Raw genomic sequence first — 142,123 nt, forward strand, 5'->3', positions numbered from 1 at the left:
GCTGCTAAATTCTCCATTGATTCCATTTGCACTGAGCATGCTCCAGTCCAAGCTTCAAGGTACTTTCCTTGCTATCATTCCTCTTAGCCCCCGTCGGTCTCAATGCTGCCAAGCACAAGACCTTAACAGGGAGCAACTCGCCTGTCTCTCAGTAGCTCCCTAGCTGGCACCCAGGCAGCATGGAGAATGCACAAGAAGGCTGACAATGCAGAGGCGGGGGGAGAAGGGACATGCTAGGTGACAAGCAGAAGAGGGCAGGCTCCAGGAAGACTAGCAGGGTCTGTAATCATTATATCCCACTCCCTGCCCGAACCCGGACTAGACTCAAGGGTTGCTGCCTGTTAACATTCCTCCGCTGTCCAGCAACTACCCGTGAAACTCCCTAGTCAGTTACGTGCCCCCCTCCTCCAGCGGGCCCCAAGGCGGGGCACAGGCTCCTTGCCCGCACTCGGGCTGCAGGTACGCGGTGACCGCGGGGCAGCGCTATGGCGCGGGAGCGCCCAGGAGTCAGAACAGGAGCGCAGCGTGCACCGGATTTCAGCCGGCAGCAGGGGCAGGCGGCCTCGCACGGAACAAACGTCAGAAATAGTTGCCGAGTCCCGGCCGGCCTGACACCCCCCCCCGGCCGGCTTCCGGCCAGCTTCCCCCCCGCCCGGCCGGCTCCCTACTGCCCCCCCCACCAGCCTCAGCCCCCTACCGCCCCCGCCCCCCGGCCGGCTCCCTACTGCCCCCCCCCCACCAGCCCCAGCCCCCTACCGCCCCCGCCCCCCGGCCGGCTCCCTACCGCCCCCGGCCGGCTCCCTACCGCCCTCGGCTCCCGGCTAGCTCCCCCCCCCCCCCCGGCTCCCTACCGCCCCCCCGGCCAGCTTCCCCCCACCAGCCCCAGCCCCCTACCGCCCCCGGCTCCCGGCCAGCCCCCTACCGCCCCCGGCCGGCTCCCTACCGCCCCCGGCTCCCGGCCGGCTCCCTACTGCCGCCCCAGCCCCCTACCAGCTCCCGCCGGCCAGTGACGAGGGAGCCCGGTCCATGAGGGTCGCCCCCGGCCCCGCCCCTGACTGCGCGGCGCGGCTGACGCAACCCGACGGCCCGCGGGCTTAACGGCTACTGAGCCGGGAACGAGGCTGCGGGGAGGGCTCTAGCCCGGACGGCGAGAAACTGCCCGCGCGCCTTCCGCTGTGCGCGTGCGCCTGGTGCCAGACGCCCTCTGCTCTCGTCACTTCCGGCTGCCGAGTTATGTTTCCGGGTTGGGGGCTTGACAGCTGGTTCCCGGTGTCGGGAGCGTCACCTTCGGCTCCGGAAGCAGCTGCCGCCGGTGGGAGGCGATGGGGGATGGGCAGAGGGGCCGGGGGCCGCGCGGTGAGTGAGACGCTGAGACACCCCGTGGGGGAGGGGCTGGGCGCGGATATGCCCCGGGTCCGAGGCGCCGCCCTGCGGCTCCGGCCTGCTCTGAGCGGGGCGGCCCGGCCCGGCCCGGGGAGGAGGCGCCCGGGCTGGTCCCGCTGCGGCGCCGCTGGCAGGAGCTGGGAGGGGAACGCGGCCAAGTCGCGGCCGCCGTGTCCACGGGCTGCGTTGCTGGGGAGCGATAGTCGGGGGGCGCCCGGCGCGGGGGACCGGGCGAGCCTGGAGCACCCGGAAAAGGTCTCCGAGTTTCAGGTTTTCAGCGGGAGGGTTCTGCGGTGCGTGGCCTGTGAGGGAGCCGGTGGCTCTGCTGTGCTGTGCTCGCCTTCCGCCCTCTCCCAGGAGAGCGTGCGGGGCGCAGCCGGGATGGGCCCCGTGCAGGCGGTGCAACTTCAGACACGAGCCCAAAGCTCGGTCCAGTTCCCTTTGGCGTTGTCTGCAGGGGGGACGTTCTGGAGTAACTGCCCCTGTGCGGCCTCTGTGTGCGGGACTAAGGGATGTTAACGCTGGTTCTTTGGAAGTGGGGTAATTAATACCAAATACTCAGGAGCGTTCTGAGTAACTAACTGTATTCGTGTCACTCCTCGGGATGCTCCTTTCACAGTGGGCTCACACTGCTGTTTTCAACGCTCAAAGGGGTTGTAAGAGCATAGAGGAGGGACATCCAGGTGAGTTGAGAACAAAGATTTGTTTGAGGTTGCACATCAACCTGGTAAATCAGTGGATTGTTGACAAGGATTTGGTGGGTGGTGGAGTGTGATAAATGTTCAGTATTTCTAGGAGCAGCATGTTAACCCTTGAATGATGACAGTAGATGCAGCTCCGTCTATGACTTTCCGTAGAACACAAGACAAACAGATGAGTTAGCAGAAGAATATGTGAGGAAGTTGATATTGCAGGAGACAATAAAGATGAATTGTTGACTATATTGTCAAATTTCTGTAGAATTGCTTAAAAATTAGGTGATGAAATGAGGGAAGATTTATTTCCCAACTGAGCCACCAAAATTGAGAGTTTAGAAGAACTCGGTAATAATTCCCTGCAAAAGTCAAAGGGAATGTTAAGAACTCAAAACAGCAAAAGGGGGAAGCAAGAGAGAAATTTACTCTGAGATGTGTCTATCATTGTCATGTCAGTGTGCTCCTACTAGGCTCCTTGATTAGTGTAGTTAATAACTGCAAATAAATTTTTATTTCTGTTTGCTCTAGAGAGCCAAAGTAGTTCTGAGAAAACATTGAGAAATTACCAGTGTGAATGACCCAGAAAGAACCCAGCTTTATACTCATGTCACATGTTTTGTTCATGAGGACAATCGAAGCAAAATGAGGAAATGCAATCTGGAGAATTGACAGAAAATTCCACTAACCAAACGTCTTGCCTCTTATCCACAGCTTTGCTAAGGAAAACTGTGTACAAAGTAAATGAAATATGCAGATATCTTTCTGGGAAGAAATCTGCATAACTTGTCACCAGTGACAATTCCAAATCCACTTTTGACAATTAACAATAATGAATTTGAGTGTTTCCACTCAATTCAGTAGGTAATTTGTTTTTTTAAAAATGTTAATTGTGCAGTCTAACAGATATGAACTTGATAATAAAAATGTCTTTTAATGCTGTATTGGTTTCAGTCTATTGTCTGGTTTGGTGTTGAAACTTGATCTCTCTTTAATTCACAGGCACTGTTAGGCTATGAGCCCTTTGAAGAAAGTGGAACAGGAGTAAAACTGGCTGAGTTAAAATTAAATCTTGACTTTTGGAACCTTTAAATAGAGCATCAAACTTATTAACTGTGTAATTTGGGGACAGTCGTGTCTCAAAATACCTGGCTCTTTTGGTGCTATAGAACGGCAGCTGCAGTAAAATGTTTGCAAAACTGAAGAAGAAGATAGCAGAGGAAGCAGCAATTGCTCCTCGGCCAGGAGGGGCTGCCAGAATTCCCAGATCAGTCAGCAAAGAGTCAATCACGTCTGTGGGAGCAGATTCTGGAGATGATTTTGTAAGTATCATATTTTGCATTTTACTACAGCATTTCTAATGCACAAGGTTACAAAAAGCCATGCAAGAATCTTGACTGACTGAAAAACCAAATGCATGGCAGCGTGAGATGTGTGATGTGCAAATGTATCTCTAATCAGAATAGTTTTTGGAAATTGAAGTAAACATAGGTGTTAGTGGATGAGAATAAATATTAAACATAATTATTTTGTCATGTTAAGAATATAAATTACATAATCTTCAGTGAAGAACATGGTAAATGAAGGTATAAAATATCAAACAATGTTACAGCAAAACTCAAGATACTGTAAGTAAATGTAATGCTGAGGATTGCTTTCTTGCAATCTTCAGCATTACAAGTCTTAGATTGTAGTGTTTTGATTCTATGTTAACCTCTTAGGTTCCTGGTGCAGTTACTGGTCAGGCATATTGTTTACATAGGATGCTTATGTTGTTTCTGTAGCACTGGAAAAACTTGTAGGTTGTTATTGGAATGTCTAGATAAACTATTTTTCATATTAAACATATTAAACTATAGTATATGTAGATTTATATATTAATAATTTTAGGTGTGCATAAATTAAATAAAACCTGCTAGTGCTTTGACTGAAAGTCATGCCTTCTGATGGCTCTTATATCACCCAAATCCTAGATTAGATTATACAGCAGCATCACTTTCGGAGCCTGCAGTTACTGTATGCTGTGTTGCTGTAGAACAGCAGATTCCCGTGTCTTCATTCCATCATCTGTAAAATAGATTTTTCCAAGAAGGGGTTGCTGTAAAATATTATTTCTGAATCTCAAACATAGATATTGGTTGCTGAGCTAGACAGGAAATCTTGATCTCAAATAGTAAATGGGAAAATACTGTGGTTACTACACTCAGTTTTTCACTCCCCCACTCAGCTAATTTTCACATAGCAATTGATATAATATTGAGAAACATTGTGGCTATTGCATTGTTGGTGTAGAGAACAGAAAAGTACAGTGGAGGGAGACATTAAAATATATGTGAGAGAAGGTGGGTGAAGTAATGTCTCTTATTGGACCAACTTCTGGTGGCGAGGGAGACGAGCTTTCTAGCCACACACAGCTCCTCTTCTGGTCTTGGGCAGGTCTACACTTAAAACACTGCATCGGCACAGCTGCCCCAGCGCTTCAGTGACAACGCTCCTGTGCCGATGGGAGAGATTCTCCTGTCGGTGTAGTTAATCTACCTCCCTGATAGGCTGTAGATATATCAACGGGAGAAGCTCGCCCATCGACATTGTGCTGTCTACACAGGGGGTTAGGTCAGTATAACTATGTCACTCAAGGGTGTAGCTTTTTCACACCTTTGATGTAGTTATACCGATATAGGTCTGCATTGTAGATCTGGCTCCTGGGAAAGATACTTGGAGCATCACAGCTAAATGCAAGGTGGAACAGATTGTTTAGCATAAGTAGTTAGCATATATTCTAAGGGACCGTTCGAGGCAGAGTGAACCATTAACATCTCTGCAGTCATAGGACAAAAAGAGGGGGTTAGTGGGTTACAAATTGTTGTAATACGCCATAAATAAAAGATATTACCTCAACCATCTTGTGTCTCTAATATTGTGGGAATGACACGGCTACAACTACATTGCATACAATAAAATATGGGTAACAGTTCAGGATTTGTTGTTCATCTTTCAAGAATTCTGTGCTTTAGCAGTATGTACTTAATTGCTTTTAATTTTGTTTCCATAATGAGCGAAAAATAAGAGTACTGTAGAGAATAAAAACTAATTAAATTATTATTGTCAGAAATTAACATTGTATCAGTGTTGGCAAACTGTTTTTCCCAGACGAAAGGCTTACAGTTTCCCTTTTCCTGCTACTTACCTATTCATCCTCTCCCCTGCTTGGAATCCTTCCAACCTGTGTGGCTTAATTTCTCTTTCCAGTCATCTATTACATGGTCAGTCCAGTAATTTGAGCTACTTGTTTTCAGCAACTATTGGTCTTAGAAAATATTGTATTTTGTGTCACAGGCCCATGTTGCAGAGCTGACATTTATACCCTCTTTTTCTCCCAAGGACCATATGCACTGACTTAGCCAGCAGAATATGCAAATCTGTTCTCCTTGCCATGAGAAATAGGAAACCATTCATTATTTCTAGCCCTTATAATGTTCGCCGTCATTAAAATTTGAGTGTGGCAGGATTGTTCTTTCTGAAGTTCAGAAACCACATAGTTACCCCTCTCTCTCTCTAACCTGCCAAGGCCTCTGATGGAAGCAGCTCCAGAGAAGATCTCTCATCCCAGCTACTTAGAAGAAATGAACAAATACGAAAACTGGAGGCCAAACTGTCTGGTATGTTTTCTGGGGATGTAAATGTTAACTTACAACCTTTCAATGCTGGGAAATATTTTCCTTCACACTTCTTGTTTTATTTACAAAAGGAATTTTTTTTGCTGCCTAGCTAACTTTCTATTTAACCCATTTATAATAAGCCGGTTGGTCAGCATCTGCGAGATGTACAATACAGTCAATACAAAATCCATACAGAGTGTTCAAATAAAGATTTATGACTTCCTGTCTTCCTGCTGTTCTCTTGGCACATCTGTGTGATCTTCCCAAATGTTCAGTATAATTTTCTCTGTCCCCATGTTCCAACCAGAACACTTCTTTTTGGATGTGAACAGGGCTTGGGCTTGGAGCTGGAGCGCGGAGCAGCTCTGGAGCAGTGGAGCTGCAGATTTTTGCCTGGAGCTGGAGCACAACTCCAAAGCCCTGGATGTGAACCCTCCAGGCCCCCGTTTGGATGCTACTGCAATAGTAAATAAGAAATCAAAGACCCTAGTTAGGGTCAGGGCTCCATGGTGTTCAGAACTGCACAGTACTTAAGATGACATGGTCTCTGACCTGAAAGAGCTAATGGTCTAAAAAGACCTGCCTCCCAAAAAAGGGGTAAGGGTGGGGGCCTGGTTCTTGGTGCATCTTAAACTGGACAGAAATGGCCCTTGGAGACTGTCCCTGTAATGGGGACCTCTCTGGCTGGCATACAGCCGGCAAAGGGGCCCTGTGCTGACTCTGCTCCTGGTCCTGGGTGTAGGGAGTAGATTGGGGCATGGCTAGAGTGCACCATGTCCTCTGCTGTCTTCTGCTTCCCGGGGCTCCTAGGACAGTCACGGGAAACAAATCCTAACTTAGAACAACCTTGAGGCTGCTCCAACTTGAGCTGGGAACTTGAACAAGTCCATATTGAACTTGAATATGGGAAGTGCAAAGGAGGCTTATGGCGCAACTAGAATTGTGAAGTGCTCACCTATTCCTAAGAGAGAATCCCTAAATATTGTTAGGGGCATTTGAGGTCTCAATGCTTAGCTGCCATAGAGACAGGAGTCTTACAAATACCTGAAACTTTGACCAGACTCCAAGCTCTGTAAACAAATCCTCCTGTGGGCTTCTAAATACACTTGTTCAAGGTACCTTCTTCCTTTAATCTGGCCTGTCAGTCTTATAGGCTCAAAAAATGGCAGAGTTACACATTCACTGCCTCTTCTGCATATTAAGACCTGGATTTTAAAGGTAAGAGTGTGGTTTTGTTGGCTAAGCAGGGGAGCTAGCCAAAATGCACTATCTCTGAAATAGTGCACAGCTATTGTAAGGTGTAATATGGAACAAGAAAATCAACTGCTTTTGGATTTCTCCAACCCTCCTTCACTTTCTCATTGGGGCGATTCTTCACAAGCAGAAGTCAAACCAAATCATCGTGCTTGTCACCATGTTCTGCTGTAGCCAATGTTCCCTTTTTTGTGCAAATTTAGTGCCTTTTCCTTGTTGTTAGTGTAATTAGGCCCTTCTGTTTGTACCGACCATTTACTCCATGGATGGTGTGTGGCAGAATTATTTGCTTGTGGTGTTCATTGTTAAGGGCAGCCTAGTTTTCCTTAACAGGAATGATTTTCTAGTTAAGAAAATCATTGTCACTTTCCACTCATATTTTTTTAAATTTCTTTCCCTAATGTCTGTCCATTCCTCGTCTGTACTTCTCCCTCCTCACCCAAGATTATGCTGAACAGGTCCGAAACTTGCAGAAGATAAAAGAGAAGCTTGAAATTGCATTAGAAAAGCATCAGGATTGTACGTACTTTTATTTTTTCCTTTTCTTTTTTTGTTTTTAATTTAAAACTGTTCTGCCTTGAATGCAGACAGAGTGTAAAAAGCTGCATAGTTAGAAATGTTTCTCCACATTGAGTACATATTGATTGTAAAAATAGCACACAACTTTCTGCTTGATTTACAGTGAACAAAGCAGCTGTGGTTTGTTTGCTGTTAGTCTGACAGTTGCCAGCAATCACTTTTGCTTAACTTATGACTGGCATTTTAAAAAAATCTACAGCAGTATTGCAGTCCAGATGGGGGCTTTGCTCATATCTTTGTTTGTGGTAGCACTCATATAGTGCTAGGCATTGTGTGAACATAAAGGGAGGCCTGGCCATCTTGACAGTGGTAGTTCTAAATTTTAGTGTGACCTACAATACAGTATTTACAGAAGTAAATACACAGTGTTGGTATTTGCATACCCTGACTTTTTAACTAATGATTCTCTGACAGCTTCCATGAAGAAATTTCAGGAGCAGAACGAGGCTTACCAGGCCAACAGAGCAAAGATGGCTGAAGGAATGGCTTTGGCATTGGAAAAAAAGGACCAGGTAATACACACAAGGTTGACACAATGAAACAGTTGACTGATAGTGGGAGGCTTCTGAGTACAATGATCTTGGCATAGTCAACATATTGTAGTACTAGAGAATCACTGCTGAGATGCAGCATTTGTTTGCCTTGATTTATTCTTATCTGGGTGGAGGGAAAGGAAGAGGGATAAGGTGCAAGGGTCAGTGTTGCTGACAGCTCATTGTGAGACAACGTGCATAGCAGGCTCTTTTTACTTTAAAAGAGCTCATGAAAGTCTCTAATGTGAACTCAAATTCACATTTGCTGTCTAGGTACAACTCTGTTGTCACCTAATTAAAATGTCTGTAGATCAGTCGTTCTCAACCCGTGGGCTGCTTGCAGCCCAATCAGCACACAGCTGCAGCCTATGTGACATTCTCAGGGCCATACAGGTAGCATACATACTGTGTGAACGTGGCCCACATGACAGAGAGAGAGCTGCATATGAAGCCCAAAATGGTAAATACATTGAGAACCACTGCTGTAGATGATGCACTTTTGTTTGCACAGGGCAGATATGCTGTGGTGTCATAAATGAACCTGTCAGAGGCTTTACTGGTATATTAAAATCCTTTCTGGTTACGTTTACTCTTCCCATTTGATAACAATTATCCTAATTTAATACCTTCAGTCACATTTATTGGTGCTTAGATTTTTATTTGCCCTCTTTTTTTTTCTGTCCTCCTCTCCTCCCCTTTGCAGGAATGGAGGGAAAAGTTGGTTCATCTTGAAAAGGCAAGTCTCCTTTGATATCTCTCTGCTAAATGTAGGCCTGTGCACATACTGGGACTTGGCAAAGAAAAGTTTATACAGAAAATGTAATTATCCAGAGTATCTGATTCCTTGTTCTCTGGCTGAGACCTGATATTCATGTTTCATTTTCCACTTCATCACCCCAGAAGTTAAACTGGAACTAGTTTTGGAAAAGGAAATAACAAATCACAGACTTCAGACGCAAGCAAGAGATGAGAGATTGACACGCCAGCCAGCATAGATGTAAAAGCTCAGCCTTTACCCAGATTGCTCGTGTCTCGTTAGTGGAGTGTTGAGATAGCACTTACATTTCTTGCTTTATGCTTTCAAGTATTAGTAAATGAATCCCTTGCAATACTGCTGAGGTATTATCATCCCTATTTTACAGAGGGGGCAGCTGAGGATAGAGAGATGTGAGTGCTTAAGGTCTTGCAGCTATTCCTTTCAGAGCCGGTGTGAGAGCTCTGGGGTCTGATCCTGAGGTTGGGAGTCAGGTACTACAAAATCACACTGCATGCCAGGAAATGATTTAATCTCTTAACCCTCTGTGGTTTGAGGGAGAACAGAGTGGTCCTGGGGTGAGGACGATCTTTATGTGCAAGCTGATGATACACTTAAAAAAGGAAGATCCTTATATTTTCAGACTATAAACTGGTTGGGACAGTGACCATGTCTTCATGCCTGTCTGCGAAACATTTAGCGCCCTGTTGGCACTGTATAAACAAAACCCTCACTAGTATAGACTATGTAGTGGCTCTTGCAAGCACTTCCTCTTCCTTTGTTGTCTGCCGTTGATGCTCATTTCCTGCCATGAATATTATATGCATTTGCTATGGCAACTGCTGAACAGAGTGCTGCATGATGCGCTTTAGTACCACTCCCCTTATTTTTCTCTGTAGCATTGACTTGGTGAGATTTGTTAAGAGCCTTTCTAGCCTTGTCACCAAAGTAGCTGGTGAGCACTGTAATAACTATAGATCAGAGCTTTATTAGCATAAGGGAATTTACATCTGGCTGGAGAAAAATCCTATTGGCTAACAGCCACAGATGCCTGCAAATGAAATAAGTGTAATGGCAATACCTGTTTGCCTGTTTAGGTCACCTGCCCCACTGGGGATTTGACATGAAGCACTTCGCTACCAGAGAGTATCTTGGTTATAAAAAGAGCAGTTTTTGCCAAAAGAGCTGTAGCTATGAGTGCAGCCATGGCTGTATTGTAAAGTTATTGTCCAAAAACAGGCATATGTTGATTTCAATCTTGTGGTGTTAGCATCATAGCAGAAATTAGTTCCACTTCAGTAATTTTTTTATAAAGGATTTCATTCTTGCTGTAGTTGTTCCAGCTGTCCAGCTAAGTCTCTGCTCCAGGCATCTTTTACCATAGAAGCGTTAAACAGATGTTTAGATTTGCTGTCAAGTGTTTCAAGTATCAATTTTCTATCATGGCATGCTTGAATGGTGGGTGTAAAGAACTTCCTATGTAATTTCTTCTTAAATGAAAGTTATTTTTGTCTTGTTCACAGCACAGTCCTGAAAGTTTCCAAAGTTCAATAATGCAAGCTGTGTTGCTTACACATATATTTTCAGAATGCATGCGTCTCAGTAAGAAGTCTGTTATTTATATAGCACCATAAGAGTGCATGGTGATTTGCAGTTATAAACATAAAACAAGATTCTGTTCCCAAGAAACTTAATTTTAATACATTGCTGACCTGAAATTGACTGACAGACATTTTGGAATCCTTGTTTAATTTTGGTGGTTGTTTAACAGGAAAAAGAGATGCTTTCGGCTCAGTTACAAGAAATGAGGGAGCAGAGTGTGAATCTTTTCCAAAAGAGAGATGAAATTGATGAACTGGAGGGCTTTCAACAGCAGGAACTGGCCAAAGTCAAACACATGGTGAGATTATTTTGTAGTCTGTCTTCTGTTTAGTGCTCGAATATATATACTACTTGGTGGCTCGACATTAAGGCTTTGTCTGCACTACCCACCTTTTAGCGACACCGCTGTGCTGCTACAGCCATGCCACTGAAAGGTGCGCAGTGTAGCTGCTGTTTGTCAGCGGGAGAGAGCTCTCCCGCTGACCAAAAAAACACTTCCACCCCCAACGAGCAGCAGCAGCTTTGTCAGCAGGAGAGCACTCAACAAGGTTAGTCATGTGCTCAACAAGGTTAATCACGCAATCAGTTGCACTGTTAAACAATAACAGTATACCATTTATAGAAATATTTTTGGATCTTTTCTGCATTTTCAAATATATTGATTTCAATTACAACACAGAATCCAAAGTGCACAGTGCTCACTTTATTTTTGATTACAGATATTTGCACTGTTAAAAAAAAAAAGTAGTATTTTTCAATTCACCTCATACAAGTACTGTAGTGCAGTCTCTTTATCATGAAAGTGCAACTTACAAATGCAGATATTTTGTTTTGTTACATAACTGCACTCAAAAACAAAACAATGTAAGTCTTTAGAGCCTACAAGTCCACTCAGTCCTTCTTGTTCAGCCAGCTGCTCAGACAAACACTTTACAGGAAATACATTTACAGGCAATAATGCTGCCCGCTTCTTGTTTACAATGTCACCTGAAAGCGAGAACAGGCATTTGCATGGCACTGTTGTAGCCCACATTGCAAAATATTTACGTGCCAGATGCTCTAAAGATTCATATGCCTCTTCATGCATCGGCCACCATTCCAGAGGACATGCCTCCATGCTGATGACGCTTGTTTAAAAAAATAATGCATTAATTAAATTTGTGACTGAACTCCTTGGGGGAGACCTGTATGTCTCCTACTCTGTTTTACCTGCATTCTGCTATATATTTCATGTTATAGCTGTCTCGGATGATGACCCAGCACATGTTTGTTTTAAGAACACTTTCACTGCAAATTTGACAAAATGCAAAGAAAGTACCAATGTGAAATTTCTAAAGATAGCTACTGCACTCAACCTAAGGTTTAAGAATCTGAAGTGCCTTCCAAAATTTGAGAGGGACAAGGTGTGAAGCATGCTTTCAGAAGTCTTAAAAGAGCAACACTCTGATGCTGAAACTACAGAACCCAAACCGCCAAAAAAAGAAAATCAACCTTCTGCTGGTGGCATCTGACTCAGATAATGCAAATCAACATGTGTTGGTCCACACTGCTTTGCATCGTTATCAAGCAGAACTCATCATCAGTATGGACGCATGTCCTCTGGAATGGTGGATGAAGCATGAAGGGACATATGAATCTTTAGCGCATCTGGCATGTAAATATCTTGCAACACCAGCTACAACAGTGCCATGCGAATGCCTGTTCTCATTTTCAGGTGACATTATAAACAAGCAGCAGACAGCGTTATCTTCTGCAAATGTAAACAAACTTGTTTGTTTGAGCGATTGGCTGAACAAGAAGTAGGACTGATCGGACTTGTAGGCTCTAAAGACTTACATTGTTTTGTTTTTGAGTGCAGTTATGTAACAAAACAAAATATCTGCATTTGTAAGTTGCACTTTCATGATAGAGATAGCACTACCGTACTTGTATGAGGTGAATTGAAAAATACTATTTCTTATCATTTTTACAGTGCAAATATTTGTAATGAAAAATAATGTAAGTACTGTACATTTTGTATTCTGTTGTAAAAAAAAATCCAAAATATCTATTTCAATTACATTTTCAAATATATTTAATGAATTTCAATTGGTATTCTGTTTAACAGTGCAATTAAAAATGTGATTAATCAACAGCCCTATTAAATTTACAGCTAAACATTAATTTACTACAGCTTTGAAACTTTACTATGCAGAAGAAAAATGCTGCTTTTAACCACCTTAATTTAAATGAAACAAGCACAGAAAGGTGGGGTTTTTTTTACCTTGTCAAATCTTAAACTTTCCCTTTATTTTTTTAGTGTTTTACCTTTAACACAGTACAGTACTGTATCTGCTTTTTGGTTTTGGTCTCTGCTGCTGCCTGATTGCATGTTACCTCCTCCAAATGAGGATTGTGGTTGACTGGTCAGTTCGTAACTCTGAGGTTCTACTGTATATGTTAATTCACTGAAGATTGGAGTTTTTACAGTACGTGTCTGCATGCAGTATCATGTAAACTCCCAGTTGACACTGAATTTTCAGCCTTCGCTGTGTAAAATTTAATCTAATTTAGCTTATAACTTTGATAAAGGCAGCATGACCCCTCCTTCAGAAGCCTTTATTTATTGTATCAGTTCATCTTTGTCAAAGATAATGTTCTAATGTTCAGCTTTTGCAAAAGGAAGAGTCTCTAAGCAGAGCAGAACAGGAGCTAGAGGCATGCAGTCAGGAGCTAACCCGTGCTAAGAAAGAGCTGCAGGTCACAAGCAACTTGTCATCAGTTCTGAGCAGTGAAGTGGAAGGGTTGCGGCAGCAGCACTCGGAGCTGGAAGCACAGAGGTGTGTATGTGGTGGGGTAAAGGAGTCTGTCAGCAATATCTAGATATTCTGATTCATTTCCCACTTGGCTCTAGCTCCCCTTGAAGAGCCCACATGGGCAGTAGGCTCGATGCTTAGTTAGTACTTGCATACTAGCATGTGACAGGGAGTACACGATTTACTAAAATTACCCTTTTACAGTTAAATTGGAACGTTGGTTTGTTTGTATGCAACTCAGATCACTTAGCAGAGTTCTCTGTGCTCAGTCACTACCACTCTTCCACCTGGTTACGAGTGATGGAGTATGCAGTGACTAACTTGTAAGCTCCTGTGAATGATTAGTGCCAGGCCAAAATGGCTGTTTTTAAGATTAGAAGAAAATCATAGGTTTCTTAATCTATCCTCCTTCCCTTGGCAGATACGTTCTGCTGGCACATTGAGTTACTGTTTTTCTTTCTGCGAAGGGATGAACTAGTGGCAGCTGAGGCGAATGCAGAAAATAAGATCACTGCCCTGGAGCAGAGAGGACAAGAGCTACAAACCTTCATTCAGCATCTTTCAGCAGACTTGCAAAACGTAAGTTGAGATAATTGGTGTCTGATACCTTCCTTTCTGTCAGTTCATGCAACAGTTCAAACTGGACCTTCATTGAAATGTTTGTTTGCATTCGCCTCATAAAAACTGAGTCTGGAATCAAAAAACATTTTCTTATATGCGGTAGGCTCAAGTTGCTGCCTCCGGTTGTGAGAAGAGATTGGAAGCTTTACAGATGGAGCATGAATCTCTCAAACTGGAATATGAACAACACAAGCTAAAGGTGAAAGTGTGGGGACTTTTTGGTCTGACCCAGTATGGCTGTTCTTGTGTGTGTGATCTGAGGGTACTCAGAAGTTGGTTAGGTTTTAGTGTTCTCAAGCTCCTATACCTGAGATGATTGTTTGTATTTAATCAGTCTGAAAGGCATGAATGCAGTGCAACATGGCTTCTGAATTGTTTAAGTAGAGATTTTTATATTAACTTCCTCACATGAATTATGAAGCAGGTATGTGACCTGCTACTGGCAGGTAAAAACACCCAAAACTAGTAAATGTAATCTTGGAGCAAGACTTAATTTTTTGTAAGTACCTTTATAGCAAGTTTCAGCCCTATTTAGGACCATCACCAGGAGAGTTGTAAATGCCTGGAATGTGGGGTAAATGTGTGAGAATTGCCAGCCATGATACCCCAACTGGCAATCTTGTGAGTAAATTCAAGAAGCTTGGATAATGGAGCTTTGCTATCTGTGGACAATGTTAGCAAATTGGGGAAGCACTGAGGGAAGGGAATCGTATAATGAAATTAAGTATCAGAGGGGTAGCCATGTTAGTCTGGATCTGTAAAAGCAGCAAAGAATCCTGTGGCACCTTATAGACTAACAGACGTTAGTCTCAGAGAAGTCTCTGGCAATAGTCATACTAAATCCAAAGTATTAGTACTAAAGACATCCAGAAGTCATCACAAGAAAATCTAGCTTCTGTTGGGCAGACAACTCAGTAAGTTAATTATGGGTCCATACTGCATAATTTTTCCAGATGGGAAGTAATAAAATTGCAGACCTCTACTGGAAAGGCTGAATGGACTGAGCAAATAATATGGATTGGTAGAATTGCAATAGTTAAAATGACCTTTCTCTTCCAGATTACATTTTTATTTCAAACACTTCCTGTAGAAATCCCAACTCAAGATATTAAAATACAGTCTCTATTTTATGCTTTATTGGAGACAGTAAGTTTTATATAGGCCTAATAAATTAATTAAAATACAAATTATGTAGGCCAGTATTGAATGAATGGGTGGATTCAGTGAAGCTTCAGAAATGCAGCCACAACCCTGAAAAAGGGAAGAATCTAACTATCTACCTAGCTTCAGTTAAATTTGTATCTATTTAATGTTGTATGGATCTGTCTGCACTGCAAAAAAAAAAAAAGGGGGGGGGCGGGGGGACCCATGGCAGCAAGTCTTGGAGTCTGGGTTAACTCACTTGGGCTCATGTTATGGGGCTAAAATTCCAGTGTAGATGTTTACGCTCAGGCTTGAGCGTAGGTTCTGAGACCTACCCCCTTGCTGGGTTTTAGAGCCAAAGTCTCAATGTCTACACTGTTATTTGTAGCCCTGTAGCACGAGCCCCATGTGCTTAAGCTGGTTGACCCAGACTCTGAAACTCACGGCGGTGGGTCTTCCCTTCTTTCCCCGCCCCGCTCCCATCATAGACATACCCTAAGATAACGTAGAATGGCTTTCATTAAAGAGAGTTTCTTTTTGATGTGTTTTTGAGGGCGTGGGTGGGTTCCCCCCCAAGTGAAACCACTATGTACTAAGAGCTTGGCTATAAAGATGACACTGGCTTTTTGTTCCAACAGATGACTGTTGAAGTTGATGAGAAAAATAAACTCATTGAACATCTGCAGGAAAAAGTGTCTTCCCTAGAAAAGAGACTAGAAGGGAATTTTTCAGGGGATGAACATGTGTGGGAGCTACTCAAGGAGGTAACATTTTTAGATGGCTTTAAATCCCTTGAGAACTGTCTGGCTATTACTGTACCTGTCATGCAATGGAACAAATATCTAATATCCTGCATATGCCTCTGTTCCTGCAGTGTGTATTTGCACTCTGCTCCTGCTGGATGGAATCTTAGACCTGCTCAAGTGTGTTCACGATCATGTCTTTAGTGAGGGTAGCACACAGAGGTTGCAAGCCTTAATACTAGTAACCAAAGAGTTAACACTAATGTATACTCCTCCTCTTCTGTGCTCTGGTTGCTAAAAGGGCTTGCAAAGCACATGGGCACTCTTAAGCAAAGTCCAAACCATTCATTGTATCCACTGAGCTAAGGCCCAAGCACTGATGAGAAATAGCTGTAAGTTGAGAGCTCAGAGGGGAACTGCGCACGGCCAATATCTCCCGTTACTTCCTGACCCTGTTCCGCAGCACTGATATACCATATTGTTTCTGAACAAAGGCAGGTTTCCCCAGCCTAGGACAGGGACACCTGCTTTTCCCTGGGAGCCCTTACCTGCAGTGCCCAGCACCCTAGCCTGGTGCAGCTAGTAAATGAACCTGGCTTAAATAAATCCAAGTCCAATTTGAAAGCCACTTGTAGAGGCAGCACAATGTCCTCTTAGAGAGTAAATGCTACAGCTAGTAAATATTTTACCCTTTGCATGTGTGTTCTGTAACGTCCCAGCAGAGTGGCTCTAAAGGGCAGTAGAGGAGCTATTTCTGTTGCAGCATTGTAGTTTCTCTGACTCCCTGAAGTTGGTCACAGATGCTGATTACATCCTCAGCTTGGACTTCAGTCAAGCATCTCCACATCTCCCACTTTCAGTACAAATGCTGTGCAGTAGTGGTCAATAGCTTCACTCAGTGTCAGCCCCTAGGTGCAAAGTTGTGTTACAAGTCCTAGTAACTACTGTTTGGATTCTGGCCATCATGCCTTCACCATAAAAGCAGTTTTTAGAGATTAAACTTCTGAGTCCCCCTGTATTATCTGTGATGTGTTAATCTTCAGAAAACTGCTCTGGAGCAGAAACTGGATGACACCAGACAGCAGCTATTGACAGCTAGAACCAATCATGCTGAGACTGTGAACCTACTGGAAACCCAGGTATTTCCTCCTCCTTCACCAATGCACTCAGTGGGGTTGGCACTTTTGACCATCTGGATGGATTAGGTGTGTTTTAGCATCCAAAGAATTTTATTTAAAACCCAATACAAATTGCCAGCCTTTCAGTCTTTTTTTCAGAAGATTTGACACTGACTATAACATTGAGCTTTGAAAGGAAACCTTAGCTCACCAAACCCACTTTAGCGGTGTGTATGTTTTACCTAGAGATTTTGTGTGGCATATATAGGCCTGATTTCATATTAACCCTTCTGTCACAGGGTGACACTGGCTTTTTAGAGGGAAGAGGCCAGTACACCTGTGACTGGCCAGTTGAACACAACCTCTTCCTCCTCCTCCTCCTTCTTCCCCGCTCCCCCCAGTTTTGCTTAAAAGATGGCACCTGGCCCTAGACCCTTCTGGGTCCCTGAAGGAAGATGGGAAGGGGCCTGTGAGAGCCTCCTTCCCACAGAGGAGAGAGCAGCCTGAAGGAAAGAGCTGCAGGAAACCAGAAGGAGTGCAGTAACAGTGAGCTGCAGGTGATGAGTTCTGAGGAAAACAGTTGAAGGACTGGCTGGAGCTGGGGAACCGTGCCAAAGTTCAGAAAGGCTGGTACAGTGGCCCCTAGGAAGAGGGCAAGAACCAGAGTGGTCAGCGTGAGCCTGGCCCAGAAGCAAGGGGCTAACTCTGGAGGGAGACCCCACGGAGCAGGGGTAGGACTCACAGACAAGGAATCCTGGGGAGTGTAACGCTGCAGTGAGCACTGTGGTGGGCTGTGGAAAGTGCCCAGGAAAAAGGGATTGGTCCTGGAGGGAGGTTCCCCTGAGCTGGGGTAGGACTCGCAAGTGAGGGGCTGACTCTGGGCTCCAGGAAGAGACTCGTGGAAGAAAAGCCCGTCTTGAAACTCTTGGTGACTGGAGCCCTGGAATGGGGATAACAGAGTTCTGACAGAGTGGTTAATGGGTGGGTGACCTGGCAACCAGTGACCTTTCACTGGGATTGAAGAGCTCTTTTATTGTAACCAAGTTTCACTTTTGGGGTTGGGAGGAACTGTTTTTACTACAAGGTACCTGTGGACTTGCATTTTATATGAATAAAAGAGTTTGGATTTGTCATTGAGACAACATTCCTTTGCAGGGCTGAATAAAGGACAGACGGAGGCGGGTGGACTTGTCATGCCACAGCCAGCCGCTGGAGGGCGCTTGAGGCAGGGGCCATGGTATGACCTATTCCCTTATCTAATTTATTTACATTTCGATTCCTATTTCTAGGTCACTAAACTGAACAGCAAAGTAACTGAAGCACAGGGATTGCTCTGTGAGAGAGAAGAATTTCTGAAGAATTTTAAAGAAAGCAGCATGTGCCAGGTAGGCCCTTCCCTGAAAGGTGTAGCCTAAGGGTTTCTGTGTTTAGCCTCCTCTGCTAGTTCCTTCCATACCCCATCTTACTATTCTGTGTGCTGCTCTCCAGTAATATCAATCTTTATGGACAAGGGAGTAACTTACTCTCCTGTTTTAGCTGAAAGAACTCGAACAAGCACTACAGCTCGCTAATGGGGCACTAGAGAGGAGCAAAGAAGAAATTGGTGAGAGGGATCTACAGATCCAAAAGCTGGTGAGAATCCTCTAATCACTCGGGCTACTCATGCTAAAGCAATCTCCACCATTTTCAGTGACAACCAGTTTTGTTTCATTATTGATAAGGCTGCAGTTGTCAGAATTCTTCCTGCTAATACTGCAACAATGGCTCTGAGATGAGTAAATGTATTTGTATGTGAGGGTAGGCGCCAGATGGCCGCAGAAATAAAGCATAGCATTGCCATTCTTAGGCAATAAGGATGGGGATAAGCAGTATGAAGTTATGCCTGACTCTGGCTGCAAGCTCCATGTACTCTGCCCTCCAGTAACCATAGGGTTAATATAGTGTTAACTTACATTAATGTTTTTTCCTGAAGCAAACAGATCTAGAGGTTGAGAGCAGCAAATTACAACAGCATATCTCACCTGTAAAGCATCAGTGTGCAGAACGGATTAGCAGGCTGGAGGCTCAAATAGCTGCTCTTGAAACAGCTCGAGAGTTTGATAAAACAGCTTCCCAACATAAGATAGTAAGTATAGAAACTGTACTGTAGAGGGATATTGAATCCCCAGATGCTGCCTCTGGCATCACCTGTAACCCTTCTGTGTATTGTCTGAAAATACTAAATTTGTATGTAACTGCATGTTCAAAGCTGTTCATACTGTGGTGGTTTGAAGTTGAGGGTGAAGATCTTTCTCCAAGCAACAATGTTCAGAGGCACTGAATATGCATAAATCAACATCTCTTTGGGGGTGGGGGTGTGTGGATGTTTACTTATATTGTAAATGTTAAAACACTGGTTCTTGGCACACAAGATATTTCCATTTTACAGAGCCAGTTGGAACAGGAAAATGAAGATTTTAATGAAATCAGACAAGAATATGAAAGTTCTTTAAAGAAACAAGAGTCTGAACTGGAAAGACTAAAGGTATGGGCGTAACTGTGTGTTGATGACTATGCTTAAGTAAAGAACTAAGTTTGATAAACAGCAAATGGCAAACTGTACCCTTTTGTCCATACTTAAAGCCCATTAGGTTCAGATCATGGTTAATTACTGCCATATACCTTCCTCTTTGGAATTAAAATACCTACACAGAATACAAACCATTCAAGATTCATTACAAATGGCTGGTACTTTCTTGACACAAAATACTTAGATCTTACTAAATACTGCCAAAAACAGTACATTCCAGTACTTAAAGGGATACTGTCAAGTAAGAATAGCTTTGAAATCCTCTGGGAAGAAAAGTATCAATAAAAGCATAGACTATCATTAGCAATACATCATTTCATTCCTTTAACAGCTACTGCTGTCTAAATTAGAGGACTACTAAATAAAACACTGTTCAGTTGTTTAAAGCCTAAACCTTCTCTCCTTTAAGATTATAATCTCAATATTCTAAATATCAGCTCTCGTGTGTGTGATGTAGAATTTAAGAATTGGCCACTGGAGGGAGTCATTTCCTTGTTAGGCTATGGCTACACTTAGCACTTCAAAGCGCTGCCGCGGTAGCGCTTTGAAGCGCTAAGTGTAGTCTAAGCGCCAGCGCTGGGAGAGAGCTCTCCCAGCGCTGTCCGTACTCCACCTCCCTGTGGGGAATAACGTACAGCGCTGGGAGCTAATAACCTATAAATTCCATTTGTTAATGGATGTGGATCTTAGAGTTGAGAAACCACTGGCTTTTAGTCTTGTTCCTGTGAAAGCTTCATACTGAATTTTCTCCTCTTAAGTAATTATTGAATTATCACTGGTTTGCAGAAGGAATTAAGCAGCAGAGAAACAGTCAGTGTTGAAATTGCCAAAGCACTGGAAGAAACTCGGAAACAAAGGGAGGAATTACAGCAGCAGGTACGTTTATAGCTTGAACCCTTGGATTGCCCTAATCCATACAGAGCAGGCTGGAAACCGATTTTGTAATTATCCCAGTAACCAGGGGCCCAAATCAGGATTAGGCCCCAAACATCCAGGAAGAGTCTCTGCCCCAAAAAGTTTCCAGTCTAAGGCCTTCCTGTTAATGCTTGCACAGGTATGTAACTTTACCCATGTGAGATGTTCCACTGAAGTCAATAGAACTGTGCATGTGCCCAAAGTTAGGTATTTGCCTAAGTGTTCGTTTGCAGGATCAGAGATTAAGTCAGGATGCAGCAGGTGGATGTAATAAACAATTGAAGAGGAGAGGGAGAGTGAGGTGCCACTGATAGGAACACATGGCTTACAGGCTAGCTGAGAGGCCAGTGCTAAGGTTCTCCATCATTTTGACAATTTTCCATAAGCATCACACTACACTTCTTGCATTCTTTTTTCTACTGGATCGCAGCCTTGTTTGTGCTGTTAGAAGGTGGTCCCAAATTAACCCCAGAAATGTTTGCTGTGTGCTGACAACTTGGCATTCAAGGACTCACTGCCAAATCCAAGTTATTTTGTCTAGAAGAGTGTTACTGGACAATGTCAGCCAATGCTTGTTTGTTGCTGGGAATGGTGTGTGTTGTCAGCCAAGCAATAGTGCAGGTCTCACTGAATCCAGCCTTCAGTACCGCCTCTTTAGGGTTTTTTGCTCTTGGGGGGTGAGTTGCAGATCTGACTCTTGGGGAATCAGTTTAGATGGTCTCCAGGGTCACATAGGATGCCTAGGTTCTGGGTAGAAGTGATGCTTTCTGTGGCTTTTTACATGCCTATGTCCTGGAATGCAAACAGACAGGATTTGGAATGGGTTTGTGTTGACGTATGGGATTATTAACCAAGTGTGCATACACAGAATATTACATTACATTTTCCTTTCCTGGATGGTGAGTATCTGCAGCTGAAATAGAGATTGAATAACAGCAGCGTATATTGCACATCCATAGCTGTTCTCTCCAAACCAAGTCTTTTTTGTTGGCTGTAATCCAAAGTGAGCCCTGTTCTGTCATCTGAAAAAGTGATGGTCAGAAGGCTTCAGCAGTCTTAATGTGACTTCGATCAATTTTGGCCATTAGTTGTATTATTTTGCTAGGCATTGTAGTAATTAGCTGTGTAAACTAATCTGTACTCCCAGACCTCTAACCCGCATTCTGTGTGGCCTGGAACTAGTGTATGTGTCTTAAAATCTTATCTGGGGGCAAAGAGGCACTAGCAGCTATAGCCAACAGCAAGCTCCTCCACTTATCCCAAGATACATCTCAAGCAGCCACTGAACTTACCTCTCTTAGTGCTGAGAAGCCAGCCCAGTAACCTGACCCTTGTTCTAGGAAATCACTGTAAACTCACAGTGGTGCTGATCAGTATTCATCATCCTGCTTCCTAGGTCCACCCACTGCAGAGCATTTTAAGCTGCAGTCCTGTATGGTTTTAAATAGCTAATTATTTCATAGCTGCCATCTGCTGGCCATGACAGAAGTTGCAATTCCAGTGTAGAGTTCACCCAAAGCAGTGTCTCTTTTTTTTTTTTTCATTGAAGTTCTTGTCCTGCTTTCAAACCCTACCTCTCGTAGGGTATGGCTACACTTGCGAGTTGCAGCGCTGGTGGAGGCTTTCCAGCGCTGCAATTAGTAAGTGGCCACACCTGCAGGGCACTTCCAGCGCTGCAACTCCCTGGCTGCAGCGCTAGCCGTACACCTCACTCAGCATGGGGAATAAGGATTGCAGCGCTGGTGCTGCAGCGCTGGTCATCAAGTGTGGCCACACACCAGCGCTGTTATTGGCCTCCAGGGTATAAGGGTGTATCCCAGAATGCTTTTAACTAAATTACTCCCTTTGTTTTGTTATGCAGCCTCTCTTTGTTTTGTTGTGAACCTCCGGAGTTGCTACCGGAGCTGCTCTATCGGAGCTGCTTATCAGCTCCTGTTTGCTGTGATCAATCTGTGAACAATCAAATGAGATCCTCCTCCCTGCGTGATTCACAGGGGTTGAGTGTTTGCGTTTTGCTTGACCAGCAGCCAGAAAAGGAGTCATTCACAGGGGTTGAGTGTTTGCTTTGCTTGAGAGAAATGGGGGAGGAGACAGAGGGGGGAAAGAGAGTATGTTGGATGCAGGCTGTTTGCAGTTAACAGTAAGGGGGTGGGAAAATTTTCTGATTTTGCACAGTGTCGGTTCCAAAAATCCACTCTCCCCCCCCCCCTCCCCCGGTCCCTGTCACACTGCCCCACACCCCCCTCTTTTGAAAAGCACGTTGCTGCCACTTGAATGCTGGGATAGCTGCCCATAATTCATCACTCCCAACAGCGCTGCAAATGCTGCAAATGTGGCCACACTGCAGCGCTGGTAGCTGTGAGTGTGGCCACACACCAGCGCTGGCCCTGCACAGCTGGACGACCAGCGCTGCAACTACCAGCGCTGCAGATTTGTAAGTGTAGCCATACCCTAATGAGGGACCAGCATTGACTGAGGTGGTGATACTCTGTAACCCTTTGGCTAAGCCACAAAGATTTTAGCATATGTGGGTTCTACATATTAACTGTTCCTGTTTACCTTCTTTTGTCCATCTTCAAGGTTACAGATCTGATCTTACTGATAAAGGAAAAGGACCAGTTGATCAATGAAAAAACTGATGTGATTCTAAAAAAAGAGAAGGAGCTAAACCAACTCAGTCAAGGTTAGACCAAAGGAGTCTCCTCATCCCAAACTCTTTCACTTTGGTAAAGTCTCTGTAGCTCAGGGATTGCTTGACTCTATACTTTCTAACAGTGCTAGCATTTTTAATTGGAAAAGGTGCAGAGAAGAGCATCCAGAAATGACTCGGGGTACCAAATAGCTTCCATACAAGGAGAGATTAAAAAAGACTGGGACTGTCTTAGTAAAGAGATGATTGGGGTGGGGGATATGAGAGGTCTATAAAATCATGACTGGTGTGGAGAAAGTGAGTAAGGATGTGTTATTTACCCCTTCTCAACACAAGAACTAGGAGTCACCTGGTTAAAGCTCTGAGGCAGCTTGCATTGATGTTCAGTCCACATTGTATTTGCCTCCTGCATCACTGGAGAGGGGAAATAGGCCTGACGCTCTTCCGCTTGCCTTCTGTGCAACTCACTCTGTTTACAGAAAATTAATAGAAGCTGTTTTCTTCTGTGGAATGGCACTAACCATGTCTGTCCTGATCCAGGTCATGAAGCTCTCGTGCTGCAAATGCACCTGTTGCAGTCTGAAATAGAAGCATGCAAGAGCCAAGCAGCAGAGAGGGAAGAAACAGCAGGAAAGCAGATCAGTGCTTTGAGGTTGAAGATGCAGGAGCAGCAAGAGCAGCTGTTGGCCAGTGGGAAAAATGTGAGTGAAGTTGCAGGGCAGCTTCCTCCAGTATTGTCAGGAAAACCACAATGTGCAGAGACTTTAGTTCACCCTGCTGTGCCTGAAAGCAAACAAAACCTCTCCATGGGATGTGACAGGCTTTGAATTGGTCACCTCATCAACCCACCTGCTGCCTTGAAACATCACCAGAGCTGTCTGTGTCTGTCACTGTGCACTTGGCCTAGAGCAGGGGTCGGCAACCGGTGGCTCGCGGCTCGCCAGGGTAAGCACCCTGGCGGGCCGGCCCGGTTTGTTTATCTGCCGCGTCGGCAAGTTCGGCCGATCGCGGCTCCCACTGGCCGCGGTCCCAGGCCAATGCGGGAGGCAGGAAGCCGCGGCCAGAACATCCCTCGGCTCGCGCCGCTTCCTGCATTGGCCTGGGACCGCGAACCGCGGCCAGTGGGAGCCGCGATTGGCCGAACTTGCCGACGCGGCAGATAAACAAACCGGGCCGGCCCGCCAGGGTGCTTGGCCGGCCCGCCAGGGTGCTTACCCTGGCGAGCCGCGAGCCACCGGTTGCCGACCCCTGGACTAGAGGAACCCAATCCCCTTCAGTTTTTTTAAGTGTCCTATGAAAAGCAGCACCTCCATTAGACAGCTAGAGTGTCCCTTTGGGTGTCTGTCTCGGGTAGTTTCACAAATGAGATTGTCCTGCCCAAACTTACCATTTAAAAACACAGTGGAGCTTTATCTTTGGGCAGTAGCACCTGGCTGCCAAAGTTGTGGTCTCTGAGATTTGCTTTGCTCTTTACCTTTGAAGGTTTTCGCATTAGAAGCAGCAAGAGCCTTTAATAAGCACTTGTATCCTCCAGAAGACAGTGAGGTGGAACAAAACGGAGAGGTGGCAGCTGCAGACATCCTTCAACTTCAGAAAGACAATAGAGACTTGGAGCAGCAAATTTCTGAGAAAAACAAGGTAACTGAAATATGGTGGAAATGGCTTTTCCACATTTGGCTCATGTGGCTTGCTTGTATTCCTGATTTGTCAGGCCTGCAAAAAAGCATGAAACTACAGGTAATATGTGACCTTAGGTACTAATGTCCTGCCCTCCTCCTGCAAATCCTGCTGCTGCCAAAGGATTTCCTGTCCCCTCCTACCTCGGGAACAGCTTCCCACACCATGGTTCACTGCTCTGCCTTCTTTCTTTAGACCCACTTCTTCTAAGAAGCCTCATTATTAAGTGATGACATCATATCTTGTACAACACAAAGCATAGAATACAGTGCTGGAAGGACAAGATATATGGGGGAAGAAGTTACCTTATATTAGAATAAGGGGTTAAAAAAATTTCATATAGTGTGCCTCTTATGGAAGAAGTGGCTCTTCAAAGTGGGGATTGACCCACTGGCTTTAAGGGGATCGTTCCAGGCCTAGGACCTGTCTCCATATCTCCTTGTGCATGCACAGTTATCCACTGTAGCTTAGCTCTCTGCAGTCTTATGGAGCCATATAAATAACAGAAAATCCTGCTTCAGTGTCTGAAAAGGTTCAGAATCTGATGCAGTATCTTTCCCCTTGTTGCAGCCATGTTCCCTTTGTTTTCTGTTAACCTCATATTCTATCTCTATAATGTTGTCACATTAATCTGCACCAGGAATTTAAGTATAGTCTCCTCATCCCATTCCTGCTGCACTGTGTGGCTGAAAGAGCAGAGTATTCAGGCTTGTCAGATAACCCTTCTCCAGAGCCATTAACTTTGTTCAATGTCTGCCCCATTAGCTAAACTTTGTGGGGTTTTTTCCATTTGAAACTTGTAGGTCTGAGCGTATTCAAATATGAAGCTTCCATGTTAAGTTAATATTAGTTTATCTGTCTTGTGTGTGTGTAGATGATAAAACAGTTACAGCAGAGAATGGCAGAGCTCAAAAAGACCCTGCAGAAAGAGCTGGTAAGTTTTTTGCCTTTCCAACCACCTGATGTTGACAAGGTAAGGTACTCATGCTGCCAGTTTTTAAAAACTTGCTGCCATCTGGATAGTAAACCCTTTGGGGTAGGGACTGTCTTCGTATATGTTTACAGAGTGCCCAGCAAAACGAATCCCCAGTCTGGGGATATAAATATTCATTAATCCCACAGATGCTCTAAGTGGTGTTAGTCAGGATGTGAATACTGTGTCAGTCAATAACTTCAGCACAAGTAAGTAAATATGCCAGCCCTGATCTCCTTTTGCACCTAGGGGAAATCCAAGATAGCAGCCAGAGCTAGTGTGGCCAGGTCACTGCAGCTCCTCTGATGTAAGCGCGAGGGTTGGTTCATTGCACTTTGCAGTAATCTTTGTTCATCTCTGGAAACCTGCACTAGAAAACAAGAGATGATGTATTTCTTCATAGACTCTTCCTTGCTCTCACTTCACAGTGAATAAAAGGAGGCAGAACAGGGTTTGGGCACATCTTGGTTTTTTCTTTTGCTTGATAGTTACTGTGGGTTATAGAAGTCCTGGCTCCAGGGTGACTGAGGATTCCCTGATGCTTCCTCCTTGGAGAGGGAAGCATTGAGATTTAATTGCTATTTAGCTGCCTCTGCAGGTCAATCTCACAGTCTTAGTGGTGTCCATCTTTAGGAAAGACTCTCCCCTGCAATCCTAGGTAGAGGGAGGGGAGGGATAGAGGGGATGAAATGGTGAGCCCTGTCTCAATCAGCATTAGACCAACTTGGTGCAGTCATCTAAGAAGTCATTATTAAATTTTATAACATACCCACCTTTAAAGGTTTTAAACGCCCTTTTGTTAGGATTGGATGGCTCTGGAGTTGATAATGGGATACAGAGCCATCCCTGCTACAATACCAGTGCAAATCCTGCTCAGGTTAGAGGCAACACTCTTTGGTTTAGGTCCAGTTCCAGAAGTGGTTTGTGTGATGTAGACACCATTAGCAGCTTCTGTGCTGGCAGTCTGGGTAGGGGGACCAAGGATTTAATGGATATGGAGACAATCACCATCTTCTCCCTACAAGTGGCTGTTTCAGGGTAAGGTGAGGAGAAGCTTTTGCTCGAGTGTTCCTGCCTGGCTATACCTGTCCTGTGGATAGAGGACTTCAGTCTCCAGTGCTATCAGGATAGCACTTTCCTCCAGTACTAAATTCATACCACTTCTAAGTATAAAATGGTTTTTCCTTTTCAGAAAATAAGGCCTGACAACGAGATCCCTGAAGTACGTGAGAAACCAAATTCTGAAGTGCCTAATGCTGCAATGACTGTCACAAACAACTCTGATTTGAATGACTCCCGGGAGATCAACTTTGAATACCTTAAACATGTTGTACTAAAGTTCATGTCCTGCCGAGAATCTGAGGTAAAGACTTGTTCTCACATCTAAGTTTGACTCACTCATGCTTACTAATAAACACAAATTCCAACTGTAATTAAGATCTAGAAAGAGATCTGCAACTGCACGGTGTTATGTTTAACTGCTTTAGTGTTTGAAGCACCAGCTGCATGCTGGTGTCCTGCTGATCTGGTAAGATTCATCCATTTAAAATATTAGTAGAGAGTCTGAACAGACGCTCAACACTAAAGATACATTAAGATATGTGTATGTCTCCATCCTGCCTATACACCAGCCTAGTTAATCCTAGGAACTACTCAGGGTTGTTGTCAGATGCTACCGGTGTGGTGCTCTGTCCTCTCCTTGTTGGTATCACTTGGCTGCGTGCGTGTGTTCCCTCTATGTGCTGCCCCAGCTCTGCAGATAGCTGACCCAGCAGATCCAAAGAGAACCCCCAATAACCACAGAGTCTAGTAAGGTATGAAGGCACGTCGGCCAGGTTTATTGTCGAAGAAAAGCACAGTCTCCAGCTCCCTGGCAAACGTAGTCCAAGGTGCTGCTAAAATACAGCTAGCCAGTACATATGTACTCCTTGACAATGGACTCAGCTCAGTCAGTGGCGGGACTTTCCACTGCCCCCTCGGCTGGACAAAGACACTGCCCCAGGGATGCATTCTTATACACAGGTGCAAACAAGTTACACATCACACCTGACGTATTGAGGTGCAACCCCTTTACGTAGTAAGGTGCCGCCTCTCACCTTGTACATGTTGGTTCGATCAAAACAACTCTATCCATCATATTACCCTTTTGCCCGTCATTGGGATGGGCCAGCCTGTTCTTTGTTATCTGTGTGGAATGTGCAAGTATGTGAATGTTCTGATATCTAGTGTTCAGTACCTTTTAGGTACATATCTTCTTGCAGCATCAGCCCTTTCCTTGCCAGCTTCTGTGAGCAGGGCCTGCCTCTGGCTCACAGCTTAACTCTGCTTTATGTTAGCAAAGTCTTGATCATTACTTTAGTTTAGGCCTCATACCGGTCCTCTGATACCAAGGTTTATATCTTAGGGCCTCCTCTTACTACAAGGGTTACCATGGGAACCAAGTCCATTCTTCATTCAAATAAACCAGGTAAATTAAGTGCTTCCCCCCAAACTATGCAAACCACAACAGAGACTGGAGAATCAAGAAAAGCTACCTGCCAAACACACAGGAAGTGAGCTGACACAATCCACACCTGTGAATGGGATAGGATACAGAGGCTTCATACCAAACCTGCACAGATCCTCAGTGCTACCCCATAATCCCAGAGTGCACCTAGAGAGCTGGGAGTTTTGCAAAATGCCAACAAATCTGTTTTTCTTTCAGGCATTCCACCTAATTAAAGCTGTGTCTGTGTTACTTAACTTTTCACAAGAGGAAGAAAATATGCTCAAAGAAACATTGGAATACAAGGTAAGATTTGTTTTTTTGTGTCCTCTCCTAGATGTCCCGCAACATATTTCCCAGATTTTAGGTTCTGTATCTAATGACAATCGCTGTTTTCATGCAATTAGCAGACCCGTGTGTTTACAAACATTTAAACATGCTTAGAGCAGATAAATTACATATTGATTAAACAAGAACATGCCTTTTGATAGTTTGCCATTTTATCCTCTTGCTGGCAATTGTCATTTTTATTTTCTATCAGCTGAGCCCCAGTCAGCTTCCTGTTTTTTGTACCTGAATCTCATTTAATAATGACCCACTACCACCCCACAGATGATTTGTGCTCTTTAATCTCTGTTTATTGTAGTCTCTGCTCTTTTTCTCATGTGGTAGTGATCACTGGCTGCTGTACCCAAGGGCATAGCGAGCTGCAATTTGCATTACATGGTTATTTGTGATTCATACTCACTCTATTTCTGCTCACAATGATAAATTCTTCTCTGTAGTGTTGCTGGAAGTGATGTATAAGACAGCAAAGGCAAGTACAGGACAACTTTCCCATGCACCAGAAAAGTACTAAGGGCAGCAGTGGGGGCTAGTGGACTCAGTATTGGGTAGGATGCTAGTAGCTCCTTAGTTCTAATCCTGGCTCCCAGAGGAAGTGCTCAGAGCAGGGAGCAGAGTCAGAATTCTTGCGTTCTACTCTTGCCTTTGCCATGGATTTGCTGTGTGACCATGGAAGTTGCATAACCTGTTTCTGCTTGTTTTCCATTATGTAAAATGAGAATTCTCACAGAGGGGCATAAGGGGGATTCTACTAATGGATGTTTGGAAAGGGCTAGGTGGTGTTACCCCAAGGCCCACTGGTCTCATTGTCTCTTCCTACTTGGATCAACACAGTTAAGTTACCCATGTTCAGACTAGATATCTGAGTATACAGGAGGGATAATACGGGGTGCTGTTTCACAGTGGGTATTTTACATTTGACTTTAATCAGGGTTTTGTGATTACAAATTAAACTGTATGAAGCTAAAGGAACGTTCAGTTGAAATAATTTAAACAAATAATCCTGTTATACATAAATTTAGCTGATTATGAAAGCAGAAGGAATATGTGCTGTTTAGACTATGAAAATCAGTGAAACCAGTTTCAATTTCATTCTTAGTTCTGAGGTGTGTGGGACACACAAATACTTTTCTGTTGCTTATGTTGTATAAATGCTTGTGTTTTTTACCAAATCATGGGGGCGCGCATGGGCTTGATGTCCCTTGTTAAATCCTCAGGATTTAAAAGAAGAGTCTAGGTTAATGTGTATTGTGCTTTCCCATGCCAGATGTCGTGGTTTGGGTCAAAGCCATCTCCCAAAGGCAGTATCCGGCCATCTATCTCGAATCCCAGGACAGCATGGTCTTAAGGGAACTGGAAAACGGGCAATCAGCATCTAGCCTCTTTTTTTCTGTGAAAAGGACACTTCACACACTAGTTCAGGTGTGTCTTAATCACTGTCATTGCAGTATTTTGTACAAGAATTTTGACTAATTGTTTACAAAGATATATTGTACAAGCAGCATCCTTCACTGCAAATTGAAATTTTCTCTGTGGGGTGGATTCAGGGACTCTGTCTCAATGGCCTGTTAGCTGTGTAACAGCTATCTCCTTATGCTCATAAATCCTGTGTCTTGGCATCAAAGGGTTATATTAATTTCACTAAACATTGGTAGCGGTTCAGGATTTTGACATTTACATTTGTCATGATGGGGGATCCCAGCTTCTGTTGTAATGAAATACTCTAGTTCCATAACTCTCTAGGTACATCCTGTAAAGCTTCCCTTTCCTATTGGGCACAGGTGGCAATGAAGGGGTGTTTGCTGGTGGTACTGTGTTCAATTCCTGACCGTTCTAAAAGCTTTTTGGAGAACACGAACAAGAGGTATAACCAAAAACAAAGTCTTGCCTTGTTATACTGACCTAACTTGTTAGCATTTGTTCATATCACTGTGTAAATTTTACAGTGCATATATCCTGGCCTGCGGTCATGAAAACTGCACAGATGACATTTATTTAATTTTCAGAGAGCACAACTTTAAGGTTGTCTGATTTTTACTTTTCTTAAAGAAAAAATTAATATTTAAAATGGTCTTAATTATAGTACCTAATACTCAGTCGCCTTTTAAACTAATGTACTAGTCTGTATCATAGGTTGTTAGTGTTGGGAAGAGAGGTAGTAAACCATTTTAAATACTTTTTAAAGCTGAATTACAGTTTATTGTAAGCATAATTAAAAGAAGAGTTCCAGAGTCCTTATTGAAAGGAAAAAAATCTTAGCAATACAAAGGGCAAAGAACGTCAGTATAATACCTTTTGATTTTCTTCTTTACAAGTTTGCTAGCAGCAGACTTCTTTAACATCTGCTTCCCTCTAAAGCAGTATTGACTGGATCTGTTTCAGACTTTACATTTACCTGCAACTAAATTTGCTTTGATTTTAAGGTTTTCGCGGGGGGGAGGCTTATTAGCTTTTTCCTGTCCTACTATTCTTTAGTTGGAACATGTTAGTCTTTTTAATGTAAAGGCAGAATTCAGCTTGTATGCAGCAGATTGTGGCTTGAATACTATGAACTTCCCTGGAGAGGAAGGACAGACTAAGCCGTCATCTGCCATACAGAGCTGGAGTAGAATTTTGCCCTTAGTCACTAACTACAAACTACATTAAAAATTGGAAGCAGCAATTTGTCTGGGTTTGTTTAAAAAAACTACATAGAAAATATGGAACTTAAACAGGCAGCAAGTTGCACACAGGCTCTTGGCTATTGCTGAATAACAGTATTTTTATCAAATACATCTTAATGAAAATTCAACATCTACATAAGAGAATTTTAGACCAAATGTTTCTTTATGGTAAGACATTCATAGTCACTGTAGTATTTTGACCTTACTGAGGGTGTACGAGTTGGCCTGTACTAGTAGGAGTAATGTTTAAAAGGAGTTTTATAAATCTTGTGGAATGAATCACGTTACCCTTCTATTAGGGAAGAATAGCACCAAGATTTTCAGTAGACAGGCTCTGGCCTTATACTTAAGTAAACACCTTTTAATGGCTTTAGCTTCATCTACAGCATTACTCTCAGTGGAGGGGCTCAAGGGCTGCCTTTACCCCAGTTAACTTACAATAACATACAAATGTGTTAAGATTCGTTAAATTTTCTAATATGAAAGCACAAGGGGCAGAGATTTTCATCCATTATTCTTCCCTCTCCAAATGGAGAAATGAGGAATATGCCTGTGTGCTTAGTGCTAAAACATTCATTTTACTGTGATTATAAAAATTACTTTAGGATGAATGGCACCTTTCCATAAGATATCAAAGGAATTCAGACATTCAATTGCAATAGAGACCCTTGCGAATGTCTCTTGATGACAGTGGATCTAGGGCAGCTAAGTTCAAGTATGGTGATGCCCATCCTACTGTTCTTGTCCACCAGTGACTACCAGCATGCTGCCAGGGACTTAGGTAGAAGCTGGTTTGAGTTGTTCCTTAATCTGCTATGGGTTGCTGTTTAACATGAAGGAAAGCAGTCTCCTCAACTGGTTAGGGGGGATCAGTGTAAGTTTCTCTAGCATACAGCTCACCCTATCTGTTGAATAGCATAACTTCACTTTGATCCTAAAGGTCCTTAATTTGCCCTGAGTTAGTTTTCCTGTGTTGAATTTTCTTTAACTATCACAGCACGAATAATCTATGGTGTATATATTAACAATTAATGTACTTTTCCTTCTGTAGATGCTCCTAGGGTGTATATATAATCCTTTCTATGAAATCTGCCAGTGGATTTTAATCTATTCCTTTTGCGTTGTAAATATGGATTGTATTATAGAACTCTGAAACAATTGGAGAACTAATTTGTGGTGCAATATTTTTGATTAAAACTCTGGACTTCCTTCTAATCATCTTATTTGGTTAGTTCCATGGTATTCTAGGGTCAATGCATCAGGTAGTTAACATGTAAAGAAGCTAACTGACCTCACGGATGGGGAGAGAGGACTATTATACTTACCCTTGATAAAAAAGTAGGGTTCATGAGTTAAGTGCATGCTTTTTCTTTTCCTACCTTCTGTGGCTAGTATCTCTGACAACACTGTGCATCAAGTGAAGGGAGGGTAACACCTACTGCAGGAGACCAAATTTCACTGAAGGTTGTGAGGTCCATTTATAAAGCTCAAGTTCAACTGCTACTCTTTCATCCCTGCATGGTTTCTTTATCCTGAAAAGTACTTCATTAAGAAGCCATCTTCCAGTAGTTAAGGGTTCTTCTTGAAGCAGTGCTGTAATGCCTCTTCAGTACGTGTTGAAGGCTCAGCTCACGGGTTCTATCTCTCATTTCTTAAATTCAGTTACCCTTTAATGGGGGTTTTTACCCAAAAGACAGCATGTTGTGCACTGATAACTTACCCTAATGCCTTTGTTCCAGGTGTTTTCATGTGACAAGTTCCTCCAACCTTAACCCCCTGCATCTCAAGTCAGTCCTCAGAGAAAGCAGGATCTACATAATTTGCTTGTAGTTAGAGAACCCAGCCACTTTATAGGCTAAGTTTAATTTTTAATCATGCAGCAGGACCCATTACTAGAGTAACAGCTTTGAAGGGGAGAGGAAAAGATACCTCCAGTGCATCATTGCGTTTCAAGTTTTGTTTTTTTACCTGAAACTAAACTACAGTCCCCTGGTTTTGACTGGTGCTATATGATCCATAGCATTAACACAACATGCCAGGATCTTCTCACACACAGATGACTACACAGCTTTGTACATTAAAGATGTGCTGATTGTTTATTAGCAGGACACTACTCAGAAAAGGTCCACTTCAAAGGGAGTAAATGTACTTCTGTTTAAAGATTAACTATCAGCGAGCTCCTATTCAGAAGATGAGCAAGCACTCACTGTACTTAAATGCGTAAAAGGTGAGGACACTTTTCATAACAGCATTAGCTATACATGAAGCTCTGAAGTACAGTAACTCCTCACTTTAAGTCATCCTGGTTAAGGTTGTTTCATTGCTGATCAATTAGGGAACTTGTTCAATACTCCACTCTTGCATTGTTTGGCTGCTTGCTTTCTCTACAGCTGGCAGCCTTTATGCCTGCACCAATCAGCTGGCTTGCAGCATTTCAGGGGCAGGGGGGAGGAGTGAGGACTCAGCTGGCTTGTGGCATGGGAGAGGGGATGCCTGCAGGCCCACTCCTTGTTCCCTGCCCCCTAAACACTGCAAGCCAGCTGATTGCCCCAGGGAGGGGGAGCCTGCATGCTGAGTCCTTGCTCTTCCTGCCTGGGGCAATCAGCTGGCTTGCAGTGTTTAGAAGGGAGGATGCAGCTTGGGAAGTAAAGGGGGAGGAGGCAGAGTAGGGGAAGCTGCCATGCAACATGCTTGTCCTAGCCTGCCTCATCTCCAGTGCCAGTAGGCTGTGCCTGCATGGGGTAAGGCAGGGGCACCTCCCAACTAATACCATATGTACAGTACATTTGTAAACACACAGCACATGTACACTGCTCCCCCCTGCATAGTATTAAATTGCTTGTTTAAAATGTGTATGTCTTGTCAGGCAAAAGTTTTCCCTGGAACTGAACCTAACCCCCCTCCAAATTACATTAATTCTTATGGGGAAATTGGATTTGCTTAACATTTCACTTGAAGTCACATTTGTCAGAAACATAGTGTTGTAGTTTAGTGAGGAGTTACTGTAGTTCCTTGCTCAGCTGGCATGAAGAGAAAAACTGAGCCCTCAGTTAGAGACCCTTAACCCCATATATTATATTTGGCACTTAACTTAATCCTGTGTTTATACATACAAATTAAATCAGGGCTAGAAAGAAAACACAGAGTGAGGCAAAGGTGCAGTTCTAGGTGCTCCAGTTTAAAGCATGTCCTTTAGAGACAGTCAAGGTGGTGTAGATGTAAACAAGAGCACAATGCTATGTCGAGGTGGGATCCTACACCAGGACTATTTCAATACTCATTTGCCTTTGAATCAAGGGCTGTTTATCTAAATTGTAAAATTAAGTTATTTGACTCTTACAATCCAAGAGCTTTATTGATGCAGCAGGCACTTTACAATGAAACCAAACCAGTAGTCCAGCTAGTCCTTTGATTGTATGTACAAAGTCGCCTTTCAAATAAACATTTCCCCCCCACCCAGAAACCAGTCAATTTTGTGTCTGCTGAAGCCACAGCACCTCTTCTTTTAAATAAGCAATACACACAGGATTTAATTACCTCTCCCCGTACAGTAATAAGAGCAGAATTTCTGCCTTCTGCTTTACCTTTAAACAAGGGATCAGAAGGTCTCAGCTCCTATATTTGATAGTCAGAAAACAAAGTAGTATTTACTCTTTCCCCCAACCTTTAAAATTAGAAGCATTCCAGAGGTTTCCAAAGTTTCAGTAGATCACAATGTCTAGAAAGATGGACCAGTGTCACTTCAGCTAATTCTTTCTTCTGAGTCCAAACCTGTTCATCTGGGTTCAAGTTAAGTCTTTTAAACAGTCTTTCTTGCTGTAAGAACTCTTACTATGGAACCTAATCCACCTACTGCTAGTGCCTGTGAGGGTGGGAGAAGGAGATAGATATTACACATCAAATCACACCATTACACACACAAGGCATCTCAAACATAACAGCAGATATTAGCTAACCTCATTTCTATACTTAATTGTAACACTAAGCAGTATATAGTTCACTTTTCCATTTGTTGCTAGAGTTCCTGAAATTCAGACACTATTCACTATTTAAGCATTTACTTCTTACTTTACATAAGAAAGGCCGTACCGGGTCAGACCAAAGGTCCATCTAGCCCAGTATCTGTCTACCAACAGTGGCCAATGCCAGGTGTCCCAGAGGGAGTGAACCTAACAGGCAATGATCAAGTGATCTCTCTCCTGCCATCCATCTCCATCCTCTGACGAACAGAGGCTAGGGACACCATTCTTTACCCATCCTGGCTAATAGCCATTTATGGACTTAGCCACCATGAATTTATCCAGTTCCCTTTTAAACATTGTTATAATCCTAGCCTTCACAACCTCCTCAGGTAAGGAGTTCCACAAGTTGACTGTGCGCTGCGTGAAGAACTTCCTTTTATTTGTTTTAAACCTGCTGCCTATTAATTTCATTTGGTGACCCCTAGTTTACTTTACATTTTCTTGCTCTTAAACCTTTGAAGTAGTTGTTTAAAAAAGGTTCTTTAATGAAAAATAGATTTCCTTAATAGGTGCTGGAATTAACATTACTGTTTAAGTTAATTCTTCTGAAAATGATAGGGTAACAAATCTGCAAATGAACATGAAGCAGAAACAGCAGTTTTCATTTTGTGGAATCTCACTTTCAACCACTAGAAAGGAAATATGCCCACAGGATCAAGTATTAGTGTTACCAAGGAAGCATAAGTTTGGCATTATGCTACTGGTTCAAGAGTTGAACATTCTAATAGGTCAGCAGCAACTACAGCCATTTTTGGAAAAGACTAAAACCAAACATTAGGAACATATTACTGGACAGTTTATCCCAACTTCTTAAGAACATTAATAGAAACAGGAAATTTAACCCTAATAGAACTGTTTAAGTTACAGTAAGCTTTCACCTAAAGACTCTGCAGGTACCTCCTGCAGTTGTGATCTTACAGAACAATTTAACTTCTAGTGGTAACAAGCCCTGGTACAACTTATTCCCCAAATCACCAAGGAGAGAGAAGCTAGGGGTTAGGGTGCTAAACTAGGATTTTTTGACCTGGATTCCATTCCCAAATCTGCTCAGACTTCCTTCAGGACTTTGGGCAAATCTTTAGTCTCTATGCCTCAGTTCCCCTGTCTGTACTGTGGGGATAATCATCTCACTCTTCACAAGTGTGTTGTGATAGGCAGAATGAAGACTGTGAGGTTCAAGTATCTGATGCAGCCTGGATCTGTAAGACAAGCTATTGTATTATATCAGAGAGCCCAAGGACTCTTAAGGGAGACCTGTCAGACGGTAACCTAGTGACATCCTGTAAACCATTCAAATTTAAGGGGATGGTGCAGAAAGACTCTAGGACACAGAGAACAAAGCTATCATCAGTTCCACTGAAGGTTTTAATAAAACTTTGTATGACATTACCACAACTACAGACTCTGTCACCTGCCATAGTTCTGACTGGAAACAAGGTTCTTTTGTTTTTAGTCTAAGTTCCATATCCTGTGTACAAACAGTAAACCAACATGTACCTACATTAGGGTCTAAAAGCTAGATATACTAGTGATTGGGAGAAAACAGCTATATACTTATGTAATTAAGACAGTCAGTTTAGTTTGTTTGTCAGTTTATCTGTTCAATGCAATAAAAATGCAGCCTATGAAGTATTACAACCTAAGAACCTGGTGCAGGGAGTACTAGTGTCAAACATCCTGCTGCTCTTAGAAAGTGCAATGTGATAACTGAGCCATCTGTCTAAGAGGTGTGGGAGAGCCTGTGTGTAATGCACAAGCTGGATGTATAAGAATTCATAAGTTTTTACTCACTTGCACCCAAGTCACAACTGAGAATGGTTTCTATTGCTAAAGCTGGGCAGCTGGCTCTGACACTAATTTAAAAGGTACTGAAAGGGAGTGCTAGATCTCAAAGGACTAGACAGATGACTCCTCTCACCATGAATGAAGTAGAATTCAAGCAAAGCTTCAGTTTGGAAACAGGGCCAAGTCTACTTCAGAACCACCTCATTCCTTTCTAAGTCTGGTGATGAGTGTGTAGGCTGTTTTTACATTTGGCTGCATACTTGGCATGGTAACAGTTCCCTAGCCAAGGCAGTATGCTGGGTAATTTCATACACCATGGGCCACCAATCCATAATAGCCAGAAACCATCATTTTCATTGGAAACAAAAAACAAGGAGAAATAATGCTCTTTGACCATGTTCTCATGACAGCATCTCCTCCCATCCCCACATTTGAAATGACATTCTGCAAAGCAAGTGGCAGCTGCAGAAGTCTTCAGTGCAGTTATGCAGTATCACTGCTGTGTTGGAGTCAGCAACTGTGTGTCTCCATGCCCAAAGGGCAAAGCCTTTAAGGTCTGAACACATCCCTTGTGCAGTTGTAGACGTACCCTGAACTTAAAGAGATTCCTTCCTTTAAATAGACTTTTCAAGACAGTTGTTCTACACTCAGACCTACACTCTACCCTTGGGAGAGGGGCTGAACAATCATTCCATACAGACCTATGCCTGCTCAAACATGCACCCTACCCAGGGGTGGCAGGAAGGAAAGTGTCAAAACAGTCTGTTGGCAGCAAGGCCCTCACCACACCCTCGTAGAATCACAGAACAGCCATCCCATAGGGGACCTTTGCCTCAGGACAGTACACATCAGAACAGTCATTCCACACTTAAACTCAAAGGTGGAGTGTGGATCCAAGTAGGAGCTTTTCAATTGCAAGACTGCACAAGAGTTTCTCTTGTAAGTTAGAATTGTGCAACAATCACTGCTCAGTTTTGTACACCCAGATGCCAATTTATGGGCATATGACAGGTGAAAGCTCTGACAGTTGTGTATTTCTCTAGCACATATCTAGAGGCCTATGCACCTTGCACTACATATACACCCCATTAGAAAAATCACTTTCCCAGTGTAATACTTTGAATAATCAAGTCTCCATTTACAAGTTGGTAGATTCTACCACAAAGAAAAACACACCACTCTACCCAACAACATCATAATATTTCCACCTTATTCCTCCTTCCATGGACTCCCAACCTTCCTAAATGGCTGCAAGAAAAGATGGAATTTGAAGCCTACTGTAAGTTAATGAATCCAAGCTCTGGCAGACCAGTAGGAGGAAATGAATTCCCAAATAGTGTAGCCCTCAGGGAAAATGCCCTGTCATCAGACTCCTCCTTCAGCACCTCCACTGACTACGATATTATATGATTCTGCATAGGTACTGTTACATAAAGCATTTAGAAACTCAGAAGATTTTCAACAATGATCCTACTGAACTGTGACTTCATGTTTAGGCAGCAAAGGAAGAGACACATACCTTTTCATGCCATTGAAGTAATATTGCACTGCTATTTTCTGTTGGCTTTTCAAATCCTTTATAAACGTACTTCATTAACAAGTCAATACCATTTCTGTCTAATGAGTTTACTGCCTGTTCTATCTCACTGCTTTTAAAGGATGTGAGGACCTTAAGCACCACTCCCTGGGCCCGTTCCTGCAATGACAAGAGAAGTAAAATGACATCAGAACCTATTGCCCCCCAAGACCAAAAACAGCAAAATCTTAACTGTATCCAAAATGCACATTTACTCAGCAAATGACTTCTGCCTAACAGATAACATGCAATGGAACTCTCAGCTGGATATAAAAAGCTATGTCAGTTTGTGAACCATCAGGCTTTAGTTTTACCATTTTAAATTTCAGTAGTTAGGAACATTTGAGAACCAACTTTTTTAAACATTAAGGATTGAAAAGGGTCAGTGTTTCCTTCTGAGAAAACATGATAGGATTTGGTGGGTCAGTGGACCAGACTTGTAAGTATCTTAGCAGCAAGTTTCCCCCACCACTATGCCCTAGCATAAACTTGCTATCCCACTCCATCCAGCCAGGTGTGTGTACTAAGGTGGAGAAGGCACATATATTGGATAGCTTCTAATATTCTTCTCCTAGAGTTTTCATAGTAAAGGTCCAGCCATCGAACAGAAGCAGTTACTAATCAAAGATGTCTAAGTACAAATATACAGCATATACATTTTACAAATTGTTCACATAATAGGCTATTAATGATCAGCTACTTATATTTTCAGAGAAATGTTATTTTAAAGTGTACTAACACTCCATATCTGGGTCCATAATGATCCGTGTGTCGGCACCTATGGTGAACTAACAGTCACACCATTAGAAACCCAAAGGCTCCATTTACCTTTATTGCTTGGTTCTTGGTGTTCAAGGGAGAATTCCTTAAGGCTGTGTGGAAAGCTTGGAGCATATCACCTGTGCAGCACAGCAAGTCAAGGACCCAAATTGTTTAGATATTCTTAAAGATGATTAATAAGTATTCTATAAAGGACGGTTCAGAGCATTGGATTTTCCAACACACCTAACTCAAGATAGTGGAAACAGGAAGCAAGGATCAACTGTAGCAACATACCACACCTTCTGATAAGGCTGTCATAACCCTCATTTTTAATATAGCTAAGACTATTGTGAATAGCCTTTTGAGTATCCTAAAGATCACCACAATTTGCTTTGTAATACAATATACCTGATTTCCAAAAGATGTTGTAGGAGCAAAGCAGAGTGTCAAAGTGTGCACATCAAAAGGAAACTCAGTTCACAGTCAACAGATCTTTACTCTTACCATTGTTTCTAAATACTATACATACTGTACACAATAATGGCTGAGCATCACCATGAACTCAGAGATATCCCAGCTTGTCACAGAAATTACATTACTTAGAAAGAGCACAGTGGATACTGTGTAGACACTGAAATTCCAAAATAGCATTATGGAGTTCAGGGTCCATGTAACCTGAACACACACGCATACACAATCTAAAAAGGGTCTTATCCTGTCTTCAGTCAGAAAGCATTCCCAATTCTTTCAATAGGGTTTGGCTGAGAAAGGGCATGCAGGATTTCCACAGCTCCTAAAGCTAGAATTCACAGAGTAGGTGAGTAAGAGCTCAGCATCCAGAAGGAAGACATGTTAGATTAGCTGTAAAAATAGAAACACATCCACTGGGGATATCCAGAAGAAAATGTCAAATTGGCAAGATGGCAGCTGCATTTACCAGCTTTAACAAGATTTAGTCTGTTCAAAACCAAACTAAAACTTCAACTCAAATGTCATTTTCACCATGTATATGATTCTGGAGGCTGGAAATCCACCAAAGCTACAGACAAATATCTAAATGCCTTTGAAAACAATGCCCCAGGAAAACATTAAATTGAATGAATTTATTACAAATGCCAAGATTAATCAGAGTTGAACGACTCCTTATCTACAAAGTTACCCATAGATGATGATGAAAATATCGAACATGTGTTAAGAATGAAGCCTGAGCATCTGCTATGGGCAACTCAAGAAACATTAAGAGGCGTCAACCAAAAGAATCCTTCCATTGAACAGTATGTACAGAGAAAATTACGGGATTTAACAACAAAGACGACATGCAAGAAGCAGCCCAGGCTAGACAGATGATAGAGCCTTGGTTATTTGACAGCATGGGAAAGATTCAGATTACACACATCTATTTATGAAAGGGAATGCATGCATACCTCATCTAGGAGGCATCCAATCCTGTCTCCTGCAAATCCTAAGCATAGCTATAGATGCACAGGATAAGATACTGAAATGCAGTAGAGAAGCTCAGGAAACAGCATTAAAAAGTTTCTCCTCCCTTAGGAGGAGAGTATGGAACCTGAGCTTTGCCAATTAAGACATAAGTCAAATTATGGTAATGGAGCTAGGTAGTTTGGGAATTCCATACTGTACAGTAAGAACAGTCGCAAGTATCAGGCAATTAAATATAAATTTAAAAACTTGAATAAAAGATGCCAAAGAAATCAGCACCAGATTTGTGTTTCACAATGATTTTAATTAACTTTGTGATCCCAAGCCCTGAAACTACACCGCAAGAGTAAGATTGTTAAAGCTCGACAGCACAGCATGAAGAATTGCAAACAAGTGCTCATTTTACTTCAAGGTCAATTTCCTCTTCACTTATAATTTTTAAAGCAATAGTTCACACCTGAGGTGACAGGAAATCCTTTGTCAGTTAAACTAAAGCTGACAAGACTTCACTGTTATAAAAACAGAAACCTCCTCATTCACCACACAAAACTTAAAACTTTGCAAATCAGCAAAGCCTTGTCCTCAGTTATTCAAACTGAGCTATGGAACCATCTGACCAACATTCTCATTTGCTCAGTTCCAAGGATGCCAAGTAACAAGAATGACATCCAGGGTGACAAGTCACCTAAAAAGTAACTTGGCATACTGGCAACTATAACTGGAACACTCAAATAATTTGCTATTCATTTCTATTATGCTTATAAATACAAGTAACAGCAGGATGTTAATGAACTAATCTACTTCCTTAATTAATAGCAGATCCCCTCTCTGAAATACATGCCAGTCCTGTGTTACCCCCAACTTCATATTTGGGTTTAAGAAATCATGCTGCCATAAAATAGTTAATTCAGTCATTCTCAACACTTGTTCAGATAGAAAAGTGCATCTTGGAGGACTTCATGAACAATTTTATTTGGTGAGGAAGAGCAGCCCAAGTGACAGCTGCCACTCTGGAAGAATTCTGATCAATATAAAGAGATCAGCACATACTGCAACTAGTTACTAATCAAATTAGACAAACGTAGAATAGTTTACTGGCCTGCTGCCTAATTTAATTTTTACAGTGACTGAATCTTAACTACATAATATGGATACAAGATAGCTCAGAGGATTGGTAATGAGATACAGATCCTGGCATCTTTAGATGACAGACTAGAATCCAGCCCAGGTAGACACCAAGTCTGATGGCTGTTCGGACCAATCTGAAATGATTTGGTAGGGCTTAGTCCAGTCCCCTAATGGAGAGAAGTCCCACATCATAGAAACCACCACAGTTATCTTTTAACAGTTTGAGCAGAGAATCCAAGCAGTGAATGGGGAGAATGAACTTTGTCATCTCCACATGTGGTAAAGCAGTCACTATTGATATATATTAGTGATGGGTGCAAGCCTCTACCTTTTTTGTGGGTGGAAGACATTCTTTCCTGGGTGCTGGCAGGTGAGTCTTGCCCACATGCTCAGGGTTTAACTGATCGCCATATTTGGGGTCAGGAAGGAATTTTCCTCCAGGGCAGATTGGCAGAGGCCCTGGAGCTTTTTCGCCTTCCTCTGCAGCATGGGGCATAGGTCACTTGCTGGAGGATTCTCTGCAGCTTGAGGTCTTCAAACCACAATTTGAAGACTTCAATAACTTAGACATAGGTTAGGGGTTTGTTATAGAAGTGGATGGGTAAGATTCTGTGGCCTGCTTTGTGCAGGAGGTCAGACTAGATGATAATAATGGTCCCTTCTGACCTTAAAGTCTATGAGTCTATAAGACATAAGCCTCCCAGGCTATCAAGCACTTTACTCTAGGTTACACCGTGAAAAAAGATCTGCACAACTCCAACTGGTATTTTCTAAGATGCACAGACAAACTAAAACTACTATTTCTCCTCCCACTCAGAGGCCATCCTGCTCTCTCCCCCCTACACTTGTTTTAGGCTTCATTTTAAAAACATATTGTGTCAAGGCACCTCCTTCCTTTCATCTTCTGAACAGGAACCTTAATAAAAGGAATAATCTGGGTTAGGTCCCAGTGTGGCTGGTAGCTGAGTTATTTTAAGCACATTTACATCAGTCTGGCTCAATTAACTCACTTCAAAACACACTGTCCTACTTGAAAAATTATTTCAGAAATGGGATGAGGCAATGGAACATTCTCCTTCTATATAAGGCTCTCTGTCCACAACCCCTAATTAGGTAACTTAATTTGCTTCCAATGTTTCTATCAACAATCCATTATAAACTATGAATTACAACCAACTGCTACAAAAATTGAGATCAGATCCCACATAATCCCCTTTCATAAATTGCTAAAAATGACAGAATTGTTGGTGTTGCAATATGCAAAGCTAGTACCTGCAACTATAAATCAGGTTATTTCAGATTTCAGGACCTGGTTAGAATTCCACAGGAAAAGAGATACCAATCTTAATCAAAGTTAAAGCATCATCTGGGGCTTGCTTTCATTTCTCATGTTTGCTGCTTTCTTTTCTTTATTAGCCAAGTGGAGTTTTCAATTTTGCAAACTGTATCATATAAAGATGAGCAAAATAACCTGTTTATTTCTTATAAACAGAAAGTGCAATGGAAATTAGAACTCATGAAACTGGACAGCAAAAAGGCAAAGATAAAAAAAGGAGAGATGGGTTAAGATAACATTTTGGGGAGCCAAGCATTTTTAGCATTTTAAACAGATGTCATAAGGGAACTATGTAAATGAGTCATACCTAGGAGCATTAAGGAATACCTCAGAACAGATAAAAAAATTATACTTTTAACATCTCTCCAATTATAGGTACCGTATTTTCAGTCATGCACAGCTACTTAATCTCACCAAATTTATATTCATGACAATTTACAAAAGCACTTTGGGAAATGCATGTTTCACCCTAAATTTTGAAAGATGAGACCCCCCACCCCCTTTAAGGCTATAAAGGCAATAATGCCCACACTGCAACCATGGACTATGTGGTGTTAAAAAGACATATGCAATATAAACTGTTGCTAAAGGAGAGATTTTCAACAGTACAAATGGTAGTTAGGCATCCTATACTTCTTGAAAGTCAACTGGGAGTTAGATGGCTTTCTGCCAGGTGTTCCTTTGAAAATCCCCCTCAGAGTACTGTAAATCTTCATGCCATGATACATGTTCTAATACATGCTTTTCTGAGCAAAGTAACAGCTAATGATATTGACTTTTAAAGTATCATCAGCATCATCTGAGTAGTAGCCAGTGAAAGGAATGCTTCAGTTCACGTATCAGAGCTACTGTTTCAGGCTTTCTGCAACGTCAGGCAGCCATCACTGCTTGGATTACACTTTGGATGGGTTTACAGTTTTCTTTGCAACTATAACAGAGACCACTCCCGGGGTTCACCTGGGGCCCTGCTGCAACGAACAGACCCAGTTTCACACTACAGACCAAACGGCTGAACAGCTCTCGAGCCCCAGCGAGCAGCAGCAGCAAGTCAGCACAGACCGCAGCGGCCTCGCGCGGGCGGGATCCCGTGAGACCCCGTTTCCTGCGCTAGCTCTGCAGAGACGGGTGGTGTCAAACCGCCCGCCCGGAGCGGCCCGGCACGTGACCCGCTCCCCTCCCCCGCGGCACGGAGCGCGCCCCTAGAAGAGCAGCGGGGCCGGAGCCCCGCAGACTGGGCGCGGCCCCCCCCCCAGAAGCGGGGCCCTGGAGCGACGCCACCGCCGGCGGCCCGCCTGCCTGGAGCCGCCCGGCGCGGCTCTCCCAGCCGGGCGGGGCGCCGGGCCCAGGACCCCCCCCCAAAGGATATTGCCTCAGCAGCGCCTCCACCTCGGGAGCCGGGTCCGGCTCGGCCGCCGCCGCCTCGTCCGGCTCCTCCACGAACTTGTTCTCGTCGTACTCGTCGATGTCCAGGCGGCGGAAGCGCGAGGAGAGCGTGTTCCGGGCCATGCCGGCGGAGAGGCCGCGCTGCGCCTCGCCTCGCCTCAGCCGCGAGCCCCGCGCGCCGCTTCCGGCAAGGGGCGGAACCGGAAACCCCGCCCGCCGGTGGAGGAGCGGGAAGGGCGGAGGCGGAGCTTGGCTGTGAGGCGAGACTGGCAGGGCCTGGGGAGGCGGGGCTGAGCGGACGTGGGGGCGGGGCAGGGCGTGGGGGAGGGGCAGGGACGGTGGGAGGTGGGGCTGAGCAGGCGTGGGGGAGGGGCAGGGACTGGGGAAGGGGGCTAAGCAGGCGTGGGGGAGGGGCTGAGCAGGCATGGGGGAGGGGCAGGGACGGTGGGGAGGGCTCGACCCACCCTCCAGCTCCATGCTGGGCCAGTCAGGGAGGGGGCCCCAGGTGGGTCCTCAATTTTGCATTCCTGGAGGTTTCATCACATGACAGGCTTTAATTGAAGATTAATTTTTAATTGCTGGAGGCTCCAGGACAATCCTGGAGGGTTGGCAAGCCTACTAGAAGCAGGTGCTGTTTGCCCTGTTCTGGGAGCACCAGAGCCCTGCCTATAAACACATGCAACTGGGGCAAGCAGCTACCTAGCCCTGGGGCAGGCCGGAGCTAGGCCTCCCCACCGCTCCTGCAGTTGCAACTGGTAGAGAAGTGCCCAGAGTGAGGTCAGGCTTGGCTGGGTGCAGTCCATTGCACAGCCACAGTGAACTCCAGACCTTACCTGCCTTGTCATCAGTCAAAGGAGAAGTAGGCGAAAAGCTGCTGTAAGGAGGTGAGTGTTGTCACTTTGTTCTAAATCCGCAGTTCTCAGCCAGGGGCCCAGGGCCCCCTGGGGGACCATGAGCAGGTTTCAGGGGGTCCACCAAGAAGGGCTGGCATTGGACTCACTGGGGCTGTAGGACAGAAAGCTGAAGCCACACTGCCCTAAGCCCCACCACCAGGGCTGAAGCCATAGGTGCCGACTTCCCCTGTCCCGTAGGTGCTCGACCCTGCCCCCACTCCACCCCTTCCATGAGGACCTGCCCCCAAAGTCCCCATCCCAACTCCCCCCCCCCCCCCCCGCCACTATTCCAACTCCTTCCCCAAATCCCTGCCCCAGCCCTGGCTCTTCCCCAGGTGCTGCGATCCCTCTCCCCCCCCTCCCTAACCCCCCTGGAGTGTGCTAACACTGCCAAATGGCTGTTGCTGGTGGCTGGGCAGGAAGCGTTGGCAGGTAGACAGAGGAGTGTGGATGCAGCATGCTCAGCGGAGGAGGGGAGCTTGGCTGCCAGTGGGTGCTCTGCATCCACCAGTTTTTCCCCGTCGGTGCTCCAGCCCTGGAGCACCCAGAGTCGGTGCCTATGCTGAAGCCAAAGCTAAGCAGCTTGGCTTCATGTGGCCCTCTGTGGCATGGAGCCCCATGCAATTGCCCTGTTTGCTACCGGTAACGTAGGCTCTGGCTTTTATATGCAGACAAACAGTTGTGGCACAGGTGGGCTGTGGTGTTTTTAGATCATGTTGGTGGGAGGCTCAGAAAGAAAAAGGTTGAAAACCCCTATTCTAAACCATAATAAATCTAGGACTAGGGTAGCCCAGCCCCTTACATACCAGGTCCACATAGCCAATATTTTACTTGCATGACAAATTATTTCTACTCCCCCCCCCTCCCTTAAAGTTTATGATACTGGGTTCAACCATCTAATGAACCAGCATTTAATATTAAGATGTGGAAGGAGGATGTCTGATTTCCTACAGCTAGAATTATGCATTAAGAAATTACATGCTGTTCCCCATTGCTTAGATTTTCCACACACCCTAAGCTATGTTTCAGTTCCAGTAAAGCTCCTCCACACCCCTCCTTTCAAGCATTTCAGTTTGCTTATGCATCCTGAGGGAATTCTGTGCCAAAAAAATAAAATATTCTGCACACATTTTAAAAATCTCCACATTTTATTTGTCAATAAATGTGAACACTCCAGCATGGCAAGGGGGGAGTACAGGCCACTGACTACAGAGGTGTGAGATCACCTTGTGTCCCCTGCCAATCTGGATATGGACTCAGTGCTAAAGTTGCACCCAACACAGACGCAGCACAAGGACCAGGCCTGTCCCAGAAACACCCTGGGGCCCTGCCCCTCCATGCTAAGATGTAGGCAGGCAGGTTCAGCCTAGCAGGATCCAAGTGTGGAGGGGCTTAGTGTGGGGAGATCCAGGTGTGGGGTGATAGGGTTCTGTGTGGGGCAATCTGGGTGCAGGCAACTTGGTGGGGGGAGGTGTGACATGTTGGATCACAGAAACCCCCTTGGGAGTGGCCAACTGATGTGCCTGCTGCAAACCCAGACCCAGAGTCTGAACCATGTCCCCTAACAGCTGTAGGCCTAACTGAAAGCAACTTACAGAAGTGTTCCTGTCTTTAACACTCTGATGTCCAACTCCCAGTGGGATCCAAACCCCACATAGATCCATTTTACTCTGTATAAAGCTTATACAGGACAAACTCATAAACTGCCCACCCTCTATAATACTGATAGAGAGATATGCACAGCTGTTCCCCCCCCCCCAGCCCCCCAGGATTAATACATAAAGTTAATTAACAAGTAAAAAGTGATTTTATTAAATAGAGAAAGAAGAATTTAAGTGGTTCCAAGTAGTGGCAGACAGAACAAAGTGAATTACCAACTGAAATAAAATAAAACATGCTAATCTAAGACTAATTCAGTAATACCATTACTGAGTACAGATAAAATGTCACCCTGAGAGATGTTTCAATAAGTCTCTTTCACAGACTGGACACCTCCCTAGTCTGGGCACAGTCCTTTCCCCTGGTACAGCCCTTGTTCCAGCTCAGGTGGTAGCTAAGGGATTCCTCATGATGGCTGCTCCCTTTGTTCTGTTCTGTTCCACCCATTTATATATCTTTTGCATAAGGCGGGAATCCTTTGTCCCTCTCTGGGTTCCCACTCCCTCCTCAATGGAAAAGCACCACGTTAAAGATGGATTCCAGTTCAGGTGAGATGATCACATGTCACTGTAAGACTTCATTACCCACTTGCCAGCACATGTGTATACAGGGAGACTTACAGGTAAAACAGAGCCATCTGCAGACAATTGTCCTGGTTAATGGTAATCATCAAGATTCCAAACCACCATTAATTACAATAGGCCCTCAGAATTATATTTCATATTTCTAGTTTCATATACAAGAGTGATACATTATACAAATAGGATGATCACACTCAGTAGATTATAAACTTTGTAATGATACCTTACAAGAGACCTTTTGCATGAAGCATATTCCAGTTACATCATATTTAAACTCATTAGCATATTTTCATAAAATCATATAGAGTGCAACATCACAGGAGATCTAGATGAACGGGTGCAGACTTAGTGGGACTCTGCAGGGGAGTCCAGGTGAATGTGGTTGGGGCTCAGCTGGGGGTCTGGTTGTGGAGTGCTCAGCAGGACAGGTCCAGGGGCTGGTTTGGTGGGGATCTGGGTGTGGTGGGCTAGTCAGGGTGGTCCAGGTACAGGTGGGGTGAAGTTTGTTGGGGAGGGGGGTGGTCTCAGTACAGGGGTGGGGTCCAGATGCAGGGAGGTAGGGCTTATTGTGGGGGTCTGGGTGCAGTGGGACTCCAGATGTAGAGAGTGAGGCTTGTTAAGGTCTGGGTTCAGGTTCTGGGTACAGCGGGTGAGGCTTGGTAGGGTGATCTGGCTATGAGGTGGGTCCAAATGAATGGGGGTTGGGGGGATGGGGGAGCAGCTTCCTGTACACTGCCCCCTTCCTCCCCACAGCTGAGGAGCAATAGGGGCAGGAAGGATGGGGGGAATGATGCAGAGCTTCCTGCAGCCAGAGAGGTTTCTGGGGGTGGGTCTGACCCAGTCCTGGCTGCTCCTTGCAGGTGAAGAGGAAGTCCTGTCCTCCCCAGCCCAGCCAGGACTAGCAGCCTAGCCTAGCTCAGGCTAGGAGCCACTGGCTGAAGCAGCCCCAGCTCCACTCCCACTGATTTCTCTCTCCACTAGCTGCTCCAGGCACACAAAACAATGCACTTGCACTGCTGGGGAGCCACGCACAACCACTCTTGCAGCTTCCCCATCAGAAAGTCATTTTTCTGCAGAGAAGCAAAGAAAGCTGCAGGGGATACAAATTCTGTGCACATACAGTTGCACAGAATTCTCCCAGGAGTATCAGTTCTTGAGGAGAATAAGGTGTCTTTTGGAGCTACAAGGGAACAGTTAAGTTCATGTCAGGCTAAGGGATAACATTTATCAATGCAATCAAGATGAATTGTTTTTCCAACATTTTTTTTTCATGCAAATTTGTTTAATAGAAAAGGCATAGTTGGACACTGCAGGAAAATAAGAGCAGCTACCAGTCAGTACAATTTTAATGAAGATTTGAAAACTGAATTTAAAGCAACTACTGCGCTAAAAAAGAACCTGCTGTAAATGAAGTGTATCTACTAGATTAATGGATTGGTTAGTATGATACTACACCTAAGTGCTAGGACAGTGTGGTGGCACCTTGAATAATCACACCACCACTTCCTTCCACCAAGCTGAGTTTGCAGAAATACTGTTAGAAGTTGGGTACTACAAAATTTTGAGGGGTTGATCTAGGAGCAAAGATCCATGGTTGAATGGCTGCTCCATACCAGTGGAGTGGATCATTAAAAGGGAAAGATTGTCTAGTGATACAAATATGTTCACTTGGGTATTTCCAGCTCTATCAGATTTAGCACAACTTCAGTTGCCACTTAGTTTCTTTATACCTCAGTTACAACCCCTTCCTCCATCTAAAAATGGGGATATTTCCCTACCTTAGAAAGGAACTATGAGACTTGATTCATTAGTCATAGAAAAAACACTTAAGTTCCTTGATAGAAAAACGCAACCAAATATTTTGGTAGGGTTAATCCTATCATGTGACAATAAGGGTTTGATACAGAGAATGCCTTACTATCCCCAAATTATCAGAGGGGTAGCCGTGTTAGTCTGGTTCTGTAGAAGCAGCAAAGAATCCTGTGGCACCTTATAGACTAACAGACGTTTTGCAGCATGAGCTTTCGTGGGTGAATACCCACTTCTTCGGATGCAAGCAGTGGCCAAATTAGTTTATAACAGATCAGAGCACTTGATTTATTCTCTACCACAGCCATTAAACTAATGTATAGAACTACATATTTCAGGATTGCTTTTCCTCCATAATATAGTCAATTATAATTGACAGGGATGAGAGAGCCTCTTTGCTTATAGTACTACAATTCACAAAGGTAGAAAGTCAGTAGTTTTAATATTGATGCTAAACAGCTTGCCTGAGTTATTTAAAATAAATAAGCACAGTGTCACATGTAACATTTTCTATTACTATATTGGATTTTCATCAACAGGTGTCCTTCAACCAGACAAAAACAAGGTTAGTATCATGGGGGGGGGGAGGGGAAGAAGGTGGAACATCCACCACCGAAGGAACTTTAAAACATCAAAATATGCTATATAGCATGAGGGGAGTTAGAGTTTTTGATATTATGTAGGTAATCTGTACAACTCAAAAGCATTAAAGACAGTAATTAAATGCAACAATTCTTCCATTTTATCTTACGTTGTGTAAGAGGAGTTTTGAAGTAAACAAAGTGAATTATTTTAATTGCATAAGAATTAAATGTTTCCAGTGTTCTACAGTTAGATTAGTAATTAGATTCACATTCTTGTAAAACAAAAATCCTCCTCCCCACTGCCAAATTATTCCAGGGTCCAAGACATGGCTATTTCAGCTGTTGACCGAATAGAGCTCAAATGTCTGCAGAGGAGTATGCTTCTCCTATTTCAGTTTACCATTTAAAACAAAATTAAAAAAAAAATCAAGGTCCAGATCCAAATAAAAACTGCACTTGTGGGTTGCTGTACCAGCAGTGAAGTCAATAGGAGGCCAATGAGTCTATCTGCTCAGTGTTCTTTGCCAGATCTAGTCATAAATTAGTATCTTGCTCTTCATTTTACATGAAGTAAAAAACCAGAAAATTTAATAGAAAGCAGTTTAACTTTTATTACATTTCCAGAAACCAGAAAGTTTTATCCTATGAAAATAATTAGATGTTCAAAACTAATTAAAAAAACTAAAGTGCTTTATTGTTGACTAGCTTTGCCAGAATATTTCTGGAATGTTAAAGTAGTTGAAATGAAAGGGAAATCAGATTGATAAATCCCAGCTAAATTGTTAACTAGAATCATTAAAGATGCTACTTGTCTTCAGTATAGAAACTAAGCAGAATAAGAATGCAACAGAACCCTTTGCTGCTGCCTGGACATGTTATGCAGAAAAAACAGCCACAGTTGTGGGTTTTTTTTAAATCACCTATCCAAAAAAATGAGCAGATTGTTTCAAGACAAGTCTTGGATTCAGAAATGTTTCTACTTGCACTCCAGAACTATACATCTACTACATTAAAATAAAATCTCAAGTTTTCTTTGGTAGGTAGCAGGTTATCCATTGCCAACTGTGTATCACTTTCCACTTGTTGAATCTGTGCTGACAATTACAGATATTTAACACTGCAATCTTAGAGGCTTTTACCAAAATTTCAATATGTAATTAGGTATTTTAAGCACAAACAGTGAAGTTTGGTTCTCTGATAAGTAACTGTAAAAGTGGATTTGTGGACTTCCCTGTTTCTCATTGACTTCTACATTTCCACTTGGTTTACAAGTATCCCTCCTATCTCTCCACCTTTCAGCCATCTACAAGTCAAGATTGGTGTTGAATCCAGAAATAGCGTAAGATATTACAGTCAGAACATGGTTTAACAATTTTGTTGATTTGCAAAGCAAGAACTGGACCAAGCTCAAGTCTCCTGCAGCTGTACTGACTCTGCAACTAACAGGAATGACAAGCAGTAACTTATTTTAGTGAGTAAATGACTCATCTATACAAGGAGCAGATGTACTGAATCATGCCATTTCTACACAGTCACTTTTCAGAAGAGAACCTCTCTCAAGGATTGCTTCCAAAAACCACTATTGTTAAAACAAAGGTCAGTTCTATACTTGATAGCCAAAAGGTTAAGTAGTTATTGAGTAGGGAAAAAAGACATGCTCACATCAACAAAGTAGGATTTTTATTTGCAATATTTAACCTAGAGGTGGGTTTTATTTAAGATATGACTTTATTAAAAATACAAGGTATCTGAAAAATCAGAACAATTATTATAATGTACAAATTCAATAGCTGTAGCAGTTTTTTGTATTTTTTATTGGAATCCTAAAAAAAGGTGGGGGGGAGGAAGAAGAGACAGCCCTTTAGACCGCTTTTGTATTCACTTAAAACAAGATCTAACAAGGACGATTCAATTTTACATCTCAGACATGTGTACACAACACAACGCATTTACAGTCCCATCGTGCACACTAGGTAATAACTTTGCTGCTGAAATTTCTTAAAACTTACCAAACAAAAAGTTGAATGATATAATGGGACCAAAATAGTTCCAATGTATTATGATTTTTTTGTAAAGGGAAAATGTTTAACCTAAAACCAGACATATGCAAGAACTACATGCAGCGGGATAAATAAATGTCAGACATTTCACAAGCATTCTCAAATGAGGGAGGGCATGTGGGGGGGAGGGAGGGAGGAAATTGAGACACTGCTACAGACACCATAATACATTTAGATAATTTAAAAATAAAAAAAGGCAAGAGGCAGCATTTCAGCAGCAAAGTGCTCAATAAAAAGTATAGAGGGATGGTACAAGGAAATGGGGAAACAGCAGGATGGGAAAAGATCTCAAAGGAAATACGGTGTAGTTGTTCTAGGAGGAATTACACGTTCTGAGTCTGGAACTGCACGGAATAACTTTGGTTCTCTTGTATTTACATCTTTAAAGACCATGATTGATGCAATATTTCCACAACGGTAACAGTAATTTGGAGCAGACCATACTGTTACCAACTTTTCATCAAACATGAATTTATAGCCTTCATGCACTAGCTGATGTGCTCTGCAGATGAGTTTTAAGTTGTTGATATGAACAAACTGCAATTTAAAAAATATATATATAAATATACAGTAAATAGTTACATATGCTTACTACATAACAGATCTTTACTACTTAGAACATTGCTGTGTCTCAAGATTTCAGTATTTTATTCAAGGAGAAGAGGTCTGCTGGGTAAACCTGCAGACAAAAGCTTTCTACAGGAATCACCACTGAGTTTAACTGCAGATGATACCATTCATTTCAGACCCCTGGCTTTTGCCTCTAACTCCTGTGACCTACCAAATTGAGATAGTTGTTCTCTTTCACAGCAGAAAATGCGAGTCCATCAGAAGCTTAGAAACTCGTCAACCAGTCAAGAATGTGTAACACAACCAGTGGTGCCATAAATGGACAGGGAGATAACTTGTTTTGGAAAAAAAAAAAAAGAGTGCCATCAACCCAAATAAGTAAAATGGCTACACAAGCACCACCTCTATTTGTATATTTTAAGGCTTTTTAGATTATGACACTACAACAGCTCCAAAGGCCAGGTTATACTACAAGTCAGACACTACTAGTTCTGGTATTTCAATAACCTGAAAGGTTGACATGTTTTAGTGAATGGGTTTTCCCAGAGTTACTGAAGCTTTTGTTCAATGGAAGACTAAAGCAGGAGCTTTGGTGAGAAAGAGAAATGAAGAACGTTTCCATCCAAGTATTCTCCCAAAGCCAATCACCTCCTGTACTAGGATAACCACCCGCTAGAGATTGATCACCATCTAACCACAAGAACAAAATAGGGAGTTCACAAACAAAAACAGTGGCAGATGCGCAGGTTGTTTTAGAAGTTGAAATGGCTTGTTACTAATTATCTTGAGACCTTTTATTATGGATTCGTATTAAAAGCAACAATCCCAGCTTACTTTACTGGTCTCCCTTGTAAAACGATTGCACTGTGCATAGTCATCAGACCACACAGTGTTATTTCTGTTGTGCCATTAGAACATCAAACTTAAAGCTAAGCAATGTTTTAGTTCATCTGGTCCCTCAATAATTTTACATTATCTATGATGATGACTTTACCTCATTTGTGACCTTTGCACCAAACAGCCAGCCTGCTCCTCGGGGACTAATTGCCCAGGTATCAACATCCTCTGGATCAGACCAGACAAGGTCACAAAATGCTCCTTTGTGAGGAATTTCTTGATTGCGTTCAATGGTTCGAATTTGATCCAGTGTCTTGATGTCAGGAGATAGGCCACCATGTACACAGAGAATCTGCTCATCTATTAACTGAGAGACAGAATAGAATCATAGAAATGTAGGGCTGGAAGGAACCTTGAGAGGTCATCTAGTCCATCCACCCAGGACTAAGCATACCTAGACCATCCCTGATAGGTATTGACTAACATTCTTAAAATCCTCCAGTGACACGGATTCCACAGCTTCCATTGGAAGCCTATTCCAGTGCTTAAATATCCTCAAAATTAGGACCGTTTTCCCTAATATCTAACCTAAATCTTCCTTGTTGCAAATTAAGCCCAATTCTTCTTGTCCTACCTTCAATGGACATGGAGAACAGTTGATCACCATCCTCCTTATAACAGCCCTTAACAGAATTGAAGACTTATGTCCCCTTTCAATCTTCTTTTCTCAAGAAGAAACATTCCCGGTTGTTGTTTTTTGTAGCCCTTCCTGATGGGTCAGGTTTTCTAAGCCTTTTATTGTTTTTGCTGCTCTCCTCTGGACTCTCCAGTTTCTCCACATCTTTCTTAAAATGTGGTGCCCAGAACTAGTCAGAACTCCAGGTGAGGCCTCACCAGTGCCAAGCAGAACAGGACAAAACTTCCTGTATCTTACATATGACACTCCTGTTAATATAATTCTGGGGTGCATTAGCCTTTTTCACAACTGTGTCACATTGATAGAGGTCTATAAAATCATGACTGGTGTGGAAAAAGTAAATAAGGAAGTGTTATTTATTCCTTCTCATAACACAAGAACTAGGGGGTCACCAAATGAAATTGATAGCAGGTTTAAAATAAACAAAGGGATTCCCCCCGCCAAACACATAGTCAACCTGTGGAACTCTTTGCCAGAGAAGGCTGGGAATGCCAAGACTATAACTAGGTAAGTTCATGGAGGATAGGTCCATCAATGGTTATTAGCCAGGATGGACAAGGATGGCATCCCTAGCCTGTTTGCCAGAAGCTGGGAATGGGTGACAGGGATCACTTGATTATCTGTTCTGTTCATTCCTGCGGGGACACCTGGTATTGGCCACTGTCAGAATACAGGATACTGGGCCAGATGGACCTTTGATCTGACCCACTATGGTTGTTCTTATGCTGACTCATTCAATTAGTGATCCACTATAACCCCCAGATCCTTTTCAACAGTATGACTGCCTAGCCAATTATTCCCCATTTTGTATGTCTGTGTTTGATTTTTTCCTTTCGGAGTACTTGCACTTGTCTTTAGTGGATTTCATCTTGTTGAATTCCGAACAATTTATCAAGATCATTTTGAATTATAATCCTATCCTCTAGTTGCTTGTACCCTATCCCAGCTTGGTGTCATCTGCAAGTTGTAGAAGCACACCACTTCCCTCTATTATTCAAGTCACTAATGAAAATATTGAGTAGTACTGGACCCAGGACAGACTCCCTGCAGGACCACTCTAGATCCTTCTACCCCCTGCCCCCCTTTGATAGCAAACCACTGATAACTACTCTGAGTACAGTCTTTCAACCAGTTGTGTACCCACCTTATAGTAATTTCATCTAGACCATATTTCCCTAGTCTGCTTATGAGAATGTCATGCAGGAGTGTATAAAAAGACGAAAAGTCACGATACATCATGTCTACTTCTCCCCCACCCACTAGTCCAGGATTCATGTGTAAAGCCTGGAATATTTTTATTTTTCATTTCAGTTTGTCTCTAGGCACTATGTAACAAAGGCCACTTAAATATGTGCCTAGTGAAAAATGCAAAATAATCTGCTTTATGTTTTTAAAGTGAGTTTAAAAAAAAAACAAAAAACTTACAGCTGCTACTGTGAGCATATCGAAGACTTTGGTACAGTATCTCCAGGCATTTGCATTTCCGTATTTGGTTTGGCACTCATCTGTTAAATAGAGAAATCATTTTATTGTTTGACATTTTCCCCCTGATTCTGTTAAGGAAAAAACCCTCATATTTACAGTAGAACTTGAAATCTCAATAACTAGATTAGCAAAGAAATATGCTGGGCCATCAGATAGGAACACTGACTGTAATACAATGAGAGGGGATTTTTCTTATGGCCATCTGTCCACTCTATTGGCAGTAGTTTTCTCATTTCTTGCATACTCAAGCAATATTTTGGCACAGGTTTCCTCCCATCTTAATGTGACTAAAGGTGCTGCCTCCATAAAAAGCTTTTTCACGCCCCCTCCCCCCCCCCAACTCAAATCTCAATTTAGTTCACTATTAACAAGTCCTTGGTTCAATTCTTGTGGTATGAAAATAAGTCAGATACTACTGGGATGATTAAATAAGACAGATGCTTCTGAAGATGCTCTTACCAAAGGAGACGAAGAGAGCTACAGGTTGCTTTGTTTGGTTTAGAAATCAACCTGGTCCAAGTTATGCTATAGGAACTAATACCCCACATTAGGCCACTAAGGAAACTGAACAGACATTAGGGTTTGTTTTTTTTAAATAAAGAAGTTATTTCCATGTTTGAGTTGAAGAAGATTGTACTGTGAGATGCAAAGAAAAGCCCTCACAATTAGACTCTGCTAGCTACTGCCCTAAAGCAGTCACAGTGGCACAGCATGGCCCTATCTACACAGGCAGAACCAAACCATGCAATACATTTTCGGGTCAAAGAGGACGGAGCCTCAATGTAGACGTAAGTAACTAGATTATAATAGATCTGGATAAGCCAGACCTAGCAAGCAAGGATTCCTTAAGCATAACGGATTAAGATATCAAGATTTATACCCATTTCTCCTCATTTCCAGAGGGATCCAAAAGCAAGTCCATTTTTTATTACATATTTTTTGAGGCAACTATTAGATCCTTGAAAGATTTCCTCAGGTCTTGTCATAACTTAATTGTAGTTCCAAAGCTTTCAGGCAAACCCACTCCCTCAGTTTATATTATTTGTGTTATTGCCCAATACTAATCTTGTGTTCATTCACTAATATTGCCTCATCTACTGCACCAGTAGTGACTTACCAGATTAGTTGGTATAATTAGAATTAAAACCTATTATATCCTAAGTCATAAAGAGAGAGTTCTCTATATTTTGTTTTTCTACAGCACTTTTCAGACAATCCCAAAGCACTTCAAATATTAAACCTCAACTTCCATATTAAACTCTTTATCCCAATTTCACAGATAAGAAGTCTGAGGCATAGAGATGAAGACCTATGGTTATACTGCAAGTCAGTGACAGACCTGGAAATAGAACTCTACCCAGTAGATTAGAGCATAGTCCTTTTCAATACTATAATTACTGCTCCCCATACTATGCTACATTACTTCACTATTTGACAGTGTATTCATTCAGATTAGCTTATTTCTCTGATGAATCCTATTTCACGATCCACTTGGCCTCTAGAAAAGCTAATACACATTGTATTCAAAATCAAATTTACCAAAGAAAGGACAGAGAATCAGGTCATTGCATTTTTATGTTAGTTAACCACAATTCAGAAACAGTTTATAAAGGCTTACCATAAAATCCATATACTTGTGTTATCTGCCTGCTCTCATGATTCCCTCGCAAGAGTGTGATACGATCAGGCCATTTAGCTTTTAGTGCAAGAAGGTAGGTGAAAGTCTCAAGACTATAATAACCTCTGTCTACAAAGTCACCCTGCAAATTAAAAATATTTTTGCATAATAAATGGAAAAATAGTTTCAGAAGTGCACAAAGTAATATATCTATTTCTAATTTCTCAATTTGCAAAGAGGCCCAACACCACAAGGCACCATAGCACCATTGCTATTTGAATTCTGAAAACATATTTAAAAAACAAAAACATTTAAATGGATATTTGAAATTTCACATTTAAAACTGAAACATTACTTCTGTGATTCTTATGTTCCCATTCATCCAAGAAACATTTCAGGAGGTCCTTTATTAGCCACTCAAATATTCTACTTCCCTTCTACTGCCAGTGTAAGCTGGAGCTTTTAGATAGCAGGCTATAAAATGTATTTCCTTTCATGTGAACCAGCATTCCCTATTTCAAATTTTAGGTAGACAAAATAAAAGCCACACATATTAACCAAGTGGAACTGAGTAAATTTGGGAGCGGAAAAGATGTTTACAAGCAAGAGAGTTAAAATGGAAACTAAAACCAAAGAAGTCTGAAATTTGTTTTAAATCAACAGTGCAATTGTAGAAGTGCTTTCCTTACACTTTTTTTTTTTGAATGACCAACATCTAATATGTACATACCATAAATATGTAGTTTGTGTCAGGAACCTGACCTCCAGTTCTGAACAGTTCACATAAGTCATAAAACTGCAAAAAAAGAGTTTGTCCATAATAAGGGTTCTGTTATCATTGTTAGTTAATAGTGTGTTAGCACAATTAATTGGAATTTATCTAGGTTTAAAGAGAAGTAATCCTTATTTTCAAGAACAAGATAAAAGTAGGTCTGAAAAAGTTCAGCTGAACAATTATGGCCTCAGACAGATTTCCCATTCATCCACTTGGTGTTAAACTGCTGACATACTGATTAGGTCTTACTTCATCAGAGGAGCTTTACAGTGTGCAAGCCCTTTGTATAAATAACACCCATCACTTCAAATGGAGTTTTCTCCTTCTAGGATGAGGCCCCTATCTACACTGAACAGCTCAACAATGGCAGTCTGAGTAAGTGAGGGTAATTCAGCAATGCTTCTTAATCTGTGAGGCTGACTGCTCAAAAGCACACTCTGGGAAAGTTAAAAACAGCATGTTTTTCTTCCACTGCACAAAAGCAAAGCACACAGAATATTGCAAAATTACTGAACATTCAGTAGATGGTTCTGCTTCCCTGAACTATGCTTCCCCAACCATATATTTATATTCACCATCAACCTTTATAGAAATGTTTGTAAGTGACAGACTCTGCTTGCTCTCTAGGGGTATAACATGCAAGTATTCATGCCATTTTACCTGTCCATGTATATCGCCACAAACTGTAACTGGTGTAGATACTGGCTGCACATTTGACTCTTCCAGCAGTAGGTCACACACATAATCACATAAGCGCTACAGAGAAAAAGTTTACACTGATCAGCCTATGGTTTTTGTGCATTGTAATATCAAGGATTAACAGATTTATAAACTAATGAACTAAGTTATTTGCTTTAGGATTTATTCAGTTACCAAATTCTCTAGACATCAATGAGAAGCCATGCTGACATGACTCGGGATGATAAACGTGTGAGAAAGTTTGATTGCACTTGAATTAATGTTTTAAAGTGCCACTACAGACTCACACAGTTTAACTATAGTCTCAATGAGGCTCAGAGCAACAGTTCACGGAGTAAGTGTAATTTACATTATTTAAATGCTACATTAAATTGCAGTTTTGCTCTAAAAAATTAAACAGATTACCACTGTGGTTATTTCATGTTTATTGTATCAATGATTTCTGAAGTAGATATGCTCAGTTTAGAGGAAAAGAGTTAATTTCCAACTGCAAACCCTAAAAACTTATCCTGGGATGAAAGACTCAAACTGGATTCTGTGCTTCTCACTCATCATCAATAACTAAGGTCTCAATTACACCTGTGCAACCCCATATTCTTCACTGTGGGTACATAGATATAGCTCACTAGAACTTAGAAAACAATTCCATTGATGATGTACAAAAAAGAATAGAATCCTACTCACACACTCAGGCACAGTGACTCCACTGAGTCATAGAGGCAGAGAGTACCACATTTATTATTACATGACTCTCCATTGACAATGGTTAATGGACCACTTCTCTTTTAATGGTCTCACAATGTGTGTTAACTACTTATGTTAAACAAGCTGTTTCCAATTCCTATTTAGCTGAGACACTCTGGGCTTGTACACACTACCACTTCTGTTGGTATAACTTATGTCACTCGGGGTATGAATTAGACTGTAAATGGCAGTGTGGTTTTCTTATGCCAGCTCTCCCACTGGCACAGTGTCTTCACCAGGTGTACCACAATGGCACAGCTATGCCACTGTGGTGGTTCTAGCATAGACTACCCTCTGAGTATCTTTCCCACACTAGAAAAAAGAGCTCAGTAACACAAAAGCTTGTCTCTGTCACCAAAGTTGGCCCAACAAAAGGTACTGCCTTACACTAGCTTGTCTCTGTAAGGTGCAATAGTGTGAGGTCTGCAGCATTAGAAGAGACCAGTCACTTTTCAGAGTAGAACCACACTGAAACAAGGGTATTTCTTCCACCTTGTCCCTAGTCAAAGCAAACGGCAGAACAGCCTGCATTAGCCTGCGCTGCAGGTCCGGCATCATGCACAAGGTTGCAGCCAAAGTCCCAGCCCTGAAGAGCTGGCACTATAAACACGCCGGGCTACCTTAGCAACAAGCCTGTTCATTAGAAGGGCGCTTCGGGCAGGGCGCCTGACCGGGCAGGCGCTCGCTGAGGCGGGGATCACTCGCACCTGCCTGTCTCCGCTTCTGCCCGTGCCAGGCCGCTGCCGGCGCCAGGGGAGTGAGCCCACACCCAGAACAGGGGGCCAGGCCGCCGCCCCGGCTCGCTCCCGCTACGTTCCGCCGGCCCCGGCCCCGCGACGCCGCCCCTCACCTTGAGGTCGTTCTCAGGCAGGTACTTGCAGAGCCGCGCAATCTCAACGTACTTATCCAGGTCCAGAGGCGCCATCTTAGCAGAGCAGCTGGGGGGGCCGGCAACTTCCGGGGCGGTAAAGCCCCTCTGCCGCGGCCACACGCCGGAAGCGAGGGGAACTTCCGGGGCGAGCGCCGGGCAGCCCCCTCCGATGGGGGAGGAAGCCGGAACTGTCAGTCCGTTCTACCCAGGGACCGGAAACGGGGGCGCCCCCCACAGACCTCCACCAGGGGCTGCATCCGCCTCACCTCCCAGCGCGCTCCGCGTCAGCCCTTGGCGCGCTGCGCAAAGCATGCTGGGAGCCACGGCTGCGCGGGCCGCGGTGCATGCTGGGCAGTGTAGTCTCTGGGGCCCTCCGCAGTCGAGGTGCGCGGTGAGGAGGGAGGCTTGACTCCGCCCCGCCCCGCGGAGCGAGGCTCGGGCCGGCGGGGGCGGGCGCTGTAGCCGGGGCAGCTCGGGGGTTCCTCGCCCCCCGGGGGCAGCGGCGGTGAGCGGGGACGGCCTCCGCCGCGGGCTGGTCCCTGCGGGGGCCGCGCGGGCCCGGACTAGAGCCGGGCTCCCGCGTGGGGCCGCGCGATCAGCGACCTTGTGGAGACGATGGGACGGGACGGGTCCTGCCTCCGGGGGCAGGGGCTCGGGGGGGGATTTCCCCGCAGGCACTGGAGGGGTTGGGGGGGTTGGGGGGTATTTCCCCGCAGGCGCTGGGGGGGTATTTCCCCACAGGCACTGGAGGGGTTTGGGGGGGCTGGGGGGGTTCCCGCAGGCACTGGAGGGGTTTGGGGGGGGCTGGGGGGTATTTCCCCGCAGGCACTGGAGGGGTTTGGGGGGGATTTCCCCACAGGTACTGGAGGGGTTTGGGGGGGCTGGGGGGATATTTCCCCACAGGCACTGGAGGGGTTTGGGGGGGCTGGGGGGGTTCCCCGCAGGCACTGGAGGGGGGCTGGGGGGGGATTTGCCCGCAGGCACTGAAGAGGTTTGGGGCCTGTAGGGAGAGGGACTCTAGGGGGATTTCCATGACTCTGGCTTTGCCTTCCTTTGCTCAAGATTCATGAGGCCGAAGCTGCTGCCAGTTCTGGAGCCTGGAGCTGTCCCCCAGAGGGCCACATGGTCAGTGCACCTCAGCATTCCCCATTCATCCTCAGTCCCCTCACCGTGGCTATCATTCAGTGGCATCAAATTCCCCCATTAAAGCCCAATAAAGCACCAGCTTCTTTGATGACTATATGGGGTCCATATTAGAATGTGAGGGGTGTTTTTTACATTCTTCCCATCAATAAATGGCACAATCTTTTCACTTAATCTGTATTCTAAACTTTCACTTTTCCCCTCGTTCCCCTGTTCCAGGAGTGTTTCACACCCTTCTTCTCTGGCACAGCACTTCCCCATTGAAGGCACTACAAATATCCCTGTCCTTCCCTCCCCAAAGCCTGATTCATGCCTATATTTCCCTATTCTAGGTACACACTTGTCCCCCTTGGAGAAAGCCCTAGTGCACGCGTTGGCCATAACTGCTTATATTTGCCTCCAGCCCTAACGACTGGGAAAGGCAAAGTGGTCATTGTCGGGGGAGCAGATCCCAATGGCAGCTTCTCCGATGCCCACATCATAGATCTGGGTAAGAACAGGAAGTGTTTAGCAGTTTTGTTGCCTGTTACGCGGTCTGTCCTTGGAAACCAAAACGTCTGTTCAATCTTTGCTGTGCTTGGGGAGGTCATACCAGATCCATGCAAACACCTCAATGAGACAGGAAAAACTGTGATGATAAGGCCTAGAAACAGTGACACAGTTACTTACAGCAGGTCTACACTACAAATTTACATCAGCGCAGCTGCACTGTGTCTGGTGAAGATGCTCAGTCTAAGCCAATGGGGAGAACTCTCCCATCAGCTTAGTAACTTCTCCTCTGCGAGAGGCAGTAGCTATGTCAGCAGGAAAAGCTCGCCCACTGACGTAGCACTGGCTACACCTGAAGTGAAGGTCGGCATAATAACATTGCGCAGGGGTGTAGATTTTTCATACCCCTGAGCGATGTAGTTCTATTAAAGTAAGGATGTAGTATAGACCAAGCCTTAGTCTTGAGTGTTACAACCTGTCCAGATGGATGAAGGACCCAATCCTGCAGCCACATGGGTCTGCATATGGCTGTGGGTGTCACTGAGGGATCAGAGCCTGGAAGGAAATAGGGTTTCAAGTTTCTGCATATTCTGGACTTGAATCTCATGTCTGTGTCCTTAGCTATGGACATCCATAGTCATTTTGTTGGGGGGATGAGAGTTGTGAGCTAAGAAAGATTGGGTGATCTGTCGCGCTTCTGTGCTGGAGTGTATTCATGGGGATGCTTTCAAGTATTAGTCTCCACACTCTTGTCAAAATTAGAATATGGGCTAACATCAAGGGGCAGTGTTAATAGACTAAAGTAGCTCATCTCAGTTGAATTATTTTGTCTTATATTGCAAGGACTAACAGCCCTGAGACTTACCCCTGGAGGACGTGGCCGTCGGCCATCTATCTATGTCTCATTGTCCTGAAGTAGCATTTGTATTTAGCTGAAATTTGTTCATGGATTACACTATGCCTCAGTCAGCCTAAGGTACTGCAGCAGTACTGGAAACACCAGTGTTGTTATAAATGGAACTCTGCACTTACTCCCTCCATTGCAGATAGACACCAGTGGGCAATGCCTGGTTGGGTGGGCCTGTTGCCTCGATATGAACATGCCACCTTCATTCCCATGAGCAGCCCCACTAGCCTCTGGGTGTTTGGAGGGGCTGACCAGTCTGGAAATAGAAACTGTGTTCAAGTGCTGAATCTAGGTAAGTGTGTGGTAGAATCTACCCATCCCAGCCTTTTCTCTTTCTTTGTTGGACAGTTGGATATGCACCTGTTATCCATATGAGAAACTGTTTGAATTACTTTGTTAGATTTGTAAAGTAAACTTCAGAAGCTGTATTTACAGGCAAATGATTTCCTTTATCTCCTCCTAGGAGCGTTAAAGACTAGGTAGAATCAAATCTACGACTTTCTAAAATGCTGCAATGACTTTTGCAGTGTGCCCCTCAGGTTCCTTGCCGCAGGGAATGCACTGTACACTAGTGCTCCATGGCAACGAATCCCATGCTTGGCAGTAACAGGAGCATTTTTGTGCCAAATGAGTGGGTCCTACCAGAGCCGTATCAGTCCACCATGCAATTCAATGTGTGTGGGCCATTTGAACGAGATGTAGTGTGATCTGCTCTGTATGGATATTAAAGATTCTTAAGAGACTAGGTGTTTGCCCTGTAGTTGTTAACCAAAAATTCCTCTCCCTTCTCTGTTGGCTTATGAGCCTGTTTTTTACCTGTCTGTTGTCCTCCACTACACAGATGACAGCATTTCAGTGGTGTGGCATATATATTGCTTGTAAAGAGCGTTTTTTAAAAGTCTCAACTTGTGTAATGACAGATTCCCTGTAAAAATCTCTAGGTGTGGAATAAATACAGGAGCTCTGTAGCATTAGTGGGAAATCCCAGGAACCATGCTTGATTTCAGCATATAAATACATTCCACAAAATCCTATGTGGCTAATGTAGAATGGACATCGCACTTTGCCAGGTGGTGTAAACAAACCTGAATTAGAAACATGCAGCAGACCAACCTTTCACTTGCAACTTGGATCATTTCCCAAAAGTCATTTTTTGCCACTTTTGACTTTTTTCCCCCTGTCACTGTGTTTTGTGTGTTTAATAACTCCCTAAGCAAGTCAATCTCAGCTCTGAAGAATTCATATGAATAAGGTAACTTCTTGTTATATATTTGTGAATAATTATCATTTCATTTTTTAATTAGAAACAGGAATCTGGGAAAGTCCTAAACTGATTGGGACTCCACCACTCCCTAGGACATTCCACACGTCATCAGCGGCTATAGGAGACCGGCTTTATGTACTTGGAGGGGGAGATAAAGGAGCAGAGCCTGTTAAAGATCCACAACTTCATGTGTTTGACACAGGTACCTCTAAATAACTAATGTTTTGTTACACTGAGTTAAATGATTCATTGTCCACTTGGACTGAAATCTTGTGTGGCACAGAGATGAATAAAGGCCTGGAAGTGCAAATAATACATAAATAATTAGGTAAAGTGGTATAGTGTATTATATGAGACTGTTTTTTGGCTACAGGTTTAAATTAGATGGATGAGCTGTACACCCCCTATCTGAAACATATCAACACCACACAGTCACTGAGGAACTGGGTAGTATCTTCAGAGGAAAGATCTAAGAGTATCATTGGCATTGTGGGACGGGATTGAGGTGTATTGTCAGAATCCTCCAACTTCTACCACAATTTGCTGCTAGTAGCCATTCTCTTTCAGAAGTGGGAACATATGCTGCTCACTTCACTATGAAAGGACAATGTGTAGAGCAAGAACAATGATTTTTTTCTGCTACACCAACAGTGTGTTATTACTTCTAGATGAGATGTACAAATAGGTGCATTTCTTTGCTGAGTATGTATTTGAATTGCCTTTTGCGATAATCCCTAGACCAGGATTTCTGGTTTAATGTCTTTACAGAGCTCCAACAATGCACCATATAATCATATGTATTCCCATTTCTAGCCACTTTGACTTGGTCGCAGCCAGAAGCACATGGTAATCCTCCCTCACCTCGGCATGGCCATGTGGTGGTTGCAGTTGGGACCAAGCTTTTCATACATGGTGGGTTATCTGGTGATAAATTTTACAATGATCTGTTCTGCATTGATATAAGTAAGTATATAAAGTAGCTATAGCTGCATTAATAAGTAGTGTGATGTGCTCTGCTTTGAGAGAGACCTTCTCTTACAGAACCACTAAAATAACTATTGGATAGGTGCAGTAAATATGCTCCAGGGTGGCTGGTTGGTGCTGGAGCATGTTGCTTTTGTTGTGTGTCATGCTGATCCTCAGTTCTTAAGCAGGCAGAAATCCTATTGGCTTCAGTGAGAGATTTGTTTACAGGTCTAGTGGACTGGGATTGGTGGTGACAATGCAAAAGTGTGTGTGCAGGGCCTCCCCTCTGTCAAAGCCTGCTGCTGGTTACAAGATGAGAAATATGGGCATTTCTGTAATATGGCTATGGAGATCGTTACTATTTGACGTATCTAAGAGCTGAATGTATGTTGCTGTTGGGGGTCTTTTCACTGCTGAAAAACTGCTTGACAGTGATAAATTACCACAAAGTATCTGAAAGACTGGCACCCCACGTTTCTTTCATAAATGGCTGCAGTAGCATATTCTGTAACTAGTAATTAAAACAATGCTCTGTCTTTACTGTGTAAGGCACTCTCGTGAGTCAGAATGGCAGTGAAAGCACTATCCATTCTATTGATCTATACAAGTAGAACCTCACAGTTACCAACACCTCGAGACTGGAACTTGTTCATAACTCTGAACAAAACCTTATGATTGTTCTTTCAAAAGTTTACAGAATTGACTTATACAGCTTTGAAACTTACTATGCAGAAGAAATATGCTGCTTTTGATCATCTTAATTTAAATTAAACAAGCACAGAAAAAGTTTCCTTACCTTGTCAAGTCTTTTTTTTTAATTTTTCCTTTTTTTATTTTTTTGTGGTTTACATTTAACACAGTACTATACAGTATTTGCTTTTTTAAAAATCTCTGCTTCTGCCTGATTGCGTACTTCCAGTTCCAAATGAGATGCATGGCTGACCAGTCAGTTCGTAACTCCGAGGTTCTACTATAGTTGCTCCCCTATTATATATGGGAGGGAGAACATCTTCAACCAAGTGTACTCCTGCTGCTTGATGTCTGTTGGTACCACCAGGAACTCCCATGCCAGGGAAAGAAGAAATCTAGCACATCCCCATAGAAGGAAAACCTTTTTGCTTCCCCCAATGCCACCTCCCCAGAAGGACAGTACCTCTGATGCAGGAATGTGCCAAGTACCTGCAAATTGTTGTTCATATCCAAAAAGAACAGCAGTCTTGTTACTAGCCTGAGCTCTTACAAGCAAAGCCCAAGTGTGACTGCTTTAAAACAAAAGCAAACTCAAAGATGAGGCTGATTTAGAGGATTTCAGACCCTGCCCAGCTGTTGGTCTTCTAATGCTAATAAATATCCGTTTATTTCATTCTCTACAATGTAGCCACTGATTTATTTTTCTGCCTGTAGATGATATGAGATGGGAAAAGTTACCAGCTGCTGGTGATGTCCCAGGAGGTCGGGCAGCCCACTCTGCTGCTGCCTTTGGAGACCATCTGTACATTTTTGGTGGAATGGACCCAACTGGGGCACTGGATACAATGTATAAATATCACATAGGTGGGAAGTGTTTTCTTTCATAACATTCTACAAAGGTTTTTACCATCATATTTTTATCATAGGAATTATCTCTTCCCTGGAAACTCCAAACCCAATTCCCTTCTTGGCTACCCCTTTACACCAGTGCATGTCTATTGAAATCAGTGGCATTACTCCAATTCTGCACTGGCATAATGTTATGGTTAATCAGCATCACCTCCCCTCCCCACTTTTTTTTTTTTAGGGGGTTATAACATTGCAGACTAGTCGATAATTTATGATGATGCCACTATCCTCCTTCTTTCCAATTCTGTGAATTTCAAACTGATTTCGCAGTGAATTTTATGTCTTTTTTTGAACTGCAGAAAAGCAACAATGGACACTATTAGAATTTGATTCTCCTTTGCCCCCTGGAAGGTTGGACCATTCCATGTGCATCATTCCGTGGCAAGTATGTGTCAATGTTAAGAACAGAGATTCAGATGATGTAACCAGCAGAAATACAATTGGGAAGGAAGCAACTGAAACAGTCAGTGATGAGGACTCTGATCAGAAAAAACAAATAGGAAAAGGCTGCACAGAAGACAAATTGATGTATTTGTTTTTAATATTTGGTGGGATGGATACTCAAGGGGAGATTCACAGGGACTGTATTGTGAATCTGATTAAGTAATAAAACCAGAGTACTCCAACTGTCCATTTGTATAAATGTAATTCTTTTTTCAGTGTTTATAACTGACAAGATCACTCCAAGAAATTAAATTCTGGAATGAACTGAGTGTTGTGCTAAGCAGAAAACCTTATTTATTAAAATTCTCTTGTTACAGATGACTCTTTAGTTATTACTTTGCCTTCCTGGGCTGCTGTGTATATTTACATGTATGTAATGTCCTTCACCTTAAAGGGTCACAAACGCCACAAATGTGTACAGCTACCTTTTATAGTCTCCTTCAGAGGATATGCAGCTAAGAGGTAGATTTAATGCACATTTTGCTATTGGCAAGAGTGGAGCTGAAGCCCAGGTGGCTGGCTCTGGAATCTGCCTTGTGATCAAGATGAGATAATGGAATGTGCTTTGAAGGAAACAAACATTTCGTCTGTTTGAGGTAACCTTTCCATAGCAGCCTTCTGGTTAGCAAGTCCTCTCCAGTCCTGAGAAATTAGAGATGGTTTCCATGGAGAAAGTTTGGCATAAATATGCCAGCATAGTTAAAACTCTGTTGCTATATTGGTTTATAATCCCTAGCTTGCCTCTTATTCCAATTTTTAGCAGTTTGGAAGTAGTATATAGTAGAACCTCAGTTATGAACATCTCAGGAATGGAGGTTGTTTAACTCTGCACAAGAGTTATTTTCAAAAGTTTACAACTGAACATTTACTTAATACAGCTTTGAAACTTTACTATATGCAAAAGAAAAATGCTGTTTTATTTGAAGAGTACTGTATATTTGTTTTTATCTCTGCTGGTGTGAGAGTACTTCTGGTTCCAAATGAGGTGTGTGGTTGACAGCTCAGTTTGTAACAGGTTCTACTGTATAAATTAAACTTGAAAAACAACTTACTTAAGGGTGTTCCACAGTGGTGTAACTAGCATTAAACTTTGTGTAGATAAGCCCTGAGATAGCTCCTGTCAGGTGGGACCACAGGGTCTAGCTACAATCCTCTTACGATACTGAAGTGTAAAGTTCCTGGATTTAACTTGATACTAGTGATGGACACAGAACTGATGTAGGCAGTCACATATTTCTACTGCTCAATTACATTTATGCAGCTGAGGTTTAAAACTAGTGGGTGGAAGTTTAATTATTCCAAATCTAATCCTTATGCCAGTAAGCCTTTCATTTAGTATCTTCAAAAGTTAATTTCAAGGACTAGGAAAGGTTTGTCATTTAAAAAAATTGAAATGTGTTCCTAGACAAGCCAAAGATGAAATTATAAACTAGTAATAGGGGCTGAGATCTGCCCTCTGTGAAATCAATTTATTTTTCTCCCTGTAACTTAGTCTTAAAAATCAGTATTAAAGTGAAACTTGGCAAAGCCCATTCTGCTATTCAGCTATGAGTGGTATGGAAGGTGGGACATTTTAATACTTGGAAATGGATAGTGAAGTAGAAATTTGAGTTAATTGGACAGTGATGGCAATAAAAATGTAATCTGAATCAAAGGTAGTATGCACTACCCTAAATAATTCATAGAGTGGCTCTGGTAGGTGAATTAAGGGGTAAGGCAAGTTCATTACTCATGATGCTTTTTTCCCCATGGTTCAGTAAATAAAGGAACTGGATGAGTGGATGCATTAACAGATTACAAATATGGTATAATGCTGAACAAAGTAACTATACCTTATTTACAGAACTCTGTCCAGGTTTGGCTGTTTCACTTACCCCCATTAGTTTGTAAAAAAAGCCAAGAAGTGGTTGTTAGATTGAATGGAGTTTAGTGTGGAAATAAGAGGGAATGTGACTGGGGCATCAAAAAACCTGGAGAATCTACTAAAAGCTACATCCAGCCTTTTCACAGTAATGGAGGTTATTCCATTGAAGTACTCACACTTAAAGAGGAAAATCCCTATAGTATATGTGCACAGTACTTCTGCATCTTTAAAGAGTCTCTGGCCAACTGAAAACAATGCATACAAAACATTTTCCTGTCTTCTTATATGGGTGTAAGCTTTCTGTTCAAGTCATACCACTGCTTTCAGTGACATTAGGAGGACTGGCCCTTTAAAATGCAAGCTCTGGGTAAGGAAACTAATTCCTGGTAAGTGCCATACAGAACACTGGAGCTAAGTCAATCCTGCCAGAGAGCCTAGGAGTGCATGATAATTAGCTGCATGGTTCAGCCAGGCATTTCCAATGCTATTCTGTTTGCTAAGACTCTGCCACACTATAATCATTTCAGTGCCTTAAAGCTGCATGCATTCAATAGCTCTTACAATCTCTCAGGAGGCTATAAAGTCAAAGGACACTGGGAGTATCACATCACTTTGAAAGGCTGAAGTCACCTTTGGCATTAGAAAATAGTCTGTCAAAACCAAGATACATGAACAGTATGTTTAGCACAGGCTGGGATATACCTTTACATACAAAAGGTTTGGAATGTGATAAGCACAACTTAAGGTGAATATGCCACAAGTAGTTCCCAGAAGGCAGGTATGTACGTTTTGTATTGTACTATTGTGTCTCTCCCTCAATGAGACCAAGTTTGGCATAGTTTAGTATTGCTGAATCACAAGTGTGGCCAATTGTTTGACTATACCTTTCAGGTGATCTATTCAGCTGAACACATCACAGCTATGCTGATCCATAGTAGCTCCCTTTCCTGCTAATGGGGGAAAAGGACCATCTGGCTAGGTACACAGCACCTTTGGACCTATGGGTGCTTTACACGTGCTTCAGGGAAGATTGCATACACCTCACTCCAGTCTCTGATCTTATTACTTGGAGTAGTAAAAATCTTTGAGGCTGACTTGGTCTTCTCACCCTGGGTCACCTAGAGAAGTATTGATTTGGACTGCTCATTGTACCTTAAGGGAGGGAGATTTTTTCCTAGCAAGTTAGGCATGACAGCTGTCAAGCTGCTAGCAGCACTTCAGGTTAAATGCTTACACTGAAGTGCTTGTGGGACTATTTGCAGGATGAACACAACTTTAGTTGAAATAAGCATTATAAGAAGGAACTGAACTGCACCCAGTGAGCTTGGCAGTCTATAAGCAGACATGCCAGGAAATAAGTTAAGCTAGATCCAGTGTTAATAACAAATTTATTGTGGTCACTTGGGTAGAAAAGTTCTACACAGAATGCACATGACCAGTTAGGATATTTTTCACATGAACACTTCTAAACCCCAACTCATTTTACAGTCCCACCCCACTACCCTTCCCTCCCCCCTCCCCACAGACATCAAGCAACTGCTAATGAAAAGCAGTAAACAGCCACTTTGGGCTAACATTTCCATCTCCACTCAGGAGTGAAGATTCCAATTACATTCCAGATTAGAGTTCAATATTATTTTAACAGAAGAGTTCCTGAGTCCAGTATTTACAAGATAACATTCAGAAATCAAGATTTACAATTCATCTTTCTCTGCTGCTTCCTCTTCAGGGGGAGGTCCTGCACTTCCATAAAGCTTGCTAACAATTGGCTGGACAACCTCCTCCAGTTCCTTCTTTTTAGCTTTGAAATCTTCAATTTCAGCATCTTGGTGGCTTTCAAGCCATTCAATCTTTTCCTCTACTGCCTTCTCTATTGTTTCCTTGTCTTCAGATGAGAGTTTGCCACCTAGTTTTTCTTTGTCCCCAATCTGGTTCTTCAGGGAATAAGCATAGCTTTCCAACTCATTTCTGGTATCAATACGTTCTTTAAGCTTTTTGTCTTCCTCTGCAAACTTCTCAGCATCATTAACCATCCTCTCAATCTCCTCTGGTGTCAGACGGTTCTGGTCATTGGTAATTGTGATCTTGTTTTTATTTCCGGTGCCCTTGTCTTCTGCTGTAACACGGAGGATTCCATTCACATCTATCTCAAAGGTAACTTCAATCTGTGGGACACCACGAGGAGCAGGAGGGATTCCAGTCAAGTCAAAAGTACCCAGGAGATGGTTATCCTTGGTGAGAGGACGTTCACCTGCAGAGGTAAGAGTTTTAGTTTGTACTGGTCTCTAAAAAGGAGGGGTTACATGTGGTTTGACATGACTAATCTTGGGTTTTGAACCTGTATTTTGTTTCACTTTAGCTGGGCTTTCACCCTCCCCTTAAAGTTTGGGGACACTTGAATCTTTGAATGATGACCAGATAAAAACACCACTTGTTTGGGAGTAGGCTAAGTGTTCAATTGTGGCTTTATTTAGTTGCCTGTAACAGTAAAGAGGAATACTGAGCCACCCCAGGTTTGTAGTAAAAAGCCTTTACAATATCAGTATATTTTAAAACTGAATGGGAGTGATTTACACTTCTCCCTCCAGAGACCACAAGATTAGAGCCCTCATGAAAAGGGACGAGAGGAACTCTGGACAAATCCAATCAAGCACTCTGACTAGAACACTAGTATTTAAGATGCTACAAGTAGCCTTTTGAGTTGGTCTGTTAGCAAGGTCTCCCCACTACAGGAGTTTTGTTTCTTCAAGGGCTATAATGAGGAATTCTGACATGACCTCTTTTGAGGCATGGTCATTCATTGCTCCATGTCTAACTTAGTAAGGCTTTTATAAATGTTCACAAGACAAATGTGTACAGGATACACACTATTTTAGTTCAGTGATACAGGACTCTTACCTTCATAGACCTTGATTGTCACAGTTGGCTGGTTATCAGAAGCTGTGGAGAAAATCTGTGATTTCTTGGTGGGGACAACAGTATTTCTTGGGATGAGCTTGGTCATAACACCCCCAACAGTTTCAATGCCAAGAGTCAGAGGACACACATCAAGTAGCACCAGGTCACCTAAAAGAGACATTTTTCTAGCTTTACTCCTATTCACAGTTAGAGATTGTTACACTAGAAGTTACAAGGGCCCATGGTTACTGTACCCTTATGAAAGCACAGCAAGTATAGATTGTTCCTAGTGACAATGTTAATTAGAATTTAGCTTCCAAGTTGAGAACAGAAATCATGTAGCAGGCTTACAAAAACCTGCTCCAATACTAGTGGTAAAGTGTAAACACATTTGGCATGTTTACTAGTTTTGCACCTACCAGTATCTTGGTCACCCGAAAGGACACCAGCCTGAACAGCAGCCCCATAAGCAACAGCCTCATCTGGATTGATGCCACGAGAAGGCTCTTTGCCATTGAAGAACTCTTTAACAAGCTGTTGTATCTTGGGGATTCGAGTAGAGCCACCCACAAGTACAATCTCATCAATGTCTGATTTCTTCAGGTCAGAATCTTCTAGAACTTTCTGCACAGGCTTCATGGTGGAACGGAACAGATCCTAAAAACGCAAGTAGTTACAATAGTAAGGTAAGGCACTATTTCTCCCTTATGCTGGAGAAGTGTATCTTGATGAAGTGTGGCCTCGACAAATGACCATGAGCAAGCCAAAAAACACACCAAGTACTGACTCCAGCCAGATGCCAGTTTACCATTTGACCTTGGGAAGAGAAATTAAGGCAAGAGATTTGCCCTACTCCCATGTGAATTGTGGAGTTATTGCTTCATAGAGTTATGTTTAATGTGTTTTGTAAAATTAATTCAGTATAAGCAATAGCTGAACATACTAAACATGCAAGTAACTCCAAGCCACTGATTTACCACAAAGCAACTGTAACTCTAGCTTCAAATACTAACCATATTCAGTTCTTCAAACTTTGCCCGAGTCAGTGTCTCGGAGAAATCCTCTCCTTCAAAGAAGGACTCTATTTCAATTCTAGCCTGATGCTGAGAGGACAAAGCTCGCTTTGCTTTCTCTACTTCCCGACGTAGCTTCTGTACAGATCTGTTGTCCTTCCTAACATCTTTTCCAGTTTTCTTCTTGTATAACTTGATAAAGTGTTCCATAACACGTTGGTCAAAGTCCTCTCCACCCAAGTGAGTATCTCCATTTGTAGCCACAACTTCAAAGACACCATTATCAATTGTGAGGAGGGAGACATCAAAGGTTCCACCACCTAGATCAAATACAAGGATGTTCTTCTCACCCTCCCGCTTATCCAGTCCATAAGCAATGGCAGCAGCAGTACTGTTGAAGAAATAGTAGTTAGAAAACTCACAAGGCCTAGTACAGCAAGATATCTGCAGAAGAGTTAAAGTACTTACGGCTCATTGATTATTCTCATTACATTCAATCCAGCAATGGTACCAGCATCCTTTGTAGCTTGACGCTGAGCATCATTGAAATAAGCTGGGACAGTGACAACAGCATGGGTAACCTAGAGGAGCAGGATGAGGATTAATGTAACAACTTCAATAATCAGCAGCAAGAAAGCAAATGAAAAGCTTGACAATTTCAAAGTGTTAGAGGGATTGCCACTGCCTCAAGAGTGCCTTCTCACCTTCCAGGTTAAAAATGGCTTCCTTTAAGACTACCTCTAGAGTGCCCAGACAATAACAGAATTAAGTAAGTATCAGAGGGGTAGCCGTGTTAGTCTGGTTCTATAGAAGCAGCAAAGAATCCTGTGGCACCTTATAGACTAACAGACGTTTTGCAGCATGAGCTTTCGTGGGTGAATACCCACTTCTTCGGATGCAAGCACTGCATTCACCCACGAAAGCTCATGCTGCAAAACGTCTGTTAGTCTATAAGGTGCCGCAGAATTAAGCAAAGCTCACTGGGTCCTGTCTGAGCTCATCTTAACATCTGCAAGGGCTCCCAACCAAACTGGGTAGAAATTAAAATTCAAACTTTGGTCTGCAGCTTGAGAGATTATCACCTACCACTTTATCATTCTGGAAAGCTGCTGCTTCTACAAGATGTCACAGTTGATCATTTGTTATGTTAGCCTACCTTCTTTCCTAAGTAGGCCTCAGCAGTTTCCTTCATCTTTGTCAAAACCATAGCAGAAATTTCTTCTGGAGCAAAGGTCTTTGTCTGTCCACCACCAACATCAACTTGTATATATGGCTTGGTCTTCTTTTCAACAACCTACAAGAAAAAAATACATTTCTAGTAGTTTTAAATCTTTGAAGAGAACTGAAACCTGAACAATACTCACTACTCAAAAGTCAAAAAGGAGATAAGAGCAGAGGACAGATGTTCTCTCCAGTAATATTTTATGTCAAGAGCCCACATGGATTACAATTAGGTACATGGATATTATATATCATTTCCATTCCTACAACCTATACATTTCATTTTGATTCAAGGCAAGATATTTAGCATACTGAACTACAGTACTCCAGTTATGGGACAGAATATGTGAATGACAGTATCTGTTTCCATCCTAGTCACCCTCCCTAATGAGGGAAAAAGTTATAGGGTTTATTCGATACTAATTAATGATTTTTGGACGTCCAAGAGAATTAATTTTGCAATTATGAATAAGGGGAAGATACAGTGAAAACATAAGTCACCTATTGGAGTGTAGGTCTAATAGCCACAAGACTTTTACTGTACCATAGTCTGCATGTGTGATGCAGCAGTCCCCGATCACAACTCGATCTCATGGGGCTTCAACATAGAATCTGAGTCCACACGTGACTTTTCCAAACATAAACGCGGCTGCCCGGCTCAGCCCCTGAAGCTGCCGTGTGGCACGTACCTTGAACGGCAGGTATTTGATATCCTGCTGCACGGAGGGGTCGCTCCACGTGCGGCCGATCAGCCGTTTGGCATCAAACACCGTGTTCTCGGGGTTCGAGGTGAGCTGATTCTTCGCCGCGTCGCCTATGAGCCGCTCCCCTTCGGGGGTGAACGCCACGTAGGACGGCGTGATCCGGTTGCCCTGGTCGTTCGCGATGATCTCCACGCGGCCGTTCTTAAAGACGCCAACGCTGTGAAGAGCGAGCGAGGGTGAGACGGGCCGGCCCCAGCCCCGGCGCCCGTCCCGGCCCCGGCCCGTCCCTCCCTGCGGCCCCGGCCGGGCAGCGACGCCCCCGCGCTACGCACCATGAGTACGTGGTTCCCAGGTCGATGCCCACCACGGTGCCCACGTCCTCCTTCTTCTCGTCCTCCTCGCCGCGCACGCCGCCCGCCAGCAGCGCCAGCACCAGCAGCGCCCGCCTCATGCTGCCGCCGGGACCCTGCGGGGCGCAAGGGAGAGCAGAGCGGCTCAGCGCGGGCCCACCACGCCGCCCCGGCCCGCCCGCCTCGGGGCCCCCCCCCCAGGCCCGCCGGCCCGCCCGCCCGCCTCAGGGGCCCCCGCCGCCGCCCCGGCCCGCCCGCCTCGGGGGCCCCCGCCGCCGCCCCGGCCCGGCCCGCCCGCCTCGGGGGCCCCCGCCGCCGCCGCCGCCCCGGCCCGCCCGCCTCGGGGGCCCCCCGCCGCCCGGCCCCTCAGCCCAGCGCCACGCACTAGGCCGCACGTCCCACTCACCATCACCTCGCACAGCTCCGCTTCACTCGCTATTGCCACCGCTATGCCCAGGCCGCCCCGGCCGCCTACCCTTATATACCCTCCCTCACGGCTTCGTGGAGGCCAGCTATTGGTTGCGGAACCCGCGCTGGAACCTTTCCATTGGTTGGCGCCGACTAAGCTGGCCACTCTTGATTGGCGAAGATCAAGCTCTCCGCAATGACGTATGGCGTCGCACCCCTCCGTCATCATTCCATTGGTCCGCTTTAGCCGTGTCGCGGACCAATCAGCTTCGAAGGGACAGCCAAGCGGAGTGAGCCCATTGGCTGGGAGCAGTCGTCACGCTGCAGGAAGAGAGAGGCGGTGCTGGTCCATTCTGGAAGTTTCTATGGTTACCAGCCCCTGGGGAGGAAGTCGGGAACGGGGGGCCGGGGGCGTGGCTTGGGGAAATGGGGGCCAGCGGTTGCCTGGAGAGACCAAGGAGTGAACGGTCCCAGGGTCCCAGCTCCTGTCCCCACTGCTGCAGCGGGGACGGAGGCTACGAGGGGCCTGGGCCACTGTGACGCTCCCCACAGGGGCCTCGATGGGCCGGAGGACATGGTGACGTCCCACCGCAGAGGTCACGGCGGGCCTGGAGCCTGTGTGACCTCCCCACACAGCAGCCTCAACGGAGCAGGGGACGGCCTGACGCTCCCCACACAGGGGCCTCAATGGGCCGGAGGACATGGTGACGTCCCACTGCAGAGGTCACGGCGGGCCTGGAGCCTGTGTGACCTCCCCACACAGCAGCCTCAACGGAGCAGGGGACGGCCTGACACTCCCCACACAGGGGCCTCAATGGGCCGGAGGACAGGGTGATGTCCCACCGCAGAGGTCACGGCGGGCCTGGAGCCTGTGTGACCTCCCCACACGGCAGCCTCAACGGAGCAGGGGACGGCCTGACGCTCCCCACACAGGGGCCTCGATGGGCCGGAGGTCCACTGCAGAGGTCATGGCTGGTGACAGCATGACATCCCTCATGCCGGCCATGATGAGAAGCCCTGCACGGGAGGCACAACAGAGCAATGTGACTACCCACGTGGGAGCTAGGATGGGGTGATATTGTTGGAAAATCATAGTGCTAATAAAGCCTTTTTGTATTAGGCCTGAGTGAACCAAAGTTATGCTATGCTTGCCCAAACCGTGTTGGAAAGCTTACAGAACTCATTAGACTGAAGGCCGTGTATCTACCTAAGTCAGCTATTTTGCTTATCAGTTTTATTTGGCTCCCCAGTAAATGCAGCTGCGTTCACATGTATCCATCCAAAGTATCTAGTACAAAGGGTCAACGGATGTATCTTGTGTCCCCTTCAGAATGACAAATGTATCCTCAACAGCTGTATGTCTCTTGTAACCCCCACAAAATGATATATGTATCCTGCATATCCAATTATCCCCTAACAGATGCATGTACAGGTTCTACAGGTCAACCAAATGACGTAGACAAACGTAGGCTAAGTTGTTTGTTTCGGGGTATAAAGGTAGGCCCATCTGGCCATGTAAGGTGTGTCTCTTTCTCTGGCACTAGCCGAGAGGAGCACCCGCTCAGCTGACCGATCAATAAAGGGTGTGGTACTCGTCTTCCTGTCTCCGTGCCTCCTTGGTGTAATTAGGTAAGCTCCAGGGGGAAACGGGCCCTTTTGGCTAACAATATGATGCCCCCATGCACATTGTATCACAACAGAGATTCTCAGATATTATTGTATGCGGCCCATAGAGAAAGAGAGAGTCAGGTGTTGGTGTGTTATCTGCATTGTAGATTGATGTAGAGTAAAACAAAACCCTCCATTTCCATGTAAAACTGCCTTAAAAATTAAACCAGAATAAATAGACATTTACTCTAAATTAGACCACTGATAACATCAATTTTGGGCTCTCATCAAGGAGTTGTTCAGAAATAAGACTGGATTTGGGATGAAATGTGGAATATATAATAAGCATTAACTTGTCAAGAACTGGGCTTTAATTCTCATCTTCAGGTCTTTCTGAACAGAAAAAAAAGAGGTCTGTTTGCTGATATAATCACACCTTTTTGGTTTTTGCTGCCCCGTTCAAATTGGAAAATGAACAAGTCCTTCCTATGGGTTTGGCACTTTTTAGGCTTTGTTATTGAGTCACAATGGCTTGTTATTGCACCACCACATCCTGACACAAATATCACTCACTCCCTCGCATTACATCAGCCTCAAGATATCACAGGATAGGTGGAAATTGAATAGTTAATCATAAAATAAACCCACTACACATTTAACTCCCCTAAATTACCCCTGAACTACCAATAGAGTAGATTTCTGTGCCCTCCTCTCTAATCTAAATATGTAGCTAAACTTTAAAAAAAAATCACCTTCAGGCAAAATCTATGTCTGGCAAGTTTCAGCTGAAAGAGGAAAGTTTTCAGGAAGTTAAAAGTGACAAAACAAAAGGCTAGAATGAAAACTGTTATGCATCCTTTAAAAGGCATTAAGCTTGGAACCTAATCACTTTGGAAATCTAAGATGAAAGATGTTTCAGGTATTGTACCTGCTTCTCAAGTCCTGCCAATTTTTGCAGTTTTACAATCACATTTTCTGATATTGTCTTTCTCCTGTAGCTGTGTGAAAGACCCAAGCAAACAATGCCCAAGAAAGCAACATTCTAGAACAATTAAACTATTGACTTGTTAGGAGACAAATCTTTCAGAGGAGCTGGACTGAGACTAGACTAAATACAAAACTCATTTCTTCCATCTATCTTTCCTTAATAAATTCTTTACACGGACATTCAACATTCTCTCTCTCTCTCTCTCTCTCTCTGTTTCTCACACACACAACCAAAAATCCAAAAATACATACTAAAGAAGCTATTCCCACAAGTTAAAGAAGAGAGGGATTGTTATTATATTTAAAACAAAAACTGAGAAGCGCTCACAGTGCAGGAAGCCATATAAGTACATATACAGATAGATTAGATTTATACAAAGAGAATGTTTGTACAGTGTTCTAAACATAAAAATGCTACATCAAGCCTGGTTATTGTTGCATGAGCTGCACTCTGCTTGTGGACAGCTTTCTTAACACCAAGGGTTCTCAAACTTAATTGCACTGCGACCCAAAAATTACTACATGACCCCAGGAGGGGGACTGAAGCTTGAGCCCACCCAAGTCCCATCACCCCGAGCGGAGGGGCCAAAGCTGAAGCTCAAGAGCTGCAGCCCCAGACAGGGGGCCTGTAACCTGAGCCCCACCACCCAGGGCTGAAGCCCTCGGGCTGCCCCAGACGGTGGGACTTGGGCTTTGGCTTCAGCCCCAGACCCCAGAAAGTCTAACAGCAGCCCTGGCAACCCCATTAAAACAGGGTCGAGACCCACTTTGGAGTCCCGACCCACAGTTTGAGAACGACTGCTTAACACCATTACATGAACTCATAGGTTCAAAGAGTCCAGGAGACCATCAGGAGAGACAAAGAGGCCAAAACTACAGTATGTTGTGCTGTCCCTACATGTGTAAGTCACTGCCATTTTTATTCCCCCACTCACTCTTTTGCAAATATCTTCTTTTAACCTTTACATTATACCAGTGGTGGGCAACCTGTGGTCTGTAGGCTGCACGCAGCCCATCATGGTAATCTGCTGGTGGGCTGCGAGACAGTTTGTTTACACTGACCGTCCGCTTGCACCGCTGCCCGCAGCTCCCAGTGGCCGTGGTTTGCCATTCCCGGCCTTTGGGAGCTACTGGAAGCGGCATGGGCTGGCCACCGCTTTCTGCAGCTCCCATTGGCCTGGTACGGTGAACTGCAGCCACTGGGAGCTGCGGGCAGCCATGCATGCAGACGGTCAATGTAAACAAACTATCTCGCAGACCGTCAGCAGATTACCATGATGGGCTGCGTGCAGCCCACAGACCACAGGTTGCCCACCACTGCATTATACAGTCTTTGACTTCGGAGGATTTGGGTAGTTTATATATATGCACTTGATTTTTTTTTCTTTCTTTGCCATTTTTTCTACTTTGTGTTGACACAGTATTGTTACTTAACTTCCTTCTTTACAGGGACCTTAAGTTACTGATTCAAATACTCTACTTAATCTTCAGAAGAGGACTCTCTCCTGGCATATACCTATGCTTCCTGGGAGTTGGATATAGTCTGGATATTCTATTTCTCCTCAGCAAAACTTGTGTATATAAGGGGAATGTTTTTCTCTTCCTAGCTGAGAACATATTTATTGATTTTTTTTTAGCTCTAGAGGAAGCAATCTCATAATACTAGCAAATGTTCTGGGTTTCTTTTTGGAATATAAGGTGGCAGTTGACTGTGTTGTACCCAACCTTAACAGTGTGTAATATGCTGTGTGTTTTTGCTTGACTGCCATTATTGGGCATATTTCAATTTGCCACATTTATCATAATTGTTTCTAAAACGTTATTAAAAACAAATACCGTTTTTATAAAGATTCAATTGATAAGAGAAGGAGGCTTGAAGGAGTTAGGGTGTGATGATTCACAAAGAGCCTGGTGGATAGAGTTTTGGAGGTGGTAGATACAACATGAAAAATTTGTCTATCATGAAAGGTTGCTTGGAAGGGAAATCTCCAAGGATAACTCGTGCTGCAGGAAAATGGTGCTGGTGATTCAGTAAAAGCTTCTCTCCTTCAATCAGTACTGACCCCAACACTCAATCATGATGCTAGAGGATACCATACTAATATTTGTAAAAAGGTTTGAGGTCCTGGAATGGAATGTTCTTAGTGTTAGGTAGTATTATTAATTAATTATTATTAGAGCTTCCAAATGTAAATGAGAAATGAAATAGAGTTACTGACATTTGGTTATTAAAAATACTTTAGCATTTTTCAGAAGAGTAAATGTGTTAAACCTGCTGTCCTGATAACATTTTGTGCGAGTAATTACATTCCACCACACTGAATTCTCCCTGCTGTGTCAATTGGATACAAGATCCTCCTTCATCAGTGAGGATTGCCGGGGAGTTGGTTGAGAGTCAGGAGCTCTGGGTTCTGTTCCTAGCTCTGCAACTAACTCACTTTGTGATCTTTAGCAAATTATTTAATCTTTCTGTGCCTCAGTTGCCTTATCTATTAATGTTGATAATACTTCTCTATCTCACAGGGTAGGTGTGAAGTTAAATTAATGTCTGTAAAGTTCTTTGAGTTGAAAGGTTCTAAAGAAGGGCTAAGTAACATTATGACTATGATAGTATGATTATTATTAATTTCCTATCCTAAACTGTTGTGTAACATAGCTGTTCATTGTTAATCAACTGCTTTGTTCCATCCTAGCGGGTGCACTGAGCAATCCTGCCCTGCTCTGGATCACATTCCATATACAGTACCACTCCATCCTCTCCCCTGTGTGGCTCTGACTCCTTAGGGCAGGATATACCACCTGTTTGTAAAGTACTGTGGGATGAAAGGCACTATAGAAGTGCAAGAGATTATCTAGAGGCATTTTAGAGAATGATGCTAGTTATCTAAACTGCATAATCTATAGAGGTGAACTCTGCAGAAGCTGTGAGCAGGGTAGTTGAAAGCAGAAATATAACATAGAATGAATGAGTGATTTTTCACATCGTTGTTTATATTTAATAGACATATGTGATAAAGCCAGTTCACAATAAACACTGAAGGTTTGTTTTCCTCATTAGATAGTCACTTCAAACAGGGAGATGTCTCCACTGGACTTTTCCCTCAGCTCAGAGACAAGTTGTCTTTCAAGATTCTAGTAGCTCCTACAACTCAGATGCCTCAAAAATAGAAGACAGGGAGACAGTGTTCAGAATAGGCAGGTCAGCAGGTGCTATATAAAGAAAGTGTTATTGGTGCCATTTAAAAATCATCACAGGGAGGGAGAAGGACTGTAAACCCACTGATTTGGAGGTGAGGGGATATGTGTCAGGCCTGGTCTACACTAGGCGTTTAAATCGGTTTTAGGAGCCTAAAACCGATTTAACGCCACAACCGTCCACACTAGGAGGCACCTTATATCGATTTTAATGGCTCTTTAAATCGGTTTCTGTACTCCTGCCCGACGAGAGGAGTAGCGCTAATATCGGTATTAACATATCGGAATAGGGTTAGTGTGGCCGCAATCGACGGTATTGGCCTCCGGGAGCTATCCCACAGTGCACCACTGACCGCTCTGGACAGCATTCTCAACTCGGATGCACTGGCCAGGTAGACAGGAAAAGCCCCGCGAACTTTTGAAATTCATTTCCTGCTTCCCCAGCGTGGAGAGCTCATCATCACAGGTGACCACGCACAGCTCATCAGCACAGTTAACAATGCAGTCTCCTGAGAATCGAAAAAGAGCCCCAGCATGGACCGCTCGGGAGGTAATGGATCTGATCGCTATATGGGGAGAGGATTCAGTGCTAACAGAACTGCGTTCCAAAAGACGAAATGAAAAAGTATTTGAAAGAATTTCTAAGTCTATGACGGATAAAGGCCACAGCAGGGACTCCGTGCAGTGCAGAGTGAAAGTTAAGGAGCTCAGACAAGCCTACCAGAAAACCAAAGAAGCAAACGGAAGGTCCGGGGCAGGTCGAAAAACATGCCGCTTCTATGCTGAGCTGCATGCAATTTTAGGGGGCTGCGCCACAAGTACCCCACCCCTGACCGTGGATTCCGAGGTGGGGGTTGTAATCTCTGCCATGTCAGACGGGGAAGATGAAGATGAAGAAGAGGAGGAAGACCTCGCAGAGAGCACACAGCACTCCGTGACCCCCAGCAGCCAGGAGCTTTTTATCACCCTGACGGAATTACCCTGCTCCCAGCCCTCACAAGCAACTATTCCAGAGAATGACGCCATGGAAGGGAGCTCTGGTGAGTGTACCTTTGCAAATAGCAAACAGTGTTTTTTAAGCAAGCCTTTTTTAATGATTGATTTGCCCTGAGGACTTGGAACGCATTCACAGACAGTATAGTTACTTAGAAAAGTTTGTTAACATGTCCGGGGATTGAGAGGAAATCCTCCAGGGACATCTCGATGAAGCGCTCCTGTAGGTACTCCAGAAGCCTTTGCAGAAGGTTTCTGGGCAAAGCATCCTTGTTCCGCCCACCATGGTAGGACACTTTACCATGCCATGCATGTAGCAAGTAATCAGGTATCATTGCGTGGCAAAGCATAGCGGCGTATGGTCCCGGTGACTGCTGGCATTCAAGAAGCATGCGCTCTTTATCTTGTTCTGTTATCCTCAGCAAAGTGATATCGTTCAGGATAACCTGGTTAGAAATCAGGAATTTAAGTAAGGGGGGGTGGCCATTTTTCTACTGGGTTCGTGGAATGCAGCAGCTTAAAAAAAACACTTTCCTGCACGTAGCGAAGCGGGGGGAGGGGAGGAGTGAAATGCCGATGATCTTTTCTGTTTGGTCACCGGCGAGGCGATCTTCCCCAAGCTACCGGACAAGCAGTGGGTGGGGGGGAGGGGGAAGGTTGTTGATTAGCAGGGAGCTAGCGTGGTATTAGCCATGCGTTGGGGGGGGAGGGGTAAATCACTGAGACAGTGGCTTACCATGGCCGCATGCAAGCTGAATCCTGATGCCTGGACCTGTGTCTGAGATCTGTAACCCAAGAGTTGCAAGCAGGCACTATTAAGATGAAAAATGCGACCTTGTAGGGAAATCACATGTGCTATGTAAGGTGAATAGTGCTTTTCACTGTGAAAGAGTATAACCATTGTTCTGTAAAATGTATCTTTCTAAATATTTATCTCCCTCATGCAGCTGCAAATATTTCAAGCGTCCCTCCTCCATCCCAAAGGCTAGCACAGATAAGGCGGAGGAAAAAGAAGACGCGAGATGAGATGTTCTCGGATATTATGGAAGTTACACGCAATGAAAGAGCTCATCTGAATGAGTGGAAGGACGTGGTTTCAAATTACAGGAAAGAGGCCAGTGAACGTGAGGACAGGAGGGATGAACGTGAGGACAGGAGGGACAACCGAGATGAGAGGTGGCGGCAGGAAGACCGGCAGGAAAATCAGCGGTGGCGGCAGGAAGATCAGCGGTGGCGGGATGCAACTCTGGGGCTGCTGCGTGATCAAACTGACATGCTCCGGCGTCTTGTGGAGCTTCAGGAACGGCAGCAGGATCACAGAGTGCCGCTGCAGCCCCTGTATAACCACCCTCCCCCCTCCCCATGTTCCTTAGCCTCCTCACCCAGACGTGTAAGAACGCGTGGGGGGAGGCTCCGTGCACCCGCCCACTCCACCCCCGTGGACAGCCCAACCAGAAGGATGTCGTTACTCTGAATTTTATTTTTTTAATGGCCTTCTCCATCCCTCCTTTCCTCCTCCCAAAGCACACCCTTACTTCTCTCCCTCTTTTTATAATGAATCAATAAAGAATTCATGCTTTTTAAATGAGTGACTTTATTTGCATAAGTAAGCTGTACTCGAAGGGGGAGGGGGAGTTGCTTACAGGGACTGAGTCAATCAAGGGGGTTGGGTGTTCATCAACAAACACAGCAGTCACACTGTACCCTGGCCATTGATGAAGCTCGTTTTCAAAGCTTCTCTGATGCGCACCGCTTCCTGGTGTGCTCTTCTAATCTCCCTGGTGTCTGGCTGCGCGTAATCAGCGGCCAGGTGATTTGCCTCAGCCTCCCACCCCGCCATAAAGGTCTCCCCCTTACTCTCACAGAGATTGTGGAGAATACAGCAAGCAGCAATAACATAGGGGACATTGGTTTGGCTGAGGTCTGAGCGAGTCAGTAATGTGCGCCAGCGCGCCTTTAAACGGCCAAATGCACATTCCACCACCATTCTGCACTTGCTCAGCCTGTAATTGAACAGATCCTGACCACTGTCCAGGCTGCCTGTGTATGGCTTCATGAGCCATGGCATCAAGGGGTAGGCTGGGTCCCCCAGGATAACGACAGGCATTTCAACATCCCCAACTGTTATTTTCTGGTCTGGGAAGTAAGTCCCTTGTTGCAGCCGTTTAAACAGAGTAGTGCTTCTGAATACGCGAGCGTCATGAACCCTCCCTGGCCATCCCGCGTGGATGTTTGTGAAACGTCCCTTGTGATCCACCAGTGCTTGCAGCACCATTGAAAAGTACCCCTTCCGGTTTACGTACTGGGTGCCCTGGTGCTGCGGTGCCAAGATAGGGATATGGGTTCCATCTATCGCCCCCCCACAGTTAGGGAATCCCATTGCAGCAAAGCCATCCACTATGGCCTGCACGTTTCCCAGAGTCACAACCTTTCGTAGCAGCAGCTTAGTGATTGCTTTGGCTACTTGCATCACAGCAGCCCCCACAGTAGATTTTCCAACTCCAAATTGATTCCCGACTGACCGGTAGCTGTCTGGCGTTGCAAGCTTCCACAGGGCTATCGCCACTCGCTTCTCTACTGTGAGGGCTGCTCTCATCTTGGTATTATGGCGTTTCAGGGCAGGGGCAAGCAAGTCACAAAGTTCCATGAAAGTGCCCTTACGCATTCGAAAGTTTCGCAGCCACTGGGAATCGTCCCACACCTGCAACACAATGCGGTCCCACCAGTCAGTGCTTGTTTCCGGGCCCAAAATCGGCGTTCAATGGATAGAATCTGCCCCATTACCATCAGGATCTCCAAAGCGCCGGGGCCCGCGGTTTGAGATAATTCTGTGTCCACGTCCTCATCACTGTCATCGCCGCGCTGCCGTATCCGCCTCTTACTCGCCTCGGTTCGAAGGTCCTGGTTCAGCATATACTGCACGAGAGTGCGCGAGGTGTTTAAAACATCCACGATTGCGGTATGGAGCTGAGCAGGGTCCATGCTTGCTGTGCTATGGCGTCTGCACGGTTCACCAAGCAAAAAAGGCGCGAAACGGTTGTCTGCCGCTGTCAGGGAGGGAGGGAGGGGTGAGGCTGTACCCAGAACCACCCGCGAAAATGATTTTTGCCCCATCAGGCACTGGGATCTCAACCCGGAAATGCCAAGGGGCGGGGGAGGCTGCGGGAACTATGGGATAGCTACGGGATAGCTACCCACAGTGCAACGCTCCAGAAATCGACGCTAGCCTCGGACCATGGACGCACACCACCGATTTAATGTGTTTAGTGTGGCCGCGCACACTCGATTTTATAAAATCTGTTTTACAAAACCGGTTTATGCAAATTCGGAATAGTCCCGTAGTGTAGACGTACCCTCAGAGGAAGCACAAGATATGCAGTTGCAGTATGTGATTGAGTTCAAAAATATTTTTTATTCTCAGTCGCCACAAGGTGGGTTGTTAGTTTCGGATTCAGTTATAATAGGACAAGTTTCCATATCCTCAACTCCTTCAAATGGGGAAGGAATAACTAGTTCTTGGTCTGATGGGTCTTTTAGACTCTAGCTATCAGAAGCTGAGCAGTTATAATTTATTTAAACATATCCAAATCAGACTGCATCTTGAGAAATGGGAATGTATTGGATGAAAAGACACAAAGCATACAGCTACAGGAACAGTGACTTCAAACATCATCAGTCATGTGATCTGACTGGCCTAAATCTTGCACTTTACTGTATGTCAAGATTTAAACTACTTCATGCCACTTGCTTACCTGAACTGAAGATGCTGCGTCTGTGCTCTACATCACTTGCCCCAGCTTGACAACTCTGCATCTTAGTAAAATGTCTGTTATCCAAATATACGGTGTAGTTGTAGCTCTGTCGGTCCCAGGATATTAGAGGATATTATCCAAATAGTGGTTAATCAAAAAAAGACAGGTCATTGGTGAAATTTCATTCCCCCCTGGAGACTTGGTAATCACAGATTTATATTCTCTGGATATGCATAGAATTTAGCAACCACTGACATGTAAAATAATAAAAAATGAAAGGCTGTAAAACCCCCTTCGCCCTCACCCCTCTTTACTGACTCAGTCACTGAATCGGTCCACTCCACTCTTTCCACCACCTGCCACTTCTCTGCCCCTCTCTCCTATTTCAGAGTCCATCCTGATTGCATAACTTTCCCTCCCCATCCTCTTTCTTTGCTCCTTCTCCCACTCTGCTGACTGCTTCTGGAGAAAGTCCCATGATCATGTGGACTTTCTTCACTGCAAAATTATCCTCTTTCAGTTCTTTCATCTTCTTGGTCAAGCCACACTACTTCTCCATTCTCCTTGACTACATAATTCCAGCTGCCTATGCACCACCTTTGATTTCCTCCTCAAATCCTCCCTTATCTCTGCCTCCTCCATCTCCATACAAAATCTTGCCTACTTTTTAAAGAGAAGACGGACTAAATCCACTGTCACATACCTTGTCTCTCCTTCTTCCTGTTATTACCCTTCTCTTTCTCTCCAATCACCAACACCATAGTCTTTTGCCTGCTGTCCCACTTCAGCTCATCAACATTTCCTTTACCTCCAATCTCATCGTTAATCTTTCTCTGTCTTTATGGTCCTCATCCTTATGCAGGATGCAAGCACACCGTAGCTTCTCCATCCTAAAATAAACACCCCTGACCCCACCCACCAGCCTCCCCAAATACTGCACCAGCTTCCTTCTTCCCAGCTCCTCCCAGTTCATCACCTAATGTTTCTTTCTTCCACTTCCATCCTGGATCCTTTCCAATCTTGGTTTGATCCTCTCCACCACACTGAAATTGCTCTTACCAGGACCACTAGTGATATCTTCATGACCAAATCTCAGGGCCTCTGCCCCAAACCACTGTGTGTAAAAGAAACTGGAAACCAGATGACACAGGTGGGTCAAGTTAAAATTGGAGAAGATGAAGCTGATATTAGCAGGAATGAGAGAGGATTTTGAGGGCATCCGATCACCAAGTCACAAAGTAGTGCATAGTCCTGAAGTCCTGCCTAAGATGTTAGTTTTGATCTTTAAAGCCTTTGATGGGGTAAGACCAAACTATCTCAGAGACTCTCTCTCCCTCTGTTCTCTGCTGTGACAGCTAGATTGACCAGGACAGTCTCCTATAGTAAAACCACCAAAGATGTGGAGTTTCCTAAAGTAGAAATCAGGATGAGACAAAGCCTTTATATATTTAGATAACAATGCATGACTTGTCTCTTTGCACAGGCTTTTCTCCAATCTTGAATCAATGGGAGAGCATGGCAACAGTCTCCTGGATAACAGTCACCAGTGGCTAAGAGATGAGGGAAGTGAAGCAGTTAGGGCCTACTTCAAACATGATTCATTATGAATTTCAATTATGTAAATAGTGTCTAGATACCACCCTCGGTTAGAAATTGAAGGGAGAATTGCTTTAAATCAATAATTATTTTTATACAAATAAAAAGGTAAAATGCAAAATTTGTATATGTAAGATCCATAATGGGCTTAGTGTGTAAACTCCATTTTTTTTCTTGTAGTTTTCCAGATAAATTGATCTATTTATAGTCTGCAATAAGTAACAGAACAGTAGCATGGCTATTTTTGCATACAAATAACTGGAATTTAGTGTTTTACTTCTTGTATCTAAACACAGTTTGTTGCTTGACTTGGTATATCCTGAGCAATAGCTTGTACTGAAGGTTGGTAAAATGTCCTGTTGCTACAAGTGTCATACATAGTAAGACATCTTATCTTATTACTTGTAAATTACAAGGCTAAGGTCAGAAAGTCTGATTAGGTGTAATTGCAGGGTAAAAACTAGCCAAAACATAGCCTACTGAAACTGTTCAGTGCCAGATACAATCTTGGCATGACATCTGCTTCTCTGACACTCCTCCTTAAGCCAGAAAACTATTTTCATAAATGTGCAATTGATCTGTGGCTTCTTAACTGTTGAAAGAGGTCAAAGACTCTTTTGTTAGAGATCAGTTGGTTTCCTCTCAGTGTTTCTGGTCAGTCCAGGGATGCTGGTGTGCGGTGTTATCAGTCTGATCCAAGTATGAATTTATGTAGCTCTGATGTGAACAGGCATTTTTACTTTCAAAAAGAAAAAAAGTTCAAAATATAATTCTAAAAATTCCAGAGCTTTTTTCTTTACAAATCTGTATTAGAGAACAAGATGTCACACTTCTGCCAAACATAGGAACTGTACCAAATTCAGCTCTAGCATTCAAAGCTTACTTGAGGACAATTTCATCCTGAGGGCTTGGCTACACTTACAAGTTGCAGCGCTGGGAGTTACAGCGCTGGTCATGCAGCTGTGTAGGGCCAGCGCTGGAGTGTGGCCACACTGACAGCTACCAGTGCTGCAGTGTGGCCACACTTGCAGCACTTTCCAGCGCTGTATTGAGAGGTGCATTGTGGGCAGCTATCCCACAGAGCACCTCGTCCCATTTTGGCGCTGAGTATTGTGGGAAGGGGAAGGAAGTGTGCGGGTCATTCCGCTTCCTGTGCCAACGCCCCGTGGTGCATCGCTTCACATCCCAGCATTCAGTCTTTCCGGCAACGTTTGGCGCCATTGTGAGTGTCTTTCTGTTTTACTCTCTGTGTGTGAATCACGATTTCTGTGGCAAATGGAGCCCGAGCTGCTGAGGACTGTGCTGATGAGTGTCGCCAGCACAACACGTTTGGCAGTCAAGCTATTCCTTCAGCTCCAAAGTGACAGTGAGGAGTCTGACGATATCGATATCGATTCTCCTGCCGCGTGTGACACTACAGTGCTTGTGGCATTCACGGAAATGCTCAGCACCGTTGAACGCCGCTTTTGGGCTCGGGAAACAAGCACTGACTGGTGGGATCACATCGTCATGGAAGTCTGGGATGACGAGCAGTGGCTGCAGAACTTTCGTATGAGAAAAGCCACTTTCATGGGACTGTGTGCTGAGCTCGCCCCCACTCTGCGGCGCAAGGACACAAGATTGAGAGCTGCCCTGACGGTGGAAAAGCGGGTGGCTATTGCAATCTGGAAGCTGGCAACTCCAGACAGCTACCGGTCGGTCGGGAACCAGTTTGGAGTGGGAAAGTCGACCGTTGGAATCGTTTTGATGCAAGTTTGCAAGGCAATTAATCGCATCCTGCTAAGAAAGACCGTGACTCTGGGGAGCGTGCAGGACATTGTGGATGGCTTTGCACAAATGGGTTTCCCTAACTGTGGAGGGGCGATAGATGGGACGCATATTCCTATTCTGGCCCCCCCCCACCTGGCATCAGAGTACGTTAATCATAAGGGGTATTTCTCTATGGTTCTCCAGGCGCTTGTGGATCACCGCGGGCGTTTCATTGACATTTACACAGGCTGGCCTGGAAAGGTGCATGATGCACGCATCTTTCGGAACAGTGGCCTGTTCAGGAAGATGCAGGCAGGGACTTTTTTCCCAGACAGGAAGATCACAGTAGGGGACGTCGAAATGCCCATTGTGATCCTTGGAGACCCCGCTTACCCGTTACTGCCTTGGCTCATGAAACCCTATACAGGGAAGCTTGACAGGAGCAAGGACCGGTTCAACTACAGGCTGAGCCGGTGCCGAATGACTGTGGAGTGTGCTTTTGGCCGTTTAAAAGCACGCTGGCGTTCCTTGTATGGGAAGCTAGACTTGGGGGAAAGCAGCATCCCCGCGGTTATATGCGCTTGCTGTACCCTCCATAATATTTGTGAAGGGAAGGGTGAAACATTCAGTCAGGCATGGACCACCGAGGTTCAAGTCCTGGAGGCTGAATATGCACAGCCAGAGAGCAGGGCTAATAGAGAGGCCCAGCACAGGGCTTCAAGGATTAGGGATGCCTTGAGGGAAGAATTTGAGGCTGAAAGCCAACAGTAATGTTTGCTGCCTTGGGAGTGAATTGCACTGTTTACACTGTTATTCTATTATCCCTAAAATGATTTGCAGTGCCTCTTTCTTTACTGGGCTAAGGTATCTTTCACTATCTGCTATAATAAAGACTGTTTTCAAAGCCAAGAATTGTTTTATTGAAAAGAAAAAAACTTCCTTGACAGACAGACAGACAGACAGACAGACACAACATTTCATGAACACAAGAGGGCAGGGGTGTGGGTTGGTGAACTGTACAGTCACAAGTTTGCATATGTCCTGTCTGGAGTGCTGTTTAATGAATCCTGCACTTCAGGGTGCATATACTGCATGGTGATGGGGGTTGAGTGCAGAGGGTAAGGGTGGTAGGTATCAGGGCTGGTTGGTGAACGTACAGGTGTTGGAGGCAGCTGGTGGTGGTAAGAACCTGGATGCTGGGGAAAGGGGGTTTGAGCTGACATTGGGGCACAAGGCAAAAAGCTTTGGGACGGGGGGGGGCTGTGGAGCAGCAAGGGACTGCTCTGCCTGCATGGCTACGATAGCCTGGAGAGAGTCCGCTTGGCGCGACAGGATGTCTAGCAGCTGGTTTGTGCTTTTCCTCTTTGCCACAGCGTTTCTACGCCAATGTCTCTGGCGGATCATGCTTTCCTTTTCTCTCCACTCCTGCAAGGTTTTACTCTCTCTAGCAGAGTGATGAAGAACAGTTTTCAACATGTCCTCCTTGCTCTTTCGGGGATTTTTCCTCAAATTGTGCAGCCTCTGTGCTGTGGTACATCTGCTCAGTCCAGCAGTCAAGGTCACTGTAGAAAGCCAGAAATGACAACATTTAACAGGGCAGCATTGTATTCACTATCTCCAGACATAAATTGCTACACTGAGGGAGTTCTTAGTCCTCACTTTAGCATTCTTTTACCACACACATAACACAACAGAAGCCACGAAATGGTGAGTGAGGGGTGCTTATAGAGGGAGAAGTGGGGCTTGAGTGATAGAGGGGTGCTGGTTGCTTCGGGTAATCTGGAGTGATAGAGGGGTTGAGTGAAGATGCAGCTGCAGGGGTGATCTTCACTATCTCCCTATCTCTATCACTATCTTCACTAAAGAGTCTCCCAACATTTTTCACAGGAGTTAATCCTGGAAGATATCTCCCTGCTGCGAGTCACTAGGGAACAGCGGGAGGCTCTTCTACAGCAATGTGGATTCCGCCCTGGACCCTATGCGGCTTGCCTGTGTTCAGAAATGGTCCCCCCACCCCTCGCGGCACAGTGGCGCGGACGCGTCAGCGTGACTGGGACAAGGAACACAGTGGCTCTCCCTATAAACCTGCGCAGGCATATTGCCCACGCTCTGGCTGAAACTTTTGCTGAGATCACTGCAGCCGATTACCGCGACGTGATAGACCACATCAATGGGCTATTCCACATCTAGGCTGGCATGCATGCAGCCCTAAACCCCCTTCCTCTCCAGAAACATTTCCACCCAGAAAATAAAAGCCGCTTACCGGTAACCCGCTGCTCTGCTTGTCCTTCTGCAACTGCTGGCTGCTGCGATTGGGTACTTTCCTCCTGGCTTGAGAAGAGCTCCTGGCTGCATGCCCACTCTGGGGTGTCTTCCCCCATCCCAGTAGCTTCACTCGCGTTTTCCTCCCCCCCACCCGCCGCCTCCGCCTCCTCCTGTCCCCCAGCCTGCTCAGAAGTGTCCATCGTTGTCCTGGGATTGGCAGTGGGGTCACCCCCAAGTATCATGTCCATCTCCCTGTAAAAACGGCAGGTCGTGGGGGCAGCTCCGGATCGGCGATTCCCCTCACGGGCTTTGTAATAGGCACTCCGCAGCTCTTTAACTTTCACCCTGCATTGTAGTGCGTCCCGATCATGGCCCCTATCCAGCATGGACCTTGATACCTGCTCAAAGATATCGTAATTCCTACGGCTGGAGCGCAGCTGGGACTGCACAGCTTCCTCCCCCGAAACACTAATGAGGTCCTGCAATTCGCCAGTGCTCCATGCTGGGGCTCGTTTGCCACGTGGAGGCATGGTCACCTGTAAAGATTAACTGATTGCACTCCACACCTGGCTGCAGCAAACAGGAAGGAGATTTTTAAAATTCCCAGGGCATTTAAAGGGCGGGTCACCTGAGGCAAGAGCAGTAGAGTGCAAACTGATGAGCAGAGTGGCTGAACAGGAATTCTGGGATAACTCCTTATTCCCTGGAGGACAATTAAAGCGCTGGTGAGTGTCCACACCTGCTGAGCAGCGCTGGATCACCAGCGCTGCACTCCTTATACCCCAACCGGGATGGGTTTTCAGCCAGCGCTGCAACCAGGGAGTTGCAGCGCTGGTTGTGGCCTGCAAGTGTGGACGGGGTGTAATTGCAGCGCTGGAAAGCCTCCACCAGCGCTGCAACTTGAAGTGTAGCCAAGCCCTGAGACAGCATTGTTAGTTGAGCAGGGTGTTGTCCTTCTTGGCTGACTTAGCTTCTTTTGCTGTTTTTACTTCATAAATTTCTGATCTCATTTGAGATACCCAGTCTTTATATTTAATTACATTTATGAGGAGTCCAATAAAAAGTTGAAATTGAAATCCTGAACTGATGGTTACAAAATCAGAATAGTATCAGATACAAAGTTACATGTCTCAGACAGGCATATTTATGAGGCATTTGTCAGAAGGGTGCAAATTTGACTAAAACAACTCTCTTCTTTTGTGGCATCTACAAAGAAAATCAGTTGTGGTTAAGTAGATGGTTTGCCATTGACCATTGTTTCTGATGCTGACCAATACAATTTGTTCCCTTGAGCTTCCCACACCAGTGCGTTTTACTCACCTGTTTTCTGTAGTTTTACACTTGGATTGCAAGCTCTTTAGGACAGGGGCTGTCCTTTTTCTTAATGAGGGCACACTGACTAGCAAAAAGGGGCCCTGGCCCCTAGGTGCTAATATGAATAAACACTAAAAGTGACATAATAAATGCTCCTTATGCAAGCAAGAGCTGTATTTAGTTTAATACACTTGGCAGGCCCAGCAGCTACACCCCATGCAGTACAATAATACAAAGCATTACAATCAGAAATACAGTTTTTAGACCGCCTGACTGCCCTGCCTACCCGTGCCTGTGGGCTTCTGTGCCAGGCCTGACAATCCGTTTCTGATCTGGTAGCGGCTGCCTGCTATTTCTAGTCCCATTTCTCCCACAGGCAGACCTAGATTTTCTTCCTTTCTCTCACCTCCTCTTTCCATGGCCGGACCCCCGCCCATCTCTCTCCCCCTGGAACTACATCTCCCAGAAGGCCTGGCGCGCACGCCGCATGCGCAGTGACGGGCCTGTTCGTTCTCGCTGAGGGAGAAAGACGCAAGCAGCCGCGGGGTCTCGGTGGAGCGGCGGCGGCTGGAGACGGAGAGCGACGGCGCCACATGCACAGGTTGGGCCCCCTCCCCTCTCCGACGTGCTCCCTCCTCCGGCGGCTGCTGGCCCCGGCCCCGGCGAGGAGCGCGCGCCGCGGGGCCCGGCCGGGGGAGCCCAGGGGCCGGAGGCCGAGTCCTCGCGCCCCCTGCTGGGGCGGCGCCGGGGGCCGCGGGGCCTCTGCCTGCTCTTCCCCGCCACTCCCTGGGCTCGCGGGCGGCCTGCGGCTGGGGGCTGCCAGCGCCTCCCCGCGGAGCCCCCAGCCGGCGCGAGCGGGGTGGGGGGGGGTCGGTCTCCCCCTGGCCCGCGCGGGAAGCGGGACGCGGGACGCGGCAGGGTGCCAGGGTCATGCGGGGAGTTAGCGGGGGAGCTGGGGCCGGAGCCCCCTCAGCGCAAGCCCCGAACCTGCCCGCTGCCCCCTCGGGAGAGAGGGACAATGGCAGAGCAACTCGCGCTCCCGTCAGAGCAGAGCAGGGCCGGGCCGGGCTGCTGGAGAGCAGAGAGAAACCTGGCGAAGCAGCGCCCTGGGTATGGACACGGGAAACCAGACATGACAACGGAGTGTGTGTGTTGTGATGCGTGTTACATTCAGTCTTAGTAGCTGCTTTTGTTTCTGGACAGATGAATGTAGCTCTCAAAAACGTTCAGCATTTGTGGTGCAGAACCGTTCAAGGTCCCATTTGCCTTCGTGCCTTCCCAGGAGCCATTGTTACCTGGCATGTCAATATTTAGCAAACTGCCGTCATTGAAGTATTAATGAGCCGTCTCCTCCCACGGCATTCCAAAGAGAAGTACTGCAGGACCATAGCCCCGTCTGAGCTAAGTCACTGTGACAGTACCAAGGTGTTTTAGAATCAATTTGGGTAGCGTTTATTATAGAAGTCTTGGATATATTCATAGATTTAAAAAGCTGTACATGGAAGAGCATTCTGACTTTCCCACCTCTTGGTTACTGCTGGAATGTATCTGCTCAAATTGAATGCTTTTTCTTTGCTAAGTCATGATACTGAATTCTTCTTTATAGGACTAGCTTTTATGGCATTAAGGAAAACGGCACTGTAAAAATTGCTGATCTTTATAACTGAACATATGACCCTTTTGTTTATTAACGGGCTGGTCACTTTTTCTTCTTGAAGGCTAAAACTGTGGCCTACCATGCGTAAAAGAAACAATCTGAAGATGATAGGGAACGAATTAATTATGGGACAAGTATAAAAGTTTTGAGAGTGAACCTCAGTATACTAGGTAAGAAGTTGGGGAGGAGTCTTTAGAAAAGAGACTTGTACATTGTAAACTGCTGTTACTTCACAGAGAACTTTAAAATATTCTGTCTAGGCATCTTTTTACACATCCCATTTTCATTATTTTATTTGCTCTTTTTATTAGTTTCTTTGTATGAAAATATGGCAATGTTCTGAGAGCGTTTCTGTTCCCTAATTGAAATTAGTTTTCACTTCATCTTTGGTTATAGTACCAATCATTTCTAAAGACTTCATATAGGAAATAAATAGGTGAATTCTTAAGACAGCCATCTGAATTCTTAGAGTGGGACAGACACACAAATTTGTTTCAAATAGCATGTTTTTCAAAGTTTTCTGTGAGGCATGGCACTCTAACAATGACTGATTTCTTCTAACTGTACAAATGTGCTAGATATCAAGCTCATGTGTCATATATGCGTTATTGTCAAAAAGTACCCTGGGAAAAAGACTGCCTAGTCATATTTTGATGGAGTCTGAGGCTATGTCTACACTACGCACCTCTTAGCGACACATCTAAATGATGGGGTCTAAATTAGTTGTTACCACTCAAGAAAGAGATCTTGAGTCATTGTGGATAGCTCTCTGAAAAACATCTATTCAGTGTGCAGGGGCAGTCAAAAAAGTGAACAGAATGTTGGGAATCATTAAGAAAGGGACAGATAATAAGACAGAAAATATCATATTGCCTCTATATAAATCCATGATGCGCTTACATCTTGAATACTGCATGCAAATGTGGTTGCCCCATCTCAAAAAAGATTATATTGGGGAAAAGGTTCAGAAAAGGGTAACAAAAATGATTGGGGGTATGGAACGGCTGCCGTATGAGGAGAGATTAATAAGACTGGGACTTTTCAGCTTGGAAAAGAGACCACTAAGGGGGATATGATAGAGGTCTATAAAATCATGACTGATGTGGAGACAGTAAATAAGGAAGTGTTATTTATGCCTTCTCATAACACAAGAACTAGGGGTTACCAAATGAAATTAATAGGCAGCAGATTTTAAACAAACAGAACGCACAGTCAACCTGTAGAACTCTTTGCCAGAGGATGTTGTGAAGGCCAGGATGCTAGATAAGTTCATGGAGGATAGGTCCCTCAATGGCTATTGTCCAGGATGGACAGGGACGGTTTCCCTAACCTCTGTTTGCCAGAAGCTGGGAATGGGTGACGGGTTGGATCACTTGATGATTACCTGTTCTGTTCGTGCCCTCCTGGGCACCTGGCATTGGCCACTGTCGGAAGACAGGATACTGGGCTAGATGGACCTTTTGGTCTGTTACAGTACGTCCGTTCTTATGTTACAGCCATGCCACAGGTGCACAGTGTAGCCTCTCTTTGTCAGCAGGAGAGAGCTCTGCTGCTGACAAAGCACTGTTCACACTGGTGCTTTTCGTCGGTAAAACTTTTGTTGTTCGGGTTTTTTTTCACACCCCTGAATGACAAAAGTTGTACTGACAAAAGTCCAGTGTAGACAAAGCATGAGAAACTGTTTGACCCTCCTCTTTATCTGCATCTTCTTTAATCAGACTGTGACAACTGCCTATGTGTCTAGCCAGCCTACCTACATCAGTCTCCTTAAAGGGGACTCCTGATTCAGGCCTGTATCTCTTTATATAGCTACGGGCTTTCTTACTCATTTTAATTTGAAGCCTGCCATCAGGACTTGTCCCTTACTGAATACTTTCTTAAAGAATATTTGCCCACTTAAGATCTCCCTGGTTTGTGCCCTGCATCTTGGTAGGACTGCAGGATGGTACTCATTTGTACATCTTCCTGTTCCTAGTTACAAACTTCTTCAAGATCTCATGATTCAACATTTTTAATACTTAGATCCAGTTTCTATTGTACAAGGCTGCCACAATACTTTTATTTTCCTATTTCATAGTCCTTAAGTATTTCAGCCTAATTGGATATTTTAAATCACCCTTTACTTGCAATTCTCAAAATGCAATAGAAAACTCCTGAAGGGGTGTGTGATGGGATGGACTAGGCCCAAAGGCCCCTGCTGGAGGGTTCTGCCACATCCATCACAAGGAAGGAGCAGTGGAGAGGTCCTCCAAGCAGGGTAGAGTGGCTGCAGAGGAAGCAGCCGATCAGGGCCCAGGAGGGCCATATAAAAGGAGTTGCAGAGCAGTAGTCAGTTGCTGCTTGGAGAAGAAAGAACCGCAGGCCTGGCAGTCTGGAAGAGCCGCAGGGCCACAGACAGTTTGCTAGCAGGGACCAAGGGAGCTCCTGGCTGGTTGCTAGGAATGAGTAAGAACTGAGCCTGGGGAGGGCTACGGGAAGATAGTGTCTCCAGGGAGGAAGCCCTGGCGATACAGCCCCATACCAGGGCTGGACTACTTAAAAACCAAAGCCCAGGGAGGGCTAGAGAGAGAGACACTACCAGAGGGGTACTGAGATTGGCCCCAGTGGACCGTATACCCAGAAGGGGGTTGTGCTGGTTAATATGCAGACAGTGTGACTCAGCCGGAGTGCTGTGTCACTGAGAAACCCCCCTGAGAACCACCCAAAGGGGTCGCCAGCACTAAAGAACGCAGACACGCCCAACCAGAAGGGGGCACTTGTGGTGGGTGCCAGCCCCGTTACAGGTGGTTAATCTTCACGGTGTTGCTGGGAAAATAGATCACTTTCATTGGGCGTGTCTGAGGATCTAGTCACATTAATTCACAGTGATTCTGTAATCCCCAGTGCCCACAGAGACTCTCACTGACATGGGGCCACCCATGCAAAACAGCTTACAGGATAGGGCCCTAAACTTGTATGACATGAAAACAACCTTACTACAAAAAATGATTTTAGCATCTTGTTATATACAGCTTATTTGCAAATACACACTTTTAAAGAGATTGTATATAAATATAGTTTCTCTTTCCAGCAGATGCAGAATCCTGCTAATGTGAAATAAGCCCTTATTTGCTTAATAACTTTAAGAACCTCCCAATCTCTTATATTCTTTGGGTAGAGTGTCACGTAGTAAAATGTTCTAAAAATATAATCACGTATACACATTAGAAATATATTAGCAAGGAAAAGCAGCAGAGAGTCCTGTGGCACCTTATAGACTAACAGAAGCGTATGCTCCAAAATGTCTGTTAGTCTATAAGGTGTCACAGGACTCTTTGCTGCTTTTACAGATCCAGACTAACATGGCTACCCCTCTGATAATTAGCAAGGAAGATACTGCTGACCCTTTATTAATGGGCCATTTTTAGCATCTGTTGTCTTTGTTATTACTTAAGATGCAGACAATTGTAGTGGTTTTTTTTTTTGCTTATGTCATGACAAATTTAAATATAGTGGTACTGTATGTGGTATTCACAGAGTTATAAAGTTTGACGTGGTTTAAGTAAACAGAGTTTTTTAATGTTTGTCTAAAACGGGGTGGGCAAACTTTTTGGCCCTAGGGCAACATCTGGTACAGAAATTGTATGGCAGGCCGGGTAGGGAAGGCTGGGGGAGGCTATGCCTCCCCAAATAGCAAGGCATGGCCTGGCCTCCACCCCCTATCCAGCCTCCCGGAACCCCTACCCAATTCCCCCGCTCCCCACCCCTGACTGCCCCCGGGGATTGCCGCATCCTATCCAAACATCGCTGCTGTCTGCCCCCAACCATCCCCCCCAGGACATCTGTCCCCTATCCAATCCCCCCTGCTCACCACCCCCGGGACCCCCGCCCCATCCAACCTCCCCTGCTCACCACCCCGACCTCCCCCCCATTCAACCCTCCCTGCTCTCCCCGCCCCACATTACCTGTGGGGTGGGGAAAGGGGGGGCTCAGTCCTTTCCCTATGCGTTTCCCCTGCTCATTTGGCTGCTTTCCCTGGCAGTCAGGCAGGGCTCATTCCTTGTCTGGGCTTGCCTGCTGGGGAAAAGGGCCAAGCATGCTGGGGGTGGAGGGGGGCTCTGGCTTGCTCTGCCCCTGTCCCTGGCAGCAGGGCCCAGGCCTCTTGACCGCCCCCCTGCTCCTCGCCCCCTCCCCCCCCGAAACTCCCTCTGACCGCGCCACCCTGGAGCACCAGGTCTGGCAGCAGTATAGCCGCGCTGCCTGGCCGAAGCTGCAGCCATGCTGCCCAGGCACTGGGGGAACTGAGACTGCAAGGGAGGGGAGCAGAAGAGGAGTGGCCACGGGCTAGCTTCCACCCGTCTCACCGTGCTGCTGGGGAGTTGGGCTGGCTCCTTCGCAAGCCTGTCCTGACCCCACTCCCTGGCAGGAGCTCGGGGGCCAGAGGGAAGGGTCCTGCCAGCCGGATGTGGTCTGCGGGCCGTAGTTTGCCCTCCTCTGGTCTAAAAGGTCACCTGCCTTCCCCTTGTCAAATATTTCTTGTGAACTTTTGTTTTTCTCTGTAAATTTAAATAGTGTAACCTGTGAAAATGGCATCTTTACAAATGTGGTTTTGGGGTGGGGTTTTTATTCTTTTATTATTTTTGGTTTTTTGAGTAGGTGAAAATGTTCCTCTGGGATTAAGCTAGCAATTGTGGAGTCTGAAAGTTTGTGGTCCTCTCTTGTAAATATAGACAATCTTAAGTTTATCTGTTTTTAAGTGTTATCAAACTTAAAGCCTTCATGCTGTTTATTTACATTTCGCAGATACTGTTTGTTTATTAATAAGTAAAAAAAAAATGTTTGGTGAGAGGGACTAATTCCCCACAACTTCATGGTTGTGTGTGATGACAGCATTTCCACAGACTTTCAAAGCTGACTTTCGTTGAAGCTGAGGTGATAGAAAATAAATTGGAACTGTGCTACAATGTACTTTGGGACTAAGATCCAAGTATAGGGCTTTACATCTGTAAATGAGAGAGAGCAATTGCAATGAGTTTTATTGGTAATATCAATATTTATTTAAATTTATAAAATATAAAAAGATGCCATTCTTAAAACAGTAGGTGTGTTTGACATAAATTAGAGGCAAATAATGCTAGCAACTAATAGCCCTGAACTCCCAACCATCACACCATCCTCAACCCCTATCAAGTTCCTCTTACTCCTAAGGTCTTGGCAAATAGATATGCTTTGCAGTGTGCTCTGGAGGTCAGCAGATCTGGGATGCTTTGGACCAGGGAGAGGAGGTTGCAAGCTGCTCATGGAGAACAACCTATTGCCAGCCTCCTTTCTCTTAAATCCAAGGGATTCCAATTTGTGCATATCTGCTGTTGCAAGTGTGGTAGGATGGCATAAGAAGAGAGACAATGCCTTAAGTAAGAATGTACAAGCTATTGGGTTAATGACCATTTTCTAGTAATACCTCCACTCTTTTTTTTTTTTTTCAGCACAAAATGAGTCATCTAAAAATGGTTATGTCTACACTGCCCATCAGTGGGTAGGGTTAGTGTAGAGTCATGCAGCAATGAAAAGCAAGTTGCATCCATACTGGAGAGTGTAGCTATCCATGTCAATGAAAGGCTCCATCAACCAGAGGCAGCTGTTAAAAATAGTGTAGATGTGGGAGGTGCTGCTTGGGCTGCAGAGAATCATGTAGGATATATACCCACAGGCTTCAGGCATACCTTTATTTGCCCTAGCAGTGCCTCTCTGTCTGCCATGGTCTTTATCCCCTTCAAAGGGGGGCTAACAGTGTATGTACTTTACATGCCGCCATACATGGTGTGCAGTGTAGACATAGCTTTAGACACTGCATAAGTCCATCCATCAAATGATCGATGTACTCTGTAAAGGGGTCCTGAACATTAAGGGACTTCCTACCCGCACAAAAAAATCCCACCTCATACTTTAAACTATAAATTATTATTATCCTAGATTTCAAGCTGGGTTGAGGCTTCCACCAAAGACAATACTTTGGAAAAACAAAGCATCTATTCTGTAGGAAAAACCCTGGAGATAGATGTGAATGTAAGCACCGTGTATAGACATTTAGTCTTCTGTTAAAGAGAATATGCTATCTGAATTTTAAAACATTGCTTAGATATGATAGTTGATCTCCCTAACTCCTGAGGTAGGGTTATGAAACTAAACTAAAAATTTGTTATACTGTGTGGTTAGTAAAGGAGGAAGACATTTGCCTTTTTGCCTATAGGAAATGTACGCAAAAGGTCACCAGATAGGTGTGTGTTTGTTTTTGTTTCACCACACTAATGTGGACACACTTGATTACAAACACCACTATATTCTGATACTAGTTGTATTCACAAATCTTCCTTCCCACTCCAGTTGTGCTAAATTGTGCCCAGGAATAGTAATCCTGTTGAATAGACAATACATTCAGTGTTGCAGTGCAGCCAGTGGGCACAAGTGAATTTATAATGCGAAGTTGGGTTAGTCTACTATTAAAGTTGAGGTTTGAAAGTTTGAGATGCTGGTTTTTAAAGTTTAGAACTCAGTTCATATAATTTATTAAGCTATCTTTTATTTACAAGTAAAATTTTCAGCTTTTACCTTTTTAGCTAGCTCTTTGAGACACATGCCATTTATTTAAATTCAAATTTTGTTGCTTTTTAGCTGTTACTGTATATGTTAATGAGACAGGAAACATTTTCTGTTTTCATGTGGGACAAATTATCAGGGAACCCAAGCAAGCTTGCTTAGGAGATATTTTTCAGTTTGACGGAATGGTTCCAATTTTGTCTTGGTTTGCCCTGCCTAGATTTGACCTGTCCAAACTTGCTATGGAAGCTGAATCCTGTGTGGGCGCCGTGCTAAAAAATAACCTGAAGCAAGAAATGTTCCAAGGGAGAAGAAAAGAAAAAATAAAACTTACTAATGATCTTTACCACTTTGGTAAATAATCCTTATAAATTTTGTTTAATGGTTTTTTTTTTTTTTTTTTAAGTGAAGCACAAGTATTTTATAGAGCTGGTGTTTTCTTTACATTGCAATACAAAATCAGACATGTATTTTGTATTAAGCATTAGTTGAATTTTCAGTCATCTAATTCAATATAGTGGTTTTTAGGATTGTATTGCTTTTTATCTGCCTGTCCTAGGTATTTCTAAGGCGTTTATCACCTTGGTATCTAAGCACCATATCCCCTTTTTCTTATGTTGTGACAGCAGTTGTCAAATGTCATGTCATACAGGTATGACAAAACATTTCAGCTCATGCTATCCAAGAGCATCATGATGTGTTGTATATTAACATTAATCATTGTATTACAGTACATTTCTGTGGCTTGTCATTCTTTTTTAGTAGTGTTTAAGCAGCCTCATGATAATTTACAGCCCCGATACCAAAAAACCACTTCAGCGTATCTACATTGAAATTACGGAGATACCTGGATTTTTCATATTAAATTCCTGCTAGTTGCTTAAATTCTATTGTTTCTGCAGCCACATGGAATTTAAACTTCTGTTTGTCACAGAAGTGATTTAAATATCTGGATTTTATAAACTTTTGTCCTTTGGACAACTGTAAATAAACTTTCACCTCTTCAAGTTGATAAGTTCTTTGTCTGGGACCATAAGGTGATTTTCATGAGCACTTACAAGCTAACACAGTTGGGCAATTATGACTTTTTGTATTCCATAGAAGTTAATAAGAACATTCTTTAAAATTCTTGTCCTGAATGCTGGAGTGAATTGAACTGCTCTGCAGTACAGGAAGGTTACAGCACATACAATTGTTTGCTCATCATGATTTCTTTAGATAAGTAAGAAGGGAGGAACTTTATTTGATTTGTCTCTTTTTCCAAGTAGCTGGGTGTGACGGGTTGGACCCCTTAAGGTGCCACCTGATGTGCTGGGATTTCACTGCACTTGCCTGTTCTGCCAGCCAGGGCACCCTTTTTACCTGTCTTGCTGAACCAGGCTATTATGCCTCCTCCAGCACACACACAGGCAGGGCCACACCCAACTGCAGAATGAAACAAACACTGAGATCAGCTCTGGGAAGCCTGAGTTTAAGGGATTTACCCCAGCACTCAGGTGTCCACCTCCCTTGGAGTGCAGCTCCAAAGGTATATTATGAAATCCATCCCCTCCCTCAATGTGGAGGAAGGTATGCATACCCCCGCCCCATTATGAATTGCAGAAATGGGGTTATATTATAAACAAGAAATACCTTTATTAACTATAAAAGGTGAATTTTAAGTGGTTAAAGAGAGAGTAATCTGCTTTGTTCTGTTTGCTAAGCAAATAAAACAAAACACACATACTAAGCTTGTTTCACTAAATAAATTGGTTACAAATAGTAATTTCTCACCCTAAATATTGTCATAGATAGATTACCGAAAGTCTTGAAAGGCAGCTACGCTGGCCTGCAGCTTGAGACTTCAGGTATTTCCACTCAGACTGGACCCCCTCTCAGCTTGGGTTCAGCCTTTCTCCCGTCAGTTCAGTTCTTGCTTCCAGGTGTTTTTCAGTGTCTCTTTGGGTGAGGAGGCAGAGGAGAACCATGATGATGTCACTCCCCTGCCTTATATAGCTCTTGTGTATGGTGGGAACTCTGTCTCCCAGTGGAAGAACACTGGCATTCCAAGGGGTGGGTCCAGTACCAGGTGACGCTGACCCATGTCCCTGCAGGGCTGTGGCAGCCATTACTTGTAGGCTGTCTGGAGCGTCCACAGAAAGACTACGCTCTTTCACGTCCATTGTCTTTGCTATTGGGCCATTAGCCCTGTCTGGATTTTTGATTGTACCTGAAGGGCTAGTTGGGGGGTGACACCCAAAGTAATACATTTGAAATAGATACATAGTCAATATTCCTAACTTCAGATACAGAAATGGTACAGGCACACGCATTGGATACTCACATTCAGGAAATCCTAACCTTTCCAATTATATCTTACATGAGCCATCTTGCATAAAGTGTATATCAGTTATGTCATTCATTTCATAAGCATATTTTCATAAAGAATATGGAGTGAAATATCACACTGGGTGTTTCAGAGCAGGCTGTATTCCTAATATTTGTATTTAGAGCAGTGAAAGTGAGACTGAGCACAATCATTTATTTACATTGTTGTTCATGAGCTTCTCTTTTTGCTGAATTGGAGTTGGTTATTTTGGTCACTTACGGAATTTAGTAATGTTTCTTTATGCAGTAGTTTGAAGCCTTCCAACATGCCATACCTATCAGATGCATTCCTTTACTTTCATAAGGACATGTCTATACTACAATATTAAGTCAACCTACCTTATGCCGGCATACAGCCACTGCAGTAATTACATCGCTTGGCCTGTCTACACTTTGCTCCTTGGGTCAGCGGTGTGCTTCCTCACCAGCAGCATTTGTATTGAGTGTGCTGTCAGTGTGGGGCATTGTGGGATGGCTCTTGAAAGCCAGTAACAGTCGGTGTAAGCAATGCAGTGTTTACTCTAACACTGTGTTGACCTAACTACATCGACCTTGACTGCACGCCACTCGTGGAGGTGGAATTAAGTCAGAGTAGCAGGGCAGTTTCATCAGCAGGAGCAAAATTTAAGTGTGAAGACTTCCTTAGTTAGGTTGACGTAAGTTGCCTTGTGTCGACCTAACTCTGTAATGTAAAGGTTCACAAGCTATATCTTAGGGCTAATCTGGTGGTGCCGTGGCAGCGCTTTAACGTGGCTTGTGTGGTCATGGCAGAGAGCTCTCCCAGCGCTCTAAAACCACCATCTCCACGCGGGGTGTAGCTACCAGCGCTGGTGCACTGTCTACACTGGCGCTTTACAGCGCTGAAACTTGCTGCGCTCGGGGGGTGGGGCATGTTTTTTCACACCCTGAGTGAGAGAGTTGCAGCGCTGTAAATTGCCAGTGTAGATAAGCCCTGAGTCTTCATCTTTAGTTTCCAATCAGTTTGCCCTGTTACTCCAGACTTCCACATGACTTTAGAAGCATTGTTGAAAACTGGTGAGTGGGAGCAGTGCCTCTCATTGATGCAGTGCTTTTTCCAGAGGCTGAGTTCAGTAGCAGTCGTTAGCAGGCCAATCAGCTTAATTTATGGAGGACTATAAAACCATAAAAGCTGCTGATACTGTTTTCCGGATGAAATAAGATTGACTGCACCATGTGAAAACCCAAATGAATTAAAACTTTTTGTCAACACAGTTGAACTTAATGGCAACTGACTCACCAGTTCACAGCTTAAGGCTTGTACACGCTAGCGCTTGCTTCGATATAACTCAAGTCACTTAGGGGTGTGGAAAAGCTACCCCCGAGCGACAAGTTATACCAACCTAAGCAACGGGGTGGACAGCGCTTTGTCGGCGGGAGAAGCTTTCCTGGCAACATAGCTACTGCCGCTTGGAGAGGTGACAGGAGAACTTTCTCCCATCGGAATAGAGCGTCTGCACTAGCAGCGCTACAGCAGCGCAGCTATGTCAGTACAGCTGCACCACTGCAGCGATTCTAGTGTAGACTAGCCCTTAGGGCATGGCTACACTGGAAACTTCAAAATACTGTCGTGGGAGCGCTCCCGCAGCAGCTCTACAAGTGGTTTGGCTCCCAGCACTCAGAGCCTGTTTACACTAGTGCTTTAAAGCACTCTGACATGCGCTCAAGGGGGTGATTTTTCACCCCCTTGAGCCAGGAAGTTAGTGTGCTATAAAATGTAAGTGTAGCCAAGCCCTGAGTCTCATGCATCTAGACTTTGAATGGTCTTTTATTGTGTTTGAATTTCCATCACAAAGAGACGGACACTTTTTGCATGTTCATTTCAGGAATCCTAATGCTAGAGCCCATGAGCCGTAGTTAGCCCAGGGGTGGGCAAGAGTATTTATCAATACGGATGCTCATAAGTGTCATTATTCAAACTTTATATTGTTTTAGTATTGAAGTTCACAATAGTAATAGCGTAAAAAGCTGCATGACAATGGAGAACCTCTCAACTATTCTGTGCTTAGGTGTTCTGTCTCTTGATTTGATGGGAATAATACAACTGAGGCAGACATCTGCTGATGAATGTAGTATGTTAGGGAAACTACAATTTTTGTATATTTATAAATACATTTTTTTTCCTCTTGACAGCATAATACACTTTAAAAGATTATCTTGAGGTAAACTGATATGTTCTGCCATGTTGTGGCACTCTAACTTGTCAACTTATTTTTAGATATACTGCACTCGTGTCAAGATACTAAAAATGTGTGTGGGAGTGTTAATTTGGATTCTGAGCATCACCTGATATCAAGTCACTCCTTTGTGGAGCCTTCTTGGAGTAAAAACATGCTGTGCTATTCTGATAATCAGAATTAACTCTAAATTGTTGTCTCTAACATAAGCCTGTCCTGTATTTTCAAATGAATATATAAATGCACCAATGTCACTCGTAAAGCCTTACTTCAGTAATAAACTTCCCATCCAATCCTTTCCATAGCCACGAATGATGATCCTACAAGTAAGAAAACAGACTGATTCAGGGGTTAAGTATATTGAATCTTCTTTCTAGCCACACAAGAAAAACTTCTCCAAGATCACCTATAGAACCATGACTAGCAAAGTTTGAATTTATATCTTCAAATCCAAATCTCCCAAGTCATATTTGCTGCAAGATGTCAGATGATTTACTTGAGTTCTGAGAGTGAATCTCCACAGGGGGTTTAGTCTGAAGCTTTTTTGATGCATGTCAGGTGACTCTCAGTATGCAAGTTGCACCAATAGTATGCACATGGAACCCCTGTTCTATTTTCAGTTTGCATCATGTGAACATAGCATAGCCTATGAATTTTCAGCTTTATTTAAAGGATTTTCTGTGTTAAAGTCAATGATTCTCATAATAGATGCATTGTAAACTGTTTTATTAGGAAATAGACTTAAAACTTTGTTTTTTGTTATCAGGGATGGTCTAGACAGTATTTGGTCCTGCCATGAGGGCAGGGGACTGGACTTGATGACCTCTCGAGGTCCCTTCCAGTCCTAGAATCTATGAATCTATGAATGAAACCAGTGGAAAAAAATCTATATTTGGAAATGCCTTTAACTAATCTTCTTAAGTAACTAGATGCTCACAAACTTTTAACTACTGCAACGGGGCAAACAAAACTCGAAGTGCAACAGTAAGGACATTTCAAATACAACAATTTGCAGTGTTGGAGGGAGGTGCATAAAGTTAGACAAGTATACACCTTGTTGCTGGTGGTTCTTGTCCACATGGGTTCTGGGATTGAGTGTCGTGGCTCAAAATTCTCATGGGCATTGCAAGGCTCAAAAGAGCTGGACATAAGTGCAAGTGTTCTTAGTGTCTACAGCAGTGGTTCTCAACCTGTTGACCATTGTGGGCCGCATCCATACAATATATACTACCCGTATGGCCCTGAGGATGTCACATGAGCTGCAGCTATGTGCTTATTGGGCTGCTAGCAGGTCGTAGGTCGATAACCACTGGTCTAGAGCTTGGAGCTGAGAGGTGAATGGGAGCCGCTGGGAGCATTGCTGCAGCGATGCAGAGGTTAGGAGTTGCTGCTTGTCCCAGTAGCCAGCATTGTCCAGGGCCTGAAGGACATAACTGGATCCCAAGTTAAGGGACTGCTGGCCTAGCGGGCGCATGTTTTCCAGGAGGGCATTCTGGCTCGGGATAACATCTATGAGTTGCCTCTGCATTTCTGTCTTTTTCCATGCTCTACTTTGTCATGGTGATGCTTTCCCTGGCCACTGCATTGCTGTCTTTGGCCACTGCCACAGTCTCCTAGGAGAGCTGCATTTCTTTCGTCCTCTGGGTCCTCGTTTAGAGCCTCCACATCTCACTAGCCTGGCTTTCCTCTGTGACTGTGCCAGGAGTTCTACAAACATCTCATCCTGAGCTTTGCTTTTTCTCCCCTGCAGGTTGGCCAGCCTACTGGAAGTAAATAGAGGCCCAGGCCTTGATGGTCTGGCTGCTGCAGGCATTGTGGTTGTGGGAGTAGGAGCTGGAAAGAGTCACTTGTTCATATCCCAGACTAGTCATGGTAGCGCTCCCCCTCTCTCCCCCCCCCCCGTATGTATATGTGGCTTTATCTCTCTGAGCTTCCTCCAAAGAATGGGAAGCGATCTGCATGTATAAAGGGTAGTGGGTGCATTTGGCTTTGTCTGTCATATCTGCTTTCAAGCTGTTTGGGGTGGGGTGGTTGGAACTATGTTCCAGGTTTGTTTTTGTGGTTTGTGTGCTGGAGATGCTTCTGTGGCATTGGAGCCGTAAAGGGGAGAGGTTATGGAAGGTGAGCTGGATAGCAATCTCCTTTGGGCTGTCCTCATTCTCTATGATGTTACACAGAGGCACATGACTAGGAGGAGAGAATGATCTTATTCAGGAAGACAAAGGGCAGACCAGTGAGAGATGCTCAGAAGTTGTTCACCAGGACATTTCCCCGAGAAATGCTGGAGGAGTGGAAGGAGCTTGCAGTCTACAAGGGTCGGGGGCATGGATATGAGGCTATTCCCTATAATGTGCAAAACAAAATCAAGGTATTTCTTAGTCTTAAGTTCTGCTGTATCTCCCGTGCAGACATGGAGAGAGTGCAGAGAAAAATAGAAGGGATCCTACAATAATTGTCAGCTACAATGCATCTTACAGGGCATTTGTACCTCAGTGGGGAGCAATATTGTTTGTGCCTTGACCGGGCAGGCAGCGTACACTTATACCTCATAAATAAATAATAGGAGATATACCAATCTCCTAGAACTGGAAGGGACCTTGAAAGGTCATCGAGTCCAGCCCCCTGCCTTCACTAGCAGGACCAATTTTTGCCCCAGATCCCTAAGTGGCCCCCTCAAGGATGGAACTCTCAACCCTGGGTTTAGCAAGCCAATGCTCAAACTACTGAGCTATCCCATCCCTTGTGTAAACTAACCAAATTTCTTTTCCTATAAGCACTGTCTCAATAAACTGAATTGTGCACAAATGAATGCTTTGTTATTCTCAACCCCCTGCTTCTGCAGCAGATTTGAACACACTGTAATTCTGCCATGCTGGCAGGTACCATTTTGAAGCAACAGAAGGAGGTGAGGGGGAAGGAGGCAGAGGCTCTTAGCTAACATCTGTCAACAATAATAATGAATAATAAATTGTAAAGATAGGTACTTACCTACTGAAGTTCCCACCAGGAGGTCTGACTTCCATCCTGGCCTGAGTTTCTGGTGGGGATTCAGTCTCATCCAACACAGGGCAGAAATTGTGGCCCATTGTGGCAGGGCAGGACTGGGGCTGGCTTTCCAGCTGGCCATTGTCAGGCTCCTGACTCCCAAAAGGATCCCGGCTCTCAGGGGACAGCTCATCTTCTGATGTGTCGAGCGGGTCATCCTTGCTGTGGGGGACAGCGTGGGTGGCAGCTCCAGATAGTGCCTGGGTTGGGTTGTACTATAGTTAAGTAAAATCTTGTCCAGTTAATTAAAAAAAAAAAAAGTGGACAGATCCCATTCCCCTACCGGATTGTCTCTTTTTATCCCTTCTGTCAACATACTTTCTTGTGAGCTTCTAAGTCTTTATCCAGCACTGGTTGGCATCTTGTGAATAGCTGCTTTGTAATGTCCATGAAAAGGTCCTTATATGCGTGGCTGGCCACAAGAGTTTCCTGAATTTATGCTTCACTCGAGATGGTGAGGAAGTCCAGAGTGTCAGCACAGCTCCCAGTAGCTGCATGTGGCATGTTGTGGGGCTTTTGGAGTGCGATTGTGGTTGTATCACCAGTATAATGGTACAATGGGATCCAAGAGCAAATTGGCAACATCTGGCTCCGCACCGTCTTTTCAAGAGGAGAAGGGTCACCCTGGAAATTTGGTATCACGAAAGGGAGGGTACACAAGTAAATGGACAGGTCATCAATGGTCGACCTGCAAAGCATTGTGGGGTAGCCTTTGAAAGCGTGCAAAAAGTGGCACACAGCAATTGTGTGCGCATAAAACACCAAACAAAATCCAAAAAGTAATCCTAGTCCATTATGTGAGAGGGTTCCAGTGTTCCTGATTAAATGCAGAAGTAGTGCTCGGTGATGAGTTGGGTCATTTGTATGCAAGCATTTTCAAACTGGATTAACTAGATTGGATCCAGTTTAAAACTCCAGTGTTAAACAAGCCCTCTGAGAAGGAAGTAGTTATTATCTGAAAGACTTTTGTTGGCTGATCTTGTTGGCCTGATTTTTACTGGGAAAAGAAACGTGTTAATGTAAGTGAGCTAACATGAGGTGAAAACTAAATGAAGATAAAACAGATTATATTATATAATAATATACACATACAAACACAGTTTTTACACGGATTAGCAGATTAAGTTAAGACTAACTTCACCTGCTGTGTGTAAAATTTGCGAAATGCTTTATCTTCATTAGGATTTTACGTCAAGCTAGCCAACTCAAGGTAATGCCTCTTGATTTTCCCATACAAGGAAGATAAGACTAATGAATTTAAAGCTACTTCCCAGCATTGTTCATGAATTTGGGATGAAACAACTTTTTCCCTTCCTGGTTTGCTGATCTGGCTTTTGGAATTTTCAGGTTAATGAATGAGGGTGTGGAGAGAAGTGAGGCATGGTCTGAGTCTGGAGTATCATAAACTGAGCTCCGCTACTGACTCATCCTTGTCGTATTGGGCAAACAACTTTACCTCTCTGTTTTTCCAGTCTGTAAAAATATAATTCTTTACTATCCAATCTCCTCGGAAGTAATTTTGTTTGATATTTGTGACATTCCTTGAAGATGAAAAGTCCTACATAAGTGCTAATTATTAAAATCTCTTTTGAATTCAAACTTGAGATATAGTCTGAAAAGTGACCATAAAAATGATTGTGTTCTTCTCACTTGTTCTGTTTATAAGAAATTTTTTTTTTTTTAAACTGTCAGCCCTGAAAACTCAGTTTAGGAGTTGAAAGTTGGGCACATGCATCATAAGTGATAAAGATTCTTAAGGCTATGTTCTGCCTGGGGTTTACCTATAGAACTCCATTTTCTTCAAATGGTTCTGTACATCAGGTGTAACTTAGGTTAGAAGTTGATCTTGAAATTGGAATTTAGTTTAGTAAGTCATGAATGTATGAGCCAGAATGAAATTCAGCTTTCTCTCCCATTGCTGTATTGGCTCTGAAGAGCTAACGGAAATTGAAAAAATGATTCTCAACATGACTTCATGTTAAGTGATAATATGGACACCATTGGAAAGAAAAAGAGGGGCAATCTAGAGAAACATTATGTAGAACAGGTTTCAGAGTAGCAGCCATGTTAATCTGTATCCGTAAAAAGAATAGGAGTACTTTTGGCACCTTAAGTTAGTCTTTAAGGTGCCACAAGTACTCCTATTCTTATTATGTAGAATAGTAGAAAAAGAAGCCGGAGCCATGAATATGGCACTCAGAAGCCTGACTGACCAGCACAAGTTAACAATGGAAACTGGTAGAAATCCTGTGCACCTGAGAGCGCAGGAGGATAAAGAAAGGAGGAGATAAATTTTCCTGTTTTCTGAAGTATCCACCTCACTCCTTCACCCATCGCCCCAACCAAATAAATAAGTTGACAGGACCTGGTTCATATTGATTAACTTGCAGTCCTGGCTTTCAAGCTGTGGACAGTGAACTTTGGTAAATGCTTTCTTTTCCTGCCTCATAACTAAGCTAGTGGGGTTGGAAATATGCTGTCTATCTTTTATGGAAAGTATGTTTGAAAGCTCTTGTGCTTGAAAGCATTCTGGGTCCAAATTCTGCCTTCCTGCGTGCCATGCAACTCCAGAGTGAATTATTGGAATTTGGCCTTAAGTCCAAAATATTATTTGTTTCCTATATTTTTTGCTGTTTATATTCCAAAGAATACACACTCCCATCTTGCTGTCTGCGTCAGCTCTCAGACACTCTGGGCCAAATTCTGTGCTGACTTGCATCTAGTTCAGGAAATCAAGTTGGCACTGAATTTGGCCAGGTATGTTTCTGGAGAAAATGTGGTTAAATATGTCAGTCAGAACTCCAGCTCACCTTGTGCTTGAGTTAATTAAAATGCTGGTGTCACTTTGAACTCCAAGTAGGTCCTCTGTTCTATATCAAGGGATCCCAGGAATCTAGGACTGTCAGAAGATTTTTGTATTGTATGCAGATTCTCAGAGTTGCCTTAAAGTTATTTAACTGCTTTGAAATCCTGACTCACCTTTCTAAAGCTAGTTAAAGGATATTTCTAGCTTTTTTTCAGTACAGTTTTGTGAAGGAAAGATGAGTGCACTGATCTCTTACCTTTTTAGAGAGCTATCATTGGCAGTCTTTTCTTCATAAATAACTTTCTGGTTATACTTTCTCATTTCCTCCACAGTTGAAGGTAATGTTATGACTAGCAAACAAGAGGAGCGTGTGAAGAAATAGCTGGCTTCCTTCTTACCAAAGCTGAATTTGCATTATCGCCTCCAACTACTAAATCTAACTGCAGGGATTTTATCATATAAAAAAATTTTATGTTTTAGTCACAAAAATAACTCTTATTCAAAAGGTGAGCAAATTAAGTCCTGAGAATAATGAATAACTTTCCAAATAACATAGCAAAAATGTTTAGTTTAATAAAAAAACATTTTAAAAGTGTTTTGACCTACTCCAGGTTCCAAATAGCATGTCTTTACATAATCGAAAATTCAACTTTCAAATGGATCTCTTTATCCTACAGTCTTTAATACTGAATAAAAGCATACCAGCCCTGTTTTTAAATTATACTAACTATTAATTGGTGGTGAAAAGAATTGAATAGTTTTCCTGTATTTCAGTTGCCATTGTGAAAGAGGTTGCCTTTGCAAAGTAAAACTTCTCCCTAATAACAATTTGTAAAATCTAATGAAAATGTTCCTTATTCTTTAATGCGCGCGCACACACACTCTTGCTGTACAGTCCCCTTTTGAACAAAAAAACCTTTTGTAATGCATGTGCGGGGGGGGGGGAGACAAGCTCAACAAGAGATTGTTTTCACTATTAAAAACAGACTTTGTGAAACCCTATGCAAGTATTTGAGATGTAATTTTACGTTAGGGATCTGAAACTCATCAGATGCAGGTTAATTATAAAATGTCATCTATAATAGGGGAACTTTGCAAAACTAGGAACTTGCCTCCCCCCAAAACGTACACAGTGCATTGTCTCTCATCCAGAATGAGTTAAAATGAATTAAAAATTCTACGCCATGGTGCCTGGGTACTGTAGAGATGAGGGCCGTAAAAGTATCTAGGCAGCTCTTTAACTTATCCTGGTGTGGTTGTGTGTGTGTGTGTGTGTGTGTATATATATATATATATATATATATATATATAATATAAATCAAAATTTGTATGTTATAGCTATCTTGTTTTAGATCCATGTGCTGCAATACCTTGTAAAAACAGAGGAATACAGTAACATGTCAGTATATACATAATTTTTTCTGGTCACCTGGAAGTTGCTTTAACATAGGTATATGTAATCTATTTCTTGATATTTACTGTAAGCATAATTTGTTGCAAGAAAGTATTTGTTAGAAACCTTATGCTGCTGGCACAGTTCTGTCACATTAATAGAACTTCTCCATTCATTTAACGAGGCAGTCACCTTTACAACTTTTTGTAAAGGTACTTTGTATTCTTCTTGGAGTCTTTTTGATTTAATGTATCAGAGGGGTGGTAGCCGTGTTAGTCTGTATCCACAAAAACAATGAGGAGTCCAGTGTCATCTTAAAGACTAACAAATTTATATTGGCATAAGCTTTTGTGGGTAAAAAACTCCACTCCTTCAGATGCAACTGAAGAAATGTTTCTTTTTGGTATTTTTTTTTTTTTTTTTTTACCCACAAAAGCTTATGCCCAAATAAATCTTAGTTTTTAAGGTGCCACCGGACTCCTCGTTGTTCTTTTGGTTTAATATCACCTTCAAGTAGAGAGATGATCTCAGCATGAACTACAGCCTTTGGATTGATTTTTGTTAAGGATACTCTGAGTCTCCTTTGCAAGCTTAGAAAATGCTTTGTAAGTTGAGGTGTTCAGACATTAGCTGTTTAAACCTTTCTATATATAAAGATTATATATGACGGCTATTTATGGTTTATCTTCCTTTTGGATGATAGGGTTTTGCTTGTCAAGTCGAACCATTGGTGAGGGAACTTGGGTAAGTAGTTGTTGGTGACTCATGCTCTTGAACCATCAGGGTTTCTTTTTAAAATTCTGTGCCCAGTTAGGGAAGCTAATAAATATTATTTGGAAAGGATCCTGTGGTTTAGTGCTTGGTGTGGCTGGAAAGATCTTTAAAAGAGTATAAAGAGGAGAGTGATATGCCTGCAAATCATAAATCATACTCTAGTTCCCCGAGTGTGGGGGCAAGTAGCATTGTGAGATCAGGCTTCACTGAAGGTGCTAGAGCTGATAGGGAACAGGCAGGCATTCCATTTATTGTATTTAAGTACCCATCACCATAGTACTTGGGTGCTCTGTCTAACATATACAGGGTGATGGAGCTGGTCATAATTCTTCCTGCCATACGAACACTCAAAAAGGGCTACATCTGATGGTGAGGAAATGAGTGGTCAGCTAAGGTAATTTTCTTTGTAAGAAATCAGGTGAGGTTAATGGCTGCTCAGTTTTCTTCTCTGTAATTGTGCTTACACAAATTATATTGTCCATGTTAATATGGTTTTCACAAATGATTCCTCAACATCTTAATTTAAATAAATAGAGGAAAAAGGGAAATTTCTTTTGAATAACTTGACCATTTTATCACATGTCAACGGCAGTATGCCTCATCTATCTAGGCGTTTAAATTGGATAGTTAGGACATGTTAGCTAACAGGTGCAAAGACCACACCTTTAAATCCTAAACTAGACAAGTTGCATCTGATTAATATTGCAATATCTGATTATATCATCATATAGTTACATATTTGGCAAACACTTCTTACCAACCTTCATTAAATTTCTAACATAATGAAAGGTTTTAAATACTATGATACTTTTTTGGTTTATTTAGCCATTAAAAAGCAAATAAGTTGTTCACTAAATACTTAGCTGCTGTTGTACTGTAATGGACTGTTCAGATTTCCTTTCCAGCTTGAGGTTTCTTCAGTTTGTTTTGTCACTTAGAGAATTTCTGGATCATGGCCTGCAAGTACATTCCTGTGAGTTGGGATGTTTGAGGAGACATTGTTGAATGAGTTCTACTATTGAATAGCAATGCATTCTGTGCATGTTTATGTATGGGTGGTGCTAGTTATAAGTCTCTAGCAGAAAAGGCAAATTGAATAACTTAGAAGACAGAATCCTCTTTATTTCACATAAAAGCAGGAATTTCTGTCAGTCATGGGGCTACTAGACCCAAATACTTACTTTAAACTGCAGCATAGCTTAGTATGTGTTCTGATAAATCTTATTCACATGTACTCCTTTGCTCACTGAGCACTGACCTGACCATATAATATGTCAAAATGGGACTCCTTTTCCCCTTCTGCCTCCCTCTACCTCCTGTATGATTGTCTGTGGGTCATCATGCTGGCCTCCACCATTAGAAATTAGAAGGGTAATCCTGAGGGTGTTCTCCCTCCCCCACCTTCCCTCACCCCAGTGTGGCACTTTGGGGAGAGCTTTGCTGTTATTAGTGAAAATAGAGTAATGTTCAAGTTACCAGAGCTGAGGGCAGCTTTAATGTGTGTGGAACTGGCCAATATGATGTCACCGAACCCTGCAAGTGCATGTGAGAAATTTTGAAGATCACATTATCAACTTGAAGTGTTTTACAGTGATGAAGGATGGCCCAATAACTAGGGATGTTGCCTGGGGTTTGGGAGGTGGGGCTAGATTTAAAATTTGTATTAAAGCTAATGTTAAAAAATTATAGAATACATAGGTTCAGAAAAGAGTGTCTGTACATCTGGGTATAGTGTTTAGATTGTCCACAAATACAAAGTTTGTTTTTAAAGTCATATGATACATAAAGTACATAATCAGCAATAACCCAAACTGAGGTGAATAGATTTAACAATACAGTTTAGATATTAGAATCCGAGTACTTGGGTACATCCCTCATGAAAAGTTGTACAGAGATTTGGTTGTGGAAAGCAAAATATATCAATGAGTGGAGATTGTCCCTCAGTAACTGAGAATTAGGTTGGTTGTCCATTTAGAAAATACAATCCAGGAAGAAAGTAGGGATCCATGAGGAAAATCAGGATCAAAGATGGATACTATAGTTACAGTAAGTCATAAACTTACAATTATCACTGGTTCTTAAATTTTATCATGAAGTTTTTGATAACTTTTCAGTATTCAAATTCTTTTTGTCTGTTGGAGTTTTAACAAATAGAAGCTATATATAATGTGAAATTCTTCATGTATTTTTCCTTTTGCAGTGAGTACTGTGTAGTCCTCTCACCCTCAAAGATGGTGAAGCTGGATATTCACACTCTGGCTCATCACCTCAAGCAGGAACGACTCTATGTAAACTCAGAAAAGCAACTCATTCAGAGATTAAATACAGATGTATTGAAGACAGCTGAGAAACTGTACCACACAGCGTGGATTTCCAAGCAGCAAAGGATTAACTTGGACAGACTTATCATAACAAGGTGACACATGCTTTCTGGAAAATTGAACTCCTAAACTCTTGTGAATTCCTTTCATACTGTATATTGAGCACAACAGATGATTCTAAAGACAAAATTTTAATGGCTCTAAAACCATTCTAAAAAATTATTCTAAAACAGGAAGTCTGAGTTGTCTCAGATTTGCTCTTAAATATGATGTGACTACTGGTAGTTCACTCTACCTTTTTTTATTATTTTTATTTTTTTTGGCCTTCCTCTGTGTGTGTGTGTGTGTGTGTGTGTGTGTGTGTGTGTGTACATGTTGCATCTCTTCTGATTGGTAGTTCATAGTAAGAAATTGTTTTTATTATTAAATGCTGGAATTTGTTATTGTAATGAAGCTCATACATTGACTAATGTTCACAGTTTTTTTTTTTTTTGAAACTTACAATAAAGATTGTAGATGTTAACTGCTATCTTTTTTTTTTTTTTTAAAGGAAAAATTCTTGCGGTGTATTTTTTTTTTTTTTTTTTACTCTATTGTCTAGAGCAGCATTTTTCAAAGTTTGGGTCGCAACCCAGTACTAGGTCGCGGCATGTAAGGCTCTGGGTCGCTCTGGTCAGCACAGCTGAATGGGACGTTAAAAGTCCCGTCGGTGGTGCTGCTCAGCTAAGGCAGGCTAGTGCCTACCTGTTCCGACACAGCGCTGCGCCCTGGAAGCAGCCAGCCGCAGTTCTGGCTTCTAGGCGGGAGGGCCATGGGGCTCCGTGCGCTGCCCTCGCCCCAAGCACTGGCTCCAAACTCCCACTGGCTCCAAACTCCCACTGGCCAGTTAGCAGCCAATGGGGGGGGCACTGCCTGCGGGCGAGAGCCGCGCAGAGCCGCTTGTGCACCTCTGCCTAGGAGCTGGACCTGCTGCTGACTGCTTCAGGCGCAGCATGGTCTGTGGTGCCAGGACAGGCCGGAAGACTGCATCTGCACCCTGGCTGTGACGCTGACCGGGAGCCGCCAGAGGTAACTCCGTGCCCCAACTCGCGCCTCAATCTCCTGCCCCAGCCGTGAGCGTGCTCCTCCCAACCCAGAACCCCTTCCTGTACCCCAAGTCCTTCATCTCTGGCCCCACCCCAGAGCCTGCACCCCCCAGAGCCCGGCCCCCCTTCTGCACCCTGAGCCCCTGCCCCACCCCTGAGCTCCCCCCAAACCTGGAGCCCCTGCTGCACCCCAAAACCCTCATCCCTGGCCCCACCCCAGAGCCATAAATCCCAATCCCCTGCTCCAGCCCAGAGCTTCCTTCCACACTCCAAGCCCCTTATCCCCAGCTCCGTTGGGTCCCTGGCATCAACAGTTTTCTTCAGATGGGTCCCCAGAAAAAAGTTTGAAAACAACTGGTCTAGAGCTCCTGGTAATGGATTCAGAATGCTGCTGCTTTTAGATTTCATAATTTGTCTATTAAAAATTAGGGCTGTCGATTAATCGCAGTTACTGCATGCAATTAACTCAAAACAAATTAACGTGTTATTTTTTTAAATGATCCTTAATCTTGCATCTCTGGAGATGGGATGTGGTGGTGGAGGGGAGGTAGGCACCGCCTGTGCCAGTGGGCAGAAGGCGGACAGGGAGAAGAGACTGCAGGCAGTTTGGGAGAGCTGGTTAAACACCTTCTGAGGGAGGAGGAGAGAAGAGCCCGGCCTTAGGGGGGTGCGAGGGAGGCTGCCCAGGGTGCTGTGCTGGAGGGGGTGAAGGGAAGAGGAGGGAAGTCGCTACATGCCTCTGGGAGAGGGATACCTGTGCTCCACTGCTGCTCCTGGCCAACCTGCTCCAGAGCGGGAGCCTGCCTCCTGTCTGCTGCGCAAAGTGGGGGTGAGGGGCTGATGTTGGGGTGTCCCCCTCTTCCTGCCCATATACCCAGTCGCCACTGAGCTGAGGTGGGGAATCAGGAGGAGCCTGTCTGCTGCTGGCTCAGGAGTGAGTGCTGCCAACAGCAGCTGCTGCTGGCTGAAAAAAGCATTCAAGCGTCTGAGTGCTCCGTTTAAAGGGACAGCGCTCCCCCAACACACACACACACACACACATATTTGTAATAAAAAATAATACAAAGTGAGCACCGTACATCTTGTATTCTGTATTGTAATTTAAATCAGTATATTTGAAAATGTAGAAAACATCCAAAAATATTTAAATAAATGGTATTCTATTATTGTTTAACACGCGTGTTCTCAAACTGGGGGTCGGGATCCCTCAGGGGGTCGCAAGGTTATTACATGGGGGGGTTGCAAGCTGTCAGCCTCCACCCCAAATGCCGCTTTGCCTTCAGCATTTATAATGGTGTTAAATATATTTAAAAGTGTTTTTAATTTATAAGGGGGTCGCACTCAGAGGCTTGCTATGTGAAAGGGGTCACCAATACAAAAGTTTGAGAACCACTGGTTTAACAGTATGATTAAAAACAGTATGATTAATCACAATTAATTTTTTAATCGTTTGACAGTCTTGTTACAAATAATTGAAATTTTTCACTGTTTTTTCTCTGAAGTGCTGAAGCTTCTCCTGCTGAATGCTGCCAGCATGCCAAAGTCTTGGAGGACACACAGTTTGTTGATGGGTACAAGCAGTTGGGATTTCAAGAGACTGCTTATGGAGAATTCCTCAACAGGTTGAGAGAGAACCCTAGGCTTATTGCTTCCTCTCTGGTTGCTGGAGAGAAACTCAACCAGGACAACACACAAAGTGTTATTTACACAGTTTTTACCTCCATCTATGGCAATTGCATTATGCAGGAAGATGAGAGCTACCTCCTTCAAGTTTTGCGTTACTTGATAGAATTTGAACTGAAGGAAAGTGACAATCCCAGACGACTTTTGAGGAGAGGCACGTGTGCATTCAGCATTTTATTCAAACTTTTTTCTGAAGGACTCTTTTCTGCAAAACTCTTCCTCACTGCAACATTGCATGAGCCAATCATGCAGCTGCTGGTGGAAGATGAAGACCACCTAGAAACAGATGCAAACAAATTGATTGAGAGGTTCTCTCCCGCACAACAGGAAAAACTCTTTGGGGAGAAAGGCACAGAAAGGTTCAAACAAAAAGTCCAAGAAATGGTGGATTCCAATGAGGCTAAGTTAGTGGCTTTGGTGAACAAATTCATTGGTTATCTCAAGCAGAACACATACTGCTTTCCGCATAGCTTGAGATGGATTTTATCACAAATGTACAAAACACTCTCCTGTGTAGACCGGCTGGAGGTTGGGGAGGTGCGAGCAATGTGCACGGATCTTCTGCTTGCATGTTTCATTTGTCCTGCAGTTGTCAACCCAGAACAGTATGGAATAATTTCTGATGCCCCAATAAACGAGGTGGCAAGATTTAATCTGATGCAGGTACCACTTCCTTTTTTATGTTACTCTAAACAAATGAGACCAGATAAGAATGGCCGTGCTGGGTCAGACCAATGGTCCATCTAGCCCAGTATTTTGTCTTCCAACAGTGTCCAATGACAGAAGCTTCAGAGGGAATGAACAGGGCAATTTTGAATGATGTATCCTGTCATCCAGTCCCAGCTTCTAGCAGTTGGAGGTTTAGGTACACCAGAAGCATAGAGTTGTGGCCCTGACCATCTTGGCTAATAGCCATTGAGTGGCCATTAATTTATCTCATTCTTTTTTTACGCCACCCAGCAGGCTATCAATTGCTGGGCAGTTCAGCTGTCCCTCCCGCCACTGCCGTGTGCTGCTCCTGCCCTCTGCCTTGGAGCTGCTCCCGGGAGCCTCCTGCTTGCTGTGCGGGGGGGGGGGGGGGGGAAGGGGAAGGGAGGAGGGGAAGAGGGGTGCTAATGTCAAGGTATCTGCCCGCTCCTGCCCCCCATCTCCACAGAGCAGGGGTGGACATGACAGGGCTCAGGACTGAGGGAGCTTGCTGGCAGCAGCTGCTGTCTCCACTTGCTGATCTACTTAAAAAGGTAAAGTACTTAGAGTGGGGTCAGCGTACTTAAAGGGGCAATGCATCTCTCTCTCTCTCTCTCTCTCTCTCTCTGCGGTGTCATTTCTCCTCCCTCCATTCCTGCTGCATTGTAGAGTGTGAGAGGCTGCATTAACAATGTGTTAACCCTTAAGGGCTCAGCCGAGTGCTAGTTCATCATTTAGTAATAAGGCATTCCCTGGGAAATATCCCACCCTCTGATTTCACCACCTCAACAAAGCAACATTTCCCTGGAACACCCCTCCCCCCCCAATTTACATTAATTATGGGGAAACTGGATTTGCTTAACATCGTTTTGCTTAAAGAAGCATTTTTCAGGAACATAATTATGTTAAGTGGGGAGTTACTGTACTTTTAGCCTTCAGAGCATCCCATGGCAATGAGTTCCATATGTTGACTGCGTGTTGTGTAAAGAAATACTTCCTTTTGTTTGTTTAAACCTGCCGCCTATTAATTTCATTACATGACCCCTAATTCTTGTGTTCTGTGAAGGTGTAAATAAAACACTTCCCTGTTCACTTTCTCCGTGCCTTTCATAATTTTATAGACCTCTATCATATTCCCTCTTGGTTGTTTCTTTCCTAAATTGAACAATCTCTCCTCAAATATGGAAAATGTTGGCTACCCTAGTCATTTTGGTTGCCCTGCTCAGTACTTTTCACAATTCTAGTTTGTTTTTTGAGATGGGACGACTAGAACTGCACCTGGTATTCAAGGTGTGGGCGTACCATGGATTTATAGGATCTATTTTCTGTCTTATATTTCCTAGTTGTGTGGGTTTTTTTTGTTACTGGTGCTGCACACTGAATGGATGTTTTCAGAGAACTATTCATGATGACTCCAAGATCTTTAAGTGGTAACAGCTAATTTAGACCCCATCATTTTAATGTATAGTTGGGATTATTTTTTCCTGTGTGCATTACATTTCACTTAGCAACATCAAGTTTCATCTGCTATTTTGTTGCCCAGGCACCCAGTTTTGTGAGATCCCTTTGTAACTCTTCACAATTGGCTTTGGACTTAACTATCTTGAGTAATTTTATATCATCTTCAGATTTTGCAAAGCCACGATTCACCCCCTTTTCCACAGCATAGGTCCCAGTACAGACCCCTGGGGGACCATTTACTTCGCACTATTGTGAAAGCTGACCATTTTTTCCTACCCTTTGCTATCTTTTAATGACTTACTGACCCATGAGAGAACCATTCCCTCTTATCCCGTAACTACTTAGTTTAAGAGCTTTTGGTGAGGGATATTATCAAAGGCTTTCTCGAAGTCCAAGTATGCTTATCAACTGGATCCCCCTTGTCCACATGCTTGTAGACCCCCTCTGAGAGTTCTAATAGAATGGTGAGACATGATTTCCCTTTATAAAAGCATCCATGTGTCCAGGGCTTTGGAGCGGAGCCTGGAGCGGCTCCGGAGCAGTGGAGCTGCAGTTTTTTGCCTGGAGCTGGAGTGGAGCCGGAACACAGCTCCAAAGCCCTGCATGTGTCTGATAATTCTGTTTTTTAATATAATTTCAAGCATTTTGCCTGATACTGAAGGTAGGCTTATTGGCATGTAATTGCCAGGATTGCCTCTGGAGCTTTTTTTAAAAATTGATATTACATTAGCTACCCTCCAGTCATCTGGTACAGAGGCTGATTTTAAGCAATGGGTTTATGTACCACAGTTAGTAGTTCTGCAATTTCATATTGGACTTCCTTCAGAACTCTTTGATAAAATTAATAGTAATAAGTCACCAGGACCAGATAGTATTCATCTGTTTGTTCCAGCCTCCTCTATTGACACGTGAATCTGGGACCGTTTCTCAGATTTATTACCTGAAAAGAATGGCTTGTGTGTGGGGATCTCCCCCATATCCTCTACAGTTAAGACAATGCAAAGAATTCATTAGCTTTGCTGCAACAGCCTTATCTTCCGAGTGCTCTTTTAGCACTTCAATCATACAGTGGCCCTACTGATTGTTTTGGCAGGCTTCCTACTTCTGATGTAGTTAACTTTTTTTGTTGTCAGTTTTTGTGTCTTGAGTTAGTTACTCTTCATATTCTTTTGTGGCCTGCTTTATAATTGACTTGCCAGAGTCTATGCTCCTTTCTATTTTCCTCACTAGGATTTGACTTCCAATTTTTAAAGGATACCTTTTTTGCCTCATTTCTTTTTACTTCGCTATTTAGCTATGGTGGCATTTTTTTGTTATTACTGTTCTTTGTTTTTCAAATTCGGGGTATACATTTTGTTTGAGCCTCCTATTATGGTGTTTTTAAATAGTCTCTCTGTAGTTTGCTGGTGTTTCACCCTTGTGACTGTTCCTTTTTAATTTCTGTTTAACTAACTTCCTCATTATTGTACAGTTCCCCTTTTTTAAATTAAATTTGACTGTGGTGGGTTTCTTTGGCATTTTTTCCTCTACAGGGATGTTAAATGTAATTACATTATGGTCTCTACTATTGAGCAGTTCAACTATATTTAACTGCTGTCTATATCCTATTCTCCACTTAGGACTAAATCAAGACTTGCCTCTCCCCTTCTAGGTGCCAGGACAAGCTACTCCTTGGTTTCTAGAAATTTTTCTCTCCATTCCTTCCTGAGGTGACATGTACCATGTCAATATGAGAATAATTGAAATCTCCCATTTTTATTGCGTTTTCTGCCGTTATAGCCGCTGAGCATTTCACAATCATCATCACCATCCTGATCAGGTGGTTGGTAGTATATTCCTACAGCTATACACTTATTGTTCAATCATGGAATTTCTATCCAGAGAGATTCTATGGGGCAGTGTTATTCATTTAAGATTTTTACTTTGACTCTGTGCTTTCTTTCACATACAGTGCCCCATCGGTATGACCTACTGTCATTTCTGTATATTTTGAATCCGGGTATTACCATGTCTCATTAGTTATCCTCCTTCCACTAAGTTTTTGTGATGCCTGTTATATCAATATCCTCATTTAATGCCAGGCATTGTAGTTCACCCATCTTCGTATTTAGATATCTAGCAGTTGTATATAAACACTTTGTATTTAAATGGGGCTCCTTTGCATTTGACTGTTCCTTACTAGCTCCTGTCTATATTTTACCAAATTCTTTCCTATTGTCTTTACTAGGGCATAGAGATCCCACTTTAATAAATTCATTCCTAAGGGATTTTTCTGCCTGAACTATGTTCAACTCCACACCTGACAGCTTTCCTCCAAACCTTAGTTTAAAAAATCCTCTACAGTCCTTTGCAACCTCTCCTCATATCTGAGATCTTCTAAGCATTTATTGGGGCTATTGTTAAAGTATTTTTACTGGTTTTACTAGGGATAAGATGATGAAAACTGATGTAAAATATTTCTGCTATTATGATTCCTGAAGAGGCAAATTTAAAGCTTGAATACCCATTTGTTTTAAAATGCTGAGTTTTTAAGACATTTATTGGTGTTTTTGATTGCCACTGTTGAAGTTGAGAAATATATAGCAGCCATCTAAACTCCCCATTAAAAGGCAATACACCTGCTTTTATAAGGGTGAGAGCTGTAAAGTACAAATATTTGTAAGACTGGTCTAGCAGCGCTTGTACATTTTAATATCCTTCCACTTTTGCTAGCATATTTGTATTTTTTTTTTGCTAATCTGCGCTAACTGAAATAATAGAATTTCATACAACTCTAGGACTGGAAGGGACCTGTATTCCAGGCAGGACTAAGTCTTATCTAGACCATCCCTGACAGGTGTTTGTCTAACGTGCTCTTAAAAATCTCCAATGATGGAGATTCCACAACATACCTAGGCAATTTATTCCAGTGCTTAACCACCCTGACAGCTAGGAAGTTTTCCTAATGTCTAACCTAAATAGCCCTTTCTGCATTTTAAGACCAATGCTTCTTGTCCTATTCAATCTCTCCTCACAGGTCATGTTTTCTAGACCTTTAAGCTTTTTTTGTTGTTCTTCTCTGGACTCTCTAGTTTGTCCACATCTTTCCCAAAATGTGGCACCCAGAACTGGACACAATACTCCAATTGAAGCTGTAACGGCGCAGAGTGGAGCGGAAGAATGACTTCTCACATATTGCTTACAACACTCCTGCTAATACGTTCCGGAATATTATTTGCGCGCCCCCCACTTTTTTTGTTTTGTTTTTGTGGCACTCAACACTGTTGACTCATTTTGCTTGTGATCCACTGTGACCCCCAGATCCTTTTCCACAGTACTCTTTCTTAGGCAGTCATTTCCCATTTTGTTGTATGCAACTGATAGTTCCTTCTAAGGGGAGTACTTTGCATTTGTCCTTATTGAACTTCATTTGATTTACTTCAGACAGTTTCTCCAATTTGTCCAGATCCTTTTGAATTTTAATCCTGTCCTCCAAAGCACTTGCAACCCCTCCCAGCTTGGTATTGTCTGCAAACTTTATAAGTGTACTCTCTATGCCATTATCTAAATCATCGATGAAGATATTGAACAGAACTAGACCCAGAACTGATCCCTGTGGGATCCCACTTGATATGCCCTTCCAGCTTGACTGTGAACCCCTGATGACTACCCTCCGGGAATGGTTTTCCAACCAGTTATGCGCCCACGTTACAGTAGCTCCATCTAGGTTGTGTTTCCCTACTTTGTTTATGAGAAGGTCATGCGAGACAGTATCAGAAGCCTTACTTAAAGTCAAGATATACCACATCACCTGCTTCCCCCCCCATCCACCAGGCTTGTTACCCTCTCAAAGAAAGCTATTAGGTTAGTTTGAGATTTGTTCTTGACAAATCCATGTTGACTGTTACTTATCACCTTCTAAGTGTCTGCAAATTGATTGCTTGATTATTTGCTTAATTATCTTTCTGGGTACTGAAGTTAAGCTGACTGCTCTGTAGTTCCCCAGGTTGTCTTTATTCCCTCTTTTTAGCTTGGCACTATATTTGCCTTTTTCCAGTCCTCTGGAATCTCTCTCACCTTCCATGACTTTTCAAAGATAATCACTAATGGCTCAGATATCCCTTCAGTCAGCTCCTTGAGTATTCTAAGATGTATTTCATTAGGCCCTGGTGACTTGAAGACATCTAACTTGTCCAAGTCATTTTTTAACTTGTTCTTTCCCTATTTTAGCCTCTGATCCTACCTAATCTTCACTGGCATTCACTACATTAGGTGTCCAATTGCTACTAAACTTTTTGGTGAAAACTGAAACAGTCATTTAGCGCTTTTGCTAAATGTCTGTCTCTTTTGTCCTCTGAATAGATGTACACCATGTTGCCTATTGGGCAACTACCCGCTGTTTTAACACTTTAGAATATGCCTTCAGGTGACAGAATGTATTGTCTTTGTGCAAATGTTTTGGGAACTTAATATTCATTAGTGGTATTAAACAGCACCCATTTGACTAAAAAACTACCGCATGTTCCATGTACATGGGGCAAAACATGGCATCAGTGTATGTACGTGTAACTGGTATACTGACTGATGAAATTCATTTCAGTAAGTTTTGTAGAGCAGAGAGAGTGTTTTACTATGTCTGCACAGTGCATAGCAGGAGGGGGCCTTAATCCTGATTGGGTTCTTTAGATGCTGCTGTAAAACAAGGGATCACTTATACACTTGCCGTATCATTTTTTGTATATTGTTATAGGACTCACAGTTTTATAAACCTCTTGGTGACAGGTTAAGGAGGGTTCTTTTTCAGGATAAAGATGTTAAGCAGTGTACAAACTGAGTCAGAGGTTTGTGTTTTTTCCATGCTTGTCTAGCAAAATTTACATGGCCTTTAAAAATCTTCAGGTCTAAGACCTCTAGGTTCAATCCTCATCCCTTCCATATTTGCTGTGAAGAATCAGAGCCTAATACTCCAGCATAGGCTTAAAAAATATGGAAAATAACGGCTTTGCATGCAATATTCAAATAAATGGGTAGGAATTATTTTACAAATAATGAAATAATTTAAAATAAGGTACTATTATACATTGTTCATTGAATGAAAGAGGGAAAGCAAAGCAGCCTTTGAGTTGGGAGTGGAAAAAAGTACACAGCTTTCTTAATAGGAGAAAATACTCTTCCTGTTTAGATAACTCGGATAGCTTTTAGTGAAACTTTCATACAATCATAAGACTGAAAGGGACCTTGAGAGGTTATCTAGTCTAGTCCCCTGCACTCATGGCAGGACTGAGTATATTTCCACATAGAACATTTTACTTCGGGTCTAAGAACAATGGTGAGAAATTTTAGCCCCAAAAGTAACTCTGGGAAAGTTTATATGTACGTTAAAATAGTAGTTTAAAAGAGAAGAACTTCTCATTTGATTCCTGTATTACAGTCTATCTTGTTGTTCTGTAATGGTTTCTGAAATATTTGCCCAAAGTGTTCTTTTTCCATTGTAGGTCGGGAGACTTTTGCAGCAGTTGGCAATGACAGGTTCTGAAGAGGGAGATCCGCACATGAAGAGCAACCTTGGCAAATTTGACAAAGTAAGAGTCACAAAACAGTACATATGTACATATTTGACACTTTGCCTTTCTGAGAATCTCAAAGCACTTCACAAACAAATAAGCTTCGCAGTCCTCTTATGAGGTGTAGGTGAGCAGCACATCTAATTTATGGGTAGGTAAACTGAGGTACAGGTTAAGTGACATCTGCATGGTCACATACAGTAGGGTCAGAGCTGGGAATAGAACTTGGAGTCATGCCTCCTGACTACTAGGCACACACCACCTTGTTGCTTAAATGACAACATTAACAAAACGTCAAAATATGACACTTTCTAAAACAGATACAAAGTGATTTTTTTTAAATAATTTTCTCTGCTGAATTTAGCATAAACTACTTTTACTTAAGGGGACACCATGTATTCAATTTAAAAAAAAAAAAAATTGCACACCTGCCCATGGATCTTCCTGTCAGTTTTTTGCCTCATTTCCTCTCTTCCTCCCCACCCCCCTGCCCTTTTTAGTAAATTGTTTACTCTTTCTTACTGGATGAAGGATGCACGCACAATAGGGGAACTGACTCTACGGAGGAAACAGTGAAACTAACTATACACAATGTGCTGTCAAATGCAGAAAGCAAACTAACAAACTTTTTTGCTCTTTTCTTTCAATCTCTCTTGCTACTTCTAATGAAACTAGGTAAACATCCAGTCAGCTGTGACTTTTAAATTGACAGTTCCCTTACTTGCCTATCCCTGTCCCCTATAATTTTGTTTCACTTGTAAGCTGTGCTCAGCTGCTTCCCGAGGAAGGAACAATTTAAGTACAAGTTCATTACTGTGAGCTAGTTTAAGTCTTCTAGTGCCATTGCATAACAGCATTTTTAAAACCGTACTTAAATATTTGAGCACTACAGAATCTATTTAAACAAGTGACACTTTGAAATGCAGATATGGAGTGAAAGGAACTCTAAATTTTTTGCATAATTTTGTACTTACTCTTCATTGGCTAAAAGATGTTTGATTTGCTATATATGTAAGAAGCAGCAAAACTGATATTCCCATGTAAATTATGTCTATACCTCTTGTACCTTTGTGTTCTTCTGTAGCTCTAAAATTTGAAACCATTCACTAAAAAAAACTACGTCTTCTCCTTGCAGAGCTGTGTTGCTGCTTTCCTGGATGTTGTTATTAGTGGGCGTGCTGTGGAAACTCCTCCGATGTCCTCAGTTAACCTTCTAGAAGGATTGAGTAGGACTGTGGTTTATATGACATACAGCCAACTTATTAATCTGGTAATATCCTGGTTCTTCAATAGGAGTAATATTTTCCTGCACATGCTTGCAGGAGAGAGATATAAGTGGGTGTAGTAGGTTACTATGTAGCTTCATGCTCCTTTCTACTCTAATTTTGTAGGTTGGTTTTATGCGAAATGTAATGTCAAGTGACCAACTGAAGGAAGATCGGATGGCTCTGGAAAACTTGTTGGCAAACTTACCCCAGAACAAACCCGGGAAAAGTAGCAGCCTTGAAATGACTCCTTACAATACCCCACAACTCTCCCCTGCAACTACCCCAGCCAACAAAAAAAATCGACTGCCTATAGGTGAGGAAGATTGAGAGAAATTCTTACAGCAAAAGCTTTTTGTTCATAGGCTTTCCTGCACCCTGTATACACTTCTTCAGCATTTCTTCAGTCCTCTTGTAGGATATGCTTACGTTTTCTTCACACCACTTCCACTGTGTGTGTGTGTTTGTGTGTAGCATAGTTGTCATTGAATCAGACTTTATGTAATGAAAATATCGGTTGGATCATCTTTCTGGTGTAACCACTCTAGCAGGACTGTACTTTTATCATATTTTTTTTTCTAGTGCCTTGTCTAGTCAAGTTTGAAATTTCCCAAATGATGTTTCCACCACTTTCCTTGGAAGAATATTCCAATTCATAGTGTAATTTTTCCTTTACTCCTACTTACACCTCTTAAACCAGACTGAATTTTAGTGTATTCATATAGTACATGAAGTTGTAGGGTTCCTAGTTCGCATGTAATGTAGACTTAATATAATCTAATCAGCATATGTTAGTGAAATGGTGCAGGACAGTGGATAGGAGAGACGGAAAGGGAAGAGTCGGAGATTGAGTGGTGGTGAGGATAGTGCAGTTGTCAACATTGATACAGAGAGGGTTTGGATATGAGGAGAAAGTAGAAGGAAAGAAGGATGTTCGGGTTTGCAATATTTAGAGAAGTGGCAGAATGTTTGTAATAAAATGTTGGAGAGACAGGAAGAGATGGGAATCTGATCAGTGGGGGAGAGGTTAGGCATAGGGAGGTAGATTTAAATCATCACCGTGGAGATGATCACTCAAGCGATGAGAGTGGGGAAGGAAGCTAGGGTGCAGACATTTGGCAACACCAGTATGGAAAATGGGAGGAAGGGGGATCCATTAAAGATAATGCTAAAAAAGTGCCAAGCAGTTTAAGAGGGGAGGTTGCCTCGTAATTATGCTGTCTTAAATCTGGCTACTGATGTGATGTTGCGCATTCTCTTCTGAAGCCTAGAATTTCATGATCTTATACCTTTTCAGCTCAAAAATATCCCATCTCAAAATGTGACACTTTTTTTCCCTCTAGATACTAAAGTATTGCACTCTGTTCAAGTGTTTACTTATATGATTGGAATATTGGTATTCAGTAGAAAAAGAGCTTGGTATTTATCTGTAACATAGGCAAAAATATTTATACTTAAAATAGTAAATTAAAGGTAGCAATTACTAAAACCTCATTTTGGTACCCTGAGTTATCCTTACCTCTCTGTGCACAACTGCTATTCTAAGTTTACATTAGTGAAGTAACAACTTGTTTGTATTTATTTTACAGTTTAAAATATTTTTGTTGTTCAAAGGCTTGATTTTGTTTCTGTTTAATGCTGTCGAAACCCAGGACAACAGTTGGCAGCCATTACTGCCTGGGATACTTCTACCACCAATCTCTCAGCTCACATTAATCTAGTAACCCCATTTGGTGGGTAATGGACTCTTTCCCTTCTTCCTCTATGCAAAACGTCTATTCACTTCATAAAACCATGCTTCTCATGCTTGTCTTTAATTTGCTTTGTGCCAGGCTTCTTTGTTTATTCCATTACACAGACCAATTCCTACTTAAATAGCTAGAAAAATGTAGTACCCTAAAAAGCCTACTCTCCCTTTGATGCATAATATTTGAAGGTAAAAATTTAACTCTCAATTTGCACATTTGGCCTCAGCTCCCATGTTTCAACTGAGGAAATTGATGCCATGCTGCCAGCCCCTAGATAAGATAAGGAACTTCAGGTTCTTGGCTCTTTCTCCAAGGGGTCCAGAATGAGGAGAGGAAGAGAAGATTATATTAAAAGGAGTTAGAGAACCACAAAGTAATCAGGGTGGTGGTATGATGTTGCTTTGCCATGTGTTTGTCAGTTTCTGATGATGTAACATCAGGTCTTCAGGTTTGTGATGTTTTGTTTTTTTGTTTTGTTTTGTTGTTGTGACTTTCTGCAGTTCTTCTTGCTGAGTGGCTCTCCAGTGCAAGATGTGGCATACCACTATTCTGAATTACTTATTTCCGTTACCAGCACCTGCTCTGAACAGGGTAGAACCATCCTAGGCCAGGCCTAGAGTGGCATTTTCTATTTTATATGCCATCACAAACATTATAAATTAGCATACCCAAGAGGTAAAAGGAATAAGGGCTTACCAGCTTTTGCTTATAAGTGTTTGACACATTCCATCTAGTGTACACTTGAATCCTCTTTTATATCAGATTTTGCTGAAAAGGACTTGCCCAATAAAGTCCAAAACTGCCTTAAATGCCCTAATAAAAAGTTTACTCTACAAAACATTGAAAGCCTCCAGTAATGCTGCTTTAGAACCTAGTTGCACAAGGGGCTGTGTGCCTCTAGCTTCTGTTGGCTCTATTGGAAAGTGCTCAGCAACTCATGGGATGCAGGGCCTTAATTCTTTTGTAATGCTGTACATTTGGTTAGAAAGTTTTATTTGTTGGTTTGTTTTTAAGTAAGAGTTCAGGAAGCTGCTCTAAACAGCACTGTCTGAATTGCTGCCAGTGTGCCTTCCCTTACAGTGAGAATTCTATGTCTCCTATGAACTCTTTGCCTATTCTTGCAGGCATTCTGGGATGGGCACCAGCTAACATGTTGAGTAACTATCATTGATGTCTGGGTGTAGTCCAGAGAGTTTGCTGGTGAATGCTGAAGGGATAACATTTATTTATTTATATGGTGTCCCTAGCCTCCGTTTGGCAGAAGCTGGAATGGGCGACAGGGGATAGATCACTTGATTATCTGTTCTGTTCATTCCCTCTGGGGCACCTGGCATTGGCCACTATCGGAAGACAGAATACTGGGCTAAATGGACCTTTGATCTGACCCAGTATGGCCGTTCTTATTAAAGTAGTGCTCTAACAGTCCGGGCTTTAGGCACTATACAAACATGTAGTAGCAGATGATACCTCCAAAAGCTTCTCGATGATGCCGCTTCTAGGCGGCATTTCGGTGGCTGGTCATTCGGAGCCCGCCACACTCTTCTGGGAACATGAATATGCTATTGTAACAGAAAGGTTGGGGACCACTGTTCTACATTGTTTCTGAACAGACCTCTTAGCCATAAGAAGCTTGATGCCCTTCTAGCTGGCAACAATAGGGTCTTTAAGTTTCCCTGCTTGTTGAATTCAGCAAGGGCCCAGGAAGGACCCATAAATGGTTCATTGGACAAATGCAAAAAAATGCTTTTCCAGGTGTTTTTCATTTGGTTGTCTTGGTCTGCTGGTGCTTTTTGATGATCATTTTCCTATTATTTAATGCGATGGAGATCTATCAGTGTAAGGTGCTTTTAGGTCATGAGGCTGTGAGGTTGGCATGACTGCAATTTGTAGGGAAAAAAACCCACCACTACTGAAAAGGTATTTTAAACATGGGAGCTAAAGTGCCTTTCTGGTGGTGCTCTGTTTTTGCAATGGTACAGAAGCAGAGGGGAGTCTCTCTTGCAAATGAAGAATGTGTGCAGATAACCTAAAGGGAAAGCTGTCCTGCCCATCTCGGGCAGGAATATCTGGGGGTTAATGGAGAAGCATGGTACGTTATATGCTTCTTAAGCCACTATGCTACAAGTCTCATATTTCCACAGTAGTGAAATATTTAAATAATTACACAGCCTCAGTGTCAGTTTTGCACATTCCCAGTATCAATTTTCACCTTTCCAGAAAGTTGTAAATTGTACTCTGCATTTTTGCCCATTCTTTGGTATGCATGCGCTAACATCACACTTGTGTATTGTATAGCATTTGTAGATACACCTCTACCCCGATATAACGCTGTCCTCGGGAGCCAAAAAATCTTACCGCATTATAGGTGAAACTGCGTTATATCGAACTTGCTTTGATCCGCTGGAGTGCGCAGCCTTGCCCCCCTGGAGCGCTGCTTTACCGCGTTATATCCGAATTCGTGTTATATAGGGTTGCGTTTTATCGGGGTAGAGGTGTACTCTGAGAGTTTAAATATTGAAAACCTTCATAACACTCTGTATTTTAACATGTATCATTAGCTACCCGTAGCAGAAATAGATCAAATATTCCAGTGGACCAGCATGGAGACCATGAGGGATCCTCCCAGGAGTCTATACTGGAAGTTCAGCCAGAAGAAGTGCTGGTTATTTCTTTGGGAACAGGTCCACAGCTTACTCCGGGGATGATGTCAGAAAATGAGGTATGAACAAGGAGTCAAATATAAATCACATGCTTTGAGAAATGAAGAATGTATATTCAGACCATGAAATAATACTAAGTTTGTCACACACTAAAACAAGGTTTAAACTGGAGAATTAGGGCTAAAACCTTGTATTTGTTTCACTGTATTTAGGTGTTGCAAATGTTCTCCAAACCACAACTGATTTCTATTTGTAATGATTAATACAGCACAACATTACCTATCTTACTGCCTTTTGGAGAACTGGGGAGGTTCCAGGACATATTGAAAATCATCATCAATGGTCTAGCAAGCTCCTCAGCCAGCTCTTTCAAAACTCTTGCATCAAAGAATTATCTGGACCTGCTGATTTAAAAATGTCTAACTTTAGTAGCTTCTGTTTAACATCCTGCAGAGATACTAGTGGAATTAAAGGAGTGGTATCATGACCATATGATGAGACCAGGGCTTTGGAGCTGTGCTCCGGCTCCGCTCCAGCTCCAGGCAAAAACCTGCAGCTCCTCTGCTCTGGAGCTGCTCCGCTCTCCAGCTCTGGGCTCCGCTCCAAAGCCCTGGATGAGACTATATCATTTGTTTTTTCACCAAATAAAGAACAGAAATATTTATTAAACTACCTTGTCTGTTTTTTTGCATTATTACTGATGGTTCTACCATTTCCATCTAGTAATGGACCAATACCTTTTGTCAGGATTCTTTTTGTTCCTAATAGGTTTTAAATACTCCTTATTGTCCTTAATGCTGTTTGCCATATATATTTGTTCTTGGGTTCCTTTACTTCCCTTATCAGTTTTCTACAATTCTAACTTCTGATGTATATTCATTTCTGTCAACTTCATTTTCCTTCCATTGGTTATATATTATTATTATTTATTATTATTTTTTTAATAGCAGCCTTCATTTTCCCTCTGAACAAGGTCACTTTTTTAACCAATGTGGTGTTCTTCCTTAATTGTGAGTTTTTGGGCGTCCAGTAAGATGTTCTTAAATGATTTCCAATTATCATTCATACTTTTCTGATTAAATTCTTCCTCCCAGCTGATTTGGCTCGTAATTGTTTTCAGCTTTGTAATTTGGCCCTAGTAAAGCACCAAGTATACATATTGTTCGTCTGGACTTTATTCTGCACATTATAAATGTGATCAAGGAATGATCACTTGTCTCGAAGCTACCATTAATTTTAGTTCTGTGGTCAGGTCCTCTTTATCTGTTAAGACAAGATCTAATACAGAATTCCCGCGTCTTGGATGCAATACTTTTTAAGTTAAGAAATTGTCATGTATAATGTTTAGAAATTCCAAGGAATGCCAGCATGAGACCTCCAGCATATGGCACTCAAATTGAAATCCCCCGATCACACTTTTTTTGCCTACAATTTATAGATAGGCATGTAAGGAGGCCGTCATCCTGTTCCCTAGTGTGATTTTGGTGGTCTGTAGCAGACACCAACTAATATCCCATCTTATGCTTTATCTCTTAGGACATTGGTCCATAATCATTCAACATCACTTTCTTCCGAGTTATCTGTGACTCGGAAACAGGTAATGCCATTTTTGACATAGAATGCTGCTCCCTCTCCCTTTTTGCCTACTCGATCCTTCCTAAATAGGTTATAACCATTGATTTTAACATTCCATTATTGTGATACATCCCACCAGGTTTTAGTAATACCAAATAGATTGAATTTATGCTCACAAATGAGCAATTCCAATTCTTTTTGTTTGTTACAGGCTCCTAGCATTGGTGTACAGGCAATTCAGGAATTTCGTCTCTTCCTGTCCTTTGGTTCCTTGATTAATTTTGTTCTCAACATCTTGATTTTGTGATGAGTGCTTCCCTCTTTTTACCATCCCCTTTTGCTGTTAGTTTAATGCCCTCCTGATTACTCTAGCCAGCCTGTCCCCAAGGAGATTTGTTTCCTTTTTATTGAGGTGGAGGCCATCCAAACTATATGGACCCCTCTCCCAACAGAAGTTAGACTAGTGTTTAACAAAACCAAAACCTTCCACCACTTACCTAGCCAATGGTTCACTCCCTGAATCTTCTGCCTTTCTGCTGTTGTGGGACAGGAAGGATCTCAGAGAAGGTTCCTTGGACATTTTAAGTACTTAAGTAGTAAATTAACAGAGTACTTACCATCTTCCCTCCCTGATAGTGTGTGTGTGTGTGTACACAAGTTGACACCTGGCCAATTTTAATAACTCTGAAGAAGCCTTGGAGGACAACTGTAAAGTAAGTATTGTGTTTTATATGGCTTTGGTGTCTCTCTGCTGCCAGGTAAAGGTGTGGTTTCTGCAGTTGGATTTTGAAAGCAGATAAATACCACCTTCATTAAGCCATCCCTGCCTTGTCATTCTGTGCAGAGACATGCCTCATCTTTCTTAGTAGGGTAAAACCTTCTGATTCATAGAACCAAGAGATTTTAGTATCTCCAAAGGAACTGGTTTGTTCTCTGCTTTGCAAGCCTATTAAGTCTTATGCTAATCCTCTAGAAACTTTTGTATACGGAAGTTACTGTGCATGCCCAAGTTATAAACTCTTGAAACGTAGTATTTAGAATGAAAGTGATGAAACAGACTTAACTACTGCTGCATAATAAATCATGAAGAGTTAATTATGCCAAGCCTGTGGAGATGTTACTTCATGATAGATTGCTTGGGAGCAAACCTGAGCTGCCATATCCAAGCTTGTAAAGGCTGAATATCCAAGTATTACGTTATCCATCTGCAGCTGTTGGCATAATGTGTCCTTTGAATAAGAGGACAACTTCCTTAAGTCTATTAATGTCTTGCCCAATAGTTCAGATTCCCTCCTGTTGGAGTGCTGCAATTATCAATTGCTATGTGATATTAAGGTGCCTTTAGAGTAAAAAGTCAGTTGAGGTTCCATTTTCATGATATACTGCATGTCTAAATCTTGGCTATTTTAAAATCTCACCAGGCTGTTACTGTGCAGAAACGTGCTCAATCTTGATTCAAATGACCTTTCCTCAAATGTGAGATGTTAAATACTGACTGTGCCATTAAAGATCTAGAAAAGTTGAAAAAAATCTGGTTTCAGTTGTTAGACTGATTTGTAAATAAAATTAATTTATTTTTCTGGGTCAATTAAACATGTTGATTTTTCCTCCCCCATAGGTCTTAAACATGCAGCTTGCCGATGGAGGACAAGGAGATGTCCCTGTTGATGAAACCAAACTCCACGGTAAACCTGATAAAACCTTGCGCTTTTCCCTCTGCAGTGATAATCTGGAAGGAATATCTGAAGGTGAAGGGTTACTTAAGTATTCAAAAAGTTTTGTGTTTCAGATTTTAATTCTAAAAGAAGCTTCTGTTATATCCAGCATGTCATATCTGCCTTTGCAAAGGCTGTCTCATTTTCCCCCGAAAAGCCTGCCTTCATGTTTGGCCGTAAAAAGTCACTTTTGACTGAAACTTTGACATACAGGTTGCTGAAGATAATTTTGGACTGGAAGGGATGAACAAAAAATGACTGTAGTTGAAAAAAGGATAAAAGGATTTTCAACTTGGTGCATGTTATTGGCATAACTGCAATCTAAATTGTCTGTAAATTTCTAGTTCACATACTGACTTTTAATCTTATTTTTATCAATTTTTTTGTATGCCAAAATGTTAGGAGCCTAGAACAACAGCTCTCTTATATGAGTATCTCACACAGCAAAGAGGGGTTTCCCTGGGATATTGAATAGGCTTCTACAAGCCGTTCAAATGTTCCAGGTAATATGTTATTTTATTTAACTTTCCATGATTAGTTTTTTCTCTCCTTCTTGTTTTTCAATATAAACAAAATCAAGTTATTAGAGAAAACTAATTACAAAAGTTTGTATTTGAATTTTGGCTAAAAGCTAGTACACTAATATTGATGTGCTAACCATGTGTGGCAAGGTATCTGAAGATTAGTTAATGTTGTTGTGTGGCACTACAAAGTTGTAAAGTGTTAATTACTGGAGAGCTAAGTGTTCCAGTTTCCAATTCTACAAGATAATTGAGATGTTGGTATTTAACACACTTTCTAAATAGTTCAGCATATTGAGAAGAATTTTTGAGTTCCTCAGTTCAGTATTTCACATACATGGCTAATTTGTATTGAAAATGACAGGCTTCAGCTCATTTTTTTTTTTTTTCCGTCTTGCTAGTAAGTTGCATCTTGTACTGTTTATGCTACGAGTTTGGAAAATAGTCTGATCTGAACAAATCTAACAGAAAAATCATTTTTCATCAGGTCCTTCAAATCGCTCCAATTCTGTGTCCTCTTTGGATTTAGAAGGAGAATCCGTGTCAGAGCTTGGTGCAGGGCCTTCTGGGAGCAATGGTGTTGAAGCCCTGCAGCTGTTAGAACATGAACAAGGTAGGTGCAGATACACAGCTCAAAGCGAGTAGACTGTTACAATTTCTCTAAATCCATAAGTTTTGAATCTCTAAATTGGATATGTCTGAGATGAATAAAGGGGCTTTCTACATCGTTTAATTACTTTCACACTTTTTTGAATATCTCACATTTTCATTTATTTTTTTCATTAGCAAGCTATTGTTGTCCGCTAAAACAATGTTAACATCATTCTTAGAACAGTGACCTTATATTGTATTTTGAAATCTCAGTCACTATAATAAAATATTTTTAAATTTTTGTTTTATGATGCCTTCCGCTTCAAGAGGGAAAAGGATGATTTGAATTGTAGCAATTGGAAATGTTAGATCGTAGATATTTTTGTAGTTACCGACACTTTAACTGGAGAGGTCAAAGTGTTCCAACTGATAGGAATTCAACCTCTTCCCTTCCACAAATTAATCTCCCTTCCAGTCAGTTTTCACCATAATTTACTCACTCCTTGGTGTCGGTCATTCTTAGTTGTAGACAGTTATGATAGCTCTGTTTGGCAAATATATACACTTTTTAAACCTTTTCTCATAAATAAATCTCTAGTGTTTCTCAAATATGAGTAAAGAATGTTGTCACATTGCATCTATTTGAATATACAAATTATTGTGATTATTATTAAAGTGATGTACAGATCCTAGTTATTTAAAACTGCATTTTACTTGATAGAATTAGTTTCCTGTCCTATAGCATATTGAAGAATTTTTGAGACCTTTTGTTTTTACATAGCTACGACTCAGGATAATCTTGATGACAAGCTCCGTAAATTTGAAATTCGTGATATGATGGGATTGACTGATGATAGGGACATATCAGAAACTGTGAGTGAGACCTGGAGCACAGATGTCTTGGGCAGTGACTTTGATCCAAATATTGATGAAGACCGCTTGCAAGAAATTGCAGGTAACTGTGCATATCCGACATGAAAACTACTTTAAGCTTGCTGCAAAGCAAGGAGGCTTTTGGAACTCTCATTCAGTCTCTGTGTAGTTATGAAATAAATGTGTTGTTAAATCTAAGTTTCTTTGTAGAAAAACTTTAGACATCTGTCCTGCCTTTGTTATGGGTATTTTCTCTTCCCCCCAGCCCCAGTAGCTGTTGTGTGTCTTTTTTATAATTAATACTGGACACCCAGTTTATGGTGTGTGTCTTACCAGAATCCTCTCATCTTTCCTACCTGATCCTTTCTTCCCTCTTGGTTGTGCAGGTGCAGCTGCAGAGAACATGCTTGGCAGCTTGCTGTGTTTGCCAGGTTCAGGATCTGTGCTGCTTGACCCCTGCACAGGGTCAACCATATCAGAAACCACCAGTGAAGCGTGGAGTGTGGAGGTATTGCCAAGTGATTCAGGTCAGAATCCCGCAACTCATCTTTAGTTTGGTCTTTGACATGAACTGCAAAGCATTATTTCATAAATATTTTTGGATAAGTGCCTCACTTGAAACCATCACTTTGAGAGGGAATATTATCTGCCCAAAGACCACATGCTATTTCAGAGGCAGGTAATAATCATAGTGGTCCTTTTTCAAACAAAGATGATTGCTTATTATTCCAAAATAAAACTATGAGAATTATGGAAGTCTTTAAGATTGACATATTGTGAATACAAATACCCATATAGCACTCAGGCTGCACAAAATAAGCCGGTTTATAGCCATTCCCTTTGGCTGGGTGGCATGCTGTAAGGTGAGGGAAGGGTGTATGATGAGCAATGACTAGGAGGATGGCAGATGTGCTGTGATGTCTTGTTTTTAATTTGTTTGGGTGAGTTAGGTGCAGTGCACAAAGATTTCTAATGCGCAGGAGGGGCTAAGCTTTGTGACTCCATTAACCTTACCATGATGGACAGACGACTAAATTATAATGTGAGAGAAGATCTAGCATGACTTGGTGACTGTTTGCAGTGTTCTGGAAAAACTAAGAATAAAAGGAGCACTGTAGAACTATGGGAATCTTTCTAGGCAGAATTTTTACATACACTCAATGTTTTCATGAGCATTTAATATATCATTCCATAGTCTCTGGCTAGGAAACTCAATAATTCAAATTTTGGTTTTTGTTAGAGTAAAAATAGATCTAGCAAAATGCCCCTGCAGATATAAAGGACTATCTGCATTGTCTTGCCTGCAGTACAGCACAGTAGAATTGGCTGAAATAGCTGAAATTATTTGTTGCCATTTCAGAGTACATTTCACAAAGTTAGCTAGACTCTCTTTACATTAAAATCTAAATCCCTACACCATCTTTTTGCATGTGAATTGTAAGAGACTATAACATCAGGCAGTAATGCATGCGCACCATTTCCTGTTTAGAGGCCCCAGACCTAAAGCAGGAGGAAAGACTGCAGGAGCTGGAAAGCTGTTCTGGGCTGGGCAGCACCTCTGACGACACAGATGTGAGGGAGGTCAGTTCTCGTCCCAGTACACCAGGCCTCAGCGTCGTGTCAGGTGTGTTTTTATTTTCAGGAACAAGTTCTGCTTTATTAGATGGTAACCAGTATGTTTTGCCATGTGCTTAGTTTCATCATATTTATTCTCATCCATAAAAGGATTTTTTTTGGTCTGGTTGCTCATACTCTGATTTCCAGAGCGGTAGTACCATGCTCTTCATCCTACTAAATAGAGTGAAATCCAGAGAATCTGTTGTACAGAAGCAGAGACTTGCAATAGGGTGTTTGAATCTAAGAAAACACCTAATATTTCCTTGCATCTCACTATGGACACCTCCCTTCAGCTTCTCTTCATCCCATTTTGTGAAGCACACCTCTGTAGTCTCTGTCTCTGCACCTTACTTACATTTTCTGTCATAGATTTGTGCAAATTATTTGTCAGTCTTAAGGTCCTTTATATTGCCAGTCATAACATCAAAGCATGTATATAAGCTTATATTAAATAGCGGAATAAACAGATGGAACCCGAAGGTTACAAAACCTTTATCAGAACAGATTCTAAAGTCATGGCTCTCAGAATGTCAAGCTGCCATTTCTCTTGAATTCAGTGTTAGGGAGTTGACAGCAAGAATACCCAAGCTCATTGCAGCTGTCACAAAAAAGTTTAATGTTTTTGATATCTGCATCCTTTTTGTCTCAAAGACCCTCACAGATCCTTCTTTTGTTATTTGTAAGGTATTAGTGCAACCTCTGAGGATATTCCTAATAAGATCGAGGACCTTAGGTCTGAGTGTAGCTCTGACTTTGGAGGGAAAGATTCTGTGACAAGTCCTGATATGGATGAAACAGCTCATGGTAAGTAAAGCCCTTGGATAGTAAGTGAAAAATAAACTGCGCCTTAGATGAAAGCTCATCAGGAAATGTTAAACTTGTGACTGTAAAACCTTTTAACACTGTACATCCCAGCAAGAATAAGTGGGGTAAACGCTGTGTAGAAGAAAAGTTCACTTATATTTAGAAAAGGTATTTTCTGGTTTTTGAGAAACCGCTTACAATCATTCTCTCCATATTTGTTCAGCAGACGTGTTTATGCTTATGAATAGAAAGAGGAGGTGATGAAATACTGCAGAGTCTGAGATCTAAGTCTTTATTCTATCTAATTCTACCAAGTTAGGTTGACTGCTCTTTTGCACTTGAGACTCACTCCCTTCACTGTGCTCTGGGTGGGGGTGTGTGTGTGTGTGTGTGTTTTAACAGTTTTTATAATAATTTGACTGTTCAGTCCTGTGAGTGCTTTCAGGTGCCTTCCTGTCAGTACATTTTGAAGTGTGTTAAGCATTTATTAACATTGTAAAAGGATCTAAATGCTGCCTCTTTCATAAGCTCTGTAAATGCATTTGTATTGTGCAGCACTCTAGCTAAGAAGCAGTGAATAGTGCATGGCACATGCAGACCCACTTTCTGTATTGTTTCAGGAGCCAGTCAGTTGACTTCTCCCCCCTCTCAGTCGGACTCTTTGCTTGCATTGTTTGACCCTTTGTCATCTCACGAAGGTAATTGTAAAGAATGAGCTATTCTTGTTTTTAAGATCAATACAGTAACTCCTCACTTGACGTTGTAGTCATGTTCCTGAAAAATGCAACTTTAGGCTAAACGATGTTGAGCAAATCCAATTTAATTAATGTAAATAGGGGGGAGTTAGATTCCAGGGAAATTATATATATTTAAGTTATGTTTTAAACTTTAAAATGTAAACAAACAATTTAATACTGTACATAGCGATGATTGTGAAACTTGATTGAGGTGGTGAAGGTAGAGGGTGGAAGAGGCTGGGATATTTCCCAGGGAATGCCTTACTGCTAAATGATGAACTAGCACTTGACTGAGCCCTCAAGGGTTAACACGTTGTTAATGTAGCCGCACTCTCTACAAGGCAGAGTGCAGCATGCAGAGTACAAGGGGAGACAGCATGGCAGACAGAGACACGCACCCTGTGTGTGAGAGAGAGAGAGAGAGAGAGAGACACACACACACACACACACACACACGCATTGTCTCTTTAAGTACACTGGCCCCACTCTGAGTACATTGCCTTTTTAAATATATCAGGAAGTTGAGAGAGCAGCTGCAGCCAGCAAGCTCCCTCCATCATGAGCCCTGTCGTGTTTCCCCCCTGCTCTATGGATGGGGTAAGTGGGGGACAGGAGCAGGAGGGGAGGGGGACACCTTGACATTAGCTCCCCTCCCCCCCTCCGCACAGCAAGCAGGAGGCTCCCGGGAGCAGCTCCAAGGCAGAGGGCAGGAGCAGCACACGGCAGTGGGGGAGGGACAGCTGAACTGCCAGCAATTGCTAGCCTGCTGGGGGGCTGCCACACAGGGAATTTAGGGGAATGGGGAGCTGATAGCGGGGCTGCCGGTCCACCCTGGTTCCAAGCCCCCCCCCACCAGCTAGCTGCAACGGGCTGCTCTTCCTGCAAGCAGTGGACAAAGCAGGCAGCTGCCAAGCAGCGTTATAAGGGAGCATTGCACAACGTTACATGAGCATGTTCTCTAATTGATCAGCAACGTAACAACAAAACGACGTTAACCAGCATGACTTTAAATGAGGAGTTACTGTACATCGAAGCCTGCTGTCCATTTTAGTTGGGAAAAAATCTTACCCATTTGAGAAATGCATGTACACACATAACCACCCCAGTATAATCCTTTAATGTTTGGTTCAATGATGTAGTTTTTCATTGCTTCAGGTGTATCAGCAGTGGTTAGGCCTAAAGTGCACTATGCAAGACCCGCTCATCCGCCGCCAGATCCCCCAATCTT

At 43.3% G+C, this 142,123-nt stretch overlaps 6 protein-coding genes across 9 annotated transcripts in view; 3 read left to right on the top strand and 3 right to left on the bottom strand.

The window, feature by feature from the left end:
* Positions 1-1,227: 1,227 nt before the first annotated feature.
* On the top strand, positions 1,228-32,368 carry GOLGA1 (golgin A1). The gene is made up of 24 exons (XM_044992891.1): positions 1,228-1,356; positions 3,078-3,397; positions 5,644-5,734; positions 7,433-7,507; positions 7,982-8,079; positions 8,804-8,836; positions 10,626-10,754; positions 13,106-13,275; positions 13,719-13,830; positions 13,976-14,071; positions 15,654-15,779; positions 16,802-16,897; positions 18,166-18,261; positions 18,413-18,508; positions 18,849-19,001; positions 19,305-19,400; positions 20,232-20,321; positions 22,941-23,043; positions 23,551-23,711; positions 24,493-24,648; positions 25,562-25,621; positions 26,853-27,023; positions 28,365-28,451; positions 29,758-32,368. The coding sequence occupies exons 2-24, from the start codon at positions 3,263-3,265 to the stop codon at positions 29,836-29,838; spliced, it is 2,511 nt and encodes an 836-aa protein (XP_044848826.1). The 5' UTR covers positions 1,228-1,356; positions 3,078-3,262; the 3' UTR covers positions 29,839-32,368.
* A 2,121-nt stretch (positions 32,369-34,489) lies between these two features.
* Positions 34,490-44,821, bottom strand: ARPC5L (actin related protein 2/3 complex subunit 5 like). Its single transcript, XM_044992208.1, has 4 exons — positions 44,569-44,821; positions 39,365-39,437; positions 38,480-38,656; positions 34,490-35,015 (listed from the first exon to the last, which is right to left on the bottom strand). Exons 1-4 carry the CDS (start codon positions 44,706-44,708, stop codon positions 34,953-34,955), a joined length of 453 nt encoding a protein of 150 aa, XP_044848143.1. The 5' UTR covers positions 44,709-44,821; the 3' UTR covers positions 34,490-34,952.
* Positions 44,822-51,769: 6,948 nt separating this feature from the next.
* Positions 51,770-60,679, bottom strand: PPP6C (protein phosphatase 6 catalytic subunit). 2 transcript variants are annotated; one of them, XM_044992205.1, is made up of 7 exons: positions 60,447-60,679; positions 58,814-58,909; positions 58,109-58,174; positions 57,379-57,520; positions 55,701-55,780; positions 53,736-53,945; positions 51,770-52,708 (listed from the first exon to the last, which is right to left on the bottom strand). In XM_044992205.1, exons 1-7 carry the CDS (start codon positions 60,519-60,521, stop codon positions 52,460-52,462), a joined length of 918 nt encoding a protein of 305 aa, XP_044848140.1. In that variant the 5' UTR covers positions 60,522-60,679; the 3' UTR covers positions 51,770-52,459. The 2 variants fall into 2 exon arrangements, with proteins under 2 accessions (XP_044848140.1, XP_044848141.1); XM_044992206.1 differs by lacking the exon at positions 60,447-60,679 and adding an exon at positions 60,217-60,348.
* A 35-nt stretch (positions 60,680-60,714) lies between these two features.
* On the top strand, positions 60,715-67,593 carry RABEPK (Rab9 effector protein with kelch motifs). Of its 2 annotated transcripts, none has more exons than XM_044992203.1 (8): positions 60,715-60,851; positions 61,530-61,592; positions 61,943-62,100; positions 63,146-63,298; positions 64,311-64,472; positions 65,084-65,233; positions 66,641-66,790; positions 67,135-67,593. In XM_044992203.1, exons 1-8 carry the CDS (start codon positions 60,778-60,780, stop codon positions 67,440-67,442), a joined length of 1,218 nt encoding a protein of 405 aa, XP_044848138.1. In that variant the 5' UTR covers positions 60,715-60,777; the 3' UTR covers positions 67,443-67,593. The 2 variants fall into 2 exon arrangements, with proteins under 2 accessions (XP_044848138.1, XP_044848139.1); XM_044992204.1 differs by having other exon boundaries at positions 60,843-60,972.
* A 2,921-nt stretch (positions 67,594-70,514) lies between these two features.
* HSPA5 (heat shock protein family A (Hsp70) member 5) lies at positions 70,515-75,886 on the bottom strand. Its single transcript, XM_044992664.1, has 9 exons — positions 75,736-75,886; positions 75,312-75,445; positions 74,965-75,196; positions 74,211-74,348; positions 73,523-73,635; positions 73,055-73,445; positions 72,461-72,698; positions 72,042-72,209; positions 70,515-71,394 (listed from the first exon to the last, which is right to left on the bottom strand). Exons 1-9 carry the CDS (start codon positions 75,736-75,738, stop codon positions 70,838-70,840), a joined length of 1,974 nt encoding a protein of 657 aa, XP_044848599.1. The 5' UTR covers positions 75,739-75,886; the 3' UTR covers positions 70,515-70,837.
* Positions 75,887-93,660: 17,774 nt separating this feature from the next.
* The window catches only part of GAPVD1 (GTPase activating protein and VPS9 domains 1), a 64,227-nt gene continuing 15,764 nt past the window's right edge, over positions 93,661-142,123 (top strand). The window contains exons 1-15 of one of the 2 annotated variants that reach the window (XM_044992601.1): positions 93,661-93,797; positions 116,210-116,425; positions 118,918-119,761; positions 126,721-126,807; positions 127,925-128,059; positions 128,181-128,370; positions 132,361-132,521; positions 135,656-135,785; positions 136,761-136,886; positions 137,646-137,819; positions 138,124-138,264; positions 139,227-139,361; positions 140,039-140,158; positions 140,779-140,856; positions 142,051-142,123. The exon at positions 142,051-142,123 is cut by the window's right edge and continues 301 nt beyond it. In XM_044992601.1, the coding sequence (XP_044848536.1) occupies positions 93,790-93,797; positions 116,210-116,425; positions 118,918-119,761; positions 126,721-126,807; positions 127,925-128,059; positions 128,181-128,370; positions 132,361-132,521; positions 135,656-135,785; positions 136,761-136,886; positions 137,646-137,819; positions 138,124-138,264; positions 139,227-139,361; positions 140,039-140,158; positions 140,779-140,856; positions 142,051-142,123 (2,618 nt within the window). In that variant the 5' untranslated portion in view covers positions 93,661-93,789. The remainder of the gene's footprint in view (positions 93,798-116,209; positions 116,426-118,917; positions 119,762-126,720; positions 126,808-127,924; positions 128,060-128,180; positions 128,371-132,360; positions 132,522-135,655; positions 135,786-136,760; positions 136,887-137,645; positions 137,820-138,123; positions 138,265-139,226; positions 139,362-140,038; positions 140,159-140,778; positions 140,857-142,050) is intronic. The other variant, XM_044992603.1, reaches the window with a different exon arrangement.

This window comes from Mauremys mutica, chromosome 18 (genome assembly GCF_020497125.1).
Source record: "Mauremys mutica isolate MM-2020 ecotype Southern chromosome 18, ASM2049712v1, whole genome shotgun sequence".
Classification (NCBI taxonomy): domain Eukaryota; kingdom Metazoa; phylum Chordata; order Testudines; family Geoemydidae; genus Mauremys; species Mauremys mutica.

What these genes read in the sequence shown, in the direction of transcription:
- RABEPK (XM_044992203.1), top strand. Translation starts at nt 60,778, where the DNA reads ATGCTGGGAGCCACGGCTGCGCGGGCCGCGGTGCATGCTGGGCAGTGT. An exon ending in TGTTCAAGTGCTGAATCTAG is followed by an intron (nt 63,299 to 64,310) that starts GTAAGTGTGTGG and finishes TTTTTTAATTAG; the next exon opens with AAACAGGAATCTGGGAAAGT. An exon ending in ACTTCATGTGTTTGACACAG is followed by an intron (nt 64,473 to 65,083) that starts GTACCTCTAAAT and finishes TCCCATTTCTAG; the next exon opens with CCACTTTGACTTGGTCGCAG.
- GOLGA1 (XM_044992891.1), top strand. Translation starts at nt 3,263, where the DNA reads ATGTTTGCAAAACTGAAGAAGAAGATAGCAGAGGAAGCAGCAATTGCT. An exon ending in TGAACCTACTGGAAACCCAG is followed by an intron (nt 16,898 to 18,165) that starts GTATTTCCTCCT and finishes TCCTATTTCTAG; the next exon opens with GTCACTAAACTGAACAGCAA. An exon ending in AAATTTCTGAGAAAAACAAG is followed by an intron (nt 24,649 to 25,561) that starts GTAACTGAAATA and finishes GTGTGTGTGTAG; the next exon opens with ATGATAAAACAGTTACAGCA.
- PPP6C (XM_044992205.1), bottom strand. Translation starts at nt 60,521, where the DNA reads ATGGCGCCTCTGGACCTGGATAAGTACGTTGAGATTGCGCGGCTCTGC. An exon ending in TGCCTGAGAACGACCTCAAG is followed by an intron (nt 58,910 to 60,446) that starts GTGAGGGGCGGC and finishes TTTTCTCTGTAG; the next exon opens with CGCTTATGTGATTATGTGTG. An exon ending in ATATGCTCACAGTAGCAGCT is followed by an intron (nt 53,946 to 55,700) that starts GTAAGTTTTTTG and finishes TCTGTCTCTCAG; the next exon opens with TTAATAGATGAGCAGATTCT.
- HSPA5 (XM_044992664.1), bottom strand. An exon ending in TTCGGGTGACCAAGATACTG is followed by an intron (nt 72,210 to 72,460) that starts GTAGGTGCAAAA and finishes TGTCTCTTTTAG; the next exon opens with GTGACCTGGTGCTACTTGAT. An exon ending in GACAATCAAGGTCTATGAAG is followed by an intron (nt 71,395 to 72,041) that starts GTAAGAGTCCTG and finishes TTACCTCTGCAG; the next exon opens with GTGAACGTCCTCTCACCAAG.
- ARPC5L (XM_044992208.1), bottom strand. Translation starts at nt 44,708, where the DNA reads ATGGCCCGGAACACGCTCTCCTCGCGCTTCCGCCGCCTGGACATCGAC. An exon ending in CCAAGAACCAAGCAATAAAG is followed by an intron (nt 38,657 to 39,364) that starts GTAAATGGAGCC and finishes TTGTCATTGCAG; the next exon opens with GAACGGGCCCAGGGAGTGGT. An exon ending in TACTTCAATGGCATGAAAAG is followed by an intron (nt 35,016 to 38,479) that starts GTATGTGTCTCT and finishes CCACCCTCACAG; the next exon opens with GCACTAGCAGTAGGTGGATT.